At 46.7% G+C, this 121,896-nt stretch overlaps 2 protein-coding genes, 1 long non-coding RNA gene and 1 other non-coding gene across 9 annotated transcripts; 3 read left to right on the top strand and 1 right to left on the bottom strand.

Annotated features, from left to right (window-relative positions):
- Positions 1-436: 436 nt before the first annotated feature.
- RBM17 (RNA binding motif protein 17) lies at positions 437-21,151 on the top strand. Of its 2 annotated transcripts, none has more exons than XM_077836987.1 (12): positions 437-634; positions 4,225-4,366; positions 7,034-7,150; positions 8,280-8,446; positions 11,737-11,834; positions 12,985-13,041; positions 15,966-16,107; positions 18,347-18,498; positions 19,553-19,626; positions 20,178-20,276; positions 20,646-20,718; positions 20,861-21,151. In XM_077836987.1, the coding sequence occupies exons 2-12, from the start codon at positions 4,244-4,246 to the stop codon at positions 20,962-20,964; spliced, it is 1,206 nt and encodes a 401-aa protein (XP_077693113.1). In that variant the 5' UTR covers positions 437-634; positions 4,225-4,243; the 3' UTR covers positions 20,965-21,151. The 2 variants fall into 2 exon arrangements, with proteins under 2 accessions (XP_077693113.1, XP_077693103.1); XM_077836977.1 differs by having other exon boundaries at positions 440-634; positions 19,550-19,626.
- Positions 2,631-2,792, top strand: LOC144259753 (U1 spliceosomal RNA). The gene has a single exon (XR_013344896.1). It is a non-coding gene; the product is annotated as a U1 spliceosomal RNA (small nuclear RNA).
- Positions 21,152-32,746: 11,595 nt separating the features above from the next.
- Positions 32,747-81,517, bottom strand: LOC144276722 (uncharacterized). 2 transcript variants are annotated; one of them, XR_013348308.1, is made up of 7 exons: positions 81,338-81,517; positions 74,071-74,218; positions 73,682-73,872; positions 71,848-71,940; positions 37,550-37,665; positions 35,227-35,323; positions 32,747-34,563 (listed from the first exon to the last, which is right to left on the bottom strand). It is a non-coding gene; the product is annotated as an uncharacterized LOC144276722 (long non-coding RNA). The 2 variants fall into 2 exon arrangements; XR_013348305.1 differs by lacking the exon at positions 37,550-37,665.
- Positions 80,313-111,276, top strand: PFKFB3 (6-phosphofructo-2-kinase/fructose-2,6-biphosphatase 3). Of its 4 annotated transcripts, XM_077836961.1 has the most exons (16): positions 80,314-80,823; positions 88,908-89,033; positions 89,648-89,744; positions 90,623-90,689; positions 91,342-91,416; positions 91,964-92,020; positions 95,020-95,144; positions 96,806-97,013; positions 97,274-97,420; positions 97,999-98,103; positions 99,735-99,864; positions 100,582-100,644; positions 100,885-100,949; positions 102,412-102,585; positions 103,909-103,931; positions 108,415-111,276. In XM_077836961.1, the coding sequence occupies exons 1-16, from the start codon at positions 80,745-80,747 to the stop codon at positions 108,419-108,421; spliced, it is 1,548 nt and encodes a 515-aa protein (XP_077693087.1). In that variant the 5' UTR covers positions 80,314-80,744; the 3' UTR covers positions 108,422-111,276. The 4 variants fall into 4 exon arrangements, with proteins under 4 accessions (XP_077693073.1, XP_077693087.1, XP_077693090.1 ...); XM_077836954.1 differs by lacking the exon at positions 103,909-103,931 and having other exon boundaries at positions 80,315-80,823; XM_077836947.1 differs by lacking the exons at positions 103,909-103,931; positions 108,415-111,276 and having other exon boundaries at positions 80,313-80,823; positions 102,412-102,675.
- The last annotated feature ends 10,620 nt before the right edge of the window (positions 111,277-121,896 follow it).

Below are 121,896 nucleotides of genomic sequence, written 5' to 3'. Positions count from 1 at the left end.
TTAGTCTCTAAGGTACCACAAGTACTCCTTTTCTTACTGTAAGGAGAGTGATCACTTTAGACAAGCTATTACCAGCAGGAGAGTGGGGTGGGAGGAGGTATTGTTTCATGGTCTCTGTGTATATAATGTCTTCTGCAGTTTCCACAGTATGCATCTGATGAAGTGAGCTGTAGCTCACGAAAGCTCATGCTCAAATAAATTGGTTAGTCTCTAAGGTGCCACAAGTACTCCTGTCTCACTGGACCAACTTCTTGCAGCGGTTGTGGGTTTCCCCTCTTCATGCAATATCAGGGTGCCGACGCTAGGGGTCAGCAGTGGGCCAGTGTCTTCCGCTGCGCTCTCTATGGCCACATTACGTCATTTGCGGAACACCGCCCCTAAGATACGACGTTCGCGCAGTTCCGCGTTTTGGGGAACGCCTCCCCATCGCCAGCTCTCCCTCTGCGCTGATCTCGCCCTGCCGCCCCTTTACGGAGTTTGCGTACTTCTTATCCTCGCTCCCCCGGCGGATCGAGTTCGCGCAGCTTACGTACGGGGTTTGCGCAGCGGCCGCGTACGGCGCGCCCGGGCGCCCCAGCCGGCCACAGCCTTTCCCTGCCTCCTCGGCGGCGGTTCGCTGGCGGGCTCTGCCGGGGTGAGCGGTCCCCGGCGCTACGCGAGGCCGGGGCGTTAGGCCGCGCCGGGAGGCCCCGTTTCCGGGGTGGGGGGCAGGGCCCGCTCGGGGGCTTCATGGCGGGGGGCCGCGGGTAATTCCGGGGGTTGTGGAGGGGTAGATTATGGGGGGCTATGGGGGGTAGGGTGGGAGGTTCGGGGGGGGGTAATTGAGGGGTTATGGGGTAGTTTAGGGGGTTCCTGGGGGGCAGATCGGGCGGTGCATGGGGGGCTGGGCCAGTCCAGGGGCTGTGGGGGGTAGGATGGGAGGTTCGGGGGGGGGGGTAATTCAGGGGTTATGGGATAGTTTAGGGGGTTCCTGGGGGGCAGATCGGGCGGTGCATGGGGGGCTGGGCCAGCCCAGGGGCTGTGGGGGATAGGGTGGGAGGTTCGGGGGGGTGGGGTAATTCAGGGGTTATGGGATAGTTTAGGGGGTTCCTGGGGGGCAGATCGGGCGGTGCATGGGGGGCTGGGCCAGCCCAGGGGCTGTGGGGGGTAAGGTGGGAGGTTCGGGGGGGTGGGGTAATTCAGGGGTTATGGGATAGTTTAGGGGGTTCCTGGGGGGCAGATCGGGCGGTGCATGGGGGGCTGGGCCAGCCCAGCGGCTGTGGGGGGTAGGTTGGGAGGTTCGGGGGGGGGGTAATTCAGGGGTTATGGGATAGTTTAGGGGGTTCCTGGGGGGCAGATCGGGCGGTGCATGGGGGGCTGGGCCAGCCCAGGGGCTGTGGGGGATAGGGTGGGAGGTTCAGGGGGGGTGGAGTAATTCAGGGGTTATGGGATAGTTTAGGGGGTTCCTGGGGGGCAGATCGGGCGGTGCATGGGGGGCTGGGCCAGCCCAGGGGCTTTGGGGGGTAGGGTGGGAGGTTCGGGGGGGTAATTCAGGGGTTATGGGGTAGTTTAGGGGCTCTTGGGGGCAGATTGGGAGGTGCATGGAGGTCTGGGCCAGCCCAGGAGCTGTGGGAAGTAGGGTGGGAGGTTCAGGGGGGCAATTCAGGGGTTATGGAGTAGTTTAGGGGGTTCCTGGGGCAGGCCAGTATGCGGGTTGTTGGGGGTAGATCGGGAGGAGTTATGGGGGGCTGGGCTATAGATCGGGGGGCACCAGGCCCAGCCAGCTGGAGGGGCTGGTGAGCTACTTAGGAGGCTTGGGCTGGGGCTTTCAGGCTTGAAGAGCGGCTCTACCAGCAGCTCCCAGGGCAAGGCCTGTTCTGGGGACCAAGGGGGTGGCCAGGTCCAGTCAGCTGGGCTGGTTGGCTGCAGGCTTGGGGGGGTGACGATTTGGGTGATGGCTTGTGGTCCAGCGCTGGGGGAGTGGACCTGAATGGCTGTGTCACTGTAAGCTCCTGCCACAGAGTCAGGCATCGACCCAGCCCTTCACCCTTCATACCTCTTAAACTGTGAGGGTCTTTATGTAAGACTTCAGTGACTGAGACGTTCTCAGCTCTGTTCAGGGGCCAGTGCCTGTGGCCCTTCCCCTCAGAACTGGGGTTTGTCACCGTTTCCCTCCATTCCTGTCTGTCTCACTACTGGTGTTAAGTGTTGTAGACTCTTCAGGCAGGGGTCACCCCCGGTTGTGTGTTTACATGTGGCCAAGTGATCCTGATACTGGCTTTTCGGGGGCTACTGCAGTACAAACAATAGCAATAGCCCCAGCGAAAATTCCCATCTGTTTCTATGCAGTGTGCTCTGCCCCAGTTGACCCCCTTATTTCCATCCCAGTGCAAGATGAAATCAGTTTTCTGGGTGCCGTGAACTTTGTTACGTGATCTTTGATTGACTGTATAATCACTAAAAGAATTTGTTATGCATTTCAAAGTGTTCACGCACCGCCTCTAAGAGCACAGCGTTAAACGTAAATTATGCTAGCCACTTCCAGTGAGTTGTATAACAATACCACCAGGGCTCGGAGTCCCAATGTATTTGAATGATCAGATTAGTTAGGAGCAATGCATCAAAATTAACATGAAGCTGAATAATGTTGGATGATGGTCCGTCCTGACTATTGTCGTGATCATGAAGGTGGTTTTCTCTGGGTGAGGGTCATCCACTGCACTGCGTGTCTGCTGACCTCTGCGATTTCCCCAAATAGGAGAAACTCGACTATAATTTGTAGTAGTGAGGGACTGCATTCATGCTTTCCCGTGGCTTTTTTGGGGACTTCAATAGGTATAACATATCTTGATGCAATATAGCCTCTTCTCTTTTCCTGTACAGTCCTGCTCTGGGTCCTCATTTTTCTGTCAATCATCACATGGCATAAATGTCACTTTGGCTTCAATCCTGCCGTTGGTTCCACACAGGAAAATCCTTGCTCCTCTGTCATTAGGGCTCCACTGCATGGATCTGATTGCAGGATCAAGACCTTAATAGTGAGAGGCCCAAGACTAGAACATGTTACTGATGACTGTAGGCTGAGATCTCTTCATGCAGCTGAGGTGGTTGGCTGCAGGCCTGGGGGTGATAACTTTTGCCTGAATCCTTTTCAAATTCAGGTGTAACATCACATGGAGAGTGTTTGTTTTTTTTCCCCATGCTGTTGATGTTATGGATTTTTATTGTCTATAATTAGAAAGGCATTTGGGGGGCCTTTGTGTGCTATGGAAATGTCAGGTGATATTTTGGCAAACCTAATTAGTGTAGAAGGATATTGGCTTTTTACTTAGTAGGATGATACAAAAAAGTTCTCAGGTGTAGCAGGAAGAGTTAAATTTAAAAATCTACTTATAGGCATAGATTTTAAGACATTATGATCATCTAGTGTGACCTGCATGATGCCACGGGAACTCACCCAGTAGTTTCAGCCCGTAACTCAGGGGTGGGCAAACTTTTTGGCCCGAGGGCCACATTGGGGAATAGAAATTGTATGGCTGGACGTGAATGCTCACAAAAATGGGGTGGGGGGCGGGCTCTGGGGTGAGGCTGGGGATGAGGAGTTTGAGGTGCAGGAGGGTGCGCTGGGCTGGGATCGAGGGGTTTGGAGAGCGGGAGGGGGATCAAGGCTGGCGCAGGGGGTTGGGTCGTGGGGAGAGGCTCAGGGGTGCTGGCTTCGAGTGGCACTGACCTCAAGCGTGGTGCGGACCGTGGTTTCACCACTCCTGCCATAACTTCTGTTTTAGCTGTGGTGTACATTTTAAAAATACAACTAGTCTTGATTTAAAAGTTTTGAGTGATGGTGAATCCACCACATCTAACACCACAGATGTAATATTAGAAAATGTCTAATATCACTTGATACCTGGGGAACATTTATGGAAGCACTGCACAGCTTTTTGAATGGTAACTTGTTTTGTTGCCCTATGGCCTTTATGAGAGAGACAGACACAAGTACCACTGTCTGGGAGGAAAAAAAAATTAGGGACTAATATGTTGCTATTTTTTCATAATTTGCCCTTGTTTTGGAAAGGAAATTTACTGTAGGTCTGTTGATCTTTAATATTTCTTTAAAAAAAACAGAACCCTGCCCCCCCCCCCCAACACCTTGGAGTCCAAATGTTTCCAAAATAATATTTAGTTAACTATTTATGTTTAATGTTATTAAAATTATTAATTCAGCCTAACTTTTCTTTTGTCTTTTAGTTTTAACCGGAAGGGGAAAATGTCACTTTATGATGACCTGGGAGTGGAAACCAGCGATTCGAAAACAGAAGGCTGGTCCAAAAATTTCAAACTACTGCAGTCTCAGTTGCAGGTGAAGAAGGCGGCACTCACTCAAGCAAAGGTACAGATATTGCTGCTCCCGATGGCTCAAGGTTGCTGGCCATAGGGAATGCTGTCTTTTTAAATTTTTCTCCTGAAATGCTGGTCGTAGTAGGATTTCCTTTGTACTGAGCACGCTGCGGAGTGTACATTCCCAGCTGTACAGACTTTTGGATGCATTGTCAGGCTTTGTCCTTCAGTTGGTAGTGGGCAGCACTAGAAGAATACTCCTGGTGAATTCTGCGCCAAATTAAAAATTCTGCACACCATATTTTAAAATTATGCATATTTTTTGTCAAAATACCACAATATAATCAAGCTAGCTTCAAATAGTTGATAATTTATTTAAACTGCAATACAATGGATGGAGAATGGGAGTGGGGAGCATTGGAGGAAATCACCAAACCCCTTCTGTCTAATAGTAATGTAGCTAGTATTGACCCTTTACTTTTAGATATTAGTCAACAAATATATGCAGCCATATGCTCAGTGTTACATCGTAGGCAACTGAAGAGCAAGTGAGGACTGAGTACTCAAACTCACAATTTATACTGGCTACCGACCATCTCCAAAAAGGTCAGTAGCAAACAGTTCATGGAGCACATTTTGATAGGAAATTTTTTTAGTCCAAGCATTTAGACTAGTTCTAATCACTAAAGCACCATAAGCATTTATAAGGTCGTACTTCCTTTACAATAAAGCTCCTTTACACCACTCTGGCAATGTAAAGGAGCCTTAAAACTTTTATATTCCTGGGGGAATTCACTAAGAACAATGGGAACAATTCGCTAAGCAGGCAGGGTGCTATATTCTGCTCTGCCTGAGGGAACAGAGCCTGCCCCACGCCTGCCTCTTCAAAAACACCCCAAAGCCCTGCCCCTCCACGCCGAGTGTCCTGCAATAGCGAGTGAGAGGGACACAGTGTCTCTCTCTCACACACGACTGCCCTGCCCACCGCTCCCCCCCACGGTGATTTATGTCTCTACCGGCTGCTATGGGTGTCCAAACTGACCTGCCTGCACTGCTGGGGAGCGGGTGCAGGAGTGCTCTTGTGGCTTCCCTTTGCTTCCCTGTCAGAAGTCATTTTTCTGCAGGGAAGCAAATCTGTGGGGGCCATGAATTCTGTGTGCATGCAGTGACACGAAATTCCCCCAGAAGTATGCAGTAGAAGCAAGAACAAAGTGGTATAAGTTCTCTGAGACCCTTCATATAAAGTATAGCATAATTAATATATGCACAGCATGGCTGTGGGAACTGCTCTCATTTCTTAAATAAATAATTAAGTGTTGATGTGGAGCTCAAATTTAACCCTGAAGACATTAAATTGGGTACTTAAGTATTTTAAAAATAAGTGAATAGGCAAGGCTGGTTCAGCCTTTGATGGGAAATTGGAGATGTTCAATTTTTTGTGCTGCTTGGTATTTGGTAACTGTTGTTGTTGGCCAACTTGCATCATTTCTTGCTTATCATTTTAAAAGCCGCCAGAGGCTGCGGTGTGATTCCTGGTATTGCCAGTCAGGTCAGAAATTGCTGCTGAGAATATTTCCAGTCCACTTAGAAGGCTGAAAGGAAGGCAGAGAAAGTATAAACTAATTCCTTCAGGGAAAATGAAGAAGCAAGTTTGTACCAAGCTGTCTTCTCTCAATATATTGCAACATGACATCATTATTGTCCTACTTCTTTTGTTAATGAATGAATGTATTTTTCGTGTGCTTCAGTCACAGGCTGCTGCTGTCAAAGTCTCCATAGTTTCTGGTGCAAAGAAGATCAATTAGAAGAGGGGAAAAATACAGTTAAACTTTTAAATAGTAAAATCCTTTCTTGGGGGCTAAATCCTGTTTTCAGTTACCCTTGTGGAAATCAGTGCAATTACTCCAGATTTATGCTGCTGTAATTGAGAGCAGAATTTGGTCCTTAATTTACGAGTTTTGTACAAATGAAACCTGAAATAAGGCTACAACTGATAGATGTGATCTTTTAAAGCACCCCCTTCTGTGTGGTTCTGAGGCACGATGTACCAATCTGTCTGTCTTTCCTCGGAAACCCATCCAACTATATATATAAGAATGTATTAATCCTGTTTTTAGAAAGTTCTATTTTCCTCATGGTGAAATGTGAAAACCAACAGGACTTTAGTGAAAGAAAAGACCTATTCTGCTGCTCTTATTCAAACAAAGCTCTTCACTGAGGAGATTCTCTCAATTTTAAAGGTATATTTTCAGTTCTAGACTTAGAAAACCAAACACATTTCCGGTCTGATCCTGCTCCTATTGAAGTTAATGGCAAAACTCCTATTGAATTCAGTCGGGTAGGATCAAACCCGTTAAGGTTTACGTAGGATCTGTGTTCCTGTATAAGCTTTACAGCGGCAGTTAATAAACTTCAGCCATCGAGCTGTATTGTGACCCATTGTGCTGGTGCATAAATAACATATGAAATGAACAATCACAACTTCAAGCACGGTTAGAAATGCTGAGGAAGGACTATATGTTGGTAAAATGAAAATGCAAGTGGTATGGTAAGTTTTGCATGGGGCAGAGAGGCAGGTTTGAGGCCTGAGACGATATTCATCCAATTTTAAGCTTTCTTGAAATCAAGAAACATCTAGTTTAGGAATATGAAGTAAATACCCCCTTTTAAAAAAATGAATGTATTGTCTTCTGCTTTTTTTGTATTTTGATGGTTTCAGAGTCAGAGAACAAAACAAACGACAGTCCTTGCTCCAGTGATTGACCTGAAGCGAGGGAGCTCTTCTGATGACAGACAGATTGTAGACACGCCACCTCACGTAGCTGCTGGGTTAAAGGTAAGGCTAGATCAGCTTAAAAACACAGCAGATTACATCTGATTCTGAATTCTCGTTTTCTTTCTCTGCCTTCTGTAGTAGTCTGCATTTTACTTATTAATTTACTTGTCCTGCTGGTCTCAACTGTTCTACTTGCTTTTAGCCTCTCTTCTGTTCAGACTTATTTTCAATCACAAAAATTCCAAATGTATGCAAACTTCTCCCGGTGCTACAGTCTATAAATATATAGACTACTGAGGGCATGTCTACATGGCGGGGTAGGGGGCATTATGTGCTCTACAGGAATGTGATTTCTAAAGTTCACTGACATGTTGCACATCATTTGGCCCGTGTAAACCCTGTTGGTGCACTTTTCCATAGTTCAGCTACAGTAAGGAACCTTTAGTGTGCACTAGGAGAGTATACACAGGCCAATTAATGGGCAACTCATCAGTGCACTTTAGAAATCATAGCCCTATAGAGTGCATTACCTCACCATGTAGACAAACCCTTAGTGTTCTTAATTGAACTAAAAAGTATGCGTTTACATAGCACCTTTCTTTTGAGGAGTTCAGGGCACTTTGCAAGCAACCCTGTGAGGTAGGTAGGTTGGGGGGAAAAAATTAAATTGCGATCCTATTTGCGATTGCTTGGAAGTGGTCTTTTATAACAAACAGAAATCTAATCTAATCTCCAGAGCAGATATTCCTTCCAGATGGAATAAGAAGGGTTGAGGATGTCAATCCTTAATATAGTAGCAGACAGATGGATATAAGCTCACAGGTTTCTTTCAAGCACCCCTCCCAGCCCTACGCAAGCAGGCTGTAGTTTTGGATAGAGAACTTATTGGGTATTAATGTGACCTTAGCTATGCTTGTTTGGCACCTCTTTGTGTTTGGAAGGGAGTGGGTGGGATAGTTGTTTTCTGCACACAAAAAATTGAGCGGAAAGTGACATAGGGTAAAACCTTTGCCATTGAAGTCCATGGCAAAACTCCCATTGACTTCACTCAGACTAGGATTTCACTTTCTATCTAAGCAGTCTGAAGATATTAAACTTATTTGTTGGTAGTGGTAAAAACAGCTGGCTTATTCCAACTGCTGCTCTTAGGTGTCTGATCACATTGATATTTATGCTTTTTCTGTGTAAGGATCCCGTACCTAGTGGTTTTTCTGCAGGAGATGTGCTGATTCCTTTGGCTGATGAATATGATCCTATGTTTCCCAATGATTATGAGAAAGTAGTAAAACGCCAGAGGGAGGAACGACAAAGACAGCGTGAGCTGGAGAGGCAAAAAGAGATTGAAGAAAGAGAAAAGTAAGACTTTAGTTTCGGTTCCTGAGATGGGACACTTTTTTTTATTCAGCATTCAGTTAAAAGATGTTAATTGCATATTGTTATTTGTGGCTTCTCAAAGCATGAGAGAAAATATTCCTCAATCCAGGTAAAAGCATTGGTGTCATTAAAATAAGCATTTACTCTACAGCTCCTTGGTTCCTGTATGATAGTGTATTTTAAATTAGTAGCTGATTAATCTTATTGGATATCTGGCAGGTGTTTTCCCTGCTATTTCAATACAATATTGAAAACATGTCCAGCTTTATTAGTAGGATTAATGGGCCAAATTCCTCCATGATGTGTGTCCTCTGTAGTCAATGAAGTTACAAGAGGGATAACCTAGGTCCTACTTCTGCTAATTCCTGCCACCTTTCTGGTCAAGTAGACTGCTTCCTCTTCTTTTAGTCATGATCGCCATCCTTCCAGTGAAAGAGGACAACCTGGGACTCTCTGAGGCCCTTTCATGCTGTTCTTTATTTGGGGTCAAAGGGTCACTGAAATCTGAATTAACCTTAAGGTAATTCTACACTCAGGCTGGAGGGGTAGTTTCCAGCTTGGTTAGATGTACACACACTAGCTTTGAGTGAGCTAGCATGCTAAAAGCAGGTGTGGCTGGACAGGTTAGCTATTGGAGTAAGTACTGAGGATCCTGGGTAGGTTTGTACTCAGGGTGGCTGGCTGCCCAACCCATGCTGCCATGGCTATACTGCTATTTTTAGATACTATCTTGATCAAAGCTAGCACGTGTTCATCTACCCAAACCAGAAATTACACCTCCAGCTGCAGAGTTAGATGTACCCTTACCTACAGCTTCACCATTGATTGCCAGGGCTCCTTCTTATTTTTCTGTAAACCCAACAAAAGAGAGGGAATAAATACATAATGAATATTGATGGCTCTACAACAGTGATGGGCAACCTGCAGGCCACATGCAGCCTGTCAGGGTAATCTGCTGGCGGGCCATGAGACAGTGTTTACATTGACCGCCTGCAGGCACGGCCGCCCACAGCTCCCAGGGACCGCGGTTCTCCATTCCCAGCCAATGGGAGCTGCAGGAAGCGGCACGGGCCTCAGGGACGTGCTGGCCGCTGCTTCCCGCAGCTCCCATTGGCCAGGAACAGTGAACCGTGGCCACTGGGCTCTGTGGGTGGCCGTGCCTGCGGGCGGTCAATGTAAACACTGTCTCGTGGGCCGCACGCGGGTTAATCCGCTGGCAGGCCACGTGCAGCTGGCAGGCTGCAAGTTGCCCACCACTGCTCTACAACCTCAGGAAACAAACCATCTTCAAAAAATGATTTTATGTCATGAGACTTGAATATGAGATTACTCTAGAATGTGTTTCAATAACCAAGTCTGCACTAAGCAGGGATGCATTGTTGCGGCAACACAAGTATTTGTATGGTGCAGTCTCTAGAAAATATATTTGGGGATATTTGCTTTTTAATACAGAGAGTCTCTTGAGAGTATTGTCAGGTGCCTCAATGATACCTAATTGTGGGACCTCTATTCTTAACTAACCTCTGTTAGCACAATTTTCATGGCTAGTGCTGGGGATGGGAGTTTTTTCCCCTTTGTGTTTGAGGCTGTTGTGTAATATTTGTAAATGTCTTACAAGTATCTACTTTTTTCTTTCTTAAAAGACCACAATCTGGGCTGTCATGATCCTCATTTAAGATTGTATTAAAGTACATGCAGATATTACATGACTTAAAACATGACCCTAAGGTCAAAACAAATATTTTTATTTTACTAATCTACGTTTTCACCGATTTGAGATTTATACATGGTGAATGTTTTGACTGACTGAACCATGGTGATGTTCTTAATCTTTGGTTTCAGAGTAGCAGCCGTGTTAGTCTGTATCCACAAAAAGAACAGGAGTACTTGTGGCACACAGCCCCCCAGCGTGAAGCAAATACTCACTAGCAACCATACAACAAAAACACTAACCCAGGAACCTATCCTTGCAACAAAGCCCGATGCCAACTCTGTCCACATATTTATTCAAGTGACACCATCATAGGACCTAATCACATTAGCCACGCCATCAGGGGCTCGTTCACCTGCACATCTACCAATGTGATATATGCCATCATGTGCCAGCAATGCCCCTCTGCCATGCACATTGGCCAAACCGGACAGTCTCTATGCAAAAGAATAAATGGACACAAATCTGACATCAGGAATCATAACATTCAAAAACCGGGGGGAGAGCACTTCAACCTCTCTAGCCACTCAGTAAAAGATTTAAGGGTGGCAATATTGCAACAGAAAGCTTCAAAAACAGACTCCAATGAGAAACTGCTGAGCTTGAATTAATATGCAAACTAGATACCATTAACTTGGGTTTGACTAGAGTCTGGGAGTGGCTGGGTCATTACACATATTGAATCTATTTCCCCATGTTAAGTATCCTCACACCTTCTGGTCAACTGTCCAAGTGGGCCATCTAGATTATCACTACAAAAGTTTTTTTCTCCTGCTGATAATAGCTCATCTTAACTAATTAGCCTCTCACAATTTGTATGGTAACTTCAAACTTATCTCTGTGTGTGTATGTATGTGTATATATATACACACAATCTTGCTATATCTTCCATTTTATGCATCCGATGAAGTGGGCTGTAGCCCACAAAAGCTTATGCTCTAATAAATTTCAGAGTAGCAGCCGTGTTAGTCTGTATCTGCAAAAAGAAAAGGAGGACTTGTGGCACCTTAGAGACTAACCAATTTATCTGAGCATTAGCTTTCATGAGTAGTCTCTAAGGTGCCACAAGTACTCCCGTTCTTAATCTTTGTAACAGAAAACCAGTAAAGCGGTAGGCATACTGTTCAAAGCAAGACAATCAGCCATGGTCTTCCGTTACCTTCCTAGTAATTTCATCCTGCGTTTCTTCCATTGCAACCACCTAAATCTGGGGTTTGGTCCGCAAACAGATCTACATGTGCAGATCTTCATTTCTGTGCATTCCCAATGACTTGATTTCAGCATGAAAGTGTGAATGTCTGTTGGAGGATTGGACCCCATCTAGTGTTTAAAAAATGATTTGTTCTATAAAGGATGAAAGCAGAAAATGTGAAAACCGGAAAGAATCAATCAAAACAAATGAAAGGCAGTTTGCTTATAAGAGACATTTTAGCTGATAAAGCATTATATGAAATGCAGATGAGGAGCTAGTAATGTAATTCACACTGCAAGCATTTCTCTGAAACATTAGTTCTTTTTTCACTTGATAGTTTCTTACCATAATTCCTATTCTAATTATTAGGAGACGTAAAGACCGGCATGAAGCCAGTGGGTTTTCAAGAAGACCAGATCCAGATTCTGATGAAGATGAAGATTATGAGAGAGAGAGGAGGAAAAGAAGTAAGAGGAGAATTGTCTAACTTTATGTCCTTGGGCAAATCAAATTCTCTGCAGTCAGTTTTTTGCTGTAAACTATTCCTCCCCTCTCACCCCAAGAATCTAGTGTCCATTGGCCTCCTATAATACATTTGTCAGTTTATTATGGAGTAGCTGTTGTAGAGTAGGAAACCACATTCTTTTTTGGGGGTAAAAGAGACCCCTTTTTTGCCTGTGAAATTCCCTTTTAACATTAGTTTTTAGATACACACGTTAGAGATTTCTGAATGATGTAGGCTCCAGTGAACAGAGGTGCATGAGCTCATTCTTGTGGTTTGATTTTAAAAGATTGAGCTCTGACTTCTCTTAATGTGTGCAATCACTGCACCTCTCCTTATTTGAAAGCCCTTGGAGCCACATAATAAAGTGCAGCTCTGTGTGGATGGGTATCTCTTTCAGTTCAGAGAAACTAAAAATCTGCTCTGAATTTCAGTAGCAGATTCACTGTTGGTAATACAGACCCACTTCTTTACATCTTCATTTTTGAAACAAGGCTATGTTTAATAAAACGCTTTCTGTAGTGTATGTTTAGAACTACTTTGCCATTCACGCTTCCCTGACTGGAAAAGGCTCTCTGTTTCGCACTCTTGTGTTAATGTAATTGTCCTTGAGTACAATATAATTTTTTAGTTGGCTTGATGAGCAGACAATCTTTGAGTTGAGGTTCCATTTTAATGCAGTCTTTACTGCTGCGGTCTTTATTGCTACAGTCTTCCAAAATCACAGGTATTGATTTTAAGGCAGTTATATTGCATAATTTTTATTCACATCCCCGTAGCACATCGGCTTGGTATGATATGGTATCCTTTGATATATTAGAAATCTTAAGTTTGCAACAGTTTATTAACTATCACCGTTAAGATTTCCAGAGTCAGATGCTTTTTCCACCACTTTGATGCTTGTTATTGGCAGCAAGCTATATAAAAATGTGTGTGCAAAGTCCTTCAGCGAGCACCATGATTTCTTGTAGGAGTCCTGGGGTTGTATGTTTGTGCTTCCGGTGGCCGCCTTGCATTAATGTGTCCGGAAGAGTTTTGTTATCTCAAATGACAAAACACTTCATCTGCATGAATGTCTTACATTCCAATCACATGATTTATAATTTCATTCACAGGCATGGGAGGTGCTGCCATTGCACCACCTACGTCTCTTGTTGAGAAGGACAAAGAACGTATGTATATCAAAATCAATGCTTTGACCTTTACATTTTCTAACCCTTGAAAAACAGTTACTTAAACTTTCTGCTCAGCGAGGGACAGATCCTGCCGTTCCCCTGCACAGGCATGGAGGTCCCTGGCTGCAGAGGGTAGGGGGACAGGGTGCTCGGAACTTGAGCAGGGGATTTGCACCACCTGCATGCTTCAGAGCTGCAGTTCACAGGGTTTTCTTCTGTGAGGAGTGGTATAACTGGCTGGTCCATAATGGCATGGATTGTGTCAGCCATTCACATGCTACATAAAGGAGGAAGTGCAGCAGGTAGACCAACCATGCAGCTGCAGAGCTGTTTCGCTCCATATTGGTGGGCAGGGGAGGATTTCTCCACCCTTCCCACACCCCTGGGTACTCTTGTACATGTTCTGTTTCAAGGGTCTGTGCGTAGGGATGGGAGTTTATCCCTTGGGAGGTGAGGGCTGGGTGGTTCTCAGTTTCTCAGTGACATGAGTTTTAAAGACAAGATTGCAATATGTGTATCGGGGCATTTAAATCAAGGCGATTTAAATCACCAAGTGGAAAGCCTCAGTTTAAATCATCAATTTTAATCAACTTTTCCATTTTTATTTCAATTATTTTCTAAAGAAAGGTGCATTTTCATTCGTTGATATAACCATTAAAACATGTTGCTTTACAATTAAATAGAGCCTTTGCATTACTTTTTGCTACCTGGGAAGGTGCATTATAACTATATACCTTTATTTAAGCAATTACATAGCTTAATATTTTCTGATTCTTATTAATTGTATATTTTTATTGCGTTAGAAAATAGTGAACGATAATTGTTTACCAGATAATTAACTCTTTGCTCATGATTTACATCAAGCTGCATTAGGATGGTAACTAGAATCTAATTAAACACACAAATTATCATATAAAATTTACTTTTATTAAACAATACAAGTCCTAAATATGGTACATGACCTTCTGTGCCATATGTATAAAGCTTGACCTCACAGGTTAGAATCAATGGAAAAACATTTTTCTTTATATAGAAAAGCAGCCTTTAACTCAGAATTTTTTATAGAAGCTTATGGATTCAGCATATTCATTTTTATTTAGATGTTTTAAGAGATTCTGATAAGTTTACGCCTTAACATATTTTGTATTAAATTCAGATTTCATTTCAAGCAAGTTTATTTTTAAAAAGAAAAATTATAATTTAAATAAAATAAAAAGCACACTCAAACTTTTTTGACATTTGTTTTGTAGTTTTAGCTTTTAATTAAAATTCATTAACATCTCATTATGCATGTACAAGTATAAATGTGTTTGTGAATATTTTATACATAAAGAACTCCTTCCCTTGGGAGTCCTGAAATGATTTATCAGAATAAGGTGGTGGTGGAGGGCAGGGAATTGAGATGTAAAGGTTGACTAAGACTAAGTGGGGACATAAATTTCTGCAAATATTTAAGGTTGTAAACACCAAAGACAAAGAAGAATTGTTTAGGGGAGTATAGTTAAGAGCAATTGGATAGAGTCAAGGAATGTTAAATATAGGCTGGAACTCAGAAAAAATAACCTAAGGGCGTGATCTCTTAAAGTGTGAAATGATCTCATAAGGGAATCAATGTAAGCCTTATTTCCTGAGACACTTATATCTAGACTGGACAAACCCTAAAAAAAAATTACTACAGGGAACAGTCTTACATTTGGACAGTAGATGGACTGGATTACCTGAATCCATTACCTGGATTACCTTGAGGTCTCTTCTGTCTCCGCTTCTATGATTTCCCCAAACTGACGTCTAACTTGTTTAGGTACAATTAGTAATTAACAGAAGTAATCACTCTGAAATGAAATCATAGTATTATATATGCAAACTCACTCGCAACTTCACACTTGTCTGCCACTTTCCTTAGCACCACCATAGTTTGACTTGACTTGTGAGACTGATATGCTCATCTCACTTGGGAATCTGTTATTCCAAAGCTATCAACAGAAAAGGAGCCTTTCAACACACAGTTTTTAAGTTGCATTAGTTCTGTCTTAGGAGTCATTCTTCCTATGCATAAGAGTACAGAGCACTCCTTTTAAGCTTCTTGTTACCAAATTTTGTGCATAACCCAATCTTTCTATAATTCAGTTCGTGATTAAAGAACATATGTTTGGGTTCCCTCTTTCCAGAGAATTTACTGTTGAGGAGACAAATGACCTTAAGATGCAATGGGGAATTGAAACAAACTAACGAAGGGCAGCTAAGTAGAGATGATAGAGCCCTTATTACCTGTAGAAACAAAGAATCAGTGTAATATGCCATACAAATATATCCCCAAACACTTCAGAGGTTAAACCTAGTTACAGAGAGAATTAATAGTGGAGAGGAGACATAGTAAGTTGTATGAGCAAGGAAAATAAAGGGCCTGATTGTCATTTACGCTAAGGGCTTGTCTATATTACCTGCTGGATCAAGGGGCAGCGATCGATCCAGCGGGGGTCAATTTATCGCTTCTAGTCTAGATGCGATAAATTGACCGTCGAGCGCTCTCCTGTCGACTCCAGTACTCTACCAGGGTGAGAGGCGCAGGCGGAGTCCACGGGAGAGTGTCAGTCGTCGACTTACCTCAGTGAAGACACCACGGTAAGTAGATCTAAGTATGTCAACTTCAGCTATGTTATTCACATAGCTGAAGTTGCGTAACTTAGATCGATCCCCCCACGCCCCATAGACCAAGCCTAAGACCGCATTGTCTTACTCTGGCAGTATAAAGGACCTTAACAGGCAAATTATATTTATGCTACCTTTAAGAGGCCTCAGTGTAAATGAGAGAGAGGCCCATGATGCTGTTAGATGAGATTTGAAAATGGTGGGAAGTGATGACCTATATAGTTCATCAAATGTATTTTGACCAACTAGTAAATGTCTCATGTTTCTTCCAGCTGTACCATCCTTTCCATTTGAAGAGGAGTCAAGACCTCGTGCACCATCTGCCAAAGCAGCTATTCCTCCCCCGGTGTATGATGAGCCAGAAAGACCGCGGTCCCCAACAGGGCCTAGTAATTCTTTCCTTGCTAACATGGGGTAAGTATCATTGACAAGTTAACATTTCATGAGAAGTGCCTTGCCGGGACAGAGGATGAAAGTTAAAAATGTTGTCTCGGTGTGCAGAAGAACACAGTCTTTGCATGTATATTCTTCACTGTAATAACTTAATCTGAATGCATACATGCCCACCCAGCAGGAAATGTAGTACACAATGGTTTTGTGTGAATTGGGCCAATGAGTTTGAGGCGGAATGGCCAGTTTTTAGTGAGTTCTGGAGCCCTCTCCAGTATAAAGGTTTATGGCTTGCCCATGCCAAGGTGGTGTGGCCAATTTGTAAGTACGTGTGGCTAGTTCAAGACCCTGAGTGCTTTTTCCTGCCTTTGTCAGAGGCGTGTTGTGTGTAACCTTGAGCAAACCACTGATTTTTTTTTTTTTTTTTCCAGAGGCATTGAGCATCTCAACTCTGTTTGAAGTTAGTGGCAGCTGTGGGCGCCACACCCTTACCCAATCTGTGCCTCCATTTACTCTTCTGTAAAACTGCTTATAATTCCAGCTAGGGGAATATAGCGAGGCTTAATTAATGTTTATAACGTGCTTGGAGACCTCAACTGAAAGGTGTAATATTTATTTGTGATAATTACGATTTATATTCAACTCCACGCATGTTAATTTTTATGTAACTGCAGGATAATTACAGTACTAGCACTCACAAGAGTCACAGCCATGAAAGTAAAAAGAAAAGGAGGACTTGTGGCACCTTAGAGACTAACAAATTTATTTGAGCATGAGCTTTAGTGAGCTGCAGCTCACTTCATCGGATGCTGCAGCTCACGAAAGCTTATGCTTAAGTAAATTTGTCTCTAAGGTGCCACAAGTACTCCTTTTCTTTTTGCGGATACAGACTAACACGGCTGCTACTCTGAAACCAGCCATGAAAGTGTACAAGTATTTTATAGAATACTAATAGCTCACTTTTTCTATATTTATATACTTTGTTTTTCATGCAGTTTTTCTAATAAGGTTTTTTCATCCGATCTGAAAAAGGATTCCCCCAATCTATTGAGTCAGACCTAGTTATTTTCTCTGGTTAGGATTGTCTGGAGACCTTATTTTGAATCAGTGATCCAGAGCTTTCAACTATTTTTAATATTTGTATTTGACTGTATTGTGCATTTGAGAAATAGCTAAATGGTCACTGATCTTTCATTTCTCTTTATAATCTTTCATTCCTATCAAGTTAAAAAATAATCTTTTCAGAGAGCGGGATCTTTATACTGTGGTGCAGTGTAAACTTCTGTAGTCTTGTAAGGCCTGTCACATCTTGACCCATCCATTCATGGTCTGCAAGTGAAATGTTGAAAAGACATAACACAAGTTGTGTTTTGAAAAGGCCCATACTTGTTTGGTTGTGTAGCGAACTGTTGACTCACAATTTTTTCCATGGAAAATTAAAAGGTGGAAAAATCAAGACCAAATACAAGGAAATACTTTTTCATACAATATGTCATTAAACAGTGGAACTCATTGCCACATGATGTCATTAAGACAAAGAACAAGATTCAGAAAGGGGTTGGACATTAAATGGGTATTGAGAATATCCTGAGTTGTCATAATGATAATAGTTTTGTGAAAGGGATATTGAGCTTCAGGACCTAAGCCTATCTGTGACCTAATATGGAGGACAGATTGCCCCACATCTGCTACTGCGGAGTTCTTATGCTTTCCTCTGAAGCATCTCATGGTGGATACTGTCAGAGACAAGATCCTGGAGTATCTGGACCTTGAGTCTGATCCATTCTGGCTGTTTCTGTGGAATCTGTGACACTTATGTTCGTTGCTAATGAAAGTCATGCTATACCTAACAAGTGCGAGCAGCTTTATTCAGTGATTGAACTGTCTGTGTCCCTATCTGTAATCCGGGGATGATAATAGTTAGTCAGCTTTGTAAAGTGCTGTAAATTTTTAGGTGTTAGAAGCTCCCATATAAGCTCTTCTAGTCGATCTGCATGTAATAAGATTTTAGGAGTTAGACTATTTTATATGTTCTCTTAAATATTATGGCAACACTAAACTAAGACATGGGTTGTAAACTCCTTGGCAGAGCAGCTGTAGATACCATCTGCACACAACAGTTGGTTTTGCAGGGCAGTATTTGGAACCTGCTTATTGCGAGGGCCTATGTTGAGTTCCCTTGAGCACTAAGATGAAATGTGTTGACAGTGCTGCTTAAGAAATGAAATGAATGGTTGACAACCCATCCTTTTTCTCTCAACAGAGGCACCGTAGCTCATAAAATCATGCAGAAGTATGGTTTCAGAGAGGGCCAAGGGCTGGGGAAGCACGAACAAGGGCTAAGCACAGCACTGTCAGTAGAAAAAACAAGCAAGAGAGGTGGAAAGATCATTGTTGGTGATGCTGCAGATAAAGGTAACTCGATTCCATTCTGTGGGAAGCTGTTCACCTTGACGGTTTCTGAGAAGGAAACAGGAGTTAAGTTAGGGATCCGGCTCAGTGGTGGCTTTTCTTGTTTTGTTTACCCTATATCTTTGTACGCAATGTCGACTAGTTGTGGAACATTGATGACTGATGACAGTTTTTTCTTTGTGGACATTGAAGAATTTAAATGTTAACAATTGCTCTGTGCCCTACTGCTTTAAATTTTCAGCTCTTCATCCTCTTCACCACCACCCTCTCCAGTTCCATTCTGTGCCTTTCCTCGGTGTAGTCGGGCACCTCCCCTTCCTGCCATCTCATCTCCCTGTTAAAATGTGCTCCCTGCACAAGCAGGTTCTTTCTCAGCATGCACCTTTGATGCAGCCGTCTTTTCCGCTGCTGCTTTCCAGCCCAAAGCTCGGGTCAAGAGGGGAGCTCCATGTGAGCACAGCCCAAGCATGGAGGACAGGTGCCAGGGGTGGAGTGAGTTGGGACACAATCCAAGTAAAAGTCATTCTCCTCTCTACAGTAACTCCCTCACTTAACAGCCCTTAAAAACAGCCATATTCCAGGTTATCACCACTGGGAAATTAAGAGATAAATGTAATGTGCAAAAGCTACTGCACATTTGTAAATGCTGCTTTTTGTTCTGATCTCCTTCTCCTTCGTTTCCTGGTAACACTTTATAGTCATGGTTGAAATCATACTTTCCGAGCAGAGTCCCCTGATCTGAAGTCCAGTGAACCTTAGAAGATTTGGTATCTGTTAAAACTGACAGAGGATTATTGGCAAATATAACATTGCCTGTATTTCAGCTTGGTATTCGTGCTGTCAGTGATCTGAACAGCCTGTTAAAATGGAGCCAATTGTTCTAGTAATTGTTCAAGTAGCCATGAAGTGACTTGGTTCAGTGAAAGGCCTTTACTCCGAGACTACATTTAGTGGTTTGTAACTGAATGCAGCTATTGGAACAGTTCGATGTAGGCCCCCCAATGAACATGTTCTAAAAAAATTTAACATATACCATGACTTACTCTCTTTATAGTAGATGCATCCAAGAAAACTGATTCGAATCCATTAACAGAGATACTGAAGTGCCCGACGAAAGTGGTCTTATTAAGGGTGAGTCAGGAGGACATTTAACTTCACATTTTGTAATATAGACTGTGTGTTTCAGTTTTAGTACTCAAACCCTTTTCTCCTGTTATAAAAGCTCCATGAGATGCAAACTTTTTTCCCCCACATTGTGCACTGTGGTCTTATTCTTGTCCTGCTGTGTTGTTGGAAAATACCTAACAGTTGCCATAATACCTCTGATTATTAGTCTTGATGTGTCTAGCGTGGGGACTGAAAAGAAGTTTTGTTTTTTGCCATTTGAGTACATTGAAAGTACAAGGTTTTGATCAATAACTTGTGATAACACAGCTGATCTGTCCTGTATTAACCAGTTAACATGACTGTGGGCCATACAAAGGAAACAATAACTTAAGGATAGCATGTTAGTGCCAGGGAATTGTCTAGCACCATGTGATGCTACAATGGGTGGCCTATGATTTGATGAACTGACACTTATAACTCATTCATAGTTTCAATATAATGCTCCCCCTGGTGGCAGGATGCACCCTTTGTTTAGCATCCATCTGTTGAATTGGTTTTCCTCCCTTTACTTGCAGAACATGGTAGGTGCTGGAGAGGTTGATGAAGATCTAGAAGGTGAAACCAAGGAAGAATGTGAAAAATATGGCAAGGTTGGGAAATGTGTCATCTTTGAGGTAAGAATTAATTGACCTCTTTCTCCACCACATCTATAAATGCTTAACTTTTCAGATGAGGAAGTAGGCAAAAACGCTGAGCTGGAAGTGCTTGGGACTGTTTGGTTCTTGCTGCGATAGCCACGCCTTGTACATCAAGTTATTGTGAAGTTTGGCATGTAGCAGCGTATGGCTATAGACCTGTTCCAATGAACAGCCTTTCCCCAGAGAGAAGTGGGACTCAGCCTGGCTAGCACTGAGCACCACGCTGGCAACTTGATGGGACCACATCTGGTTGCTGTATGTTTTTAATCCTACCTGCTTTTCCTATAAAGCCCAACAGTTCATAGCTGTATTTTGACCATTCTGATCAACTGTCTCTTTTGTCAGATTCCTGGTGCCCCTGATGATGAAGCAGTGAGAATATTTTTAGAGTTTGAGAGGGTTGAATCAGCAATTAAAGGTCAGAGATTGCACTATAATTCCTGTTAATTTCCAAAAGTTGATTTTTAAAAATAGTTATTTTTTTCAAGCAGAACTGTGTTAGCTAGAGAATTGCTTACCTTACTTGGTGTTTAGTGACCTGTTTTTGGCTTGGATTCCAGCTGTGGTGGATCTGAATGGAAGATACTTTGGTGGACGAGTGGTGAAGGCTTGTTTCTACAACCTGGATAAGTTCAGAGTACTGGATCTGGCAGAGCTAGTCTGATTTAAGGACCTAGCTCAAGTTGTCACTGTGCCAGCGATTGTGTTTTCAGCTGGAGGCTGGGAGTAGAGAGGAGACGGCAACATTCCAAACAAACTGGAAACAAGCCCTCTTGAATGGATTTTTCACATTCATTGTGACTGACGCTTATTTTGTTTTGTTTTTAAGTATAAATCCTTTGAAAGATTCACATCTGTGTGTTTTGATTGCACAGGTTCTGTTTACTGGTCTGGAATCCTGTTTTTTGTAGCTTTCAATTAATTGCACTCTCTTGAAACCCACCGCTGAAGAGCTGTTTTGTCTTTTTCTGGTTTCCTTGTTCTAGTGCTGTAGTATGGAGCACATCATGCTACATCTGCTGTGAGCAGCAAGCTTTGGAAAAGAACTGTGGGCTGGGATATTTTTCTTTTCTGATGCTTCATGGTGGAATCTCTACTCAGCTCATAAACCTCCAGTTTCCCCAATCCAAAGTAATTTGGGGACTCTGGACAGGCAACAGTTTCTCTGTTCTCTTCTGACTCATTAAGGACTTGTTTTAGGGGAAAATCTTTTCCATACCAGAATGCAGAGAAAAGTACCAAGGAAAGAATTTGAAATTCTTATTCCTCCCCCTGAACCTAGACAAAATACATAAATTAAACCCATGAGAACCAGGAGAGAGAGTTGATGCAACTAGCCATCCAGAGCTGGAGATCTGTGTATGAGCCCCAGTTTACATATAGTTTGAAGGTCTCCAAGTGGACACTTCATCAAACCACGTATTAGTGGCCATCTTTGCTTGAAAGGGCCAGGACTGATCTATTAGGAGAGTTACAGGTCGGTACTGAAGGGCATGCAAATTCTTCATGCTTGGTTCTAGCCAGAGTCCTCTGTGTTTTCACTTCTGATGAACACCAAATCTGTCCACTAATTGTTTTTTTTAAAGTGGCATGGTGATGGCACTTGTAGCTCTGTTTAAGCCTCATTAGATCTATTGAACGTTTTTTAAGGGCCGAGCATTTGAACTCCTCTTGAAATATTGTGTGAGCTGTACCAGTGTGTTGAAAAGAATCCATGTGTAAGAATCCAAAAGACTGTGAAGAGCTGGATACAAAGAACACTAAAACTGTTCTGTCTCGCATTGACTTGTGCATAACAGCTTACTCCATTGTCTTGTGAAATAACTGATGCCTTGGGCTTGGGACACTTTTCCCTTATCTGTGTGTGTGTGTGTGAGAGAGAGAGAAAGATAGATGGCCCTGGGTGGTTATCTCTTACCCAACCTGTGTCACAGTAGAAGTGCCACAGGAATCATACAAAGGTTTTAAAATGGATACGAGCCTCAAGAGCCTTTTAGCTTGCTGGAGGGTGAGATACTTGGATGTCTTTTCCCCATGTATAAATGTATTTTTATGGGTGTAGGCCAGTAGTTGATCAGTGCTGTGAATATCTTATGTCACTGCATTTTTATCAGCTGATCCCTTAAAAAAAACAAACACCTTGATCTTGTTGGATTTTTTTGCTTATGGTATTTTTGTCTGTTTACTTCCCAGCAATCTCTGTGTGAACCTTTGTGTCCTGATTTACAAGCTTTTTTTAAAAAACAAGACTTGTATTCTACCTAGTGTATCTGCTTCTTCGCTGTTTTAAATGCAGGTTTTTCTGTCCTTCAAGACCTGACCTCCAAATCAGTCACCTGCACGTTGTGTTTTGGACTGTTAAGCCTACAGTCTCTTGGTGGCGACGGTTGGGATCTGCTCTTACAAAACCTTGACTACAGACATTAAGGAGTTATTCCTGAATGAGCAGCAGCGTGGCCTATGGATAAATCACAGGACTGGGGGCACGGGATCCGGGTTCTATTTTCAGCTCTGCCATCGATTTACTTTGTGACCTAGAACAGCCTCTTTGCGTTTTAGGTTTCCCATGTTTAAGATGAGGAAATGCCTGTAATAAGGGTGAGGCTTAACTTCTTTGTAAAAGTCAGATCATTCGAACAAAGGCACTGTTGAAATACCCTGACCTGAGCATCCCAATTTAACTCTACCCAAATCTGCCCTAAAATGTCCTTTAAACTGTGTCACTTATTAATTGCACTTGCTTCACCAAATATGGATGCCCTAATTTACTGCCTTTAAGCATTTCCTGAGTAAAGGGGTGTGGCCTGTGTTTGTGACCAGCTATTGGTGTCCAAGAAACAAAACTTTAAAACCACTCTTCCTGTGAGTGCGTGTCAGAATGACTGTCCCACAGCTCAGTGGTTAGAGCATGCTCCTGAGAGGTGAGTGGTCTCTGTCCAAATCCTTCGGGGGTGTTGAACCTGGGTGTCCCACATCCCAGGTGTGTGCTCTAACCACTGGGCTAAAAGTTATAAGGTGGACTCTGGCACCACCACCTTGTTCTCCTGTTCTGTGTGGGGCGAGACAGGCAATTAATTTGTTCCTGCAAAAAATGCCTTTGGTGCTGGAACCACCTGGCTCCAGGCAGCAGGTGCTCATTCATGGGTTGCTTAGCAGAGTCCCTGCAGCCTGGACCTAGGCGCTTATTTCTGAGAGAGGCATGGCTTAGTGCACACACCTCTCGTTAGCATCTCCCACTGGCTAGCTTAAGTGGCTTTCTGCCTAGGGTGGTGGCTTTTGTGGGTCGGATTCTTAGGTGCCTCTCTCTCTCCATTCATTGTACAGGGAGCCTGGGCACCTAACTTTGTGGATTCCAGTGTTCCTATATTTTCTAGGTGTCTGAAGTTGGGTGCTGCAATACTCAGTGTTGCAAAGCCTAAGTCCCTTGGTGGATCTCGACCCCCAGGTAATCTGTGCAACCACCTGTATTTTTCCCCCCTCCAACATTAAAAGCTCTAATTGTGAGTGCCTGCTTATGTTCCCATTAATTCCTGAAATAACTTTCCACACCTACACCTTAAACCGCTACTCACTCAAATCTATCATTTCTTATTCTCTCAGCTGTTCATCACCTTCTGCAAATGCACATTACCCACAGAATCCAATACTCCCTCGCTCTTTTTTAAAAGTTTCTTATCTTCAAGTGAAGAGTGACAAGTAAGTGACACATTCCACACACACACATCTCTCTGTGTGTCTTAAATAATCTGATTAGTATGGGCCTTGAATGCGTTACTTTTTTTCTTTAACGCTCCTGATGCCTTAAATGGGCAACCATTAAAACAGGAGAGGAAAGTGGCCAGCTAGCATGAATTAAGAAGAAAAAGAACATGTTTATATTATGTATCCACTTGCCAAGGAAGAGTCTAGGTTTTACAGCATGAAGTGTTAAGGCCAGAATTTTTTATCTTTGCTGCCCAAAGTTAGGCACGTAACTATATTTAAGGGGCCTGATTTTCAGAGTTGCTGGACAGTTGTAGCTCCCATCAGTCAGTAGATGCTTTGGTTGTTTGGTACCTCTGGGAATTGGGCTTCAGTGCTTAACTTTTGGAAGGCATGGTTGGAGATAGTTTAGAGACAGGCTAAGTAAGACATGCATAGCTGTGATGTGGTAGCCAGGCAGGAAAAGAAAAGTACTCCAAGCTCAATATCAATCTTGCAAACCAACATCCAGACCAAACAGGCAAGCAAAAATGTTTTGCATTATTTGTATTGATAGCACCCAGAGGCCCAAACTGCTTAGGCCACCATTGTGTGAGGCATTGTACAAATGGGAAGAAACAGTCCCCGCTTCAAGGAACTGGATCTAAATAGGCATTACAGACAAAGAGAAAGAGAGGTACAGAGACAGGAAGTAACTTGCCTAAGGCCAGGGGCAGAGTTGGGATTGTAACCCAGCCCCCTGGGGTAAAAATGTTCAAATTTAATAGAAACAAAAGAACCCACTGCTGGGAGAGTTTGTTTTTTTAATAACTGCCCAAAATGTCAGATTCTCTGCAGAATCTTCTAAAATAAAAAAGAGGTGGGTGCGATTTTTGTGTTGCGCTCTGCATGAACGCTAGCCTTGCCTGGCTCACTTATAAGTTGAAATCAAACTCCTGTGTTTGCTCTGGGTGTGAGTGCCCAGGCCAATTTACCAGAAGAGGGGCACAGTACAGAATGTGTCATTAGAAGAAAATCCATGTTTCCACAAGGCTAACATGCACCTTCGTGAAGTCTTCTGTGTTCTCTTTCTTTCAAAAGCTCTATGGAAATTAAATCAATGCTTTAGTGCTGAATGTAGTTCGGGAATTGAATGAATTCTCCCAAGCAAGAGCTTTCTTTCTTTCTGTGTTTATTCAGCAGCTAGCGCATTTGAGATCCTGGTCCTGCTTGAGGCCTCTGGATGCTGCCAGATGGTGAATTAGGAGCAGTAAAACAAAACGATGCTGCAACTCTAAAACCCACTGAGAGGGAAGTAAAGTCCTATTTCTAATTAATCCCTTTTTTATTTCCCTTTTTATACAGTGTTCATCAAAGTAACACTTTCTACTTCTGTAGAGCCTTCCTCCTGAGGAGCTGAAAGGGCTCTTTACTCATGAGAGGGCTGTGTAGGAGCTGATTTTACAATGGGGACAACAGGCAGAGAAGTTAAGAGACAGGCCCATAGAATCTTGGCCGTTAGGACTGGAATCTGTATCTTAGGGCTCCCTGGGGTCTAGCCCCTGGCTTCCAACTTGAGACAAAGTTCATGCCATTGATAATGCTTTTGCTGCTGTACGAATGCTCAGAGTTCATTTTGATCATATGGTTCAGCGATCTGTGGGAATGGATGAGTGGCTCTTTGCACCAAGTATATATCGAAGCGGGGGCGGGAAATAGTTTTGCTGCCTCTTTCCCCACTTGTACAGCGGACCTAAAGATCTACTGTTGCCAGCGAAGAACTACTAGTATATTGGCTGACATTCATAATCCATATCATTTAAAATAGCCTTACAATTGGTTCTCTTATTGGAAGGCTGAGGGTTGAGTGGACCATGGAGACCAAACTGGCTTCTTAGCTCTAAAGAGTCAGCTTCCTCCAGGTCTGGGTTGGGCAGCGTGGGAAAGCACATGCTGCCCATGCTGTGCTTAATAGAGGGCTTGCTGTCAAACCAGCACTTTTCTCGTACACTTAATTCACATGAACATTACAAACGAATAAGAGGTTTGATAATATATTGGAAGAAAATGAAATATAAATACTAAGAAATGTCAGCGCAGGTGTTTATCAAAATGCATTAGTGGATTTGGCTCTTACAAGATAGTCTGTCTCTCTAGTGAGGCCGTGCCTTTGGCTTTTTCTACATGAGCCATGCAGACTGACACTAGTAGAATATATACTCATGACGCTAATTTGACATGGTCCAAGGCCGGTACATACAGCCTAGTTCTGACTTGAGGGTTTTATTGATGTACTATTTTTGCTTTGAAAATTCCTGCAGTTTGTCATGCAATGTTTCAGTTTATAAACCAGCTGTCTGCAGTTTCACATAAAAGTGCAGCCTTCTGCAGGCCAGGCAGGCAATGCCACAGATTAGCTGACTGACCGGGGTTGTCTATTGATACAACCAGTCTCCAGTTTCCTGCTTGGCAGCTGTCAGAATCAAAATTAGGGGTTTTCCACTGTGCCAAAGCAAATGCTTTCTATTTTCTAATCACTTTAATTAATGTTACATCTTCTGGAAAGGGGACTTGATTTTGTCTGATGCTGGCAGGACATTAGATGAGCCTGTATAAGAGATGGATTTCCCACAGCTGGGATGGAGCATAGTAAACCCCTCTTTTTGCTGATTCATGTAGCCAAGAGCTTGTGATAAATTTACTCCTTGTTTAAAGAAACCGCTTTGGTGGTTGTGGCTGTGATAAAACAATCCTGAAAATATCATTAGCCACTGTGTGGATCAATGATGCTGAAGATATGATTCTAGTCACCTACTCATTAATGGTTCAAATCCGGAGTCAGAGATGGTATGTTCAGAATCCTTTACCATCTGATCAGCTTTGTGGCTTATGTGAAATGACATTGGTTTCAGTTCAGTTCTTTGGTGGCTGGTATCTGTGTCACGGAAACTACCATCTCCATTGACATCCTGCCTAGAAATCTCAGGAGAGAGGCCCAGGACTGAAAGAATATGGAGAATCCACTTCATCATTATGCCTAGAGGTGGTCACTCCAGTTCAGTTTGGTGGCAGTAACAGGGAAACTTGCACTAAAGGTTCCTGAGCTATATCTGGTCTGTGGAGAGAGGACCTCATCTGCAAGGCTGGCACCAATACTGAATTCACCGTGAACTACAGTATTATAGAAAATTAATGCACTAAATCCATGCTCCATTTGGCCCCCAAATCTTGGCTCATTGCTTTCTAGTGTAAATATTTATTATTTGTCTGCAGTAGCATCTAGGAGTCATGGATCAGCCCCGCATTGTACTAGGTGCTATACAAATACCCTACAAAAAGACAGTCCCTGCCCCAAAGCGCTCACACAACAACAGAGACTTTGGTAATCAATGTACTTTGAAAGACAATATGGCCATTGAATAACAGAGAATCCAGCATGAAACCAACTTAAGTCATGTTGAAGTGTCTATCATAAGATTGCACAGATATTGGATGAAATCCACCCCATCCTGCCCCTCATCAGAAGGGTGACTTTCACCTTTGGAATGCCGAATGTCCTCAAGGGGTGGTTGTTTCCTGTTCCTCTCACTTGTAAAGTAATTTATTTGATAAATATGTTTGGTTTCCCAGTTTTCTAATGTTGACCATGGAAGAGCCGGTGCATTATTTTGCAAGGGATGGCGGCAGGGCATCTCCTAACATAGGGAGGTAGTGTAAGGTTCAGTGCTTAGAGCTGTGGTTAGGGAGGTAGGACACCTGGGTTCTATTCCTGGCTCTGTTACTGACTTGCTGTGAGCACATAATCTCAGGGAAATCTCTTTACTTCTCTGAAGCTCCATTTATGCATCTGTAAAATGAGCTTAATAATAAACATTGACCTCAGAGGAGTTTGTGCTTCTTAGATGAACGATGTTAGAGATGGGCAAATTGTGTGTACTTATAATAGTTTGTTATAACAATCTACTGCAGTGGTGCTGAAAATTTTAGCCCGTTTGGAGACTTTCATACACACACACACAAACTCATCCATTTATCAGGTAGTCAGGAAAATATTTGTATCCTAAAGATTAATTCTACCTCCCCTCTTTTTTTCTCCCACCAAAGTCTCCATGAACTCTGAAATTCTCTCCAATCAAAAACTAACCTTGTAAAGTCAGCTTCCTCTTCCTCTTTGCCCAGTCCCCCCTTCCTGCTGGTCTAGATAAAGTGTTTTTGCCTTTATTGTTCCTTTTAATGAAATGATGTTTATACGCCATTTCTCGAGTCTTTGAGTCACTATAACCACAGCTCAGCAAGCAAGATAATGTAGGGGAAATTAATGAATGTTGGGCAGGGCTTTTAGCATTATTAAAAAATGCCGGGTGAATCTGACAGCTCTCAGCTCTCCACAGATATACCTGAGTGCAGCCTTCCCTCTCCATAGAAACAGCCTTTATGATTCTCCTAGCTCCCAGTGGCAAGAGTTTATAACAAACTTGATCATGCTAGTCAGTGCTAAAGCCAGCTTACTGGAGTGAGTCATGTGCATTACCATACCTACGCTAACCCTGATCTTGTTTTCTTACCGACTCCATGTCAGGGAGGAGTGTCTTGTAATTAGAATGTGACTGATACTCGGAGGAGCTCAACTCTTGAATCTTTTAGCATGAAGGAGCTAAAATGCTAACAGCCTTTCTAAACCAGAGAGCAAGGTTTTACGTGGATAAGGAGAACAAAGAATGGGTGTGAAGATTGGACGACTGAAATAGAAACTTAGAGAGGGTGAAAGCCAAAGAAACAAAGAGTACTGTTACTTGGAGGGTGTGATACAACTAGCCTCCATTAATTTATCCTGGTATCAATGGCTATTAGCTAAGAGGGTCAGCGTTGCCATGCCATGCTCTGAGTTCCTAAACGTCTGACTGCCAGAAGTTGAGCCTGGATGATGGGATGGATCACTTGATAATTGCCCTCCTCTGTTCGTTCCCTCTGACACATCTGGCACCAGCCACGGTCCGAAGACAGGATACTGGGCTAGAAGGACCATTGGTCTGACCCAGCACGGCCATTCTTTTGCTTGTGATGCAGTATAGCCTAGTGGACAGCACGCTAGGCTGTGACTCGGGAGCTTGGGTCTACTACTGGCCTTCTGGGTGGGCTTGGTCAAGTCACTTCCCTTCTCCTGTGCCTCATTTTCCACATCTGTAAAATGGGGCTAATGATTCTGATCTCCGTGTAGAACCGTTTGAGATTGACCAGTGAACAGTATTATTTTCTTCACATCTGCTTTCTCTGCTCCTCACTGTTGTAGCTTTCCAGCGTTTCCTCCCTTTCTCTTAGCAGTCAGCAGTGGTGAAATCCAGAATAAAGCACAGAGACCCACAGCGGGTTGATATCACATTCATTTCGGAATATACAAACAAAGCATTGTTCCCACCTGCAAGAATTCAGCTCTCCGAACACACTGAGTACGCCAGGGATTTAGCTCAAATATGAAAATAAACTTACTCCTGAAAAGTTGGGCAGCAGTAAGAAGCCACTTGTATTATTGTTTCCATTCTCCAGTTTACTTTCCGTATAATAGTTTAGAAATGCTGCACCCAGTTTTATTTCTAATTTGTCCAAGAAAGCAAAGGCAAATCCTGGCGCCCTTACCCTGCTAATAGACATTCCAAGCAAAACTCCCAGTTCAATGGAAAGTTTTCCCTGAATAGAAACTGAATAAAGACTTCAGGATTTAGCTCTCTGTAAATAACCTGCATCACAATAAGGATAATCGTAGCCAGGGCTACATGAAGCAGGATTGGTTTCTAAACACATCTCATCCAAAAGGTGCTGTAAGAATGGCTGAGAGATTTCATTATAGCAGGAATTTTATATTTAGTTATACATGTTGGATCAGTTCTAAACCCCTTGACATCAATAGAATGGTTGTCAGATTCTAAGGGAGAGCTAACTACATGCAAGACACAAGGCCATGCTTCTAAATCAGCTCATGGAGGCAGCTGCAGAAACAGAAGAAAAGCCATGAAAGCCATGGTGGCAGGGGAAGATGGGGCTGAAGAAGCTATTGCCAAGGGGAAATGCAGTTAGGTCTGATACATAGATTTTATGCCTTCATCTTGAGCATCCAGAATTGACCACTATTAAAAACAGGATACTAGACTCATCGGCCCATTGATTTGTACAACAGTGTATGGCTCTGCATTTTTGACAGCTCTCAGTCTAATCTGGTGGCTTGTCTCAAGGCATTTATAAAACACCCAATCTCTGTGATATGGTGAGGTGAGCTCTAACGCTGGAGTTCAGCAAAAAAAAAAAAAATTCATCTGGGTTAGGCTGCGATACATTCGTTATACAGAAATCCTCATTGGAAACAACCTGTGCTTTACCTTAATCCATAAATGGTGCCCTGTTTGCATCACTGCTGCCACCCCCAATCTTCACACACATCTTTCCATACCCTAACACGTGCTTCAGTATAGGATGACTCTGTTACTTACTGGAATGTTAGAACAGTTCAATACTAATTTCCTGGCTGGGCAGCTACCGATATGTAATCGGCTGTTCCGCACTGAATGCCCTGGGAAAAGCCAGAGAGCTTTCTATGCCTCCCCTAAAGAAATGCTGAGCACTTTATCCTGGTGTTACATTTCAGTCCCCATACTCTTTACTTATATAAATCCAGGGCGTGCTTAATGTAATCATTATTTGTTCAGTGCTTGGACACAAGATGGGCAGGAGATGAGGGTAATACCACAGAGTCGTAGAAAAGAGGGCTTGGTTGTAATGAATATAAAGGGGATTCTTTTTCCTGGCTGCTGGACACAGAGAAGACCCTGTAATTCTCTGTTTTCTATTTCCCAGGCTGACTGACAGCCTGTGTCACCACCCGGGACAGACCCAGTCCAATAGCCATGGAAGTCAGTGGGATATTTGCACTGGATCAGATTGATTGTGTGGATGAGACAATGAGCAGTGCAGACTGGTAAATGCCATGCACAGATCACCAATTAAATCATTGACACCAAAATGTACTAGACGATCTGGCATGCTCATTACTTCTGTGACTTCAGCACATTTCACTTCTAGGAGCATGCCCAGGAAGGAAAAATATTTCAAGTAATTAGCAGCTCTGAGGGCCAAATCCTGAAGTAGTTTCTCAGGCAAAATCCTCGTCAGTTTTGCTGAGAATTATGCCTGATGAAGAATTTCAGAATCTGTCTCCAGCTCTAATTTATGGGCAGCTAGCTACCATCACCTTACTGCCACTTGCCTGTAGCACAGCAGCCGTCCCCATCATTACACACCTCAGCTGGGATCTTAATTGAACTTGTGCTTTAAATCTGGGAACCAAAATAACTGAACACTTTGGACGGCTCTTACAAACAAACCTAAGGGGAGGGGGGGAATATATTCCCATCCCTCTTTTCAGCTTACCCTAGAATCACCTGAGTAAACTCTTTAAAGAGAGGTCATAGGGAGGGTGTGGCTGGGCCTGTTAGGGAAGTGCTAGCAAAACAGCAACCCATCTCACATTGTTTCTGCTCTGGCATTGCATGGACAGGTAAAAGCAAAAATCTTTCTAGCTTTCTGCCTCTGAACTGCATTTAGTTTAGTTCAACTGACATTTTAGTATCTATTAGAATAGCTTCCTTCCTTTTTTTTTTTTCAAATCTGATGCAAACAGATGGGACCCTGCAACAGTGTGGGTGAGATTTTCAAAGTACAATGATCAAGAAATCCAAAGCTATGGGTCAGCTCTACCCAACTCCTTTATTTACCTGTTTAAACTTTATAGTACCCAGTTTACACCCTAGGTACTGTCCATGGATTAAAACAAATGTATTCAATATATAAAAAATGAAGATGTGTCTATTCCCCAAGCCCCCTAAGTGATCAGAATGTAATGACTCTCTGCTCCAGCACATCAACCTGCTCAATGCCTGGGGGAAAGGCGGGTTTTACAGTCTGCCTGGAAGAGTAACAAATCTGGGCTCTCATGGGCTAAGGAGGGAAGTGAGTTTCAAACTTTGATTTACAATTGCACCTTAGATCTCCCACAAAGACAATGCTTGTAGCCAAGCCTACAATAAACTATCTAAAGATTTATTAAATAGGAAAAGGAAATGAGTTATTTACTGAGTTAAAGCAAGTAAACATATACACACAAATGAGATATAATCTTAGTTTTCAAAAGAAAACAGAAACTTCTATAATAAAAAGTTCATATGGCCTTTGCAGCTGGGAATCTCATGCTTATGCCTAGTAAACTTTGCCCCCTTCCCCAGAGTGCAAGCAGCATAAAGATCCTGTTTCTTCTATTTGGGGTTTTTATCCCGCTCCTGCCATGTGGGGTCTATTTCCGATCCTCTGTCCATTCACGCCTCCGGGCAGAATTCCTCTGGGCGGCATCCACTGACTCCCTTGACGCCTTTGAAGAGCAGTGGGCACTGTCTGGGGTCCTCTGCTCAGTGTCCCCATCCGGTTCCCTTCGTTTGACCCTTTGACCACACTCCTGCCCCTGTTGTTCATTAGTTGTCCCCCGTAATTATTTGGTTTTCCAGGTCCTGTGGACCCCCCCTTAGGCTGGGGGGGGATCCTTTAGCAGTGGGCGGGCTTTGCCCGTCCACTGCCTGGATCCCAATAAGGCCATGTGCTCTGAGCTGCAAACTCAGCTGATGGGAGGAATCCACTTTGCATGACTTGTCTTTATGGGGCGGAGTGTTATACCAATAAATAAAAACCAGCAGGGAATAAGGGAATAAGGCAAGATTATTAAAGGGAATAAGGCAAGATGCCACATTTATTGTGAATACAGAAAGAATCATAGTAAGCAGTTGGGTATAGCTATAACATTCCATTCAATTTCATATTTATTCACACATGCATTCATACACACACACACAGGTTCTGCAAGGTTGTTATCATAGTTACCAGCCTTAGAGTTGCTCGTGCCAAGCCACTGGCCAGGTGGCCTGGACATAAGGAGGGAGCAGGGCCTTGTCAGATGCACGTCTGACGCTCCTGGAAGTTGGTTTGCAGAATCAGACCCCAAAGTTCTCAGTTTCTAGAGTCCATTTTTATAGGAATTTCTTCTTATGCCAGTTTATGGGAATTGCTTCATCATGCTGTTGCTGAATCAATCAGCAGATGGCACATTCCTGACAGCTCCATGTTGTTCTTCCGTTCTCCCATCCTTGAGGCTGTTGGGTGGATTCCAGTCTGCCCTCCGGGGGTCCTCTGGTTGTCTCCACTTGACGCCTTCTTTGGCCGATGGACAATGGTTTCTTAGGCTGGCACCTCCCTGATCATTCAGTTATTATCCATACCAAGCATCCATCCACATACATCCTCTATCTCTATTTTAATCACAATTGTTAACAAAGCGAGATAAATACAACAAAAGGGCGGGGAGTCTCTGTGTGCTATTTCTGTTGTTACAAAGTATCGCTTTGAGTCTCTCTCTGTGTGAGTAGTTGTTGTTGTTTCAAAGTATTGCTTTGAGAACAGACTCTGTCTTAGGATGTACTAACACAATTAGCAGCTTGCAAGTTTCACACAGAGAGGGAGAGAAATAGTAAACACAAGAGACCAAAAAACAAGAGACCTCTTAGTTTAAATTCCAGGGTATTACTAATTATGGGGAATCAAACTCATTTGTGATTTTAATACAGAACTTCTTTAATATGATCCAACAGGAGGGCAGAACAACCAACATTGTTTATTGTCCTCTTTAACATCCCACAATAGTCCAGCGGGTGTCAATGGACCTTTCCTGTCAGTCAAGATGTAATACCTTCTGCTGGAGATCAGCACTTCATGTTGGTTAATGCCACTCTCCTGTCTAGTGATTTACACAGCCCCCGAGGCTCAACTACAACCACTCAAACATTACCTTGAATAAGGGATACAGATGTTACAAGTGAGATTAATGCATCCAGCAACTCACAAGCATTCAATCAAGTCTAAACACATTCTTATAATTCTAATACCATTGTAACAATACTAACACACAGGTAAACCAGACTGATTCCAGCTACATATTTGTCAGTGTTCAATTGACACATGGGGACTTCGGCTTGAGCTGGCACTTGTTTGGTGGCATCACAGAGAGTACAATTATAAAATTTTCAGAAGACAGCAAACTGGGAGGGGTTGCAAGCATTTTGGAGGAAAGAATTGGAATTCAAAATGATCTTGAAAAAACAGGAGAAATGGTCTGAAATAAATAGAATGAAATTCAATAAGGACAAATGCAAAGTACTCCACTTAGGAAGGAATAATGAATTGCACAAATACAAAATGAGAAATGAAATTACTGCCTAGAAAGGAGTGCTGCAGAAAAGGATCTAGGGATTATAGTGGATCACAAACTAAATACATCAACACTGCAATAGCGTTCCAAAAAAGCCAAACATCATTCTGGGATATATTAGAGTGTTGTAAGTAAGGCACAAGAAATAATTCTTCCACTCTCTTCAACACTAAGAAGGCCTCAACTGGAGTATTGTGGTCAGTTCTGGGCAGCATACTTCAGGAAAGACTTGGAGAAGGTTCAGAGGAGAGCAACAAAAATGATCGAAGGTCTAGAAAATATGACCTGTGAGGAAAGATTGAAAAAATTGGGTTTGTTTAGTCTGGAGAAGAGAAGACTGAGGTGGGACATAAGTCTTCAAGTACATAAAAAGTTGTTAAAAAGAGAAGGTGTTTTCCTTATCCACTGAGGATAGGACAAGAAGTAATGGGCTTAAGTTGCAGCAAGGGAGATTTAGCTAAGAAAATAGATTTCAGAGTAACAGCTGTGTTAGTCTGTATTCGCAAAAAGAAAAGGAGTACTTGTGGCACCTTAGAGACTAACCAATTTATTTGAGCATGAGCTTTCGTGAGCTACTAGGAAAAACTTCCTGTCAGGGTAATTAAGCAGTTAAAGAAATTGCCTAGGAAGGTTGTGGAATCACCATCATTGGAGGTTTTTAAGAACAGACTAGACAAACATCTCTCAGAGGTGTTCTAGATAATACTTATTCCCACTTCAGTGCAAGGGACTGGACTAGATGACCTACTGAGGTCCCTTCCAATCCTACACTTCTGATTCTCCACCTCTGCTGTGATAGCGAATCGAAGAAAGTATTTTCAGTATAGATAAATAACTCCTTATCTATTATCTGTATGTACATTTCACAATGATATTAATGACCAGTGTGACCCTGGCTTTCATTTAAGACCTCACATGAAGCTCTTTGGAGAACCAGAATGTACATACCTGAATCCGGGTATTCTTGTATCCCCCTTGCCACTTGACCTGGAGAGATCCATGGGTAACAGTTTCTCTTTCCATGTCCCTATTACGTTCTGTTGGCCTATGATGAGAATATGCTGTGAGAAATTAATTGCTCATGTTTACCCTTCCTGGTGCATGTACCTGTTTTGATGTATACACAGAGAGCTAGATTTAGATACCCTTCATCGCACTGGTAGCACCTTATTTCATGAGTAGCCTCCCTGATGTAAACTGGGCTAATTCTAAAATAAGGTGCTACTCGGAATCTGGCCCAGAGTGAATTAAACACACGTGAAGATGTTGGGGAGGGAGAATGAGAACAATAAAACTACTGCTAACATTTCAATGTATGATGAAAATCACTGATACAGGGAATTTAAATAGAGATGAGGTTTAGAGCCATGAATAACATCCTTTCCCCTCTGTGTCCAGTTATGGAGAAAGTGGACTCAGGCTCCTAGCTCAGGGAAAATCCTCGTCTAGGTCAAATAAATAATCTTCATCCCAAAGCATCCCCAAATGCTTTGCAACTCTTCCTCTTTGAGTTGGGGTTGGGTTGCTGTCTTCACAGCATGCAGAAAGGTTGCAAGGTTCGGGGCCGGAAGTTAAGCAGCATGTGACCAACTGAACCCACAGAGGAAATGTAGGCAGGATTTAAGCATTCAGATAGGGAATTTGAGCACTGGGGTTGACACACCCTCTCCAAAACTGCTGTGACACTTGTAACAACATACTGCTTCCTAGCACCATGCTCAGTTATTGGCTCATTACTGACTTGGGCCCTGAGCTTGTAATGAGCACCACCCTGGCATCTGTGCTGAGCCCCATTTGCTGCAGTGCCCCACAGTGAGTCAGGATTAGAATCTGGAGTTCCTGGCTCTTACTGTGTGTTATGTATATTAGTGGTTTTCAAACTTTTTTTCTGGCAATCCGGTTGAAGAAAATTGTTGATGCCCACGACCCAGTGGAGCTTAGGATGAGGGCTTTGGGGTGTGGAAGGGGCTCAGGGCTGGGACAGAGGTTTGGGCTGTGGGGTGGGGCCAAGAATGAGGGGTTCAGAGTGTGGGAGGGGGCTCTGGGCTGGGGCATAGGGCTGGGGTGCGAGAGGGGGTCAGGGCCTGGGGTGCGGATGCAGGCTCTGGGGTGGGGCTGGGGATGAGGGGTTTGGGGTGCAGGAAGGGGCTCTGGGTTTGTGGGGGGGGCTCAGGGATGGGGCAGGGGATTGGTGTGTGGGCTTACCTCTGGCAGCTCCTGGTCAGTGGCGCAGTTGGGTGCAGAGGCAGGCTTCCTGCCTACCGCGGACCGCACTGCACCCTGGAAGCGGCCAGCAGCAGGTCTGGCTCCTAGGTGGAGGTACGCAAGCAGCTCCATGTGGCTCTTGCCTGCTGGCACTGCCCCCCCACCCATTGTTCCTGGCCAATGGGATTGTGGAGCCAGTGCTCGGGGGCAGGGGGCAGCACATGGAGCCCGTGGCCCCCACCACCTAGGAGCTGGACCTGCTGGCCGCTTCTGGGGCGCAGCGCGGTGTCAGAACAGGTGGGGACTAGCCTGCCTTAGCCGGGCAGCACCACCAACGGGACTTTTAATGGCCTGGTCGGCCGTGCCGACTGCAGCCTGCGTGACCCAGTTCTGGGTTGCAACCCATGGTTTGAAAACCACTGATGTAAATGATCATAAGGCCTAGGAGTCTCAGTCATGGACAAAGACCCCATCATCTCAGGCACTGCATAAATACAGAACAAAAAGAAGGACCCTGCCCCAAAGGGTTTACAACCTATGGCCTTGTCTACACTACAGGCTAAATTGGCACTGCTGCGATTGATGCAGTAGCATCGATTTAACGATTTAACTAGTGAAGATGTGGTAAATCGTCAGGCCAGCGCTCTCCTGTCGACTTAACTTCCACCTCTTGTTAAGGGGGATTAATTATGTCGACTGGAGAGCATCTCCCATTGACCTAGCATGGAGTAGACACCGCTTTAAGTTGATTAAGCTACGTTGACTTAAGTTGCATAACTTACATCGACATAGAGCGCTAGTGTAGACCAGGCCTAAGTAGCAGGTAATGTGATTTTAAACACACAGTAGAACACTTATGCTCAATGTACATTTTTATTCTACATTGACAAAGATTGAAGTAGGAAGAAAGCAAAGCTACTGAGACCCTTGTACCTATGCTCTGGCTGTCCCCTCCTTTGTAATTATTATTGCACACAGGCATTTGCATAGCATCCATCAATGTACCCCGGTGCCTTAGCACTGTCTTTAATGCCGCTCTTTCTGTATTTAGCTGTCTAATATTTACCTGCCTCATGTGAGGAGTTGTGAGGATTCACTAATGACTTGTATTGTGGGGGTGCCTAGAGGCTTTGGATCAGGGTCCCATTGTGCTAGGCAGGTCACAGAAAGATAGTCTTTGCCCTACAGAACAATAAAAGAGATTGAGGAAGCACAGGGCAAAGTGAGACGGTTATGACTATCGTAATCAGCAGCAGTTGCCTGCGTAATTGCCCACAAAATGTGGTGAGAGCCCCGGACGAAAGTCACAATAAGAGTGCTTCAGAGTAACAGCCGTGTTAGTCTGTATTCGCAAAAAGAAAAGGAGTACTTGTGGCATCTTAGAGACTAACCAATTTATTTGAGCATGAGCTTTCGTGAGCTACAGCTCACTTCATCGGATGCATACCGTGGAAACTGCAGCAGACACTATATACACACAGAGAATATGAAACAATACCTCCTCCCACCCCACTGTCCTGCTGGTAATAGCTTATCTAAAGTGATCATCAAGTTGGGCCATTTCCAGCACAAATCCAGGTTTTCTCACCACCCCCCCCACACACAAATTCACTCTCCTGCTTGTAATAGCCCATCCAAAGTGACAACTCTCTACACAATGTGCACGATAATCAAGTTGGGCCATTTCCTGCACAAATCCAGGTTCTCTCACCCCCTCACCCCCCTCCAAAAAACACAGACACAAACTCACTATCCTGCTGGTAATAGCTCATCCAAAGTGACCACTCTCCCTACAAAGTGCTGTGACTCTAATAAATTCATGACCACGGGCAGTGCCTGGGCATTGCTGTGCTACATAGAATGGCATGCAGGGTTTCACAGCGACGGCAGTGGTAGATTTCAGATCTTGCTGTACTAAGGGGAATCAACATTTAACAGTTTGTATATGGCCTATGACTCCATCGAGCAGTCCTGACTCTATTCAGTATAGGGGTATGGCAACATACAACACGCCAGCCAGCTTCTTATTGTTTTGTTGGAAGAAAAATATATTGGATACAGCTCTCTTTAGCATAAGAAGTTTCTCTTGAACGAGGTCTGTTAGAAAGGGCAATGAGTAACCACGGTGAATTTCCAAGGGTAGGTGGCTCGCCTCTTGCAGCTGCCTGATATCCTATTCCAATTTCCCCATCCTGTTCAAATGTAAACAATAGGTTTTACATTAATCGTGGAGAGAAATACCTATCAACTGCATTGCATTTGAAACTCTGGGCTGTGCACACAAACATGCACCGAAATAACTAAATTCGTGTTCATTCACCTTTTGTGGTATTCAGTGTATAGGCTAGTCCTATGTCCTTGTGAAGATCACCCTCCCATTGCATATTAATGCACTGTAATCAGTCATTATAATAATCTGTGTTCCCACATCCATTGCATTTACACATCTATGGCATAGGAAATAGAACTCCTCTCCTTCCTCCCCACTGCATACGCAACTCATCGCGATGGAGTGGAAGGCCTACGCATTTACCTTGAGTTCCAGGAAGGGGGAGAGGGGTGAAGTTAGTGATGATTGCACAACAGCAGTTGCAAATGCAATGAGAGGTAGGGTGGAGCTGGAGGTTGCAAGCTGCACACACAGTGAGAGGAATTCTTTATTTTTACAGCTCCCCCTGGCCAGTGCACCTGCAATTCATAGACTGGGCACCAACCCACTGCATTTGCCTCTGTATCACTCTTTTGTGGGCAGGGGCCATCTTTGTGTTCCTACAGCACTTAGCAGGAGGGGGCCCTGATCCACATAGGGTTGCCAATTTTGGTTGGAAGTGTTCCTGGAGGTTTCATCACATGCCATAATCCTTAATTAAAGATTAATCCTGGAGGCTCCAGGACAATGGCAACCCTAGATCCATGGCTGGGGCTCCTAGGTACTCCTAGGCTGAGTAATGCACTGGCCAGGGGCCCCAGCCAATCTGGAGGCCCTGCAGGAGCACTGGAAGATGTGTAGAAGTGGGGGGAGGCACCAGCAGGGGAAGTGTGGCCCTGCGCCTTGCTCCTCCTCTTCCTCGTAATGCCCCACCCCCTGGACAGGCTGGAAGCCAGAGCCAGGCCAGGGAGCTCAGGCCACTGTGGGGAGCCTTGGACCCTTCACCGGCCTGGGGGGCCCAAGAGCAGCCCTTGGACCATGTCCCCTCCCCCCCAGGGCACATTGTCCAGGGCAGCTGGAGTGTCCAGAGCTCCTCCCAGGGGCCAGGCTGGCTGGCTCTTACTAGGGCCTGGCTCCAGCTTCCAGCCTGGCCTGCGGGTGGGGCCTTGGGAGGGAGGAGGTCGAGGAGAAGCAGGTTGTGGGGCCCTGTGGTGAGGGGGAGGGGCTCAGGCCCACCTCAACCCCCCCACTGGAAAGAGGCTGGTGCTGCTAGCAGGGGCTTTGCACCTGCCTAAGGCTACGCCCAGGTTCAAAAGTGAGCGCCAGGCCTGGCCCTCCTTTAAAAATGAGAGAGAGAGAGAGTGGGGGTGGGGGGGTGCATGGCTCCCGAGGACTTCCCCAGTTCTTGGGCCCCGGGGAAGCAGGGGGCCCAACTGTTCTCTGTGCCCAGGGTAAATACATAAATCTGAAGCCACCTCTGCCTCGGGGCTGAAGCCAGGCAAATATTAAATAAGGAGGAGACTGGAGTCACCTCTCCACAGCCTCGGTGCATGGGCAGTTTCTGCTCCCCGGCCTGCTTCGCTGTAAAGGTCGCCTGCCCCAGCCACGCCTTGGAAAGATGCCCGCCCTGCACCCCAGGCAATTGTCCTCCCGGCTGCAGATAGTTCAGCACCCGCCAACATCCCTCCCGGCTCGATGTCCCGATTTTATAGGGGCCGTCCCGATTTTGGGGTCTTTTTCTTATTTTCTAACAATGCTTAGCTGGGCACCAACCCACTGCATTTGCCTCTGTATCGCTCTTTTGTGGGCAGGGGGCCACACAATTACCCCCCCCCCCCACCTTCTATTACCCCCCCCCTCCCCAGTCCTGATTTTTCACATTTGCTGCCTGGTCACCCGACTCCCGGCCCTCCCGATCTCTGCAGACCGAGCACCCCTGCCCCGTGCGGCTGCCGGCGGCTGCGGGGAGAGACGGGTTAAAGGGCTTAACTTCCTCCTCTGCCTCCTGCCGCGCTCCGGTGACGCCGCTTGCAGCCGGGACTTGACCAAGTATGTCAGTTTCCCTCTGAGAGACAGACAGACAGACAGACGGACGGACGGACAAGCCTCGCCGGCAGGGTGCGGAACCCAGGCGTCCGGCTCCGAGCGATCCCTGCTGCCGCGCGGCTCATCATGCCCTTCCGAAAAGGTAAGGGCGCCCCTGCGGGCACATGCCCCTGCCCCCCCGGGTCGGCAGGCGAGGCGTGGCTGCCCCACCCGCCCCTGCAGCGGGCTCGGGGGCTGCAGGAGGGTTGAATGGCAAAGAGGAGGACGGTGGGATTGGGGGTGACCTCCCCCGGCTCAAGGCCGGGGCTGCGGGAACACTGGGCGCCGCTGATCTGGGGGCCAGGGCCGGGCTGCTGCTGGTGGTTTCCGCGCTGTGGTTTATGATCATTGCAGCGTTTGAAAAGCTGGTTGGCTTCCTGTTTGCTTGGGCTGGGATTTGACTGTCCGCCTTGCCCTGGGCTATGCTGCGTGTGGGTACAGTGTGTGAGTTAGTCACACACACCCTTTCAGCTAATAATAGGTACATAAACCGATCAAGGTTTAATTGACTTAGAACAAGCACCTGGGATATATGTATTTCCTATTTGAAAGGCGCTCTCTCTCTCTCTTTTTTTTACTGCATTGGTCGCCTTGATTAACCGAACCGCTGTTGTACAATTCAGGTACATCTCTCACTGAAATGGGGGAGCCAGTCGTTTGAAAATGGACAAAGCAATGGAAAAACATACAGTAGGGACGAGTCCTGCCTTGTTGTGGGATGGACTTTGGCCACTTAGGCTGAGAGGACCTGGCTAGTGTATGTGTTGTCCTTGTTCTCTGCTGGAGAGAATCAGAACTGCTCAACTGTGTGTCATAGGACCTAGACTGCTAACAGAGATTCTCTTCTAGCAGGGGACTGGGCTTCTGGAGCCAGAGGAGCTGAGTTCTATCCCAGAAACCACAGTGAAATTGTCATAATGTGGCAGTCTGGAATTCCTAGGTGGTTGTGGATTTATTACAGGGTTGAATCCATCCCCCATTTCTGTGAGGTTCCACTTCAGTGATTGACTGAAGTCAGTCCCGTCTGCTTGTCCCAAAGCTCTGCAGGCCAGCATGGGGTTAAAGTGCTATGGGGAACGGACACAGCTTACAGGGGACAAAGGCACCTACTAGCTGTCTTGTGAGCCACTCATAGATAAGTGTAGGAGTGGTGAGTGCTGCAGAGGGAGTAGATTCTCATCCTCCTGGGGCTGCCTCGATGCAGTGCCTTTACTTTAAGGGAAGCAGACTGTGACGCTGGAGACCTGCACTCAATTTCGGGCTCTGCCAGTGGCCTGCTGAGCAACCTTGGGCAAGTCACTTCACAGCCCTGTTCCTCAGTTTCCCCATCATAAAACGGGAATAGTGACTACTGAGCTCCTCTGCAAAGTGCTTTAAGATCTCGCAATGAAGAGGGTTATATAAAAGCTAGGTGGTATTGTTAGTAATTCCCTTCCCATGTACACCCATGTTAGCTCTGTGTGCCAGCAAGTTCTGTGACAGCGGTGACATCCTAGCATGGTGCGTGCCGGGATGCAGAATGGGAATCGGGCAGGACATCTGTGGGAAACCAAAAGGAAGAAAACCCCAGTACATTTCAAATGAACATTGTACTGCTCCTCTCTGAGCAGACGCAGTGTAGCATATAACCCCCAAAGGCTTAATCTTTCCAGTCGCTGGTCGCCTTTTAAAAATGAAGGGCCACGTTCTCCTTTCACTTAACCTGGTGTGTGTCAGGAGTAACGCCAGTGAAGTGAGTGGTGTGAGAGGAGAACTGGACTCGCTGTCTCAAGAAAGTGGGATTGGACTGCAGCTATGAATAATGTACATACTTATTCAAAGGATTAGTACATCAAAACACTTGTGACATAAGCTTCTCTGGGAGGAGAGGGCTCTATTCTGGTGTCCCTGCTGGGCCAAAACAGCATGACAGTTAGATCTGCAGGCAGAGTTCACCCAAAATGATTGAGGGGACTGGAGGGGTTGACTGATCAGGAAAGGTTGAGTTGAATACATAAAGTTTGGTTGAGTGATAGCCACGGGGGAAATAGTCCCTTCAAGCAAGTGTAGTATCTAACCCTACAGTGCTGCTCAGAGAAGGGACTGGTTAAGGTGGTGTAAAGAGGAATTAAGGGATGAAATTGAGAAAGGGGAGTTTCAGGCTGGATGGAGTGTGTGTGTGTGTGGGTTGGGGGGCAGCAGGGCTGGGGCATAGGATTTAAAGTTTATGAGCCTCCATCCTATCCTGCTGTGAGCTCTCTCCTCCCCAACCTTTTAAGCAGCTCTCTCTTTCTCACTCCACCAGATCAGCACAGCTGGGCTGTTTGACAGGAGGCGCATTGAACAGAGATGATGACCCAGTGTGATAAGAGTGAGACAGGGTAGGACAACTGCAGAGGAGAGGCCTGGAAAACTGCAGTAAAATACTGATACCGAACTTGTGTGGGGAAGACCAGGAGAGGCCTGAGGAAAGATGGGGGTGACCCAGAGGGAAAGGGAAATGTGGGGAGAAGAGAACTGGTTCTAAGTGTCAAGGTGATCAGGGTGTGTACATGCTTGCTTGCAGGCATGTTAATACAGAGCGTGATCCCAGCCTAGGAGTGTACTTCTGTTCCTTTCTGAGACTCGGAGCAGCATGTGCCGATTTACATCTTTGCGGTTGGATTGGACAGCCAATTTCAGATTTGTATATGTATTGTCAGGTGAAGGACAGAACCGTTTGTAACAAACTGAGAAACACATGAGCCTGCGGGGAAGAAAGACCAACGGGTCAGAGAATGGAGGCCGGACTTTCAAAAGTGCTCAGCACCCAGCGGCTCCCAAGGAGAATGATGAGGCTTGAGCACTTGTGTTAATCTGGGTTTTTTGTTCAGGTGTCTAAATGGGGGCTGAACTCTTATGACAATCAGGTCGCTGGCCCGCTACTGGTGGGGGGGCCCTTTGATCAGAGAGAGGCTGCTGTACAAAGGGACCTTGGCCCAAGGATCAGCCAGTCTTGCAATCTCCTGCATTGGAACTGTGAAAGAGTACAAACCTTGATTTCACGGTAGCAGCTGTGTTCCTCTGTATCCGCAAAAATAACAGGAGTACTTGTGGCACCTTAGAGACTAACAAATTTATTAGATCATAAGCTTTCGTGGGCTACAGCCCACTTCATCGGATGCATATGGAACATATAGTATAGAAGAGATAGATATATATACACATACAGAGAAAGTGGAAGTTGCCATACAAACTGTAAGAGGCTAATTAATTAAGATGAGCTATTATCAGCCGGAGGAAAAAAAAAACTTTTGTAGTGATAATCCAAGATGGCCCATTTAGACAGTTGACAAGAAGGTGTGAGGATATTTAACATGGGGAAATAGATTCAATATGCGTAATGACCCAGCCACTCCCAGTCTCTATTCAAACCCAAGTTAATGGTATCTAGTTTGCATATTAATTCAAGCTCAGCAGTTTCTCATTGGAGTCTGTTTTTGAAGCTTTTCTGTTGCAAAATTGCCACCCTTAAATCTTTTACTGAGTGGCCAGAGAGATTGAAGTGTTCTCCCCCCAGTTTATGAATGTTATAATTCTTGACATCTGATTTATGTCCATTTATTTTTTACGTACAGACTGTCTGGTTTGGCCAATGTACATGGCAGAGGGGCATTGCTGGCACATGATGGCATATATCACATTGGTAGAACCTTGATTGTGTTTTATAAAAACCCTACTTCCACATACATATTTAAGCCTGGCACGCACAGTCCTTGACAAAGCCAACCCTGTGAGGGAGAAACTGCTGCAGGTTGGTTGTGTCACTGCAGAAAAACAACCCAAACTCCTCCCAACCAACCCCTGCTTCCTCTTAGCATACGTGCAACATAAGTGTCAACCCCTGACACTTAGTATGAGCCTCAGGTGACACGTGACCAGGATTCATTACCGAATTTGGTCCACTAGTTGGATCATTAGCTTCCCCGGCCCGGGCTGGGTACTGAAAGCTGATCCGTGCCCTCCATCACCCGATGAAATTGCAGAGCTTTGCTGGGGTACAGTTAAAAGAAAGGATGCCACAACATTGCTGACTTTTCATCTCTAACCTTGACTGGGTTTAACTGGACTTTTTGCAAATGTTATGTGCCAAGCTAAGCTTGTGTGTCACAGCAGTGGAATATCAACACTGTCTCCTGCGGGAAGCGGGGGATTATGTTCTGGTTTTGCAGGATAATGATGATCAGTGGCACAGGGCTCCGTGATCACCTCTGCAATGTTTAGGGCCCAGTAGGAGCCTTCCTGCCTTTGTTTCTTTTTGTTGCGGAGGGAGATAGGAGGGAAGTCACAACTGCTCTCTTAAGATGAGGGCTAGAGCTTTGTAACATGGCCGCCTAACTGCCGGGAGTGTATCTCTAAGGTAGATCAACTTTTTAAGAGCCAGGACATAAGCCAGCCACTAAGTGCCATGGGTTAGTAAGATGTTTCCCCTGTGGCCATGTTATTGCACAATCCTCCATTATGAAGGCACTAGTCACTGCGGGATGCAGGATGCGTGTCTCCTCTGGTAAGGAAGTTCCAGCAAGAGGAAGATGGTGATACCGGCAAGCTTGGAGCAGAGCAATAAGCCCTTTCTTCCTTCAGCAACAGGGCAGGGAAGCTGGCTGCAGTATCTTCCCCTGACAGCAGAGTGCCCACCCAGCCTTCTTAGACATGGGTTTTCTGGGCAAGATGCTAATGTAGCTTTCAGAATGGGTGCAGAGAGCACCTTGGCAGGGCTGCCTGCGGGGGATATGGATCAGCCAGTGGTCTTCCCCCAGGTTTCCTTTTGCCATCAGAGAAAGATACTGGCATCCAAGAAAATGCGTACAAAAATAATGTCATTTCCCCCTTCCCTCACCAGACACACCCCACCCCTAGACAGCAGTGAGGTTCAAGTTGTCTTCTTTGTGGCAGGTGTGGTCCCTCCCTCCTCCTCTCCACACCCCAGCCTGTCTATCTGTGGTGGTGATACCTGTCCACGCTTATGTGCCATATCTGTGCGAGATCAGATATACCTACAGCACCCACAGCTTTGGCATCATGAAAATCTGGAGATTTTTGAGGCAGCCCTGGAAGCTTATGAAATTTCCTCCTTCCACCCATATCTGAGGCTAGGGGAGTATGAGCCTTAGGTCATAATTGGGATTATGCCTCCCTTCTCAGCTTCTGGCCTCGAGCAGAAGGGGTATTGGGTGAGCCATTGTGTGGGATCCTGCTGGCTGCACTCTTTTTAAGAGTCCTCGCCAATTCCCATTGTCGTCAATGGGAAGTCTCCTGTTGAACTCAGTAGGAGTGGGATCATATCCTACAGGAGGAGATCTGTACCAGTCAAAGTCCAGAATGCGAGCTGACCGGGTGCTTCAGTGTGCAAACGTTCTGGCTGCCAGAGGAATAGGCTGTGAATGAGTTCCCCAGCTACTTCCATGTTAAGAATTGTCCCTAAACTTCTCCTGATCTCAGTAAGTCCAGACTGACTTCAGTGAAGTTACTCCAGAATTACATGTGGGTGACAGGTCAGATCTGGCCCTTTAAAAACACTGAATTGGAACCGATCTGGCCCATCCAGGCCTGAGCTCCATGCGCTTACTGAGTTAACGTTCTAGTGGCCTCTGTGGAGTGGAAGCTGCTGAAGCTTTTCAATAGAACATCACTTTGCTTTGGGCTGGCAGCTGAAGCGTGGTTGCGCCTGAAGAATGTTCAGGTCTACCAGGAAAACCCAAAGTACTCCCAAAAATGATATGCTGTTTGGACCTCTTCTCTGAGTTACTTCGGAGCCAGCACCCTAGCACAGGACTAGGGGATGCTGTGCTACTGAAGTAACGTCATGTGCATGGGATGGAAAGATCTGAACAGTTGAAAACAAAATACAAGCAAACAAAACCAGAGAGTAGTGAGTGGGGATAGAAAGTAGCCAGGATACTAAGGCTATTTCCCAACTCTGTTCAGGCATTATATTAGCTGTGCTCACCACCACAGCATCTGAGCCCCTAATTACTCAGAGATTTGTCCATCAATTGAGGTCTTTCAAGATTGGCTGGGTGTCTAACGGAGAAGTTATGGGCTTGATGCAGGGAGTCCCTGAGTGAGATTTTTCTGGCCTGTGTTGTGCAGAAGGTCAGACTAGATGATTGTAATGATCCCTTCTGGCCTTGAAGCCGAGGGCAATTCCCCTGGCAGTTTAAACTGGAGAAGTTATTTTTTTAGACCCTCTCCTGTGTAATGAGGCAGGTGCAAAACCGGTGCCACGTTTTCACGGTTGAGATGGCTCCTTTTTAGTGCTGGGCAAGGTGATGCGTTTAGCTACTGCTCAAGCATGTTGGGGTCTGTCTCATCCGATGAAAGATGCTAAATGCACATACCATATCATTGTTGCTTGTACATTTTCTGGATGTCCACAAGTCAGTGCATGCTGTGCAACTCTGAACAACCACTGTATGTCATCGCAGTTCCGCACAGGCAGCCATGCGAGCTTTTACCTAGCCGCAAAGTGTATTTCCTTAGGAAGACAAATGGAATGGTTTCAATTTCTGTGGCACTTCTTTACTGTCTAGTGGCTAAAGCACAGGACAGGGAATCAGGAGGTCTGAGTTCTGCTCCCAGCTCTACTAATGAGTTGATATGTATCCTCGGATAAGTCACTTAGGTTGGTATTTTCAGGAGCCTGAAGAAGCCAGGTACCCAACTCCCGCTGAAAGACAAGGGGTTCCTAACTCCCCTGAGGCCATTGAAAGTCACAGACTCGGTTTTCCCATGTCAAATGCCGGTGATAATATCTACCTTCTGGGGGTGCTGTGAGGGTTGATTCATTAGTTTGCAAATCATTTTGAGATCTTTGCACGGGAGGTGTAATCGGTGCTCAGGTACTGCAGCGATGAGCAGAAAAGAAAATGCTAGATAGAGGCACACAGAACTATTAGAGGTCAATAAAATCAGCAGATAAGCCACTTTGCAAACCCAGATTTCCCTTGCTCCCTCCCTCCCTGCTTTGTGACCTGAGGGTTGCCCTCAGGGAAGCATGTCCCAAAAAGCTGCTTCTGCTAAATTGGACCAAATCTTTGTTCTCTTAGAGGTTCTCCCCTCCCCTACCCCCCCCACCCCGTTACCCTCCCAAAATGTCTAGGGAATTGTGCGTAATGTTGCAGGCGTGATTTCTGGGGTGGTTCAGGCCCCAATTTAAAGGTGTTTGCAGGGAAGGGCAGGAAGATGGATTTGCCTTTACAACAATGCTCCTGTTGCTAGAAAGTCTTGCCCCGTGGGGTCAGAGAGCTGAATGCTCGTTAGCCCGAATTCTGCTCTCCGAAATGCACGTGTAGCCCTGGCTGTCCTCAGTGGGATTGGGGGGTGCTGTGGGTATAGGGTGACCAGATGTCCCGATTTTTGGGCCTTTTTCTTATATAGGCTCCTATTACCCCCCCACCCCCTGTCCTGATGTTTCATATTTGCTGTCTGGTCACCCTGTGTGGGTGAATGGGAAGCCGCGTGGCCAATGGGCCTGGAACACGAGACGCCCCAGCCCCCTAGTGAATTGGAGCCCTCTGATTGGCTGCCCACCCCCTTTGCCCACCTCTTGGGGCAGAACAACCAATCAGCGCTGCCGCTGGTAGAGAGGGCTCTCGCTCCCATGGCGACCTGAAGCCGGGTGGCTCTGGCCCCTTGTCCCCCCCGCCCCCGTGAGCAACGGGGACAGGACAGTGCCTCTGTCTTCCCCCCACCCCCGACCCCGGAGGGGTTGCGGGGGTGAAGAGCCCTTGGAGCTGCCCCCCAGCCTGGAAGGGCAAGAGGGGGCCCTACTGCAGCCCCCCAGGCCTGGAGAGTGGGGTGAACAGGCCCAGGAGGAGCAGAGGGGGGATGAACTGTGGGGGTGGGGATTGCGGGGGGGGCAACACTGGGGGAGGTAGGGGCTGTGGGGGGGTTGAACGGGTGGGGCAGAATTAATAGCTGGGGAGGGGAGGGAGAGATGTTGGGGTGAGAGCTCCTGCAGCGGGGGCCAATAGCCCCTTACCCCATACAATTGGGAGAGTGGGCGGCACTAATTTTCTCACACACACACCATGGCAATAGGCCCAAATCAACTGACAGACCAAAGAAACATGTTATTGGCTTTGTTTAAAAAAAAAAAAAAAAAAAAAGATTTTTAGGGCCTGACTCAAGGCTTTTGATCTCTTCATAGAGTCCAAGGCCAGAAGGAACCATTGTGGTCTTCTAGTCTGATCTCCTGTCTAACATGGGCCAGAGAACTACCCGCCCCCGCCAAATTCCTAGAGCAGGTTTCTGTGGGAAAACATCCTGTCTTGATCCAATGTGTTGAGGCTGGCAATGCTGATAAAGGGACAGGGCCAAGCCAATGCAACACTCAGGTCCTTCCTCCACCTGCGCTGTCCTCTCACACGAAGCCATGTGCTCTCCAAGTTCTGAGACATAATTGTGCTATAGCTCCCCTGTTGGGAAATTGTGCATTGTAGCAGGGTGACAAAGTCTGAGGGTAGAATTTGCCCTTCTTTAGATCTTCACTAGTACAATGGTCAGATGTGTCTTTGGCTATATTCCAGTTTGATGTTTTGTTTGGTTGTAAAGCTCTGTGGGACACAACCCTATGTAGGCTCATATGCCATTGTTTTAAATATCCAGATCATCCTGTGCTTCAAATGTCAGCTTTTAAAAATATTTTGCACTGGTGTCGCATTTTCCATCGAGGGAGCTTACGTGGGTGTACGAATGCTAATGAATTAAGCTCCTAACACCCCTGGGAGATCAATGACTTCCAGATGAGGAAACTGAGTCCCATAAGAACAGGCTCCTGGGATGTGACTGTGCCCTGGGTGGCACCCTCCCAGGAGCGGGATGGGCGATGAATGCTCAGCATCCCACAGGATGCAGGAAACTCATGGCAAAGCCAGACATAGATCCTAGCTCTCCTAAGTCACAGGCCTAGGGCTTCACCCCCAGCATCATCTTGCCTTCAATAAATATGTATCCTGAAAGATTATCCACCAAACTCAGTGATCACAGGCTAGAAAGTCCCCTTTCTTCCCACCTCCTAATTGTCCCAGTTACTTCCTTGCAGCTGTTTGCTTGGTGACAGGTAGCGAGTAACACCCTGCCTACCCTCACCCCTTTCAGGGGAGGCCTTATCTTTCCCAGTGTGGAAACAAGATTAAGTGGGCAGCCCAGAGAGGAGGATTCCTTTCCCTCCCATCCACTGCCTTCTCCCTCAACTCTTCCTTGGGAAGGTCTGCACACACATAGCCCTCTGCAGCCTCTTTCTGTGAGAGGGCTGCTGTGGGGTTAAGCCTGTGTTGGACCAGCTCTGGAGTAGGGGTAGGGCACCAGCTATTCAGGGCCTGACTCCGATGTACTGAGCGCTGCTAACTTCCATAGGCTTCCCACCTTGCTGTAGTAAGAGGGGACTCAGCCTACACTGGTTACATTCATCAGTGTCATGAGCCATGAGATGTTAAGGAAACATGGGAAAGGGGCTGGATAACTCAGGATCTTGGTAGCACAACACAGGTCCTTTAGGTCGCTTGTCCAAAGGCAGTACCATCCAATGGCCATTAGCAGGCTCTTGCAGATTGTCATGCGGTGCTACTGTGTGATAAACAGCGACTGTGTTCCATCACGGACGTGGCTGCATTTCAGTAACGGCTGAAGCAATTGCTGTGTGTATACGTACCCCTAAAAGGTCGCTGGGAGACACCATGAGCTATAGGGACACCATCAGATGGAAAGCAAGTCCATTAAAAAAGAATGAGTTAAAAGTAGCCGTTGCCCTTTATATCAAGGGTGGCTATAAAGGATTAATGAATTATTAGGATGTTTTAATAGACTCTCACAGAGCAATAGATTGCTTCTATCCATCTTCTGTAGCACCTTCCACAGCTGTTCTTATAACCACGTATAACACACATAATATTTCTAACTATTAATTAACCTTTTAGAAGCTATTCATAAATGAACCTTTTCCGTAAAGTGTGGCCAAAGTAGTTTTATGTCCTAGGCCGGCCCCTGCCCTCCCTAGCCGCTGCCAAACTTTATGGACCATTAAAATCTTATGTTTCTTAGCTGTGCCTTGTGCTGTCTTGGAATCTGGTAATCACCGAGGGGAAAGTTGAGCTGAGCTGTTTATAAGACAGGTTTGTTATTTCCTAGCCTGGCCCCTGTGGGGGAGTCCTGTCAGTTGTGAGCTGCCTGTCTGAAAGAGTCCCCCCAGTAAACTTGGAGGGCATGCTACAGCTCAATAGCAACTATCCCCCAGATAGCTTTATTCTAGCTAGCTCTGGTGAGGAGCAGTAAGGGGGGAGCTCGGGCTGGCCTTGTGAGTAATTATCCCGGGTCCTGGGCCGGTTTGTACAGCTCGTGCTGAAGCGCATGCTGTCATGGCTTCACCGCTCCAGAACCAGAGCCAGTGAGGTGAAAGCAAGCTGAGGGATGCCTACCCGAGCTGCAATTACCCTGTGATTACAGGGTAGACATAGGCTTTATGGCTTGATAGCTGGATGGTGATTTACTTGCATTCATTAATTTGGAAGATGGATCTATTGAAATATCTTTTTCTTAACCTATATCAAACCACACCACAGATCCAGAGATAAGAGGCTTCTCCCTGAGCATTCGCTGCTGCAGCAGAGGTGGGGCTGGAAATCGGGCACAAGTCCCTAAAGGCAGATGGTTGTCATGTAAACATTTGGGCTCTGATTCATCCTTGCCTCATGAGTAGATATGCAGATATGCAGCCAGCCTTTAAAGGAGCCTGACAAAGGAGAGGCTCCCACGCCTCTTCACCTGCAGCATGCCTCCAGAGGTGGATTAGCATAAAAGAAAAGGAGCACATGATTTCAGAGGGAGTATGGGGGAGGATTTAAAAGATAGCAGCTGTCAGCGCTTGATCATGTCGCTGGGGCCCCTGCTGTATGACAGTTGGGTGACGCATGCTCCCTTTGCATTCAAATTCCACTTCACGCTTTGGAGGTTCTCAGACTGGCCACATTTTACTCCTCTAGACTCCCTCGTTTGGGGTTTATTTTTCACGTCTCTCGTGCTTCTATGGAAGGACTTTGCAATGGGGCTTCATTGAGATATCTGGGGTAAAACTCTGGCCTGCCTGGCTCAGGTGAGCTACAGGAAGAAGGTGACTCAGGGAGCTACTTCCTCTCTGTCTCACCAAAAGCAGGAAGAGGGCTGGAGAGTCTGGGGGAACCCCAGAGTGCTAGGATTCAGGCCCAGCAGCACCCAAAGGAGGGAGGCCAGACCTCAGCTGCTGTTGGCAACAGTCACTAGGGGGCAGCACAGACTGGAACAGTGGTGGTGAGGAATGCAGCAGCCTGCATTGAGCCAGGGCCTCCCCTGAGCCAGCCTGCTGTGTAGTAGGTCAAGCACCTTTCCTGGACCTCCTCTGCTGGCTTCCCCCTTGCAACCTCAGCATGCCTCACAAGAGGGAGGTCAGAAAGCCTCTGGTTTAATCTCTGTCATTTAAACAGTGCCATCTTGAAAGCCCTGAGCTTGACCCACCCCAGTGAATCTCCGTCACTAACGCCTCTCAGAATAGTTTGTTCCCTTGTCTAATCCCATGCTAGCCTCACTGAGTGTGCTATCTGCCATGGGACACTTGTGGGTGGTTTTAAGTAGAAAGGCAGTGTGGTGTAGTGGGTAGAGCACTGGATTGGGACCCAGAGACCCTGGATTCTGTTCGTGGCCATGTAACCTTAGGCATGTCCCTTCCCCTCTCCAGGCCTCACTTTCTCCTCCCACCCTTTGGTTGTTTGCCTTGTCTGACTAGACTGGAAGCGCGCCAGGGCAGGACTCCCTAACAATGTGTGTGTACAGCCCCTAGCACAATGAGAGCCCAATCCTGGTTGGAGTGTCTAGCTGCCATAGCCATACTGCTAATAATCCGTAAAGGTGACTGTAACTCTAGTGTGCGCTGTCAAAGAGGGAACATTACTGAAGGTACAGAATCTGGGCACCTCAATTCTTTGTGCTACAAACACTGGTAACATCTGCAGGGTTGTACCTGCTGGTTCGTCATAGCCGTCTTTGTTTTTCCAGCAAAGCTATTGGGTGTGAAGTTCAGGACAGGCCAAGATGAGTAGGGGACGTGTTTGATTCTGAGCAGATAGCTAGTTACAGGGATGTCAAATCCCATTCAGCACCTCTAAGAGGTATGATTTGAATTGCTTGAGGCCTCAGTGAGCTTATTCATTTATGGCATGAGTGTCCTATGTACCGAATATACAGGAAAGATGGTGACTGCACCAAGGAGTGAATAATCTACATCAGGGAGCGGCAACCTTTGGCACACGGCCCATCAGGGAAATCCTCTGGCAGGCCGGGACAGTTTGCATACCTGCAGCATCCGCAGGTTCAGCCGATCGCAGCTCTCACTGGCTGTGGTTCGCTGTTCCAGGCCAATGGGGGCTGTGGGAAGTGGCGTGGGCTGAGGGATGTGCTGGTCGCCACTTCCTGCAGCCCCCATTGGCCTGGAACGGTGAACCACGGCCAGCAGGAGCTGCAACTGGCCAAACCTGCAGACGCTACAGGGAAACAAACGTCTCGGCCCGCCAGCGGATTTCCCTGATGGGCCACGTGCCAAAGGTTGCCGATCCCTGATCTACAAAGACAGACAATACAGCTCATATTTTATCTATGGTATTTCTAACCCTATGGCATCTGTCGGATGTGCACTAGCTGACTAGACAGTGGGCTTATCACAAATCAGTGAGTAGTTTTTGTTCCCCCCCAGCCCTTTGTCTTTTTCCTTTTTTTTCCCCTAGGAGTGCTAGGCACTCAGTCTAGCAGATCAGCATTGGAGGATTTCATAGATATTATGTTTGAGTTGCTAAGTCCCTGGACAGTAATTTTAAATATGTAATAGTACTCTGCATTTCTTATCTTCAAATTTTTTACAAACATTAGTTCAATTAGTCCTACAAATCCCCTGTGAGGAAGGGAAGGCTTATTAGCTTGAGTTTACAGATGGGGGAAAACTGAGGCACAGAGAGTTTAAGTGACTTATCCAAAGCCACAGAAGTCTGTAACATCCGGGATCAGGACTCTGGAATTCCTGGCTCCCAGCCCCCTATTCTAACCACTAGACCACAGTTACTAAATTCTGCTGCCTTTTTTTCTCTGTCTATCCTGTTATGTTCAGTGTGTGCAATCTGATAGGTCTGGCGTCTGTATTTCAGAAATTACTGACACTGAAGAGATGGATCTTAACTGTTGGGCTGGGTTTTTTTCAGTGTTGCTGAGTCTAAGATGGATCATGAAGATGCAAATGCTATTCTGGCCTTCCCAGTGCTGCTCACTTGGGAGCAATAAACCTCTTCTCCTTTCTGACCCTGAAGGGTTTTTTTTAATTATCATCTTTTCTCACTTTCCTTTGTTTTTTCCCAGGAGAATTTAGATGTGAAACCCTAGACTCTGAAACTTCTGTTAATGCTCAGATGGGGCAGCGCATATAAACTCCCCCTACTACTCCCTGAAGCCCAACCATTGGGGCCCATTGTCCTTGGTCCATTCCATCCTAAACTTCTCTGAGACTGCCAAGAATGGGGCCGATAGTGGTGTGTGTGTGGCAGAGAGATGGATGGATGTTTCTCCACGTGGAACTGCATTGAAGCCCCTTCTAGTGATTGTCTCCCTCTAACTGTGGTTTCCCTTTCTCCCTTCGCCACATCTTTGAGTTCTTTTCCTCCTCCTTTCTTTTGTCAACCTCTCCGCCTCCTTTAGATTTCTTCTTTCTCTGGGCAGTTCATTTCCATTCCCTCTCCCTCTGTTGACTTCCTTTCCTTTGTGTCCCTCTGTGGATTTACCACTCTTCTCCTGAATCTCCAGCTGCTGCTTCTGAAGCCAACGGGTGGAAATTTACCCATTGGTAGGAACTGCCAGGCTGTGTCAGATCCTTGGTCCATCTAGTCCAGCGTCTCTGACAGTGGCCAACCCCAGCTGATTCAGAGGAAGGTGCAAGCAACCCCGCAGTTGGCACATGTGGGATAATCTGCCCTCCATGAAGGTCTCATCCTAATCTCTAACAGAGTTTGGTTTAAACCCGAAAGCATGAGGTTTTCTCTCCCTCTTTTTGTTAGCAGTAGCTATTATAATGCTGGATATTCTGGCTATCCATGTAAACATTCAATCCCTCTTTTCACTTTCACAATTGTATCTTGTTTTCTGCAGCTTCTCCCTCCCTGCTACCCGTCAGCAACAAGTGCAGCTGGCTGTTGCTCTGTTTATTTCCCACTGCTGCTGTTGGTGGTTCTTGCTGGCTGGGTTTCCTGCTGCTGACAGGAACAGAGTGAGCCGCTGATTGATGGGATCGTTCTGTCATGCCTCTGATCCAGTCTCCCACAGATCCCACAGACATTCCAGACTTGGTGTATGCACTCCCATGTGCAGACAGGGCACAAACAGTGGGATTTGATACTGCATGTCAAGACGTCGCTGTCCCATCAGACTTACTTTACCTTGCTGATTGCTGTTATTTTGTAGCAGACGTACAGTACCTCTGCACGTGCCACCCAGGTCGGCTCCAGAGTCCACTCCTTGCCTTACTTCAGCGGGGAAGCAGGAACCAGGTGGAAGATGCTGTTGTTTAGTGTGGCTGCTGGGTGTCTTAATGTGGCAGAAAATAACCAGCACAGGTGGCATGGAAATTCATAGCGGCCTTGGCAGGGAGAAACCAGCTACTCGTACAGTGGCTGCTTCTCCAGTGCTGGTTGAGGGTGTGAGTGAATTGCCTGCAGGGGGTGCCAGTTAATTTCAGTCCCTTGGTTTTCCAGCACCACCCAGTCCCTCCCCTCCTGGATAACTCCATGAGGCTCCGGCCTGGTACTCCCCCTTCTGATCACGCCTGCTGGGAAGCTCCATCTTGCTCCCTAGCTGCAGCATCTCCCATTGCCTTGCCTCCCCTGCCCTCACCATGAGGCTCCTGATGCCTAACTCCCCAGGGCAGGTCTGTTGTGCTGGTTGGTGGAGTTCACGGGCAGGGCTGCTTTCTGGGCATCCTCTCCTTTGCACCATGTGTTGCACTGACTGGCCATGTGGTGGTGACGCCATGTGTGCTGAGCTGCCATATCCCTGTAATAATTAATACTTAGCTCTTACATCATGCTTTTCATTAGCAGAGCTCAAAACACATTTTTAAGGAGGCTGGTATCCTTATCCCCCCATCTGTAAAATGGGGAAACTGAGGGACAGAGAAGGGACACAACTTGCCCAAGGTCAGCCAGCAGGCCAGAGCTGCAAATAGCACCCAGGTCACCTGAGTGCCAGCCCAGTGCTAGACCACACTGCCTGTACATGGTTCTGGTCTCATCTGCACTACCTTCTGGCTGGTTATTTTGAGAAGCAGATGGGGTTTGAGAAGTGGTAGAGAGGGCAGCATAAAACCCAGCTTGTGGCAGATTGGCCATATCTGGGGCAGAGTTCATGATAACGCCCTGAGTCCCATCATGGTAACTGCTGTTAGCTTCTTCCCCGTCCCCCATTATTTTGTCTCACCATGAGCCATGGATTCTTTAGGAGGCACAAACCCAGAAACTGGCTCTAAACCTGAGAGACTGGAGCTGCCGAGTCACGAGGTGGGACCTGGGCTCTACCTGTTACTCAGCAAGTGCATTCCAGGTTTTGCTGTTGAAAGCGGCCTGCTGAGGGGCACGGGAGGAGGTGCTTATAAGGTCTTTTATGTTGTATAAAGAAGGCCTGACTATCACAGGCGCCAACTTTTCTTGGCGCCGGTGAGTGCTCGTGCCCCTCCGCCCCGGCGCCACCCGACTCTGCCCCCTCCCCGCCCCTGTTGGACCCAAATCCTCGCCCCGGCCCTGTCTCTTCCCCGAGCGTGTCGTGTTCCTCCTCCTCCTCCTCCCCCGTCCCTCCCAGCACTTGCCGCGCAAAACAGCTATTTCGCAGTGCAAGCGCTGGGAAGGAGGGGGGAGAAGCAGGATGTGGCAGCGTGCTCAGGGGAGGAGGCGGAGGTGAGCTGGGGTGGGGCAGGGAGCTGCCGGTGGGTGCAGAGCACCCACCAATTTTTCCCTGTGGGTGCTCCAGCCCTGGAGCACCCATGGAGTCGGCACCCATGGGTTTGACTATTGGTATGACGGTAGCACACAGAGGCCCCACCTGAGATTAGGATGACATTGTGCTGGGTGCTGTACGGACATGTAATGAGATACAGTGCTGGCTTCAATGAGCTTCCAGTCTGAATAGCCAAGGCAGGCAACAGGTGGGTGGGGAGACGGAGAGGCAGAGAGGAAGTGACTTGCCCACGGTTGCACAGCAGGTCAGTGGCAGAGCCAGGACCCTCTTTGGCACCCTGGCCATTAGACTCTGCTGCCCCTTGCTGCTTGTTTCTTCACTTAAACCTCAAATGCCAAGTCTTCAGATTTTTTGTGTGGCCTCTTGCTTTTCAGAGGCCCTTGTGGTTGATTCGGGGATGAGCACTGTTAACTCTCTCCCACCTTCGTTGCAGAGGCCGTGTTGACTCTTTCACAAGGAGCGTTTTCCTTCGGGGTGATAGTGGAACTGGTGAAAACAAGGAAATGGAATCCAAGCATTTTAAGTAGTTTGACTCCAAATCTCCTGCCCCTCACTGAATGACGTTTCACTTCCATGGCATATGTAGTTTCCTCATTCCACTGCTCTTACATGAGAGCCTTCCAGGGATGGGCAACTCTAAACTTCTAGGTTATGTCTATGCTGCGCTGTAAACCTGGGCTCAGACTCAGGTTTGAGCCTCCGAGCCCCTTCTGTCCACACAGAAATCAGTCTGACTCGGGCCAGGAACCCTTCTGGACTCAGGCCTGTGGACCCTACTGGGAGGGTGTGTGAGAGCCCAAGTCATGCTTAGATCTGGTCCAAGCGCTGTCAATTTGCAGTGTGGACACAGGTCATGCCACAGACCTATGTCAGAAGGTCTGTTTACTGCAGTATGGATGTTCGCACAGTTGTGAGGGCCAGGTCCAGCAATTGTAAACCTGGGTTTTACAATGCAGTGTGGACAACAGAGCACGGGCTTGGAAATGCCTGAAACCACAAGCCCGGGTCCCAAAGAACCATCTTTACAATGCAGTGGAGACATACCAGTAATGTCCAGACAAGAAGCAGAGAAAACACTTTCTTGTTCGTATGGGATGGGAAATATACAGACCAAGCTCCTTACTGACGGCCTCACCGCGCCTCAGCCATGTGGAGAGCCCAGACTTGGGGCTCGCCCAAACTATAACCCCATATGGCCTGTCCCGTTACTAATGAATACTGCAACGCAGAGCTTCAAAAATCAATCCCCTGATAAAAACCAGGGTCAGGTATGTTCTGCTCAGGTGACCTCTGACCCTTGGCATATGCCAAGTCTTTAAAGGTGAGTGTGGGGCCAGCTCCCTGGGTACAGGGCCCTATCCAGGCTGCAGCGGCCCTGGAGGCAGCACTGAAGGGGTTAATTCCTATATACCACTGGAGTGGCCATTCAGCAGCTGAAATGTGAAACCCACCCTTTTCTTAGTGCCTCCCCACACCCTGGGTAACTTGTTGTAAACTTGTTTATCAAACTGGAACTGGAGTGAGCCTTTAACGGGGGATTTTTGCAGCGGCGAGGCAGGTGAAAGCCTCACAGTTCTGGGAAAGTTCCTCTGCTTGGCGCCTGGCAGGACCCTGCCTCTGCATCCCAAGAAATACAATCGTTTTAAGTATGTAGGTAAACAGCCGGGGCTGCTTGGGGAGCTCTCCTCCCCCTCGGCCATGTGAGCACTCCAACCACAGCACTGGCTGTGCATGCCCTCTTCACATGTGCAACACGGGAGGAAATGATGTTGGGCTCTCCTCTCCGTCCCACCCCCAGCTCTGTTAATAGCTCTGATAAAGCTCTTCTCCTCCCTGGACATGTGAAAGGGTCATGAACAGTTATTGTTGCTGCTTCCCTGCCTTGTCTGCTTGAAAACTGATTTCCAGGAAACCTTGGGAACAGCTGTGGGTGGTAAACAAGAGGAGAATGAACTCCCTGGTGCATTAATGTTTTGCTGAGCACTTGAGGGAGAAAACATATAGATTTTTCAAGCTTCCAGGCTTCAGCAGTGACTTTCTTCTAAACTGCTGCTGTCCTTCGAGTGTTGCAAAGTACATCCAAAATGGCATTTTCAGGGCTTGGAAATAGCCCCCATTCAGGAAAGTGAGGATTTGCTTTGGCTGAAGTCATCAGGGCTTTACCTCTGTTTGAAGCATGGGTAAGGCCTGATTAGTTCAGTTGGTGCAAATGCTGGCTTGCCATTTTCTGTGCTTCGAGGAAGGATTGCCAAGTGGTTAGAGCACTAACTTGCCACTCGGGAGAGCTGGGTTTAATTCCCTCCTCTGTCACAGACTTTCTGTGCGGCCTTGGGCAAGTCACTTAGCTTCTGTGGGCCCCAGTTGCCCATTTGGGCAATGGGGATAATGGCATTGCATTGCCTTTCAGGGGTGTTGTGAGGATATGTTCATTGAAGATGGTGAGACAGTCAGATACTAGGGTAACGGGGGGCCATATAAGTACTGTATCTGAAATAAGCTGTCAGCGAGGGTGTAGCTGCTTCAATAGCTGACCGCTGATTGCTGAATTGCAGCTGTTGCTGGGCACCAACAAAACCTGGGAGAGTAAAGAGTACATCAGCCCTGATGTTTTCATGCTGACCCTGCATAGCTGATGCTGCTGTGGCTTCCTAACTTCCTGCATCTGGTATAAGCAAAAGTTATAACTAATAGTTTTAATCTCTTGGTTGCCCGTTTGAATCCAGGCTGGTGCGGGTAGTGACAGACAGTCATTCTGCATGACAGAGGCCTATGTGAAACGAGTTGCCCGTCCGGCCAGTTCCTCAGACAAAGCATGACACTAGTTGGCAGCCTTGTCAGAAGAGTCAAGGACTGGTCTGGGCTGTGGAGGCTGATTATCCTCTCCCCTCTGGAGGTGCTCCCACTGGGGCAGGGGGCAGACATGCATCAGGAGGGGACAGCATGGGGGAAGCTGGCTCTGCTGCTGCCGGGCGGGTCTAATTCTGGAGATGAGTCGAGGATGTCAGGTCAGCACTTTGCAACAGTGCAAAATTCATTGTAGAAAAGACTACCATACCATCGGAGATAAAGCATTCCTTTAAGGTGTCCCTCCTTTCAGTCTTGGGTTTGATGCTAGCGAAAATTTTCCATGATCTTGGCTGTGCTTAAGTTTAGAGGATGCAGTAGAGAGATTTCTGATTGTTAGAACTACTACTGTTTACTTGGTGCTCCTTTGCATAAGTGTTCGATATGCTGAAATGGAAATCTGTTTCACACGACTCCCTGAATCTTAAGCATGTGCTAATTTGTTATTGCAGGGTCCTCCTGAGGGCTGGATGGATAATGCTGCGGGGCACCCTGCAGACACCAGCATTCCCCTCCCCACAGAGTCCTGTGGGGCAGCCGCCAGCCCAGGCATCAGTCCTTCTCTTCCCCACAGAGCCCAGCCATGGGGCAGCCCCCATTCAGACACCAGCAACCCCCGCCCCACAGAGCCCAGCCGCGGGGCAGACACCAGCACCCCCTTTCCCACAGAGCCCAAACACGGGGCAGCCCCTGGCCCAGACACCCCTTCCCAAGCCTTTACTCCTCCCAACTTCTTTACTGTCCTGGGGGAGGGGAGGATATGGTGTGATGAGGCCCTGCCCTTCCTCACCCTTTGCCAGAGCTGGGTCTCCTAGGCTCTGTCCCGTCCCAGGAGAATGAGGATCAAAGAGTGTACAGTCTCCAGCTCTACCAGGCTGGGTGCTCTGCTCACTGCGAGCTGGGCTCTGCAGAGTCCAGCAGCCCCCTACTGATGGCCAGAAATTCTGCAGGGGAAACAGGGAATTCTGCAAAATTCTGCATTGCGCAGTGGTGCAGAATTCCCCCAGGAGTAGCACACGAGCCTTTATAATGTGTGAGTCCTGGCAAATGAGACCTCAGCCTCTGCTAGCCTTACTCCATTTTTTTTTGCAAACTCTGTGGCATGTATGCACCATATGTGACTCAGATGCATGTATGACAGCCCCTGCAAGAGTCCTGGCTACACCATATGTGAGCCTCTCCTTCTCACATATGAAGACAAACGTCCTTGCTGAGATCAGCTTTCACACAGGGGCTAGGGGACCCCAGAGAAGAGAATGGGGTCTGGCTGTAGTCATTAAGTTCAATGAACCCACCCTGAGCTGCACTGTTAGTGGCATGACACAAGCCCATGTTCCAGGAGGCCACCCCCAGAGTCCTGGCAGCAAGAGCAGGGGGAAAGCTGACATCTCTACCCTGCCATCCAAACTCTGGGCATGGGCCCTTGGGGGTAATGTTGGAACAGTGGTGTTGGGATGATATCACAGCGTCGCGTCTGCTGAAGCTGAACTTGTAGAACATCCAGTGTGGCTCAGGTGTCAATCTGAACAACACTCTCCACCCTGCTGCCATGTAGAGTGCAGCTCTGCATAGAAAGTCTGCGCTCAGCCAAAGTCCTAGCTATATGTTAGCAGGAAATGCTCCATGTTTTCCTCAGTAAAATCTCTATGGCATAGAGGGCTGAGATTTTCCAAGGTGCCTAAAGGAGATAGGCAGCAAACCCCCACTGGCTCTCAGTGGAAGTTAAATGCCCAACTCCTGTCTCTTAGGTGCCTTGGAAAATCTTTGCCCTAGAACTGATCATCACACTGATCAAGCTAAGGAATGTCCTGCCATGGTTATGACTCTGGGAATTGTTTATTAGGGAATTGCCAGCAGACATTGAATGGGACACTGTATAAGGACCTTCAGATCTCCTGTTGACTCAGACTCTTCTGTAACAGTTGTTTTGAGTCAGCAAGCGTTCCAGGCAAATCGCAAGACTGTGAAATGTGAAACGGTTCCTCTTGCGGTGGCATCCATGGGAGCAAAGCCATGAGACCAAAACTAGTAAACAGCAATTGTGACCTCAGCTTTTATGGAAATGAAGGTGCAGACTGTGCTGTACCCTCTGGAATCTAAGGTTTTGTTTTGAGGGATGGGGAAGATCAAGTGTATCAATGCATGATATAGCAATGCATGTGCTTTGGAGAATAGCATTAACATTCAAAATGATCTAGACAAACTGGAGAAATGGTCTGAAGTAAATAGGGTGAAATTCAATAAGGACAAATGCAAAGTACTCCAGTTAGGAAGGAACAATCAGTTGCACACATACAAAATGGGAAATGACTGCCTAGGAAGGAGTACTGCAGCAAGGGATCTGGGGGTCACAGTGGATCACAAACTAAATAGGATGCAAAAAAAGCAAAGATCATTCTGGGCTGTATTAGCAGGAGTATTGTAAGCAAGACACAGGAAGTAATTCTTCCGCTCTACTCCGCGCTGATTAGGCATTAACTGGAGTATTGTGTCCAGTTCTGGGCACCACATTTCAGGAAAGATGTGGACAAATTGGAGAAAGTCCAGAGAAGAGCAACAAAAATGTTTAAAGGTCTAGAAAACATGACCTATGAGGGAAGATTAAACAAACCCAATTTTTTCAGTCTGGAGAAGAGAAGACTGAGAGGGGACACGGTAACAGTTTTCAAGTACATAAAAGGTTTCTACAAGGGGGAGGGAGAAAAATTGTTCTCCTTAACCTCTGAGGACGGACAAGAAGCAATGGGCTTAATTTGCATCATGGGCGGTTTAGGTTGGGCATTAGGAAAAACTTCCTGACTGTCAGAGTGGTTAAGCCCTGGAATAAATTGCTTAGGGAGGTGTTGGAATCTCCATCCTTGGGGATTTTTAAGAGCAAGTTGGACAAACATCCATTAGGGATGGTCAGATAATACTTAGTCCTGCCATGGGTGCAGAGGACTGGACTAGATGACCTCTCGAGGTCCCTTCCCATTCTATGATTTACTTGTTCAGTTTTATAGTCAGCAAGACTGGAACCATAGCAATAAAAATGGTGTGAATTTTCCCAGTCCATCTTAACAGTATATCAGTAAATATTGTAATGAACGGAGCAGCATATGGATGTACCACTGCTATATATGTTATGGAATCCGCTCTGCTCAACTGCATGTTATAGACCCGATACTGCTAATCTTCTAAAAAGGACACATCTTTAGCTCAAGTGACAGGGGCCTTTTCTTTTGGAGCAAGGGAACGGGAGTTCTATCTCCACTCTTGCTTTGAAATGCCAAGTAATGTGCAACACACTAACATCTGAAGTTTCAAAGTACTCAGGGTTCTGACTCACTGTTACATAATAAACCCCAGACCATAGCAGGTAAACATCCAAATGATTTTTTTTTCCAAATAGCTATTAAGTATGTCATTGTGGGATGGGGAACGCCTTTGGGAAAATATGTTAACACGAAGCACTAAATATTGTTTATCTTGCCTCATAATTTCAGAGAAATTTCTTGTTAACATTATTTAGTTGGAAAATGTGAAAAGTGGAAATAAAATAGTATAAATATTTTTGTACAGTTTTCTCCCCATTTTCCAGCCAGCTCTCCCCTTAGTGAATGGAGTAAATTAATTAAATGAAATACACAAATTAAAAACAGCTTGTTCGTGTTAAGAGTTTAAATTACTTTACTTTAAATCCCTGCCCTGTAGTAAGGAAAATTCAAGCAGCTGCTGGTGGGGGTAACATTATTATTCAACTTCTGCATTCCAGTGATTAGTCTTATCTGGTTTCTTCCCCAGAAATTGGCTAGGAAAGCTGATTAAAAACAACTGAGGTTCTGAAAGATTACATATGGCAGACTTCAATTGGAAATAGCTATGTTAACATCCAGTGGCACCTAGATTCAATCTCATCTCCACTTCTAAAAGAAGTTGGTTGGGATCTCAATTGCATGAGAGATACTGGCATACGGAGCTTTTCATCTCTAGCTTATTGATCCATCTAGCCCTAGCCAGTAGTATCCAAAAGTCATTGCACCTGATAAGGAGAGCAAGAGTATGATCAAGCAGTTCTGACAGTCAGGACTCTTGGATTTTATGCCCAGCTCTGATATTCACTTGCTCTATGGACTTGGGCAAGTTGGTTCACTTCTCTGTACCTCATCCATCTGTGCCTCATACAGGAGCAGCAGAAGTTCCCTAAAAATGGGGGAGGGGGGCCACAGGTGCTTGAACTGTGGCCCTGCCCCGGGCTCCACCCTTTCTTTCTGAGGTCCTGCCCTCACACTGCCCCTTCCCCAGGGTCCCGCTCCCACACCTCCTCTCCCCTCTTCCCCACATCATTGGCCCTTATGTCTGGTGTGTGTGTGTGTGGTGGGGGGCCTGGCCTCATACCTGCCCATCTGAAAAGGAATAGTAACTCTATGCTGTTGTGAGGCGTAATTCATGAATGTTACCTGCTGGAGAACACAGCATGACAAGAGCCGTTGGTGAGACTAGGAAGGTTGAGGACTGTCAGGAATCCTTGTAAAATGAACTCTCTGTCTCAGTCCAGTTCCCAGTGAACACAGCTCACAGCTGGCACTAAAAGAGAGGCCAAGGATTGAATCGGACCTCCCCTTTCATGTCTGGAAGTGGTGCCTCCGGGTCAGGGCTGAGGCACATTGGTGGACTGGGGTGGGGGAAGCCAACCCTGCTGCTGCCTGGGCTGTATCTGTTCTGGGGGGTAAGCCCAGGAGTTCAGGCTCTGGCATTGTTAATGTGGTACCAGTCCTTTCCCTATATACATACAAGGGGCTGGGAAGTAACCAGGGAGGTTGCCAGGGGATCAGCAATCTCTTGACAGCACCTACTTTGTTTTGAAATGCAAATGGTGAGAAATGATTAACTTTGCCTCCCTAAATGAGCCAGCATTTTGGAGAATGAAATGGCACAGGATGATTACAGCCAATTCAGAGACACAAGGTGCTATGTATGATCTTTGATTATTTGGACTCGTGTTCCCCTCTGACAGTCTGCCCTTAAGAACACTCTGCTGTTTTGGAAGATTCTGTCATTTCTAGCAGATGTCACCATTACAGAGTTAGGGACTATCCCTTGGAGAGAGCCAGTTAAGTTTAGACTGAACCAGACTTCAATCAGAAGTGATGGGCTCCAGGCAGGAATCACTGGGGTGAGATCTATGGCTTGCATTATGCAAGTCAGAACAGTTGATCAAAACAGTCCCTTCTGGCCTTAAAATCTAGGAATAAAGAGTTTAGTCTGATCCTTCAAAATTATAGGAATTCTCAGTGCACCCACTGTATGCCTAGGCATATTGTAGAATTACACACTGTTCTAAAGTCCCATCAGCATAGCAGCTTTGTAATCATTAGCACTTACACAGTGCTTTGTATTTCAAAGCTTTGTGCAAACACTGATTTTAACTGAGTGATTCCATTAGCTAAGTATTACCCCCATTTTATGAGTGGTGAAACTGAGGCACACATCTGATTCGTTAGTGTGTTGCAGCTTGTGTAATTTACACCCTCGGGTGTAATCTCACCATTTCAATGGAAATTTGGGCCCAGAGAGTTTAAGTAACTTGCCCAAGGTTATGCACACACAGCCAGAGGTGATGCTGGAGTTAGAACTCGGGAGTTCCTGGTTTCTAGACCTGCAATTGGTTCGAGGTACTGTGCTGCCTAAAAGCCCAGCATCACCAATCAATAATAATAACAAACGCCACTTTTTCTTCCTCTTTTGTTTGCTTCATTGCTTAAACCAGCTGCTTGCAGGCAAACTTTAAACCACAGCTGATTTGACTAAAAATATCTATTTCCTTTTGCATCTTTGTTGATTATTGAAGTGGTTTTAGTCTAAAGAGAAGCTCCTGCCTCTCTAACTCTGCTACTCCATGAAGTCCCCAAGTTGTGTTCATATAGGGGGTCACTATTAGTTCCCATGGTAGCAGTGGGGCTGTCACTGCCATTGGCTTGTGACATCACCGGATAAATTAGGCCCAAGGAAGTGGCTGGGTTGAAAAGACAGCCTCAGCTTTCCCACGTGGCAGTGATGGGATAACTGTGGCGATGGAACCTGAGCTGAATGAAAGGTAAATGTAAATGAGAGAGCAGAAAATGGTTCCTACCAGTGAGGACCATTGGATAATGGAGTAACTAGAGTTCTAAGGGTGAGATTCTGCCCCCCTTTCTCAGGCGGAGTAGCACAATTAGCCCCATTAAAATGAATGGGACTAACAACAGTGTGAGGTAGTAGGGCTTGATCTGTAGGCCACTAACTTCAATGGGCTGTGGATCAGGTTCTTAGTTAGACTGAGTTTAAAGGTGCAAGAATCTGACCCTAAAAGAAGCCATTGGGGCCCTGTTATTAAAAGTGCATGACTAATAACAATACCCTGCTCTTAAAGGGCCAGGTTCCTAGCTGATGTAAGTCTGAGTTGCACCCTTGACTTGAGTGGTCATTTTCACCTCCTGTGAATCTGGATCATCACACCTGCAATCTGAGATCTCAGATTGCTTTACAAACTCTAATTCTCCATATATACCCTTGTGAGGTAAAGGATTATTGTTCCCATTGTTCCAGTAAAGAAGATGCAAATCTAATAGTGATTAAGTGACCGAGGGCTTGGCTACGCTTGCAGATGTAGAGCGCTTTCGGTTAAACTCGCCTTCGTACAGTGCAGTAGGGAAAGCGCTGCAGTCTCTCCACACTGACAGCTGAAAGCACGCTGGCGTGGCCACATTTGCAGCACTTGCAGTGGCATTGGCAGCAGTGCATTATGGACAACTGTCCTCCCCCCGTTCAAGTGGCTGCAACGTGCTTTTCAAATGGGGAGGGGGTGGGTGGAGTGTGTTGTGTGTATGTGGGGGGGAGAGAGAGTGGGGTTTTGGGGTGCTGAGAGTGTGTCAGCACGCCGTCTTGTAAGTACAGACTCTCCTCCCCGGCCTCTTTCTCACTCACTCAAAGCAAACATTAGCTGTTTGTTTTTTTTTCTCGGAGCTGATAAGCAGCTGGCACTCCCAACGGAGCTTTGAAAAGGCAACTTCCACATTCCTGCCGGGAGTTCACCACAAAGACAAGAGAGGCCGCTTCAGTTAATGGGATTCTGGGACCTTTCTGGAGGGCAATCAGAGCGCTGTAACGTAACTCCTCGTTCACACTGACGCTGTAGTGTCTCACCCAATCCGCAGCAAACCTTATTCCTCTGGGGGAAGTGGAGTATCAGCAGCGTTCTAGCCAGGGAGTCAGAGCGCTCTACGTGCCTTGCCAGTGTGGACGGGGAGTGAGTTAGAGCGCTCTGGCCGGCTTTATTGCGGTATAACGTGCAAGTGTAGCTAAGGCCCTAGCTAAGGTCACATGGGAGACCTGGGAATAGAATCTAGTTACAAAATCTTGAAGGCCCAATCCATGCTGGTACAGCTACAGGTGCCTGAGAACCACAGGTGTAAGACCATGTATATCAGAGATTGAGTTGAATGCCTCCTGAATATTGATGTTTGGATCCAGACTTGAACTTTGCATCCAGCTTCTATTTCTATAAAGGACTGGATCAAATTCCCCAGCTTGAAACATGCTGAGGTCCCATCTTTACTTTCTACGCATGTGACACTAAAGAACTATGCTTGCAGGTTAGAGAGACACAGTCCGTTACTTCATGACGTAGCAGTTTGCTATATGGCCTCACGTGCTTTGGTTTTGTCTAGTGTTAGATTTGTGCATGCAGGAACTTTCAGAGTACATTGCTTAAGCCTCTTCCATACGCTTCCTAGAGGCCTTTTGGTGTTGAGAAATGGTCCTGTTCTAATACTCTAAATGCTGGTTTCAGATGGATGCTGCAGCTGACCCTCCATCATTTAAGACTTTTTTCCACAGAAATTGAGACAAGACTCAGTGTGTACTTTTAAACGACTTAACTGGTGCCAGGGGCTCATTCTATCCAGTGAAACACATTTGTCAGATGGCCAAATGGGCCAGTGATGTGCCAGCATACCACTGATTTCTATGGAATTATGGCAGCTTGGAGGACCAGTAGTCAATGGGTTAAATCTGTGGTTCATAAGCCTGCTATCTGGAAGGCTTCCATAGAGCAGTGGTTGAGTACCTCAGACTGAGTCATTTTAGAGCAATGACAAATACATATTCTCTTCACAACCTTCGACAATCATGTTTCTTAAATGGAAAGATGCCTCTAAATACTCTAGTGGGTTTAGCAAAGTGCAGAGACCCAGCAACTCCTGAGGTTTTCGCCTGGTGCTGGTTTGCTTTGTGGCCTTGGACAACTCACTAAACCCCTCATTTTCCAATAGAGGTGCCTCAAGTTAAGCACCTAAATAAATGGCCTGACTTTGAGCCCTCCAGCTCCCATGGACATCTGGCCAGGAGCATGATATCACTGGGATCTCTGCAAATTGGGCCCCTGTAGTTTGGGGCCTAAAATGTGGATGAAGATGCCCATTTCAGACTCCCAGTCTTGAAAATGTTGGCTTAAATCTCTCCATGTCTGTTTCCCCTCTCTAAAACAGGGATAATAATAACTACCTGCCTTCTTGCAGGAGAGTTTTGAGGTCATAGGGTGAAATCTTGGCCCCAGTGGCAGAACTCCCATTGACTTCCATAGGGCCAGGATTTCACCCATTGAGTTTGTCTCTAAAGTGCCCTGCAGATGTCAACTTTTGTGTGATTGGAAACGACTATTATTCCTGAATCTTGTGCACTGGCTTCTACTGCAGGGCACTAGGAAAGCCTGTATTACTAAAGGTTTCAGAGTAGCAGCCATGTTAGTCTGTATCCGCAAAAAGAAAAGGAGGACTTGTGGCACCTTAGAGACTAACAAATTTATTTGAGCATAAGCTTTCGTGATGCATCCGATGAAGTGAGCTGTAGCTCACGAAAGCTTATGCTCAAATAAATTTGTTAGTCTCTAAGGTGCCACAAGTACTCCTGTTCTTTTTGTATTACTAAACAAACCCTCATGCTGGAAAAAATACTCTGGTATTTAGTCCTCAGTGTTAAATATTTTACCCAGACACTGGTGCGAACTCCCAGGCTTACAAAATAGACAGTTGAATTTAATGTACAGGCAAGGCCCCTGATTTTGAGCTTCTCATCTGAAAACTACGCCCAGAATAAGAATCTAAGAATAAATAAAGAATAAACTGTAGGGAGCTCAACTTCTCTATCACTGAATGATGTAGGGCTGAGCTGCTCTTGCCAGGAACAGAACAGGCAGTTCCCAATGAGATTAGATGCTCCAAGCCTGATTCTTAGACCCCTAAGCCATCCCCTGGAGAGTAGCAGTGCTTAGCCGCTGCTCATAGAGTTGGTAGGAAAAATTCACATCCCAGTTTTTGTGGGTCCTGTGCAGTTAGTGACTTTTCCCTGTTTCTCAGCAATGAAGTGGCAGATTTGGACTATTTAGAAATTGGAGGACAAGCTTCCCAGGGCAGTGTTTGAACCAAGCTGCTTGTACTGTTATGGCAACGACTCCTCTCCGGTGCACAGGGACTTCCTTTAGCAGCAGAAGTTGCTCTGCCTCCGAGCCCAATAAATCGGACTCCAGCAAACTGCTCCAGCGGCAGCAGCTTTAAGGAAGGCTAAAGTTTGACTCTGAATGTATTGCTCAGCAGTGGGCCAACTGCTCGGCTGCCATTTGAGTGTCTCATTTCTCATAATGGGTAGAATTTTTTTTTTTTAATGGGGAAGGAAGGAGTTTCGCTTGGTCAGATTTGTCATTCAACCTGATGTGTGTTACAAAACTGGAACAGCAAGTGCTTTGGTGCTGCAATCGTACGTTTCAGCATAATGTCCTTCTTTGGCTCTCTCAGGGCCCCAAATCGGTCACCCTCACTCACTGAGTATAGCACCTTCATCCTCCGGTAGTCCCACTGAAATCCATAGAGTGACTCCCAGAGTCCAGCATAGCCTGGCCCAAGGAAGATCACACCAGTGCAAGGGCATAGATCCAAATCAGAGGCTTGTCTGCCTTTGCTCAGCCACCACAGAGTGGCGGAAGGAGGCATGGCTGTGAAGGGGGAGCATGGTTTTCAGGCCTTTGTGGCAGTTAAAGACTAGTGCATCCCTTGAGCTACTGTATCACAGTACACAGGGGATGACATGCACAGAGCACCAGGGTCAGGACCAAGGGGAGGTTTAGGCTAGCTTTGCACAGCACCCACTATGTGCATTTTGGCCATAACCAAGGATTTGGCTCATGATCTTTGCACCTGGCTTTCACCTGTGCACTCTCTCACACTTTGTAGCATTGCGATGGCTGGACTGCAGCACCATGAAAAGAGACCCTAAAGTATTGTAGACTTGGAAATATTCCTTGTATACCAATCTATTTACTGACTTTAAAAATCAGGGGTAGTTAAATGGTCGTGCTGATCTATAGTGACCTATCAAGTGACAGCACTCCTCTCCAGAGACCCCTGGCAGGAGAACACAATTTTACTCTGAATTTGTGGCTGGGCTCTGTCAGGCTCAACTATATGCTCTGTTGTAGTATTTATTTTAAAATAGTTTGTATTAGGTCTTGGAAAATTCTGCCAGATGTGGGGTCAGGAAGGAATTCTGTCAGGAAGGGGTCAGATTGACAGAGATCTTGAGGTTTTTTCACCTTCCTCTATTGTGTGGGGAGCAGGTAGTTTGCTAGAATCATTTGAGCATATCTGACTTAATCAATTCCCTGCCCCTGCAGGGGCCTCTGGCATTGGTGGAATCTCATAAGACCGGCCATACTGGATCAGACCAATGGTCCATCTAGCCCAGTATCCTGTCTTCCGCCAGATGCTTCAGAGGAAATGAACACAACGGGGCAATTATCAAGCTCCATTCCCTGTTATCCAGTCTCTGCTTCTGACAGTCAGAGGTTTAGGGACACCCAGAGCATTGGGTTGCATCCCTAATCATCCTGGCTAATAGCCATTGATGGACCTATCCTCCATGAATTTATCTAATTCTTTTTTAACCCAGTTATACTGTTGGCCTTCACAACATCCTCTGGCAAGGAGTTCCACGCGTTGACTCTGTGTTGTATGAAGACGTACTTCCTTAAGTTTGTTTTAAACCTGCTGCCTATTAATTTCATTGGGTGACCCCTGGTTCTTGTGTTATGAGAAAAGGTAAATAACATTTCCCTATTCACTTTCTTTGTACCATTCGTGATTTTATAGACATCTATCATGCCCCTCCTCCCCAGTTATCTCTTTTCTAAGCTGAACAGTCCCAGTCTTATTAATCTCATGGTACAGGGGCTGATTTAAGCGATAGGTTACATACCACAGTTAGTTTTGCAATTTCATATTTGAGTTTCTGCAGAACTCTTGGTGAACACCAGCTGGTCCTGGTGATTTTACTGTTTCATTTATCAATTTATTTCAAAACCTCCTCTGACGCCTTTGATTTGTCACCCAAAATGAATGGCTCAAGTGTGGGATTCTCCCTCACATCCTCTGCAGTGAAGACGGATACAAAGAATTCATTGATTTTGCTTTGCTTCAACAGCCTTGCCTTTCTTGAACGCTCTTTTAACATCTCAATTGTCCAACGGCCCCACTGATTGCCTGGCAGTCTTCCTGCTTCTGATGTACTTTTAAAAAAATTGCTGTTAATTTTTGTGTCTTTTCCTAGTTGCTCTTCAGATTCTTTTTTGGCCTGTCTAATTAGAATTTTGTCATCCCCTTTAAATAACTGACACTATTGGTCTGTATGTTCTCTCTTCGTGGCACACAACAATTCAGGCTCCTGAGGACTGAAATGCTTTAGTCTAACCGCAGTTATTGGGCTCAACACAGGGGTAACTAGGTAAGTTGACAGGTTTCCGAGTAGCAGCCGTGTTAGTCTGTATCTGCAAAAAGAACAGGAGGACTTGTGGCACCTTAGAGACTAACAAATTTATTTGAGCATAAGCTTTCGTGAGCTACAGCTCACTTCATCACTTTATGCTCAAATAAATTTGTTAGTTTCTAAGGTGCCACAAGTACTCCTTTTCTTTTTAGGTAAGTTGAGTGGCCTGTGATATACAGGAGGTCAGACTGGATGATCTATAGTCTCTTCTGGCTTTAAACTCCATGAAATTGCCTGATTTTGTGCCAACTTAAACCGGGTGGGTTTGACTGTATTTCGAAAGTTAATGGGTTCAACATGTATTTAATAGAGCGTGGGCTAAAAAGAACAAAGGCTGAGAGGGGAAAGGCAAGGGGTAGGAAAGAGAGAGAAATCCCGTGGAAATACAGCGTTAAAAATGGAGAAGATGACAAAACCATTACCTCCACTGTAGGAATCACTGGGTGAATTTCTCTGGCCTGTGTGATGGATGAGGATAGACTGGATGATCTAACAGTCCCTTCTGGCCTTAAAATCTGTGAAGGTTGGAGAAACAAACAAGACAGAGAAACATGAAGGTTTGGCAGGGAAAGAGAGAGAATCTAAGAGGAGACAGTTTATATCTCCTGTACATGCCACCCACTTGTACCAGCCTGGCTTGTGGGATGGGGTATGATTCGCTAATACAGAGTGCTGGTTTCCTTGCGGACTTCCACTAGTTTTGCAAACCCTAATGCAAATATTTCCCAATGTTCGCAAAACCTCCTACTCCACAAAATTTTCCCATCTGTGATTTTTCACAGGTTTTTCCAAAGTCCAGCAAGAGCGAATTGTTGGCAGTGAAAATAGCTTCATAAACAGGTCCCAAGACAATGAAATGGCCATAGTCTCTCATTGTGCTTTTGAAAGTCCCAGATTCTCATAGGAGGTGGCAGACAAATTCTGGTTTTCCAAAGGATCTGGCTGCTTTTTTTAAAATTTTTTTTTTTTAAAGAAACTGAACCATACATACATGTATGTATGTACTGGAAACACTGGTTCATTTGTTACAGAAATGGAACAAAAGACACCTTTATTACTATTGAGATATAAAACATTTAGCACCTTGATTATTATTCATGAACATTAGGTGATAAGTTATGCACTTTTTATAGAACAGGAAACTGAGGCACGCTCAACCCCCATCCTCTTCTCATTGAGGTCAGTGGCAAAACTCCCATTGACCTCAGCAAGCCCTACAGAGGGTCCTACAGAGGGTAGGTGACTCTGCAAGGCCACACAGTGAGTTGTTATTGGAGCTCAGGAATTTGGGCCCAGATTTTCAAAAGATTTTAAGTACCTAAATAGCTTTGACGAGCTGGGCCTTGGGCACCAGTTCAGCCAAGCAGCTAAGCAGCTGCTTAACACTTCAGTAGTACATAAGTGTGTGTTTAATTTTAAGCACACTCTTAAGTACCTTGTTGAATCTAGACCTCAGGTCCTGGCTCCTTGGCCTGTATTCTGATCATGCCTTTGTCATCAACTTTAAAAAACTGAAACCCTGCCTTCTTTTCCTTCAGCTTCATTATATTGTTTTCAGTCATTTCCTATGCGTCCCAGGGGGAAAGTACAGTGGTTTTAGGTACAGTATTTTATAACAGCATCTGATGTAATTCCCAATAAGAACAACATAAGAACGGCCATACTGGGTCAGACCAAGGTCCATCTAGCCCAGTGTCCTGTCTTCAGACAGTGGCCTATGCCAGGTGCTTCAGAGGGAATGAACAGAACAGGTAATGATCAAGTGATCCGTGTGCTGAATCTGTAGTTACATCCCAGTGTAGCTACCAGTGAATGCCCACTATTTTTCTTGTAACTCTCCTCATTGGCCTGGAAGTAGCTCTCTTTGGAGTGTGATATGGGCCATTCAAGCCATTAAGCTTTGGGCATCTTTTGCATAATACTCTCAATACACACTGACATCATCTGGCATGCATGCTAAGTCCAGAGACACTGTAATGATAAATATGTCAAGTCCCTCTCTGAGTCAGTGAGAACTTGCATATTATCACCAGATTGCTCTGACACACCCAGTCTATACGCTGCACTTTTTGTGCCACATCATGGAGAAGTGAATCTGGTTTCCTCTCCAAACTTCAGACCAGGAAACATGGATGTGACATAAGCTTCTTCGGGAATAAGAATAGGAGTCATGTCCTTTGGGAGCCAGTGTTCTCAAAAATAAATCATTGTTAATCTTTATTTCTGTACAGTGCATATTAATAGGAGAGATTTTACCGAAAATGGGCCCAAACTGCCAAATTCAAGTCCAAGTTCTTCCAAAAGTCTAGAGCATTTTGCTCTGGGGCTTTGGGTTGACCCATCAGAGACACAAGGCCCAGCAGCTGCTATGTTTAGAGCCTGACTCATGCGTCCAGAAGGCTTGGGGCACACACACATGTGGGGTTTGGTGCCAGACGCTCATGTATCTAACAGCAGAGAAACAAAAGAGAATTAAACACATAGGCCAAGACTTTGAAAACACAAGCCTCGGTTTTTAAAGGAGCCCAGAGGACTGAAATTCAGTGGGAGTTTGGCACCTAGATCAAAGCCATCTAAGACCATAATTAGGCACTTAAATTAGTGGCTTGATTATCAAAAGTGCTGAGCAATCAAGTAGCTCTTACCGATTTTGCTAAGATCTTCAAAAGGGCATTTGACATTCAGTTCCCATTAATTTTAACGTGAATTGTTGTCCAGAGCTGCCATAGGGATTGAAAAAATCTCAGGCACAGAGCATTTTACTGTAGTAATAATCCACAGGACAAGAGCATCCTTAAATAAAAAGAGAAAGAAGGAGAGAGATTATTACTGAGGAGATCAGAACTAAAAGGTTACTGGCCGAGAGCTATTTAAAGGCATTTCCAATTCCCTCTCTCTCCAACAGGGCTAGGAACCCTGGTTTATCTGCCATGCTTAACTGTGCCGATTTCATTGGGGCTATTTGAAGGGGAAGGTATTACTCAATGGGAGTAATGTTGGTAGAATCTGATAGTAACTAAAAAGCATCTGAAATCCACCAAAATCATGCATAGAATTCCCCCCCCCCCCAAGTGAAAATAGACCAAAATGACTGCCCACCCCCCAACCCCCACAAAAATAACTACACCGGAAACGCTCCTGTGTAGAGACATTGCAGCCAAAAGCCAATTTCACATGCTGAATTTTAAATTCCTAAAGCCAGTAAAGGGAGATGTCTAATGGAAATGGTGGTAGTGTACTGTAATTCCAGGTCCTGCTGTCTATGGTTGACAAGAGGTCCTTGTTTTTCTCTCAGATTCCACACATGTTCTTCCTTTTGATTCTTGCCTGGTTTAGGCTACTTTTTAAATGCAAATGTGCTTGTTTAATTTAAAAAGTAAGTACATTTGTTTCTCCTGATAGCACAACTCACTCTAGTCTAGTGCATGCTAGTTCCTTGCTTGCTATGTGGAGATGCTATGCAAGTATCCCATCCACTCCCCAAACTCCGCCAATGCACATATATCCTCACCCGCAACACCCCCTGCTACTCCAGTTTTGGACCCTGCACAGCTCTGCCCAAGTACTTCTAGCCCTGATCTTGGAAGCACTCAGTGCTATAGTGATGAAGGCTATATAATCCCCTGGATGGATAGATGGAATTTCCAAGATACAGGGCCTTAGCTGCGGCAGTACAAAACGGCTGTAGTGTTGTATATGAACTGATGAAGGATAAGAACCCTGTGCAGGGTAACTTTATTTCTGGAGCAGCAGCATGGCAAATCCTAAAGGGATGTAGCCTCCTTGCAGATAAAGCACCACCTAGACCAATCTCTAGCTAGGTCCTTTAGTAGTACCATTTTTTAAATGGTGGGATTTGGCTGACCAATGGACAGGAAGCCTTTTGGGTCAAAATCACAGGATTCTTTCCTTCCTGAATATCCCATAATGCCTTTTGTTGTTTGTATTCCTCCCTCTGCATCTTTCTTTACAGCCAGATCCTGTCCATTCCCTCTGGCTCTGCAGTCCACAGAGAACTGGCTTTTTTCCCTTCTGTTTGATAGAGGCATCCCTCACCTTGGGTGACATGCAGGGAACGCTGCGTGTCGGGCCGCCTGACACGCAGTCCTGAGTAATACACAGATGGCCACTGCTAAGTGACTTCCAGTCTCTCGCCCTCATAAAAGGGAATTAACTAAACAACTCGTGGCCCCGGAATTGGGGAAGCGGTGTGTGAAGTTTACTTACAAGTGTGATAAGCATGTTGGTGTATAAGAAGCTGTGCTTTTTACCACTGCACTTTAGACAGGAGCTGTTTTACAGCACCTAGTGCTTTTCCTTATGTTCTGTTTACTTAGGTGACCCTACCATCGTAGCATCTGAGTGCTGCATAAACACCAATGAACATATCCTCAATTTGACTCAGCGGGTGTAGCTGGGTGCTCACACCTTTGAAAATCAGGTCACTTAGGTGCCTAAGTATGAACCTAACTTTAGGCTCCTGTTTTGGGAAATCTTGGCCAATAATTATTATGGAGCCTAATTGAAGGAGGAATCTGATTTTAATTCAATCAGGTTTCATTTCCTTGGTACTTGTGATGTCATTATCCTACCAGTTCTCCAGTCATCCACAAGTCTTCCCGGATAAACAGGATATATAAGTGTCACCGTGTTCTCTGCTCACCACTGGGGTGGCCTGCTTGTGGCTGTATCTGGGGAATAGCTCTGCCTGGTCTGAGACCCCTTTTTCATCTCTCGTGGGCTGCGGCCCTGTTCATGCTCCAGGACTCGTGGTACTTCCTCGGTGACTCGGCCCTCTGGCCAGGTCACTATATGGTTTCTGGTTTCAGAGTGGTAGCTGTGTTAGTCCATATCAGCAAAAACAACGAGGAATCCTTCTGGCACCTTAGAGACTAACAAATTTATTAGGGCATAAGCTTTCGTGGGCTAGAACCCACTTCATCAGATGCATGGAGTGGAAAATACAGTAGCAGGTATAAATACACAGCACGTGAAAGGATGGGAGTTGCCTTACCAAGTGGGAGGTCAGTCTAATGAGACAATTCAATTAACAGTAGGATACCAAGGGAGGAAAAATCACTTTTGTAATAAAAAAATAAAAAGGAGGACTTGTGGCACCTTAGAGACGACAAATTTATTTGAGCATAAGCTTTCGTGAGCTACAGCTCACTTCATCGGATGCATGCCAGAAGTACTTTTTTGTGTGTGTGTGCGCGGATACAGACTAACACGGCTGCTACTCTGAAACCTGTCACTTTTGTAATGGTAATGAGAGTGGCCCATTTCAAACTGTTGACAAGAAGTAACAGTAGGGGGAAATTAGGTGTAGGTTTTGTAATGACCCAACCACTCCCAGTCTTTATTCAGGCCTAATTTGATGGTGTCCAGTTTGCAAATTAATTCCAGTTCTGCAGTTTCACGTTTGGAGTCTGGTTTTGAAGTTTATTTTTATTGAAGAATTGCCACTGTTCTCCTACTGGTTTTTGAATGTTATAATTGCTGATGTCAAATTTGTGTGCAGGACTTCTACTCCCTCCCTGAGTTTCCTCCTTTTCCCTCTCTAAACCTAGAGACTGACTGCAGGCTTCCACACTGCAGCCTCCTTCTACCCTCTCTTCCTGGCCTTATACCAGTCCTGCTTTCTCCAGTCTAGCTTCTGTTCATCTTCTGTAGGTGTTTGCCAATCAAGCTTAACTATCCTTTAAGTGTGGACCGTCAAGTTACTTAACACCTCCCTCTCTCCAGCAGCCACCTTAATTCTTTTCCGGAGTAGTGTGGCATCACAAGATCTGAATTTTTCATGCAAAGAAACAAGCAGAAGGAGAAAGTTTATACATCATCGGATAAAGGCATGAACACATTTTCCTGCCTTCTCAAGTCACCTTTAAATCAGGAGCAAAACTACAGACTTTAGTGGACCTGGTGTTGCTGTACGCTAGCAGCAGCATCTCAGCCCATTGCAATTCAGACACAACTAAACTCTTCCGTGAAACTCATTGTGACTCCTTGGAGAAAGTTGACATGAGAAATTCTCTCACTGATGGAATGGAGAAAACTGAATGCCTTTGCCTCTATGGGTACAACCAAATCAGAGGCTGTACAGCTGTACTGTACCTTGGCAGGGGGTTAGACTGACCCTTGTGGTCCCTTCTAAACCTATGATTTTATGATTCTACCTGTATCCTGTGGCTATATCAAGGATGGTTGGTACATAAATTGTATATTGTAATATCTGTTTGATCTACAGGGTCTCCCACTTCCAGATTTTGTAACAACTCTCTCTGCTCTTGACATATAATTTTATTTTTTATCAGCCAAGCCCTTTTGGATTTTTTTCCCCAACTCCCGTACTTGGATTCCCTGCCCCCCCCCCCCGCCCCCGAGTGTTTTTTGGGACCTTGCATTTTAATCTACTCAATCAAGGCTACCTATACATGGGTGATTGTATATTTATTGCAAAGTAAAATTGTGGCCAAGTATATGCTCTTGCTGTATATTTGTAACAACAATATAGAGATTTACTTCCAGAAATCAAGGGTGCACTATATAGTGTAAGAAACTAGTTAACACTCTAAATGTTGTGGTGCCAATTTCTTGGAATGGCTTAGTTTTCAAGCACGATAGGTATGTTAAAAACGATTAAAGCAGACTCATGACTCCCAGTATTGCATAAGGGGCTATAATGTAGCATCTAACACCTGTGGTGTGTTTGGCTGTCAACGTGTTTATGTTGTGCTTATCACCACGTCTTGAGTTCCTCACGGCTTCTAAACTTTCTACATCAATAAAGTAGATGAATGGGGGCAGACCCTCACCTGGTGTAAATGGTCATAGCTCCACTGAATTTAATGGAGTTATGACACTTTACTCCAGCTAAGGATCTGCCCCATCATTCCCAAATGAAGCAGCTTTGGGAATGCTGGGGCCATGCCACTTACAAGCTTGGGGTATATTTTTCTGGCTCTTCCATAATTTTATCTTCACATCTTTATTTGCTATGTTAATTTATTTCAGCCATCCTGGGATTGATTTTATTAAGGCAGTTGTGGTACATCCCCTAGCCTGGAAGCATTGTTTTAAACTGCAGGAATCTGGCCATCAGATAAAAATCTGTCAATTTAAACATTAAACCTTACCCAGCCTGGTGCATTGCCTTTCCTGTGAAATAATGACCTGGCAGCACCAAGCTAATGGGCCCTATGGGTCATTCCCTGGAATCTAACCATAATCAGCCTTTAATCCTGCAGGGAATTAACTTTGCCAAGGACAATATTAAGAGTTTATCCTTCTCCTCCCCCCTCAAGCTCATGATTTATTCTTGTGCACAAAAGCTCTCTCTTGCCTTAGTCATTCTAGGCCTGACCCAACGTCCATAGAAGAACCCCCTTCCATGGGTTTTGGAGTAAGCCCCTATGTCCCCTTGGGGAGAGAGACCCAAAATTTCCGCTGACTTCTATGAGTATGAAGTGTGCTCAGCACTTCACAGGGCACAGGTCCTGGGTCCCTGCAGGTTGTGTCCTTAATCCCTGGATATTAGAAACGAGTGACTTTCCCCCCATTAATCTGACTATTGTATTGTGTAAATTACTATGCTTGTTAATAAAAGCATCCAATCAGTAGCTTATGCTGTTAATACAGGGCTGCTGGACCAGCGGGAGTACCGTGCCTAGCACTAGGAACAACGCGCTGCTCCTACCGTAACAACCAAACTGAACTAAATCTTGAGTGCTGAAGTTTCCTAGCCGCCTGCCAGCCAGCAAGCCCCGCTCGGAAGAGCTGCGCCCCCGGGAGGGCTGGAGAGCGAACCGGTCCCAGCGCCAGCTGCTTCCTAGGGCTGCGTCTCCCAAGTGCAAGTGCATCCAGCTGCGATGAAAGGAGCGTCTGTAGCTAGGGCTGAGGCTTCCCCGCAGAGTCATGCGGAACGTGAGGGACGTGCCCGCAGCCGGCAGCCCACACCTCTGCCTGCCTTTTGCCTTTTGCCTCGCTTCCCGGAGCCCCGAGGGGGGGTGCAAAACTCAGTTCACGCGCTGAAATGCAGCCTGGCTTTCCATTAGGAGGGGAAACGATCGATATTAAATATAAAATATAATTTTACTATAAAAAATAAGCTCCTGATCTCCGGTTGTACAAAGGTTACGGGAGCCTTTTGAGACGGCAAAAGGATAGAGTCAGGGATTTTTCTTTGTTGGTTTAAATACAAAATCTTTGCATTTATATTTCACCCCTTAATAGGGAGGAGATCATCCCCGTGCATTGTGTATACAGGGAAATAATCCATTGATATTTGGCGTATATCTCAGGGAAATAATCCATTTGGGATTTAGTGTATTCACAATACAGTTCAGTGAAAATACTTATATGTAGCCATATTTTAGAGCTACTATAAAGCACATTAATTTCCCCTTCATCTATACAAATGCATATGAGAACTTTCCCCTTATCGTTTCCAGATTTTTATATATGACTGTGCAATAAACGTGTACTGTATATATATTATACACGTAGTGTGTGTATAAAATATGCATGCAGGGGTATTTACCAGTGGGTATTGCACCCAGACTAGTATATAATGCTAGATCGAGAATGTATACAACATGCATACATGGGAGCGATACGGTGCTCTCTTAACATTATTCTAGAGTCGCGTAGATTATCCGTGCCATGTATGGATTTTTTGCAAGCTTGTCTCACTGATGCGAGTCCTTTGTCTAAGAAAAAATTGATTGCAAATTCCCCCGGGTGGCTGCAACTCGCCTAGCCGCCACGCGACGGCAGCAGGGTTTGCTTCTCCCACGCCGGCTGCTCCCTGCAAAGAATTTCCCCCGCCCTTGCCGGCTAGGGGCGGGCTGTGGGTGACGCAGGGTTTGCCGGCCGGTCTTTCGCCGCAGAAATAGCTGGGACGAGGTGGGAGCCGGGGCATTCACACGAGAGAGGCAGGAGGTGGAGGAACGCTCCCAAGAACCCGTCCCCCCGGCATTCCCCGAACGGCTCCCGCAGAGGGAAGCCCCCGGGGAAATTCCGCCCGCCGAGCAGCGTTGCAGGGGCCTGAGAGTGGCTGGTCGGCGAGAATCGAGCCCTCTTGTCCCGGGGAACACGTGCCGCTGGTTTTAACTCTCAGTCGCTGCTGGGATTCCCTCCCCGCCAGGCAGGGTCCCGGCCTTACTTTGCAATCACTGCGTGGTCAGAAGCCTTAAGACTAGCTGTAAAGACATCAGGTGCTTGTAAAAAAAAAAAAAAAAAAAAGCCCCTTTTTATTCTCTTCCCCGTGCATCTATCCACCAAGGCGGACGCGGAGCGCAAAGCGACCTTGGTTATAAACATGCCCATGGAGCTGACGCAAAGCCGGATCCAGAAGATTTGGCTCCCCAATGATAACCGCCCCGCGCTGCCCCGCAGATGTGAGTATAGTGCGGGAGGGAGGGGGGCGGAGGGAGGACAGATGTGTGGGAATGGGGGGCAGGGAGGAGGGATAAGCCTTAGCGGTGCCCGCACCTACGTAGAGCAGAGCCAGGCTCTATGCGCGCTGATGCACCACGGGTGTATTTCACTTGCGGTGTCTTTGCGGGAGTTGGCGGGCGTGGGGGGAGCTGCGTGCGCCACACGCCTTCCTAGACGGTGTGAGTGGGATGCTGGGGGGGCTCCCCTCGGTGTCATTGATTTATCCCTTGGGGTGAGCATCACCCCGTATTTTAAAACGGATCGTGGGCGCTGTTTGCAAGAGTACACGGGGGCGTAGGACGATTGCACTGGAGAGCAGTGGGAACGGGCACCGGAGACGCGAATACCGGCCAGGCTCCGGGGAACGGCGTTTCCCGAGAAATCAAGCGCGGTCCTGTATTTGGACAGGTCGCTTGTCCCGTGTGTCCCTCCGGCGGGAGGAACATACTCCCACGTCTGCACCGACGGGCTGACCTGGAGCAGCGCATCCGTGTGAGGCTGAGCAGGGAGGCGCAGCTCCCGCGGACCGGGGGGTTTGCTGCACGCGGTGCGCCGGGCGAGCGGTGCGCCGGCCTGGGCGCGTCTCCGGCCCGTGGTTCCGCGTCTCCGCGTCCTCAGCGCTGCCGGCGGCGGACGCGCGGGTGACCCGAAGTGCTCCCGAGCCCCGATCTAGCCGCAGCGCGCCGCCTCCGGCCGCACGCATGGCTGGAGGCGGGGACTGCTGCTGGCGCGTGTCTCCTCCGTGCCGGGGTGGGGTGGGGGAGACACACAGGCTGGAAGTGGCGATGGGTTTGCCGCATCCGACAGTGCATTGCTCCTCGGCTGAGGGGACGGGAGCAGGGATCTGTAGTGCTGGGAGGTGGCTGATGTGGCTTCCCCCGGGTAGCGTTGCTGGATTGGGTGGGAGAGGGAGGGGGGGAGAGCATGGATGCCGCATTTCCCCTCCTTCGTTGTTCCCATTTCTTCCCCCGTAAGGGAGATCTGAGCCCGGTGCAATCCCACCTCCCTCCAAAAGAAACCCCTGCGCCTAATTCTCCTCTTTGTTAAGGAGCTGCAGAGGATGCATTCCCAATCTGCATCTCTATAGCCCCTTGCACCAAGGGCTCTCCAAGTTCTTTATAAACATTAATTAATTAAGCCTCATATACTATCCCCTGAAGAAGAGCGCTGTGTAAGCGCCAAAGCACGTGTCTCTCACCTGCAGAAGCTGGTCCCATAAAAGATGTTACCTCACCCGCCTTCTCTCTACTATCCTGGGGCTCACAGGGCTACAACAACACTACATCATACCATCCCCGATCTTTCCCCAGGAGAGCTGATTAAAGTGTTTCTCCCCTGGTGTAGCACTGAAAAGTCCCATTGCCTTGAGCAAGAACTAAAGTCTATAGCGTTCCTCTCAGCATGAGACAAGTGGCGGTGGCTGGCTGCTGCCGGAGTGGGCTCACCTGTCTGTTTGCCTTCACCTAGCTTCCGATAGGCTCCTCCAATACAGAGAAATTTGAAAGGACAACCCACCCTATCAGGGGATGCTAATGCTGATCTCTCTAACCCACTTTCAGAGCCCCTGACGTACTGATGGCCTGGCAAATGCCACCTAATTTTGTAAAATTATATGTAGGATTACAGGGGGGTGATACACAGGACTCAAGCTGTTAACCCGTTTCACTCATGTTTTATTTCGGCTGGGATTGTCAAAAGCCTGATTCTGCTTGGAGTTTTACCATTGACTTCAATGGGAGCAGACTTAGCGCTGGAAAGTCCCTCAACCTTTGCTTCCATGTGCAAAACGAGCTGCATAAGTGACTTGATTTTGTTAACTGACGGGTTGTGATCCCTTAGGAGGGAGGCGAAAGGGATAAGCGGTGTGAATAATAAAGCTGAAACATTAGCTTCATAATTTGATTTTTTAAAAAACTGACATGAACGGAAAGCCTCAAGGTCAAAAAAAAGAACCATTCAATTAAAATAAAAAAGCAAACACCGGAATCATGTTGGGGCTGCTGCATCAAATATAAATTTTGACCTTTTGGGAGTCGGTCAACTTATATGTAAGCAAAGCTGTAAAGATGCAAGTCTCATAACTTTGACCATTACTAAATAAGCATTCTAGAAACCTTTGCACAAATACTGCTGTTGTGAGGTGAGGATTGCTTGTACTCTGCACTCTGGGAAGATACAGAAGTAACTTGGGCAGTCAGAGATACTAGTCTTGTCTTTTAGCTAAGCGTTATCGTTTCAAAGTAGCTTGTGCATTTGTGTCCCTTGACCAGAAACACTGCCCCTTTAAACAGCTGGGGTTAAAAACCAGCCACTGATTGTGCTGGCTCTCTTGCCTATGAAATATGTAAGAGAGTGTGTGTCTTGATGTGTGTGTGTCTTGAATGCCAATGCGATTTTACAACAAATAAGGAAAACAAATGTGGTCTCTGGTCCTATAGAGAAAACTCTGTGATATTTTCCCAATGGATTTGCTAGTCAAATTAAATGAGATTTTTTTGGCTGGAGAAATTATACAAGTGTTGCCAAAGCATAAGAAAAAAAGACCGACCCCTTGGGTTTCTGTCAGAGATGGTACAGTCTGCCCAGAACAGGGCTACGTGTGGGATTTGATACCCCCTGCTTTCCTTTGTCAGTCAGCTGTGTAGAGTAAACTGAGTAGGAAATAGCTTTATGGAGAAGGCTGCATATCTGTGTGGCAGCAGGACCTTGATTTCTGCAGGATAGCACGTCTCCTGTCTGGGGAAATTCACTATATAGTTAGCAGATGGGACTTTTACAGGGTACTCCACTTAGGTGTTTGGCTTTTTAAAGAAATCCTTATAAAACAGATATGGCCCTATACTCGGTACTCCACAGTCATCAACCTCAATTGCTGAGGGAGAGAGAGCTTGTGATGTATTTTGGTTTATCAAGACTTCCCTGGAAGTGCTAGTTGATGTGATAATGGAGTTTGTAATTACTCTGTGTTAACATGGAATGGGTCCCCTCGGGGGTGATTCCTAATAATCTGTTGGAATATACTTCTTTAATTTGATTCATTTGGGCATCAAGGACCCTCCCCCCTCCCGCAGCTGCTCCATAAAAGTAAAACAAGGAGCACAAACATCACTCCAGACTGCAGAGCAAATCCTGAGCTACAATAGAGATTCTTATCTGATGCAAATAGCATGAAATCCCAGGGAAAGCAGGGAGTGATAGTGTCTCTTTTAAGCATCATCAAAAAGCTTCCTGGGCCAACAGCTTTAATTATTTCATATGCACACACGCAGAAAAATTCATTTCCTTGGCTGACTTCTTGCTAGGAGAGATTGAATGGATGTCAAAAGATGCCTTCCTCCCGCCTCTTGATGGTGACCCATTAAATTTCTGTCAAGTTGCACGTCTCTCACGTAGTCTGTGAAGCCAAGTTATTGCAGACGGCTTAATGGGCAGAGCCACTCGCTTTACAAGAGGGGGGGTGTGCATGGAATATTTGAGGTTGCATGGCTGGTACTTTTCTTTTCCTTCATCCTAGCTCAACATGCATGTGTACCTACGTATGTTTTGTGTGCGTGTGTGTACAATTATATACCTAATATATGTATACTGTGTGTGTTGTGCGCATGCAAGCAATTCTGTGGTGTCAACTCCCAGAGTACATACCAACACACGCACCCACCATGCTGAAGAGCACCGTAGAAATGCTATATGCACTAATTTTACCAAAGTGTTTTTATCTCTCTCTCTATAAATCTGTGTGCACATGTGCATATATATTCTTATAAAATATATGCATTGTAGAAAAGTCTAGACAGGTATATTACACACACCTTTTTTGCAGCCCCTCCTAACCCAGTGTCATTCTGTTGTTTGTCGTGATCTTGCAGCTTGTATTCTTGCAGTCTGTTTGGCATAAACTAACAGTCTTTATTTAGATAGTAAAAATAAAAATTGATTGGGGGGATTTTCTATTTTAAACTCAGGTTGGTAGTAGCAGGAGATCCCCCCCCCACTCACACAGTTTGGTGAATATCATGGTACACTGGGAAATGTTTGCACTGATTTTTGTGCTTCTAAAGATCCTCGCTGAATCCTCTTTACAGTTGGAACTTGGTTTTGGTTACACTAAAATATGTATTATTTTTAGTGGAGGCCAGAAAGGATTAGCTGAATCTTTGGTTCATTTTATGTGCTCCATGGTTTGCACCTTTCCAGGTTTTCCATTGAGTTCCCGTAAACGTCACTGAAAGACTCTCACTGACTTTGGTGGACTTTAGATCAGGTTCTTAACAAGGAAGCACACATACAATTCCCAGCTGCTACTTCTCTTTAGGAGACTCTCCCCAATCCTGAGTTTATAGACCTTCCTTAAAATGCATCTGATGGAAAAATTTCCAAATGAAGATGCTCTGCTCCTGCAACTCCCATTAAAGTCAGTGGGAGCAGTGTGTGTGCTCAGACTCCAGGACCTCTGAGGATCAGACCCTCAGATTTGCAGATTTGCCTGTGTGTATGTGCATGCTCATCCTTATAGGGTCAGATTTAATTAACTGGAGTATAAGAATAATGAAATATTTAGTGGAGCGAACAGTCCAGTTCCCTTCTCTGTTCAAGTATCTATTTATTTTTAATGTCGAGCACGCTTGGCAAAACTCCTCTTGGCTCAGGGTTGTGGATCTTTTTTCTGCTGTGGGGGAAGGGAGCAAATTAAGTTTCTTCTTTCATCTCTCACCCTCTCTAGCCAATGGTGAGACTTCAGCAGTGCTGGTGTGAGTGTAGAGATGGGGAAACACCTGCAATGCTGCCCTGAGGTCTGGGATTGGGGATCTCTTGTAGGGTGACCAGATGTCCCGGTTTTATAGGGACAGTCCCGATTTTTGGGTCTTTTTCTTATATAGGCTCCTATTACCCCCGTCCCAATTTTTCACACTTGCTGTCTGGTCACCCTAATCTCTTGTAATAGCTGCAGCCCTGATTTGGTGAGCTCAAATGGGAAAGTTGGGGGAACTCTCCTTTAATCCTGCCCTGCAGACCCCAGAGTTGAGATGGTAATTCAGGAGAGGAAGGCTGAACAGACCCGCCAATTAATTTTTCTTTTCAGATTTGCTTTAGCATTTTACTGGAGTCTTTTAAGACCTGCTTAATTTTTTTTTCCTTAGCACAAGAAAAACTTGTGTGTAGGTTTTTTTTTTTTTAATTAAAGTTAACCATTCTGTCATTCTTGGATTTTTTTCAGTGTTGATCCCCTATTGGCTAAGATCCAGTCCTCTGTTAGCTATATCAGGCACTGGCAAGAGGAATGACTCAAGGATATAATCGGTCTTTTTCATTGTTGCTATAATTTTGTACCAGGCTGTCCTTTTTCCAATAGCTTTAGGGTTTTTTTTGGATGCAAGGCGGTAGAAATCTGTCCTGATCTAGATGCACAGGAATTTACATAGACACTGAAAGGAATCTACACCCCTTAAATTTGGCTGCGACTCCCAAATCTAGTCTGAGACAAGTCCCATCCCCCTTCCCTTTCAGCAATCTGCCTCTTGCTTGCACTATCCAAAACTATCGGTGGAGCTCAGCAAATCACATGATCCAGATCGATCTGATGCCGCCGGATGAGATCGGAGTCCTGTTTATTGCGTGCACAATACTCAGCTTCATTCTATGTGGTTATTACGTTTATTTTTGTTGCTGTAATCACAAAAGACATTAGCTCCTTGCATGCCATTCTGATGAGGCTGACAAACTAGGCAGAACTATCAGTGTGTAAGGAATGGAGGGAAAATGTCCGTGAAAGGCTTGTGTATAAAAATGACGACTGCAGATAACTTCACTCTGAGTTGTCCATGGGTGACTCTTACTTAAGGCTCTTTTTATGCTTAGCATGAAGACCAGGAGGTTTTGCATGTGGGATGCCAAGTAGCATTAAGGAACGCAACTATAATCCAGATTCTGTTATGCCATCAATGACAGCTGTCATCCTTTCTTGCATTTTTCTATACTTGGTGTAAGTGTCAGTCCTTTCCCTTGAGGTTTAGGAGCATGTCCTATGAGTTTCTCTTCCCTTGTGGAGCAGCGGGACTCTAAGACCTTGTTGGGGGTGGAGATGTCTAAATATGAGAGAAATTTGGCTCAGAATCCTTGCTACTTTTTGGTCATGTAATTAGGTTAAAAGAGGAGGGATCTTTATTTTAACAGTTAACCTGCTGCTGTTTCAGTGGTTTTACTAATATCCTCTCTGAACTGAATTTCAATCCATTGACACAGGTCGGGCTTTAAATTTTAAAAAGTACCTGCTTCAAAATAGCTTTCTATACATGTGGTAAGCGGTGGAGGCTGTAATGGACCATTTCATTCTTAAATGTCACTTTCTGAATGGCCACAGCTCTGCAGCTAATGTGTATCATTCTATTTCTGTCCTTTTTCAAGCTCAAGGGGGTGGTCAGTTGCATGTCTGTGTTAAGTTAAAAAGCTGTTATTCATTCTAAGAAAGCTGGTTGGAAGGGACTGTCCAGTGGGTTTATAGCCTTCTCTTTCAGGGCTTTAGAGACCTGCAGTCATGTCTGCAAGTTTAAGTGCAGCAGTCACATCTTAGTCTTTCATGGATTTTTTTCCGCATCATAAATCCAGTACCTAATTTGGATCTCTTCCTGAGCGCAGACAGACAGGACTAGAATGGGCAGGGCGGTTCTGCAGGACCCAATGGAGGTATATTTGCTGAGTGGGGAAAGAAGGCTGAGCAAGGCCTGCCCTATGCCTAGGTCTGGCTAGTGTTGCTGTGCCTTGCATTTGTGAGCACCAGTTTTGCACTCTGTTACAGGAGTGAAGTAACTAAAGGCCATTTCAGTGAGAAAGTCACTTGCAGTGAAGCACGTTTACACTTCCCCGTGTCCCTGGGATGTTCAGGACACCGTGCTCCCAAGCACCTCGTTGTGAAAGGACTTCAAGAACACTTGAGTCTTGTGGGAGTGGAGTAAGGAAGCAAAGTCACAAAGTGGGGACTGGGAGTGGTTTAACTTGACCCCATCCGCCTGCAAGTTGATGCTGTAATCACCCAACTCCAGAATGCCCTCGCTTGTGCGCGATGCCATCTTGGCTGTGGCAGCAGCAGAGAGCGTTAGCCAGGTGCCCGTTCTGCTTGGGCATGTGTGATCCGTGAACTCCTTGCTGCTACGGCAGGCCTAGAAATGAAGCTGGCACCAGTTGGACCAGCTTCAGTCAGTGCCTTTTGAATCCCAGTGAACTACCCACTTGTATAGAAGACGGTCTAGATTGCTGGAAAGTCATATGCAGGAGGCGGCCCCTTAAAGTCCCGAAGAGCTCGGACACTGAGTAACGCTTCTGGGAACCAGGTTCTGAGGAGAAATATCTTGTGTTTCAAACCAGCAAACCAAACATAATGAATCATACCATTGTAGCCTGAATTCCCCTAGCTCTTTATTGAAGTAGTCCACCAGTGTCCCTGTGAGGTGGGGGAGGTATTATTGTCCTCATTTTATAAATGGGGAAACTGAGGCACAGAGGGGTGATGTGACTTGACCAAGGTCATGCAGGAAGCCTGTGGTAGAGCTGGGTGTTGAACCATGTCTCCTAATATTGAGCTTCATCTGTAAGACTGTCTGCCTTCCCTCCCGGTACGTCAGTGCTTAGGGGAAGAGGGGTGCATTCATAGTCAGTTAACGATTTCCACTTCCCATGCACTGTAGGTCACAGAGGTGACGTTTCAAGTATTGCTTGGTTTTGTCAGGCCACTGCATCAGGCTTCGTTACCCAGTGACCCCAGAGCTGTCTGCTGCCCGTCTCTGCTCAGTCTGACATGTTCATTCAGCAGATCCTGTTGCAAAAATGAGTCAGCAAATTTGCAGACTCGAGGCTTCAGTGCCTGGCGCCAGTTGTTCTGGTGGGGAGAAGGAAGACTAAAGAGGGAGGTATTAGATTTCCTCCTGCTGTCGATGTACTGAGGGGATGTTGGAGCAGTAGTAAGCGCCCTGATGCCTGCTTTGTCAAACCTCGCAGGGATGATGCTGAGGGATTATAATGGCTGCTTGTGTGTTTTCTCCCCTCATTGTAGCCTGCGGGCCGCAGCTTACCAATTCCCCCACTGTGATCGTTATGGTTGGCCTTCCAGCTCGGGGGAAGACCTATATCTCCAAGAAGCTGACTCGCTACCTCAATTGGATTGGCGTCCCAACAAAAGGTGAGGCCCCGGCCCTGGTTCCTGCTAGAAGATATGTGCCCTGGTCCACTGGGGACGTGACTGTGGAGTTAAACACTCCAGTGGATTGAGCCTGACAGGATCTCCCTCTTCCGTATCCATCTGGGAGAGAGATCCTTGGGAAGGGATCCTGACTGCATGGTGGCTTCTGCCTGCCCCCTACCCCTGCCAGTGATGAGATGCTACAGAGATGTTAATTTTTCGCCGAGGGGGCCAAGCCCATTTGGTTTGTTTATCGAAAGGGCTTGTATGAGGGATTTCCCAAAGCCTTTTGCGCCTCCTCCTCCAAGGGTGAATCTGGCTCTCGGATCTGTCCAGAGAGCGTGGGCACTTGCCAGAAGCTCCTTGCAGTGGGCTGTTGGGCCCAGCCATGTTTGACACCCTTGTCGCTGGGATCCCTGGAGAAAGTCTGCTGGAGATGCTATTTTCGTAGTGCGGGTGTTAGAGAGAGAGAGGGTTAACCCTTTTCCTGCCAGTCTCTGGATGGATTCCCGTACATACTGTCGTGCTCCTCCTGGAGCCTGCTGAGCTGTGTATGGGACATACCACCTGTCCCCTTTCCAATGCTGTACTCACTGCCTGCCTTCACCTTGCAGTTTTCAACGTGGGAGAGTATCGCCGGGAGGCGGTGAAGCATTACAGCTCCTATGACTTCTTCCGCCCCGACAACGAGGAGGGCATGAATGTCCGGAAGTAAGTTTGCTGTTGTCTTGTTCCGTTAAGCCGCCCGTTCTCTTTGAGCCAAAATCTGCTGTAAATTGGATTTAACCCTTCCCCCTGATTTGAAGGGAATTTCTCTGGAGTTAGAGCAGTGTAACTGGAAGCACGATCCGACCCGGTCTCTTAACATTTCCCCTGCTGCCTCACCCCCACCCAGCTTCTCTGTCGGTTTCTCATTCAGGGCTTAAGCCCAGATCCTGAAAGGGATTTAGGCACCAGTTCCCTTTGATGATCTGAGCCTTCGGGCCTGATTTTTTCAGACGTGCTGAGCACCCACAGCTCCCTTTGACGTTAGCTGAACTTTTGAGGGGGCTCCGCACTTCTGAAAAGCGAGCCCTGAGAGAATCGTCCTTGGAGCCCAGGGATTCCCCCGCCCCAGGCCAGGCTATTGACATTCCTGGTTTGGGGTTCTGTGGTGAGAAAGCGGAGTGCAGCTCCCTCTTAGCTTGTCAGAGCCACCAGAAAGTGCAAGGCCACCCACTATCCAGAGGTGTTGAATAATATTTAGCCTGCAGAGTGGCTGCATGTTCACAGAGCGCTATAGCTGTTATCTAACCAGGCGCTCACAGGAAGTCAGGATTGGGGTCCCCATCTGCAAAATGGGCAAACCTCATGGATGTGAAGCCGCTTGCCAGTGGCCTCGCGGTAAATGCCAGAACAGGGGCTTTTGGCCGCACAGCTCCGGACCGTCAATCAGGGGATGTCAGTCCTTGCACATACCAGGAGTTGTGGGTTGTGGGAAGGTTAGGAGGAGTTGGAACTTTAAGGCTTCTTCTTTAGGACCAATCCACTGGGTCTTACAAGCATCTCTAATTACTTAAGAAACACATCTCTCTCTTCCTCTGCTACAGACAATGTGCCTTAGCCGCCTTGAGAGACGTCAAGTTGTACCTGTCGGAGGAAGGTGGCCAGATCGCGGTAAGTTCAGATAGGGGTCTGCTAGTTGAAACAAGAGGCCTCTTTCCATCCTCAAAATACTCCCTTGTCAGTGTGTGCTGAGACAGTCCCCCAGTGAAACTCCATCCTGCGGCCCGTCTTCTACACACTGGAACAGTGCCTTGCGGAAGAGGCCATTCCCATCATTACAGGACTTCAGATTCTGTTTTCCTTAGATGCTCCCATCACCACAGTATCGAGAGCCTCACAAACCTGAACAAAGTCTTCCTCACAGCTTCCCTATGAGTATTCTACCTGCTGCCTGTAGGGTGAAAACAGGCTGAGGAATTAAGTGATTTGACCAAGGCTACAAAGGAAGTTTGTGGTGGGAGAGCCAGGAACTGAACCCACAACTTCAGTGCCTTAAGACCATCCTTCCTTGCACACTCCATTAAATCCACAGGATCCCTTTTGCTCCCTTACTTGCCTTGTGAAGGTTTTTACTGCCATGGTTTTGTTCTAAGATAGAAAGGCTTAGAACTGAATACTGCCTTAAGTGATGAATTTATTACTTTTTTTTTCTGATTCTAAACCCCAGCAAATATATTGTCAAACAATATTCCCCTCTTCCCCTCCCCCGAAAGCTATTTAAATGACCCCTGAAGATGACCGCCCTGGCATTTTTATTGTATAGGTTTTTGATGCTACCAACACAACAAGGGAGAGAAGAGGAATGGTCTTAAACTTTGCCAAAGAAAATGGGTTCAAGGTCAGTATACACCAGACTTTTATCTATCTAAGGTATTTACATGGCCTGCGTTACCATAGTATCTGAGTATCTCTCAGGCCTCACAACACCCCTTTGAGATGGGGAAGTGCTGTTTTACAGATGGGAAAACAGAGGCACAGAGAGACTTAGGCCCTAGGCCCAGGTCCTCAATTGAAGGTATTTAGTTGCCTAACTTGGGAGTGAGGAGTCTAAATACCTTTGAGGAAATGGGCCTAAGTGCCCAGGGTCGCACAGGAAGTCTGTGGTGAAGCAGGGAATTGACCCTGGGTTTCCAGAGCCCAGGTTAGTGGGAACCAAGCATAAGAACATTTCCACCCTACTCCCCCCTAAGATCTCCAAGCCAAGGAGAATAAAATAGATGAGCTGGTGAGAGGGGAAACTTTCTGCCATATGGTGGATTAGAAAATAGTTTTGAAACAGTCTACTCCGAATTGCATGGAGTGGTTAGAGGAGACATCAGGCTGGATGTAATAAACTCCCTATGTTTCACTGCCAATCTTCAACTGGCGTTTGCCTTGTCTTCCAGGTGTTCTTCATTGAATCTGTTTGCAATGACCCATCCGTGGTTGCCACCAATGTTATGGTAAGAATGGAAAGCTATTAACTATTTCTAAATCCTATATGTGCACAGATTGTATTTGACCCTAGCTGGTGATCTGCTTATTGTACTTCAGCGGCACTGGGATAATTTACACCAGCTGAGGATTTTTAGTTTTTATCTGTCTCGGGGCAGAAAGTGTGTAAAGACTGTCTGGCATCAGCCACTTCAGGACTATGCAAAAGCGTTTGAATACAGCCGTCACTTTCAATCTTTTCTGTGCTCCCAATCCCCGTTCTTTTAATACGTACTGCCATACCTCAGCTTTTGAACAGTCTCTTGGAGGAAGCCCTGCAGTGTGCCAGGACCCCCTCCCCCCCCGGCTATGGGGGTCTCACTGTTCCTTCAGGGAAGGCCACACTGCTTCATGGCCTCCTAGACTGAGCTACTGGGCTCCAGCAGCCCTGCTCTGCTCAGCAAGTCCAACGGAGGTAGACTCCTGGTAGAGATGTGTATTCTCTTCAAGGACTGATGCACCCCAGCTGGTATTTGCAGTGCCACCCCCAAACAGCATTTTCAAAACAGAGCAGGGTTTATTAGTCAAGTGGAACACAACATTGGAAGTCCTTAGGTTAGCACAGAGAAATGAAGGTTAAAGGGTAGTCCATCCTGGTCAAGCCACAATTCACCAGCCAAGCTCTGGTGAACTCCATTTTCAAGCTCTTTCTCTCGTTGACTTCCTTCCTCAGTCCATTCCAAGCCCCGAGCTTCTTCCAGAAGCCATCTCTTATCCCCTGCTGGTCATGTCTGTCCTTTGTTCTCCAGGCAGGATCATGCTGAGTTCACAACCCCCCTGGCCGGAGCTTCCTGCTGGTGAGACTCACGTTATGAGTCACTGGAGCTTGCATTGTGTTTCTGGACCCCTTGTAGATCTGGGCTGGTTTCAGCCAGTTTCTTAATGACTCTAATTGTTCTACCCAGACAGAGGTGACACACATCTATATTTTGTAGTCTGCCCTGAGAGCGAACTTAATCCTTCTCCCACTACTTAGTAGCAATCCAAAGTATGGGGGAAACTGAGGCACACATATGACTCATAAAAATATTACAAAATATTGCCACTTTGTCACAATAACTTAATAACAAATGTGCTTAAGTGGCTGGATTATAAATCCCGTTTTCAAAAATGACCTTGAAGCCCAAATCTCAGTGAAAGTCAGTGGGACTTAGGCTCCTAAGTCACTTCTGTGCTTTTTGAAAACTTTACTCAAGGTCTGCTATTAAACAGATGCACAAGAAAAGACAGTAACCCAGGCCTCACTGTGCACATTTTTTTAGCTAGGGAAGAAACATTAATGGCATGCAACTTCCTTCTTGAGAAACTGTCTTTCTGATGTATTGCCCTGCCTGTGCCTGTGTCAGAAGAGGTGACCCCCTGTCTTAGGGTTGGCCAGAGCAGAGAGGGGCTTTTTTTTTTGTTTCTTTAATGAAAATTCACTTTCCCTGCTAACCTGTTACGAGGCACTGTTCCAACTGCCAATCTTATCTCCAGTTATACATCACAACTTTCCAAGTCGTTTTACAGCACCTCAGACTCCATTGGCTGGATGCCAAGAGTTCAAATGGTGTTTGTTCGTAGGTGACAAGGTTTTAGGGCATGGGTTTGTCTTGTATTGGTGTCTGGTGTCACCACAGATGAAGATGACTCATATCTCCCCTTTCCATAGAATTCCCTTAATGGTACTTGCTACCTACACAGTGTTGAGTTACATCCAAGGGTGCACCTGGGAACATCCTACACTTGAATGGGGCCCATCTTGTCACCCTCATACAAGCACAGCTCCTGTGAAGAAGTTCAGTGGGAGTTTGGTCTCCATGGGCAAAACCTTGGAGCGGACCAGATTTCTCTCTCTCTATCCTAACTCTTGATTTGGTTATTTCCCTTCTTATCTCTATGGATAGCGTACACCTTATTTTACACAAATCAATAACTTCCCTTCAAGTTAATTAATGAGGACGTGACTGGAGATAAAATTGGCTCCTACATGTATGTCAGTTTCTGCTTCACCGGACATTACAGATTAACAGTGTGTTAGTGCTCAGGTGCCATATAAGAAAATAAATTGTAGTAATGACAGCAACGACACAAGGCCCTGATCCTGCGAACAGTTCTGCACACACTTAACTTTACTTACATGAGGTGTTGCATTGGCTTCCATATTACTGACATGTGTAAGCCATTGTAGGGTCAGCGAGTTTGATGTAATTGCAACACCAACACTGTTAGCTGCAATGCCAAAGCTTGGTGCTGCAGCATCAGAAATTTAGAGTAAATGTTGGATGATAACATTGTGGCCTTACCGCATGTGTCATCCAAGGATCCTAAAGCAATTCACAAATGCTAATTAATGAGGCCGGGGGAGGAAGTAAAGTACTATTACCTCCCTTACGCAGATGGGGAAACCGAGGCACAGAACATTTACATTATTTATAATGCAGTAGGTATTCATGGATTAGGACCCCATTCTGCTCCGTGCTGTACAACTATCTTGCCTAAGGTCACTTGCTTCCCATGTTCCACTCTAACCACGTAGACATCACTGGTCTCTTTACAAGTAGTTGGATGGTTTATTTTTTTCCCTTAGTATGCGTGTGTTCAGCCAACTTGTTAGGGAGCTGTGACTGTCACCGGACTCGCTTCTCTTTTCTTGGCAACAAAATATTGAGGCTAAATCACTGAGAAACACTTGAGCTAGGTAGCCTTTGATTCTGAGAGGAAATAGTAACCCAAGATACATGCTGCAGCCATGCGTTTACTCATCTTACACTTACCATTAGTTCTTACTTCTTTTATAATGCCAAAATTCCAGCTGTAAGTGGACTCTTTGTACGTGGCTCTTGGAAGGCTTTTGACACCTGATATTAGAACAGCCTGATTGTTCCAAGACATATCGTGTTTGCACTGTCATTGACTGAGGTGCTAGCTTTTGTCTGTACAGAAAGCTTTCTGATGACTCACTGATTTGCTTTCTGTGTTCCTGCAGGAAGTTAAATTGTCTAGCCCAGATTATAGGGACTGCAACTCAGCTGATGCCATGGAAGACTTTATGAAGAGAATCAATTGTTACCAGGCCAGCTACCAGCCGCTTGACCCAGATAACTATGACAGGTAAGGGGTTTTGCTTTGAAAGAGCTTGGCTTGGAGGTGATTTGTCTTGGAAGAAAAGGGTAATAAAATATAGATCTGTATTTCAGTGTCTGTTTGAAAAAGTGAATTTATTAGAAGAGAGGTGGGCAAACTACGGCCCGCAGGCCACATTTGGCTCGCAGGACTGTCCTGCCTGGCCCCTGAGCTCCTGGTCCAGGAGGCTAGCCCCCGGCCCCACCCCAGCAGCCACGCCGCCGCAGGGCAGTACTCTGGGCTGCGGGGCTGCCCTTCATGCAGGGCAGCACGGCAGCGTGTCTGGCTCCGGCCGGGCAGCGCGGCGGCCAGACATGCTGCTCTGAGCGGCATGGTAATAGGGCTGGGGCCGGGGGGTTGGATAAGGGGCAGGGAGTCCCGGGGGGCAGTCAGGGGGTAGTTGGGGGGGGGGGCGGTCGGATAGGACAGAGGTTCGGGGGGGGGCAGTCAGGGGACAGGGAGTGGGGGGGGTTAGATAGGGGGTGGGGTCCCGGGGGGCAGTTGGGGTGGGAGGTCCCGGGAAGGGGCCATCGCGGGACAAGGAGCAGGTTGGGGGGGTTGGATGGGTTGGGAGTTTTGAGGGGGGCAGACAGGGGGTGGGAAGTGGGAGGGGGCAGATAGGGGCCAGTCTGTTTGGGGAGGCACAGCCTTATATAGGCACAGCCGGCCCTTCATATAGTTTCATGCTCGGATGTGGCCCTCGGGCCAAAAAGTTTGCCCACCCCTGTATTACAATAAAATTAAGAGCGAGCCCCAAGCTCTCATTCTAAACTCAAGCCTCTATTGGAGAACCAAGAAGATGTGGCTTTTTCACCATCCTTTATGCCTTGTGGCTCCAGCATGGAACCAGAGGACCAGAACATCCTGCGGAAATTTTTACATGCGATTTCTGGGCCGACCAGAAGCACCATGTGCTGATCTTTTGAGGCTTTCAGGCTGGTTTCCAGACCCAAGAACTTTGGAGGGGCAGCTGAGATTTGGGGTACTTCTGTGAACCTTTTGACATTATCCCATCAAAGCTCTGTAACATTGCGAGCCCTGGGAGGAAGCCGTCCCCTACCGTAATCAACTCTCCAGCCAGAGCAGACACCCAGGAGGCCGTAGTTATCCTAAGTGACTCTGGATAGAGTCAGTCAGATAAATATTGCAGTGCTGAAATATTTATCTCCTCTGCATCTCCATTTGGGAACACTTTTTTTACCATGAGTAACTCCTCCATCATCCTATGACTTTCTGCACCTGGCGTGGGGCAGCAGGTGGCTTTCTCTGGGCCTTCAGGGTTTCAGTGTAGTCAATCATTCAGTGTGTGCTGTCAATCTCAGCTGTCCCGAGGTGTGAAAGCCACATGGGGGATGCTGCCTCATCCCAGATCTCTCGTACACTGGAGGACACTGGAGGCTTGTGCTAGCTACCAGCCGTGGGCCTGGAGTCAGAATAATCTTATTTAATCTTTTTTTAATGGAACAAGGAAAATGGAGATCACCTGGCCAGTCTCAATGTAGCAGTGGTTTCAAAGGAAAGCCTTACAGCTACCATGGAATACCCCTGCAGCAAATCCTTTTAACATGGGGATTATATCCCCTTGACATTTATTCTCGAGAGTTGCCTTTGATTCATGTTTCCACTGCTCCTTGCTGTGTTTTCCACAGGGATGTGTCTCTGATCAAAGTGATCGACGTTGGCCGGAGGTTCCTGGTGAACAGGGTCCAGGATCACATCCAGAGCAGGATTGTCTATTACCTAATGAACATCCACGTCCAGCCGCGCACCATTTATCTGTGTCGACACGGCGAGAGTGAATTCAACCTCAAAGGGAGGATTGGCGGCGACTGTGGACTCTCCAGTAGGGGCAAGAAGGTAGGGGAACAATATCCCTCTTGTATTTGGGCAAGTGGGAGCAAGCCCCTGGTTGTGTAATATGCCGTGTGTGAGACAAGGTGGCATCAGATATATATTCTTGGTGTAGGCCTGAATGTGTCTTCCGAATTGGCAACATTTCAGTGCACTATTGGTACCTAAATGAGCTCCTCTGAAATCAGGGGTAATTAAGCAGGACCATCTGGAAGCCCTGGGTAACAGAGGTTCAGTAACCACCCTTTGTGTTTTATCTCCTTTAGTTTGCCAGCGCATTGAACAAATTTGTTGAGGAGCAGAACTTGAAGGACCTCAAAATCTGGACCAGCCAACTCAAGAGGACAATCCAAACGGCGGAAGCTCTCAAGCTGCCCTATGAACAGTGGAAGGCGCTCAATGAAATCGATGCTGTAAGCATCTTAACTGGCTTACTAATTGCCGACTCTCACTGAGCGGAGCAGTGAGGGCACTGGCCTTCCACCTCTGCCCAAATGTCACAGTGGAAGCGAGGTTTGCCCGCTCCAACACACTGTGACCTGGCCAGCTCGGCTGGTTTTGTCCAGGAGAGGCTGGAGCTGTAATAGCGAGCATAGGAAGGGGAGGGCCAGGACCGAGGTGCAGTGGAAGTGCTAAGTGGGGGAAGCTGACTCCATGCCTAGCTCTGACAGCCATTGCTGACATTTCCCAAGCAGTGACGTCAAACCTCTCCAGAGACGTAAAGAGACAGTATTGTTTCCCGGCCTGGTTTTGGCAGCAAATGCGGTGCTGCCAAAGAGCTTGTTAGCTTTTGTCTCTAACCTACTGATTTAACATTGCTGCCACTGGGGCCACTGTACGGCTGAATTCTTAGGGGCTCAAGTGCAGTCTATTCTCTGTGTGCAGGAGAAGGGTTTGCCGTAAGGCTGCCTGGTACCTGCATTGGTTGGCACCTGCAGCTCTGTTGTCTGAAGCCCAGTAAATAACCTCGGGGGATGTCTTGTTCCCGCAGGGTGTATGTGAAGAGATGACTTACGAAGAGATCAAGGCGCAGCACCCGGAGGAATATGCTTTACGCGATCAGGACAAGTACTATTACCGCTACCCTTCTGGAGAGGTATGTCTGCAGAGAAACCCTCTGGGACCTGACTGGTCTAAAATGCCACATACTTTCCTATCATACCCGTATACCCTTCTGCACTGCATCCAACCTAGAGGGCAGAAAAGGAATGGGTCAGTCTAGGCTTTCTGAGTACTTTGAGTCAAAGCGGTAACTAGATGTGAGTGCTGACCCCATCTGGGCGCTTGTCAAATTTTAATGGGCTAGTTCTGATACCTTCATCAAGTTGTTGGATGGTCCCGTAGATTTCATCAAGACCGCTCGAGGCATAAGGTGCTGCTTAACCTGAGCAAAGGTATCTGAATCTGGCCCTATATTTAATGTAAAATAGTATCTTCCATCCCAAAGGAGTTCTCTTTACTGCCCTGCCCTAAGGCACCTTCCTGAGGCTGATGGTAGCATTTCTCCAGAGCTCTCTGCTGACTGGGGGAGTGAGCTGATGGTACATTTTTAGCGGGTGATGAAGTGATTTGTGTTCATTGACATGGGAGTTTAGTTCAGTGCTATGGAATAAAGATAAAGATGTATGAGGAATATCCACCAGCTCCTGGAAAAATACAGGCTTGTGGATTTCAAAGTTATGGAATAGTGATGTGCGTAATATTGACTGTAGGGGCTAAAATTCCCACCAGCTACCACTCTTGTTTCTGTTCTCCAGAGTATATGGCTCTTGTAGAAAAACAAGCTTCTGAAACATAGATATTCATTATCCTTGAAAACTCCATGTAGCTTAATAAACCCTTCCAGTATCCAGTGCAGATATGAAAGCAGAAGTCTGTCTGTTGCTGAGGTTCTTTCTCCTCCCAATACCAGAGCAGAGAAGTGACCTTGTGTTTAGTGTTCTGTCATGAGATGTGGTGTGTTCATTTTAGAGAACTGCTGAAATTACTTGGAAGGGGTGGCTAATGGGCCATAGAGCCTTTTGCCACAAGTTCACCTGTTCAAATCCATATTACTCGTGACTGAAAGTCAATTCCTAGTGGGTAGATGGCCACCATGCTGGCAGTCTCTGCAGAGAAGCCAAGGACCAGATGTTCCACTGAGCCAAAACTATCTCCTGATTCGTAAAGGGTGGTCCCTATCATTCAGAGTTAAAACAGGTTGGCGGTGTGGGGGATCTCGCACTGTCTCTGCCTCCTGTACTCTGACTAGATGGAAGACCTCAGTCTGTAAGGCTGTTTGATTTAGAACCTTTCACCAAAGCTAAATTCATTTTTGAGCTGAGAGATGTCCATGGTTCAGAACAGATCTGCTTAAGCAGAAGGGCACAAACTCCAGGCAAACTCTAGCTGGCATTGTGGAAAGGTTGGGTGGATCTCAAATGATGGTGGTGATTCTTCTGTATAGTAGGAGAGGAGGGTTGTGAATATATGTCTAGTTTAAAAGAATCCAGTAGGAAAAGGAAACACCTCTTATTACAGACCTCATGTAAAGCATCATTTCAACAGTGTTCCAGCTGCTTTTGTCCTGTAAGCCATGGATACAGCTCCAAACTCCAGGAGCTTTGGGGGTTTCACTTGGTTTAAAGCATGAACTCAGTAGATGGATCAAAACGGTGGCTTTGCTTTTGACTCCTTGTAATTCCTGACTGTGCTCTGAATTTATCTCTCGCTCTACTTATTTTGCAGTCATACCAAGATCTGGTGCAGCGCCTGGAGCCAGTCATCATGGAGCTGGAGAGGCAGGAGAACGTCCTCGTGATCTGTCACCAGGCTGTGATGCGGTGCCTTCTGGCTTATTTCCTAGACAAGAGCGCGGGTATGTGACACACACCCCGGCAGTCTTAGCCGGAGGCAGTTGGGTCCCATGTTGCTTCCGGCTGCTCTACATTGGGCTGCCATGGGAGGGCGGATGGGGGTATTTTACAGAAGCTCAGAGAGAAAGGGATTCCTTGCACACGCTCCTCCAAGGAGTTCTCGAAGTTGGATGGTGCTGGGAGTGCTGCTTGGTGCACACAGTTCTGTGTCTGCAAAGACTGGGCCATATGACGCTCGTGGTATTTTAAGTGGAATTGCACCAGCCTGAGCCCCTGCTGTATCATGCGGTGGGCTGGTCACTGAGAGTGTAGGACCTCTCCTATGCTGCTGGTCCCTGCTCCAGCTTCTGGGCTGCTGCAGTGTCATTCCTCTGAACATCTTTTGGAACCCTGGCACCACCGAGTGAGCTCCAGGGTCGGCCTGAGGAGTCCCCAAGTTGCCGAGGAGGGGGGCATTCAGTCTCCCAGTCCGGCCTACTGCTGAAGTGGGAGATTGGAACTAGCCAGGGGCGTTGGGCCAGCTGTAGAGAGGAGCCCTGGGTGGACCCTTGTTTTGCCTGTGCTTCGGGTGACCTAGGCAGTGTGCTAAGTTACGCACGGGGAGTCCCACCGGCCTCTACCGAGTCGGTCCATACATCTACAAACCCATTTGCAGACGGGACTCTGCCACTTGTGCTGTCACTAACCTCCCCTCCCGCCCTTGTTTGCCCTTCCTCCAGCTGAAATGCCCTACCTGAAATGCCCCCTTCACACGGTGCTGAAGCTGACACCTGTGGCCTATGGTAAGTGGAACGTTTTCCCTTGGCGTGCTGGCTCGCGGGGTTGGGTGAAGTGTTTGCTGATGGTTACACCTTGGTTCAGGCTAGATTGTAGGCTCTTTGGGGCAGGACTGGCGCGCTCTTCCTGTGTGTTTTTGCGCTGCCTAGCGCAGTGGGTCCCTGATCCTAACGGAGGCCTTTGGGCTCTACCCTAAAGTAACGAGGAACCATCAATTGCTCACGGTCTCTCACTCCTCACTGCAGGTTGCCGAGTGGAGTCCATCTGTCTGAACGTCGAAGCGGTGAACACCCACAGAGACCAGACAGAGGTGAGTTGTGCTTTGCTTTAGGTCTCTGTCACTCTGTCTCCTTCCTCCTAATGTGAGCCGGCAACAAGGACTTCAAGAGGGGTTGGGGGTTGGGGATCGCTGGGCTGGGCACCATGAGCAGCCGTTTGAGAACTGGCTGCAGGAGTTTCAGGCAGATGAGGAGGCTTCAGAAATTAAAGACCCTAAAACCCCCAACCTGCCTTCAGGTGCTTCCCCTACATTCTAGAGCCCTGATCCCAAGCGCACTGAAGTTAATGGACAGACTTTCATCGGGCTTTGGATCAGGCCCTCTGACAGCCAATGAGCCTAGACTGATAAATGCCTGAGGAGGAGGCAGGGAATGATTTCTGCAGTGCCATAGTTAGGGCCAGAGCCATCAGGCCACGTTCCTTGTGAAGCAGAAGGGGTGAGTGCGTTGTATGCTTGTGGAGGGCTAGGGGAGAGGAAGGAAAAATGTTAGCAGTCTCCTTTGGGGAGTGAGATTAATGTGCTGTGGGCATGTAAGCTAAGCAAGGTTAAGTCTGGTCAGTACGTGGCTAGGAGACCTCCAAGGAACATGTAGGTGCTATGAGCAGTGGTGCTGATGATTTAGGAGACGGCATACTTCCATGGCGTTGGCACTGAAGGCATGCTCCAGCCTGGTGTTCGGGGGTGCTGTGCTGCTAGATCCAATTTAAATTGTCCCCCTTTCAGGTGGCTCTTTTTTTCTTCACTTCCTGTCCTAAACTGCATCGTAGGGTTGCCAGAAGTCAGCCTTTCCCGCCTAGAGGTGGCTGCATAGTCGGCAATGGGTGAAGCAATTCCTGGCTGGGTAGCGTAGACCAAGAGCTTCTGAATCCTTTGACAGCTGCTGTATTGTAGCAATGGGTTCTGCAGCAATAACAAGAGCTAGGCTGTGGTGATAACATAAAGCTAGACAAGCACAAATTGCTCTGGTTATTCTCCTAATATGCTGCATGGGTAGCTGTCCCTCCCTTTCACACGGGAAGTGTGGGCAGTTCCAGGAAGCGGAACATCCCCTAGGTGAGCATAAGCTCTTTGCAATGGAACTTCGCTGGCAGCTCTGTCCAATTGCTGAATCAATCGCTCTCATTGGCTAGACTCGCGCCCTCCTGTGCTTCTTGCTTTTGTGCTCCCCTCTTGCCTATCTGCTTGGGTCAGCAGGAAAGATCTTGAGAAGGAGACAGAAGAGCCTTCCTGTTCTAGTCAATTATCGCTGCAAGTCGTGGCCTTTTCTGCGTAGAACCAGAAGGGTTCAGAGTGTAGGGTTTTTTCCCTTGGAACGTCTCTCCTGACCTTTGTGTTGCACTTGGTGATCAGGGACATTAATGCATCAAACATGCACCATGTATGTAGATGGTTTTTTTTTTTTTTTGGGTGGGGAAATAGAGGAGAATTTAAAATTGCTTTTTTTCATAACTTTCGCCTTCTTTCTTTTTGTCTTTGTCTCGCTCTAATTTAGGAAGCAAAGAAGGGACCTAACCCGCTCATGAGACGTAATAGTGTTACCCCTCTAGCGAGCCCAGAGCCCACCAAAAAACCGCGCATCAACAGCTTTGACGAGCATGTGGCTTCTTCTGCTGCTGCCCTGCCAGTCTGTATGCCCCAAGAGGTGCCCACGCAGCTGCCTGGACAAGTTAGTCGAATTCTTCTTCTTCTCTTTATTGTTGTTCGCTTCTTGTCGCTTATTAATCAAAGGAGCAGCATTTGATTATTTTAATTATGCTGCTGTCTTCGAGCTGCGTTTAGTTAGTTTACCACCAGCGCCCTCCCTTCTATTAAAAGCACCTAAAATTAACTCACTCTTCAGTCTCTTGCTTCTTGGGACCCTTGGAAGCCCAGGAAAATCCAAATCCAGACTGAACTGAGCAGCTGTGTTGTTGAAATTTAATATTTCTCTCTGTCCCCATTCAAGTGCCTCTGAACTCAGCTACTGTGCAAGCTTCTAAATGGGTGCCTGGTGCTGGTTTGCCCACTCGCATTCCAGATCGTTCATTGGCCTCTCCAATCCTTCCTCCTCTGGGATCTAGCTGTCCCATACTAGGTTGGAGTTTTGTTCTAGGTGCTGCAATAAAGGAATAATTCTTGGCATTATCTTAATAATGACCTCTGGGAACCTATACCCTGGTCGCACCTGCTTCCCTTCCCATCACTCTCCCAAGAACCCCAGCCTAGCTAGAGGTGGGGCAATAGAACAGCCAATGTTGCCTTTTTGAACAGCAGCCCTAATGACCAGCTGTCACGGAGCTGATAAACTGGCTTTGACTCTATTGGCTGTGACTTGATTCGCAGCCTGGCCGGAACCATCTGCTGTGTACCCTTGCGCAAATCCCAAGGGGACGCATGGGCTTGCTTGCTCTGTCCATTATAGAGGACGGAGCTCCTCTAGGGGCACTGCTTAGTGCTGCCTTCTCCCCATGATTGCTCCTCTGATATTTAATAGAGATCGTAAAACTCCTTCCTCCGAGTCAGTTCCCCCCACAGTTAAAGATCTGGGGTGCTGGCTACACAAGTGCCCATAAAAGTGTGTCTCTTCAGGCCTTAGAAGCGACCTTAGTTATAGATGAATAAGAGCCTGCTGCCTGGTCTGTCTGCTCTTCCTGTGCCCTGTGGTCCATGTTAATTCCCTGTTGCCCTCTCCACTGCTTTGTAGGCCAGTCCTAAAAAGTAAGGCTGCAAGTTCCTATTCTTGCGGGCTGGGATGAATTGCTGGAGATTCTGGTTGGTGGCTGCTTTGCACTAACATCTGGTTCCCAATTAGCACTAAAGGAGATGGTTAAGGAGGCCTCCAGTTTTGGTGTCCTTCATGCTACCTTCCAATTAACCGTCTGCCCAGCTTCGACCTGGAATTGCTCTTTGGTTGGTTGCCTCTCGCTGATTTCAAATGACTCCCTTCCTACATGCCCTCTGTTACTGATGCCTCTCTTTCCATTTTCTCTATCTCTTTGTCTCCTTGCAGCCTTTACTCGGGAAGGCGTGTCTGTAAGTATCTTCTTGTGAGTTTTTCCTTTCTGTGTCTCCTACCTTCCAGCTGGCTTTGTTGTTATCTTTGTTGTTGCTGCTGTGAAACTAGATTGAGTTCTGGATTTTAATTCTGTGGCTCCCAAGTCTTCCTTCATAAGGGGGAAATTCATGCATCTTTATGGGGGGGAAGATGGGGCCATCAGTGGTATTCAAACACTCAAGGGTCTTGGATCTGATACTGCTCTCCTCCTGATTTCTCTCCTCCTTTTTGTCCCCCTCCTGCTCCCTTTCCAAGCATTTGGTCAAGGACATTGGAATCTGTTAAGGATTCTCTTCAGTGCTTGTACCCTCTAATCTGGTTTGTAGTTCTGGTTTGTCCTTCCTTCCTGCCTGGGTGCTGGCTTGGCTTCCTGTTAGCTGTGACACTCCTACTTCAGTAGATGTGGTTTAGCAGTGTCTAACTAGAAGGTGGCGAGAGGGGCTGCTTTGCCTCTGGTGCAATCGGCCTCCACCCTCCCCATCCCATGTCTAGTTAGTGCTGTTCCCTCTTGGCCAGGGACGGCTTGTATCCCTGGCTCGTGGAGAGACTCCCACACAACAGTGTTTCCACCTCCTTAGAATGCAACCAGTGGGAGCAATGTTCCCTCTCATTTTTTCCTTCCATGTGCAGAATGAATTTTATGTGCAACACCAATATCGAGGTGATGTGCGGATGCGCGCCAACTGTGCAAACAAAAAACCTGAATTGCTGATCGGACTTAGCAGCTTTTTGTACCCTTCCACTAAAGGGTTGCTGTTGCTGAAGCTGCATCTGCAGTTGACCTTGCTATGTATTCATTCTCAATAATCTATATATTATGTATTACTTTTTGCTAAAAAGTAATGCAGGGCCTTGTATCGTTTTCTGTTACAAGAGCTATGTAGATAACTGCCATTTAGCATTTGAATTGTCAGAGTTTTCTGATTTGCAAGATTATATTATAACACTTTCTGCTAGGGAATCAGATCATGGCTTTGTCAGTAATTGAATAGGACAACACTGAATCTTTTCCTGTGCCTCTGGATATATTGAATATGTCAAGGCACCAAATCCTGTTACCCTTCTGTATAACCCAGCCAAACCGGTGTGGGTCTACTGCAGAAACAGAGGGCAGGCAGCAGTGGGGAGGGGTGTCTAGCCCTGCACACCCCAAGCTCCCCACTGCTCCCATCCACCCCCTATAGCCCCCACCTCACCTTACACAGCCTCTTCGGGATCCAGGCCCACCTTTGGCTGCACGTCTGCACGGCTCCACTAATTTGGTGCGCGGCCCTTGATGCCCTCTTTTGCGGTTGCACAGACGCGCACCTTAGAGGAAACACAAAGTGTGAGGTTGCACCAAATGAGCTTCCTGGGGAGGGTCCTGCTTCACGTTGCTCCCCTCACCCTAGAAGGATTTTATCTCCTGTCTCAAGGGAGGCTATTTAGACTTTGGCTGGGAGCTGTCGGGTCATGGTGTCCATCTACCTACAAAACTGTGACAAGCAAATCGGGATTCGAGGCTTCTGGGGAATAGAGTATCCATGTTGGCTTGGGGATAGTAGACAGTAAAGTAGACCCCTCCAGCTATGGTCAAGAATATGATTCTTGCCATTGTTGTATCTGTGCTTTGAATGACTGCCCCTAACTCCTGCTGCTTTTATACTCCATACTGCGTGGCTTTCTACAGATCAGTTGCAGAATAACCGAATGTTAGTTAGAGGGAGCCTAATTGGTACATACTGGTGCTCTGTAGTCTGCCAGGGGACAGGTACAGCGTAATGGTGAGAAGGCATCAGTTCATCATCTTACTCACTGACTGGATCAGCCTGAGTCATAGTTAATGTTGCATCTCTGTCCTTGTCGTTTTCAGGATGCTGGGATTTGCTGTTAACTAAAATGAGCAGTAGCAGAGGCAGAATTCAGTTATGCTTGAACACACTGACGAACCTCATTAATTCTTATCATCTCCCTCTCATCTTGTGATAGTCTAGCTGCAATATCAAATCTAATAGCCTCTGTGTTGTTGGGAAAGGGAATAGGTCACGTTAGCAAACCTGGGCATGACATTTTGAAAGATTCTCGTTTGTGGGCAGCTCAGCTCTTGTATGTTAAAGGACAAATGCAGGCTTGTCTTGATTTATGTTGATTTGTCTACATGGCATGCACGGCTGCTTTTTCCTTTCCTTACTGCTTGTGAGGGTGCTTCTTAATATTGTCCACGTTGTAATCAAAAGGCACCGAACAGCTTGATGCTGACCGTGCCACTGAAAATGCCCCCTCTGAAGCAGAGGTTCAAAACCTTTTTGGGACAGCTAGCTCAGTTTGCCAGGCCAAGAACTCTGCTGAACCAGCCGATGCTCTCCAAGTTCTGACAGTAGTTGCAAGACTAAAGCTTAGGGCAGACCAGACTCCATTGTGGCTTGGAGCTTGCCTTGCTGACTGGCTGGTGGCACCTTTTATGCTTAGGTTCCTCTTCCCTACCTTAAAGGAGCTCAGGCATTCGGGCCAAATTCAGAGGTGATGTGTAACTGGCATGTTCATCCAATCCCATTTTAGGCTGACTTAGACATGTGTCTATCATCATACACCCTCCTCCGTGATCCAAATCTCTATGAGCATCTAAGTGGCCGCCTTAGCGGCTAGAAGAGAGGGCAACTTGCACGAATCATAGTCAACCCTGACTTTTACCCCTATTTGGGGATATATGTTACGCTAATGTACACTCCCTGACTCATTTTGTTCGTGGGTGTAAGTAGGTCTGTGGTGGAGTTGAGGGCAGGTGCTCAGCTGATGTAAATGTGTCGCAGCGCCATTGAGAATCAGTGGAACTCTGACCACTTACCCCCGTTGCGGATCTCGGAGCGTCTAATGTCCCTTCCTTCCGACTCTAGCTCCCAGAGCCTGAAGCATCAGTGGCTGGGAACCACCATCCTAGTATGGATTGGATTCTTTGTTGTTAATAGGATTATATGTAACCTAGAAAGCAGGCAAGAAATAAGATCACATACCAGCAGCCTAGCACCTTTGCTGGGAATAGACTGTAGTAAGTGCTCATCACTGTAGGATCTAGGCACTGGGGAGCAAATGTGGAGGACAGCTGTTGCCTTTTGACTATAATGGTGGGGGGTGTGTGTGTGTGTGTGTGTGTGTGTGTGTTCTTTTTATTTGTTTTGATCCTGAATGAACTTTTATTAAATCAAATTTAAAGTCTCTTCCCCTCCTCTCCCCTTCTCTCTTTCCCCTTCACTTTTCACGCTTAAAGACGAACTGTGTATCACTTCCTTAAAGTTTTCTCTTTACTAATATTTCCAAGGTAAATGGCTCAATGCATGCTCTGGCTTCCCTAACCTGACCCTGTCTCTGTGGATAGCAGTGAGAGCATCTCAACCCACTTCTGTATCTTGGTCCATGCTATAAACCCAGCCAGGACTGAGATTTCTGTTGAGAAACTGGTCTCTTCCCCCTTTTCCCCTCCCTGGGATGTTGTGACGTGGATAACTTGCCAATCGCAACAAACCTTCATGTCCCATATCTAGTGGGGGGGCTGCTCAGTGTTGTGACCACTGCAGAGGGTGTCAGTCTTGCATTGTGACTAGTGTGTTTAGCTGTTGAAACTTGCATCCTTTTCACCTCTTTGGCATGGATTAGAAAATGCTTTTCTAGTTGACGTTGGTGTTCACTGGATGTCTTTGCAACAGCAGTTCTGAAGAGCTACAGTTGAGGTCTATAGCTGGATGGTGTCTAGACTTGAGCAGCAATGGAAGGCCCTAGTGCTTTTTAAAGACAGTATTGGGGCAAGTGAAAAGTCTGGAGATCTTAATCTGTAGTTCACGGTGAGGCAGACTATGGGAAGCCAAGGTCCTTTGCTCAGCTGGAGCAGCCAGTTTGTTCATGTCTCATTCAGCCATTGTGCAGGATAGCGCTTAGCATAGCTTTGCTGACATGAGAACTGGTGGTTCAGCTTTACTAGTGCAAATTACTGATGATTCCAATATTTGCTAGGAGGTCTGGAGAAACAAAGGAAGACCCAGAACCCGAGTCTCCACCCTTGTGTATTCATTTATGCCTGTGCAGAGTGGGTAGCATTTCACATCCACGCTGCACTGGTGTTGATTACTCTGCAGTACAGAATCTGGCACATAGTCCCTGCCCTGAGGCACTTACTGTCTAAATACAGACATGACACAAGCGAGGGCCATGAACACAAACAATAGAGGGCCAAGGGTTAGAGGCAGGCGGCATGCTGATGAAAATCTCCTCTGCTGCTTTTTTGTTTTTTAATCATGGCCGTTCCCTCAGTGGGCATTGTCTGACCTGCCTCCCTAGTAGATGCTTTTGCAGTGATTTCTACAGTGGCTCTGTTAGCCTTCCCTGCCCCATGTCCCATCTGCATGTACAGGATGCTGCTGTGTTTCTTGCTGTTTGGTTTCCGAGTTACAGGGCAAATCCAACCCCTGCTTTGCTTTGTTTCTTTGCAAGAACATGAACAGCTCCCAGAAGCAATCGTGATTTCTTCAGGGCCGTTGGAAGCCTACAGATGATGCCGACCCCATTTCATCGTCATTTCTGATGTTTGCTTGTATCGTACTCCTCCATTCGACTCAAGGTTGCCCCTTGGCTGCTTCTGCCACAGCTGTTCATCTGCCGACTGGACTGGATTGAGCTGGGGGAGGGGAGAGAGAGAAGAGCTCATCAGCCTGGAAAAAGTGGATTCAACAACAGATCCATAGGCCATCTGTGTGTGTGTCTCCTTGGGTGTTTGATATATCTTAGCAAGCTGTAAAGTGCTTCTAGTGCACTGAGTTTCTGGACTTTGTTTTTGTGTTTAAGTGACATGACCCTGCAGGGATGGCTGGTACTGCCCTGTCTCCTCCCGTTCATGTGTGTATATATGTGGAGGAGGCAGGGTGAGCAGAGAAATGCAAAAGGGGAGGGGTGTCTTTAACTCCTCCATGCACCAGACACTCCTTATTGGTACCAGCGATGGCCTGTGACATGCACGCAGCCAGTCTCTTCAGGGCATGTGACCTGACGGCAGAGACAGTTGGGCAACATCTTTGGCTGTTCAAGCAGAAATCTACGGCCGCTTTTAACAAAACAATTCTACAGCTCTGTAAATATCAGAGGGATCTGCCGAGTGTGTACGTCTGCTTCTGAAACAAATGGAATCTGCATTTAGCCTCGACCTGAGATGCGCTGCCTGAGGGGAGATGGTTTGAGCCACTTGCTGACTTGCCATGGCAGTGAGGGTTGGATTGGGGGGGAAGCCCCACTCTGCTGTTGTTTGGATGAGGTTGGGGGAGGGGAGGAGCACAGGCCTATGTGACCCAAGAGGCGTTTCCTTGTAATTAATCTCCGCACCCTCTACTTCCCAGAGGTTTTTACCCTGTGCTTGAGCAGGATTTACTGTTCTAAAGTAGGTGGCTAGGCTAGGTTAGGTGGGTTTGGCAGACACACAACCCTCTTGGGATTGCATGGAGGTCTGTCCGTGAAGAGCAAGTTTTTGTGTGTGTGTGGAAAAATCCACAATCAGAGGCATTTAAACAATAGTTTCTTTTTATAAACTGCTTGTTTTTGCACTTTACATGTGGCAGGGGTGTGCTCCCCCCCCCCCCCATCCTGCCTCTTACAGATGAAGCCTAGATACTTGGATGCTGTACTGCGTGAGCTGAAAGATGAAGACTGCAAAGCAGTGGGTAGTTACAGTGTTAGCTGTGGAGAGGGGAGCAGGGTGGGTGTGAGGTACTAATTTATGGACTAGTTGTAGGGACTGGCCAACTTCCAGTTGTTCTGTATGCGAGTCTCTTCTTGGCCGTCTGTTCTGTGCTTCAAGTTAAGGGATTTAAACCCAAGAATAACCACTACTGTGTCATTTGTGCAGAAGTTTGTGTGCCCGTGTGCGCTTGTATTATCCTTGTACAGCATTTTCTCCAGCCCAGCCTCACTCCAGAAACGGGGAGAGGAGGAGAATATTGAAGTAGTGTCTCATTTTTCCTTGGCCTGCCAAGCCCTAAATCTTGGCTAGTCCCCGTGCTCTCTTTTGACCCCGCCGCACGCTCTCTCCGGTGCGCGAGTGCTGAGCCAAAAAGCCGAGTGGAGCTCAAGCAATACATTATTGTCTTAATGGTTTAAAGTGCAAAGGAGGTACCGTACAGTCCATTAGCAAAGTGGGCGGGGTCCTGAGCTGTCAGCATTGTACTGGGGAGTTCTCCATTCTCGTTCATTTTATTTCTTTGTATTCATTCTTGCTTCAGGTAACGGTTAGTCGGTGAGGTTCCTGCAGATGGGAGCAGAAAGGCTCTGGTGGAATGTGGTTATTTCTTTGGAAAGGTGAACCGCAGTGCCTAGTGCTTTAGTCTTGCACAGTGAAAATGCTTTGTACATTTGTACCTTTTAAAGCAGCACCAGGGAAGGGCTGGTAGCGGCTCTCTCAGCCCATATCCGACCATTGAAGATATTTTTATTGGTGATCTGCCAATGTGAGGTTTGTTTATATACAGCTATTCTTGTAATGATGAAGTGGAAGATTTTTGTTTTTGAATAGCTGATAAATCCAGAGTTCCCTTTTTGCCTGCGTGTTTTATGTCTGCTATTTAGTTTCATTCGTTTTAGAGAGACTAATTTTTAGAGCGTGAGTGACCTATCTTTTGAACTGCTTCCTGAGGAGCTTAACTTTCTCCCCCTGCTACGGAAAGATAACGCAGCAAACGCAAACATTAGGGCCCGTGATCCATTTTACACACACCCAAACTTCAAAACAAACTTTATCTCCGGTTCTGAAAATAACTTCATATTGGTGGGGCCTACAAAAAATAATGTTAATCTGTCTGAAAAAGGGTATGTTTACTTGAAAGGGAAAGTGGTGGAATATCGCTTGAAACCAATCCCCCGATGCAAAGAGGAGGGAGTTAGGCGAGCAAAGGGGCTTCCTGGGATTGGTTCTCTGTCCATCGTGTTCCCCTGGAAACCTGACACCAATTCTAGAGCAAATATTGGGCATGGGCCGTGCCATTATAAGACAGGGTGGGTGGGCAGAAGGGGCTACTTGAACCACACCAGTGACTTCGTTTGTTTGTTTTGTGAGACTTGAATTTATTTTTTTATAATTTTGATAGCGAAGTGCTGTTTATTTATTTAATGTATACTGCAGAGCTTGGAGAGAAGGGTAGGTCTTTTGGGGTTTATTTTATTTTGACTTGTGATATGTTACTTGTATTCTGTATATATGTCTGGAATAATTGCCTGAGATGAAAGCTGTGCCAGTTTAAGAACAGGGTATGCCTTTCAGAGATTTGTATATTTTGCAGTTGCTGGACCAATAAAATACCTTGTTGAAATATACATGGGCGTGAACCTTCCTTTGGCAACGGTATTCTTCTCATTCATGGTTTCCCTGCTGTGCCTAGCGCACTGACAAGCACCTCTTGAATACAAATAATGTTACTGTACGCGGGTAAGGCTGTTTCGTTGCTGTATAGTCTTGGACCCTATGGGGTGGGAGTGTCTCCCAAGCCCAGAAGTCTACCCAGAAATGAAACAGCCCTGCAGTCCTAGCCCCGCAAGCCCCAGTCAGCTGGCAAGGGCCAAGTGCAGCTTTTTCTCTTCTGTGTAGACACCCTGAGTCAGTCACTTCTGGGTGGGAGAGTGGCAGGCACCCAGCATACTGCAGAACGGTGGGGGTAGTGGTCACAGCCAGGGGCCAAATCCAGCTCATGTGGGAAAACTCCTGTGGAACCCTTAGCACCCACGCTGCTCAGAACTTTCAAAGGAGGGTGTCCAAAGTTAGGCAGATCTTAAAAATCAGACCACTTCTACTTCGGTGTCGAAGATTTCCAGTGCAGTTGATGGAAGCTACTGATGTACAGCACCTTTGTAAATTGGCCCACTTTTATTTAGCTTAAAGTGCAATAGAAACTCCCTGTAAAACAGAAGTGGTCTTGCTATTAGGGGCCTGCCACTGGTGTGCTTGGTACTGTAGGAGATAAAAATACACAGCCCTTGCCCCTAAAAATATCACAGTCTGGATGGACATCCCCATGCACTGGAAGAGCAGGAAGAAAATTCAGTCATGCAGTTTTCCTAGTGGGTACAGTACATGCCTACTCTGGATTTAAGAGACCATCAGACCTACTGGGTTTATTTCTCAGTTGAATAACTAGGACTCACGGCTTAATGGCCCCAGCCTCTTTAAAGAGGTCTCATTAAGACCAGTCGCACCCCTTGCGCTGTAGGTTTGAATGTGAAATGGATTTAATAGTTGCCATTGAGCATGTATTCAAAGGTGGCTAAAGTTCTTAACTCAAGCCCTCTTTTCTCTTTCCTTGCTAAAAGCAGACAGAGGACTGGCACGCAGTTTTCTTTGGAGACCGTCAGCCAAACCAAAAGAGAGCAGGAAAACCGGGAGAGAGTTTTGCTGGTTAACTCCCCTGCAAGGGTTTTTACTGCCTCAGCAGAACAGTAACCAAAGAATACTTTGTTTCTCTGAGGCGATACCTCCCCATCAAGGGCTTAGTTCTGCTCCCACTGACGTCGACTGGCAAACCTCCCTCGTTACTTTGAATGGGAGAGGTTCAGATCCTTAGCTGCTATTACAGAGAGTCCTGAGCAGCCAAGTTCTGGTTCCAGCTTCCCCACAATGTGGGGGCATCGGGTTGGGCCTTTGGGCAGATGGGAGCCAGTTGCAAAGGTTGGATGTGGTTATGAATGTCTCCACAGTCCAGAAGGGTTTGGACCCAGCTGGTTTGGGCTCATCTCTGTTAATTAACCCTTTGTCTGACACAGCACTGGCCCCTCCTATACCTTCAAGGTGGTGCACCCCATAAATAGGCTTTGCAGACAGGGTTAGTCCAAGTCAGGCTTCACCCTCTGCCCCATCCCAACTGGGCTGGTTTAGAGCAGCTCTAACCTCGCTCTTTGAGATGGGCCAAGTTGCAACATGTTGATGCTTTGGCTGTAGTTTAAATCTCTGAACTTTTGGAGGGTTCTGCATTTTATAAACCCCTGCTCCATCCCCGCTCCAGAACACACCACAGCTACAGGCCTGGATTATGGCAATCCAGGGTCCTAGGCACACTGCAACACAAATCTGCCTGTGGCTTCACTCCTGCACTGTGGCCATCCCCCCCCCCCCCCCCCCCCGTCTTGGGGTGGTGGTGGTAGTAGGACGAACAGCATGCGGGGAAGGGAATCCTCCCTGAGGGGTAGCAGTAAGGTCCCCACTCAGGCTGCTGCTTCCTCTGCTTCTATCTGCTTGGCTGGCATGGGCTGGGTCTGCGGCAAAACGTCCCAGCAGAGGATTGTGTGTGGTGCTTTGTGTTATGTTTTCTAAGATCCTTGGTGTCCTCCTAGCCTGCTCCTGTTGGTGGGGGAGGCAATTGGGTGATTGCTTCTCTCCCCACTTCCTGTTTTCATGGGCCAGGGACTGGCAGGGACTAGCTCCCAGAATTCCCCTTCAACAGATGGTTAGTGAGCTGTTCTCCATGAATTTTTGTTTGCTTGTTGAGGAGCCAATTGACAGGCCTACTTCCTACTCCAACTCTCCTGGGAGGCAGGTGACTTGTCCAGCCCCTGCTCCCAACCTTACGACTGTAGCGTCCAGAAACTCACTGGACAAGACTTCCCAGAGTGCACTGCTGCAGGACAAAACCCTTACAATCAGAGCCCCACAGGGCACTGGGTCATTTAAAGATCCTCAACCAGGATAAACTGAAGTCAATAGAGCTGTGTCAGGGGAGCTGTGTGGATTCAAACAAGCTGAGGATCTGGGACCGTTTCTGCTGAAGAAATCTAGCCACTAGGCCTCATAGCCAGCCCCCAAACCAGTGCAAGGAGAGAGCAGGCCAGTCAGTCACCTTTGAAAGAAGCCAGAAGGAAGGGGTCGAGACAGCTGCTCCTGCAGCGGAGGAGGGGATGGGGGTGGAGATGGAGAGTCAGCCTAGCTGCCAGCCTAGGAAAAACCCAGAAGTCGTGAAAAAGAGGCAATCCCAATGTTTCCACCCCATGAGGGTCCACGGTCCGGTGGGGGGTGTCTGAGCCATAGGAAAGGGGGTTCCTCCTGGTTGGATAAGTGTCCAAACTTTAGAATGCTCCTCTAAAGCTAACCCTGAACCTTGCTCATTTATTCATGGTCACGGGCTGCAGCATTCCAGGTGGAGTTTACAATCCAGGCATACTTTCCTTGTTTTCTCTAATCAAGGCAGTTCTCATCTCGAGGCTGTGGACCCTCCTGAGGCGGAAACATGGGTACACTACAGAAACACCACCACCAAGGGCTAAACTGTGCTCTTCCTTGCCTCCATTAAGCTCAGGGGAGCTGCTGTGGATTTACTCTGAGGTAATGGAGGGCAAAATCTGCCACCAAGTGATAAACTCCTTGGGCCGGATGGTCAGCTGGTGTGAATCAGCGTAGCACCATTGAAGTTAATGAAGCTAAGCCAGTTTTCACCAGCTGAGGAGCTGGCCTCTTGCATAGAAGCCTAAACAGGCCCAGAGACCAAACTCCCAATAGACACCAACCCTCCAAGCAGGTTTGAAGCACCTTTGCAGAAGGTGACATGGGGATGGCGGGGAACTTGCCACTGTTACCCGTTCTGTGGCTAAACAGGACTGTGGTCTCCAGCTTGGGACACCAATGGCTTTCACTGTCACTGTGTTTGAGATATTAAATGTCTAAATACATATGGAGCTCGACATTTATGTCTGCATTATTTGGAGGGGGCTAAAAAAAAAAAAAATCTCGCTCGTATGTGTTACCCAAAGCTAATAATAGCCGTTAGCCACAACATATGAGCACGCTGCCTCCCCTGTTTACCAGACGAGCAGGAGCTGTGCAGAAAGTCCAGATAGCATTGACCTTGCTCTGCTTACCCAGATAAGAAGCTTGCTTGCATAAGCACAACTTGGATCAAGGTATTTTCAAGGCTATCAGGAAATTCCTGCTGCCCTGAAGTCTCTGGTGCATCAAGATCCACGTTACACCGGTCACTGCCCGTCATGCATGTTAAGGTTCTTGAGACACGTGTGACAGCATCGGCAACCAATTTCTGCCTGTGCCAATGGGATTATTCCAACAGTGCCCAACTCATGAGGAAGCCACCGTAGAAAGGTCTATGTGTTAACCCCATGGTGGCTGGAGATTCCAGTGCCAGCCAGGGATCTAGTTCTGTGACTGGAGGATACATGCCCTGTTGGCTGTAAAGCAAGTCATCTACTCAGGAAGGAGAAAAGGGCCACCTGAGCTTCTCATATTGTATCCTAGATACGCTACATCCTGTGGGTAACAGCTTCTGAGATTTGCATGCTACAGTGGTAGGTGCAGGAGAGAGAACTTTTGGGGCACAGACTTGGTTTAAAGGGGCTAATCCTTGCTCAGGTCTCGACCAATCAGGATCCTTACCTGTGCTATGGAACAGAATGCACAGCAGCGATAGCCCCTGAGTGTCACACCCCCTCAGGAGGCCTCTGCATCTCTCATAAACTCTTCCTGCATCCTCTTTCCTGTTGCTCCAGCCCCACCACGTAAAGGTCAAGCATTTCCACTGCCATCACTGGGTGGAGAGGCCTTGGAGATCAATGGGAGTTAGGTAGAGTACCTTTGTGAATCCCACCCCTAGGACCTGTCATGGCTGCTCTTTCGTATAAGACTCAGGGATGCAGCAGGAGAGTTGCCAGTATATTCTCCTGGTAATCTCTCTTGCGTGGTCTCGATTGTTTGCTGGAATATTGCTCCAGTATTGACTCTTGCTTCCAGGACCAGTCCTGCCAGTTAACTCAGTGCCTCGAATGTGGGCAGGAAGTGGAAGGGACGTGATCACAACGGAACTGGACTGAATGTTGTTGGAAGTATTGGTGAGGTCCTCGCCCACCTCTATTCAGAACAGTCATCTCAAAAGAGTCCTCTTACCAAGGTGCTTTGGTCTGGCCTGAGAGCCCTCAGCTCCTGCACATGGGGAGCACATGGGTGTGTTACGAAGCATCCAGCCCCCTTGCTCCCCGGACTCGTTTCTTTGTGCGGTACATTTTGTACCTTTGCAAAGAGGAGACGTTCCTCCAGGCAGAGCAGCTTTAAAGGTTACTCTTGACAGGAGGCTCATTTCTCTGCTCTTACAATCTCATCCTCGCCCATTCACCAGTCTCTGCAAGCTGCATCTGCAGTAGCAAAGTCACGGAACTTGTGGGTGCTACAACAGCAGAGATCCCAGCTGAGCCAGTTCTGCAAGGCGTCACAGCAAGTAGAGCTACGTTTGTATAACACGGGAAAGGATAAAATCAAAGGAGTGAACCTTTATGGTGCAACAACATCCATGGTACACCCACATCTTGAATACCGTGAGCAGATGTGGTTGCCCCATCTCAAAAGAGATATATTGGAATTGGAAAAGGTTCAGAAAAGGGCAACAAAGATGATTAGGGGTATGGAAAGGCTTCCATATGAGGAGAGATTAATAAGACTGGGACTTTTGAGCTTGGAAAAGAGACGGCTAAGGGGAGATATGATTGAGGTCTATAAAATCATGAGTGGTGTAGAGAAAGTAGATAAGGAAGTGTTGTTTACTCCTTCTCATAGCGCAAGAACTAGGGGTCACCAAATGAAATTAATAGCCAGCAGGTTTAAAACAAAGAAAAGGAAGTATTTCTTCACACAATGCGCAGTCAACCTGTGGAACTCCTTGCCAGAGGATGTTGTGAAGGCCAAGACCATAACAGGGTTCAAAAAAGAACTAGATAAGTTCATGGAGGATAGATCCATCAATGGCTATTAGCCAGGATGGGCAGGAATGGTTCCCTAGCCTCTGTTTGCCAGAAGCTGGGAATGGGTGACGGGACGGATCACTTGATGATTACCTGTTCTGTTCATTCCCTCTGGGACTCCTGGCATTGGCTACTGTCAGAAGACAGCATACTGGCTAGATGGACCCTTGGTCTGACCCAGTAGGACTGTTCTTATATTCTTAACAGGAGAGCCCTCCAGAAGTAGGTGTTACTTAGGCTGAAGACAGGCACTTCAAACCCCTCTCACACTTTAAGAAATTGGAGAGAGTCCCAAGGAGAGCAACACAAATGAGAAAAAGTTTAGAAAACCTGACCTATGAGGAAAGGTTAAAAAAAAACGGGATATGTTTAGTCTTGAGAAACGAAGAATGAGCGGGGCCCTGATAATATGCTACAGGCTGTTATAAAGAGGATGCTGACTAATTGTTCTCCATGTCCACTGAAGGTAGGGCAAGACATAATGGTCTGAATCTGCCGCAAGGGAGGTTTAAGTTAGATCTTAGGAGAAAACTTTTTAATTATGAGGGTAGTTAAGCTCTGGAACAGGCTTCCAAGGGAGGTTGTGGAATCCGTGGCACTAGTGAGTTTAAAGAGCAGGGTAGACTTGGTCCTGTCTCAGTGCAGGGGGCTGGACTAGACGACCTCTTGTGGTCCTGTCCGGCCATACATTTCTAGATTCTACGCACCTCTCGGCTGAGGGCATGGGACAAGTTTTTGGGGTTTGGCTTCTGTGGCAAGGAAACAAGGTAAACTTGGCTAAATTTTTTGGCTAGTCAAGGAGCAAAAAAATCAGCCATCAGCATGGACGTCACCATCAGTGGTTCCTGCCACCTAGTGCAGGGATGAGCTAGTCCCTCTCTGCAATGCAGCTCTGGTGCGACTGTGCTTGGAATCTGGCTTTCAGATCTGGCCACCCAAATGCCGGCAAGATGTAGACAAACAGGAGGGAGTGACAAGAGCTCCAGGCAAGGGGCTGAAGGGATTGATTTCTGAGGGAAGAGCAAAACCGTTCCAGGAGATGGATGGAGCTTAGCTAAGCATCCCACTGAGATAGGCTGTGATTAAACAAGCTGCAGTTTCCAGTCACACCTGGTGCTTTCACCACCCAAAGTTCAGGACTGATTTGATCTTAGAGATTGGAGACCAGCCAGGCCCACCCGTGACTAGACCATTGCCGTCTGCCCCCGCCAAAAAAGAGATAACCCATCCCAAACTCTCCATCGCAGGGCGGCTGTTTGTACTCCTCCAAGCAGCGCCTCAGAGTGAGACGTGTTATGAAACACTAGTGGTCGTGCTGCTCCACGTGGGGAGGTTGTGGGAAGCATGATGGACAACACGTGGCGGGTGCTCGCCGGATGTGGCGTTGGCTCAGCTCTTCCTGGCCAGGTCCTAGGAGTGGCCAAGTCAGGACCAGAACCCCAACAATTTGCGGGGGAGGGTGGGATGGGGGCATTCAGCAACAGTTATTCCAACTCTCCAGGCTCAATGGACCCTTCTGGGAGAGGGTGGGACACGCCGGGGAGCAGCAAAAGCCGCTTGGTAATGGCAGTTAGATTTTGTCTGGCTGCGCTGTTCTAACCCCCCTGTCTGACTTCATCTTCTTTCACCTGCACCGGCCCCCGCCTGCCCACACAGCATGTAGGTTACCAAAGGCCACATTCAAAGCTGCTGATCCTGATGTTACAGGTCCGCGTGCCTCGCAGACACAGGAGTGGGGGGCAGGGGCGCTTATAGCCCAGGACTTGCTGGTTTGTTTTGCTTGTCTCTCGTCGGCCATCCTGTTTATTTTAGGGTAGGGTGACCAGATGTCCCGTTTTTATAGGGACAGTCCCGTTTGTTGGGACTTTTTCTTATATAGGCGCCTATTACCCCCTACCCCATCCCGTTTTCTCACAGTTGCTATCTGGTCACCCTATTTTAGGGCCTCAAGGGAAGGGCATTCAGAATCAGCCGTGGAACCACACAAGGGACAAATTTCCTCCAGTCTGTAAGCTGGCTTGGATCCTGCTAGCTATAGGGTCTCCCCGTCCCAACTCAGGCCTTTCTCACGCCCACGGCGTGGAAGGGAGTCAGTGGTACATGGCGCAAGACCGCAGAATCAGGCCCCAATTTAGCCATGAATATCATCGTTACTCTTGGGCATTTGTAGCAGTCCCCTCTGCTGGCCAGCAGCGGCACTGCTCAACTGTGTGTCATAGGCCACCTAGCGCTAACAGCTGACGGAGATTCTCCTTTAACTCTCTCTAAATGCCAGGTTTGTATGGCGTCTGTCACAATGACAGCTAAGTGCTAGATGTCTCTGCTTCCGGAGCAGAAGGACTCGAGTGGTAGTCCTGCTGCCATGAAGTTCTGAACGGCCAAATGTGCAGCATAGGAACAATTGTGAATCCCTAGGTGGCCACTGATTTGTTGCACTATGTGGACCAGATCCTCAGCCGGGTAACTGATGCAGCACCCTTTCCTTTCAGTGGAGCTGAATGTTGATAAATGCAGAGCAATGCATGTTGGAAACATAACCCCAGCTATACATATAAAATGATGGGGTCTGAATTAGCTGTTACCACTCAAGACAGAGATCTTGGAGTCCTGGTGGATAGTTCTCTGAAAACATCCACTCAGTGTGCAGCGGCAGTCAAAAAAGCCAACAGAATATTGGGAATCATTAAGTAAGGGATAGAGAATAAGCCAGAAAATATATTGCCTCTATATAAATCCATGGTATGCCCACATCTTGAATACTGCGTGCAGAGGTGGCTGCCCCATCTCAAAAAAGATATATTGGAATTGGGAAAGGTTCAGAAAAGAGCAACAAAAAATGAATCCTTCCATACGAGGAGAGATTAATAAGATTGGGACTTTTCAGCTTGGAAAAGAGATGACTAAGGGGGGATAGGAGAGAGGTTTATAAAATCATGAGTGGTGTAGAGAAAGTCAATAGGGAAGTGTTATTTTCTCCTCATAACACACAAACTAGGGGTCACCGTATGAAATTAATAGGCAGCAGGTTTAAAATAAACAAAAGGAAGTATTTCTTCACACAATGCACAGTCAACCTGTGGAACGCTTTGCCAGAGGATGTTGTGAAGGCCAAGACTATAACAGGGTTCAAAAAAGAACTAGATAAGTTCATGGAGGATAGGTCCATCAGTGGCTATTAGCCAGGATGGGCAGGAATGGTTCCCTAGCCTCTGTTTGCCAGAAGCTGGGAATGGGTGACGGGACGGATCACTTGATGATTACCTGTTCTGTTCATTCCCTCTGGGACTCCTGGCATTGGCTACTGTCAGAAGACAGCATACTGGCTAGATGGACCCTTGGTCTGACCCAGTAGGACTGTTCTTATATTCTTAACAGGAGAGCCCTCCAGAAGTAGGTGTTACTTAGGCTGAAGACAGGCACTTCAAACCCCTCTCACACTTTAAGAAATTGGAGAGAGTCCCAAGGAGAGCAACACAAATGAGAAAAAGTTTAGAAAACCTGACCTATGAGGAAAGGTTAAAAAAAAACGGGATATGTTTAGTCTTGAGAAACGAAGAATGAGCGGGGCCCTGATAATATGCTACAGGCTGTTATAAAGAGGATGCTGACTAATTGTTCTCCATGTCCACTGAAGGTAGGGCAAGACATAATGGTCTGAATCTGCCGCAAGGGAGGTTTAAGTTAGATCTTAGGAGAAAACTTTTTAATTATGAGGGTAGTTAAGCTCTGGAACAGGCTTCCAAGGGAGGTTGTGGAATCCGTGGCACTAGTGAGTTTAAAGAGCAGGGTAGACTTGGTCCTGTCTCAGTGCAGGGGGCTGGACTAGACGACCTCTTGTGGTCCTGTCCGGCCATACATTTCTAGATTCTACGCACCTCTCGGCTGAGGGCATGGGACAAGTTTTTGGGGTTTGGCTTCTGTGGCAAGGAAACAAGGTAAACTTGGCTAAATTTTTTGGCTAGTCAAGGAGCAAAAAAATCAGCCATCAGCATGGACGTCACCATCAGTGGTTCCTGCCACCTAGTGCAGGGATGAGCTAGTCCCTCTCTGCAATGCAGCTCTGGTGCGACTGTGCTTGGAATCTGGCTTTCAGATCTGGCCACCCAAATGCCGGCAAGATGTAGACAAACAGGAGGGAGTGACAAGAGCTCCAGGCAAGGGGCTGAAGGGATTGATTTCTGAGGGAAGAGCAAAACCGTTCCAGGAGATGGATGGAGCTTAGCTAAGCATCCCACTGAGATAGGCTGTGATTAAACAAGCTGCAGTTTCCAGTCACACCTGGTGCTTTCACCACCCAAAGTTCAGGACTGATTTGATCTTAGAGATTGGAGACCAGCCAGGCCCACCCGTGACTAGACCATTGCCGTCTGCCCCCGCCAAAAAAGAGATAACCCATCCCAAACTCTCCATCGCAGGGCGGCTGTTTGTACTCCTCCAAGCAGCGCCTCAGAGTGAGACGTGTTATGAAACACTAGTGGTCGTGCTGCTCCACGTGGGGAGGTTGTGGGAAGCATGATGGACAACACGTGGCGGGTGCTCGCCGGATGTGGCGTTGGCTCAGCTCTTCCTGGCCAGGTCCTAGGAGTGGCCAAGTCAGGACCAGAACCCCAACAATTTGCGGGGGAGGGTGGGATGGGGGCATTCAGCAACAGTTATTCCAACTCTCCAGGCTCAATGGACCCTTCTGGGAGAGGGTGGGACACGCCGGGGAGCAGCAAAAGCCGCTTGGTAATGGCAGTTAGATTTTGTCTGGCTGCGCTGTTCTAACCCCCCTGTCTGACTTCATCTTCTTTCACCTGCACCGGCCCCTGCCTGCCCACACAGCATGTAGGTTACCAAAGGCCACATTCAAAGCTGCTGATCCTGATGTTACAGGTCCGCGTGCCTCGCAGACACAGGAGTGGGGGGCAGGGGCGCTTATAGCCCAGGACTTGCTGGTTTGTTTTGCTTGTCTCTCGTCGGCCATCCTGTTTATTTTAGGGTAGGGTGACCAGATGTCCCGTTTTTATAGGGACAGTCCCGTTTGTTGGGACTTTTTCTTATATAGGCGCCTATTACCCCCTACCCCATCCCGTTTTCTCACAGTTGCTATCTGGTCACCCTATTTTAGGGCCTCAAGGGAAGGGCATTCAGAATCAGCCGTGGAACCACACAAGGGACAAATTTCCTCCAGTCTGTAAGCTGGCTTGGATCCTGCTAGCTATAGGGTCT

The sequence above is a fragment of the Eretmochelys imbricata genome, chromosome 1 (genome assembly GCF_965152235.1).
Source record: "Eretmochelys imbricata isolate rEreImb1 chromosome 1, rEreImb1.hap1, whole genome shotgun sequence".
Lineage (NCBI taxonomy): Eukaryota > Metazoa > Chordata > Testudines > Cheloniidae > Eretmochelys > Eretmochelys imbricata.
The sequence above is the reverse complement of the archived record's forward strand: the minus strand, read 5'-3'. Positions and strand labels throughout refer to the sequence as shown.

What these genes read in the sequence shown, in the direction of transcription:
- RBM17 (XM_077836977.1), top strand. Translation starts at nt 4,244, where the DNA reads ATGTCACTTTATGATGACCTGGGAGTGGAAACCAGCGATTCGAAAACA. An exon ending in GGAAATGTGTCATCTTTGAG is followed by an intron (nt 20,277 to 20,645) that starts GTAAGAATTAAT and finishes CTCTTTTGTCAG; the next exon opens with ATTCCTGGTGCCCCTGATGA. An exon ending in GGTTGAATCAGCAATTAAAG is followed by an intron (nt 20,719 to 20,860) that starts GTCAGAGATTGC and finishes CTTGGATTCCAG; the next exon opens with CTGTGGTGGATCTGAATGGA.
- PFKFB3 (XM_077836947.1), top strand. Translation starts at nt 80,745, where the DNA reads ATGCCCATGGAGCTGACGCAAAGCCGGATCCAGAAGATTTGGCTCCCC. An exon ending in AGGAAGGTGGCCAGATCGCG is followed by an intron (nt 90,690 to 91,341) that starts GTAAGTTCAGAT and finishes TTTATTGTATAG; the next exon opens with GTTTTTGATGCTACCAACAC. An exon ending in GCTGACACCTGTGGCCTATG is followed by an intron (nt 100,645 to 100,884) that starts GTAAGTGGAACG and finishes TCCTCACTGCAG; the next exon opens with GTTGCCGAGTGGAGTCCATC.